General features: G+C 36.3%; 1 protein-coding gene across 1 annotated transcript; it reads left to right on the top strand.

Moving 5' to 3' along the window:
* Nucleotides 1-27,448: 27,448 nt before the first annotated feature.
* LOC112049389 (glutamate receptor 1-like) lies at nt 27,449-143,701 on the top strand. Its single transcript, XM_024087249.2, has 18 exons — nt 27,449-27,674; nt 52,935-53,087; nt 68,037-68,164; nt 71,394-71,523; nt 98,364-98,617; nt 101,858-102,007; nt 107,468-107,674; nt 111,357-111,464; nt 112,940-113,165; nt 113,695-113,783; nt 119,881-120,051; nt 122,247-122,378; nt 122,501-122,589; nt 124,992-125,142; nt 129,634-129,797; nt 136,004-136,118; nt 136,581-136,841; nt 138,847-143,701. The coding sequence occupies exons 1-18, from the start codon at nt 27,530-27,532 to the stop codon at nt 138,910-138,912; spliced, it is 2,739 nt and encodes a 912-aa protein (XP_023943017.1). The 5' UTR covers nt 27,449-27,529; the 3' UTR covers nt 138,913-143,701.
* The last annotated feature ends 478 nt before the right edge of the window (nt 143,702-144,179 follow it).

The raw sequence follows: 144,179 nt of genomic DNA, 5'->3' as shown, positions 1-144,179 counted from the left end.
ACTATGTTCTTTATCAGACACCTCTGTATCAATAACCTCATCTATCTTTTAATGAAAGTGCAAGTAAAATCGATTTAGTAGTTCCAGAGGTTAAGCCCGGACAACCAGACAAAACTTGTGTTACAGAACAGCCAGACACTTCTATTTCATTTATATGTATCAATGTATTGATTACCTGTAGGAAAATTTGCTGGTTCGTATAAAAATAATCGGCTTATTTGAATATAATGTAATTATGTGATTCAGAAATAAATTATATAATTATACTATAATCATAATACATTCAATACGTAGGTAATATTTAATTTTGATTACCTGCGCTGTTGGATATTGTGGTTTTGGTTGTTCAGTCTTGCCAGTGAAATAGTATTAAAAGAGCATGATGGGTTTAGGCTCCAATTCTTCTCACCTAAAAGAAGAGAGATTTGGACTTACAGTGAGCCATAAAAAAAGCTAATAACTGTGAATGATGATCTGCGATATGTTGTAATGAAAAATGTTATCTTACGAAGAAACGCCCTAAATGTGTCTCACTCCAGAGTTATCATGTGTTTCTTGAGTATCAACGGAACTCCGCTTGCCAAGTATTCGACAATATATAACAGTTATTTTACGCATTATGGCAAAATCCACCCTGATCCATTGCTTGCAACGACCTCAAAAACATCCGATAGTAATGATCGTTACAGAGTTTAACATTAATACTTAAAGCACGCTGTAACGAAACATGATTCGTCGTCGTTATCAACCCATATACGGCTCACTGCTAAGCTCGAGTCTCCTCTCAGAATGAGAGGGGTTAGGCCAATAGTCCACCACGCTGGCCCAATGCGGATTGGCAGACTTCACACACGCAGAGAATTAAGAAATTCTCTGGTATGCAGGTTTCCTCACGATGTTTTCCTTCACCGATTGAGACACGTGATATTTAATTTCTTAAAATGCACACAACTGAAAAGTTGGAGGTGCATGCCCCGGACCGGATTCGAACCCACACCCTCCGAAATCGGAGGCAGAGGTCATATCCACTCGGCTATCACGGCACGGGAAACATGATTGGTGGATTTAAATTACGAATCCCCCTTACTAGAAAAAAAATTAATATATTATTAAATAATGAATATTGGTACGGTTAGATTAGAGCATTATAACGGTTGATTATTTTATCACTATCAGCCTATTTTAACGGCGAATTGCAGCGCCAGGCCTCTCTCTCTATAAAATATGGAGTTAATACAAGTTTGCCAGCTTAGAGTGATAATGTTTCTTTAATAACCATGACGAGAATGACGGGTAACGTGCTTACCAAGGAACAGCGGTGTAATAAAACTATGAAAATATCTAGAAAGAAAGAAAATCTCAGTTATCTCATGACCCAGAACTCGAATCCATGACTTCGTGATGCGAAGTCACATCAGCTAGCCATTGAAACAACGAGGCATTGAACCGTTCAATAATAAGCTTTAGGGACTACGTGTTGTTATCTCGTCATACGATCGATTGATTAAGTAGAAAAGTACTCCTTTTCAAATTGACACGTAATTAGCTGATGCTTTCGCGAGGAACAATTTTGTCCTATGTAATGTGTATATGACAGGTGGAAATAATATTTGTTTGGACTGGATAACCGTATCCACTTGTAAATATATTAAACAAGTATGACGGGACGGGTAGCAGTGACAGTGATTGTACCATCATTTTTAGGTAAACACCTTGCGCAGGTTCTTTCGTGAACACCGTCACGCTGCAAAACAAAAAACTGAACTCAAGTAATATAAAATACCCTCTTAATTATATCCTCAGTGTTATAACAACAAATACACTTTTTATAATAAATAAAAAAAAATAATGTCAATTACACCCGTATTCAAAGAACTCCTAACACAAGCTTGCACAAATATTTTTTTGTTTTTTGAAAGAAATAACAAGGAACTAGTTTATGGAATTGAGAATAGACGCGTAGACGCATTGTTTCTTTTTCGTTTCTGTCTCTGCTTTGTTCGGTCATAATATGGTATCTTATTGGTTTCATGCCGAAACGGACAGTCGAACCTGTCATCAACGTAAATACACTAGTTTAGCCCTCAGACTAATTAGATATGGACCTGCCTCGCTAGACGTTACTTTTCTGTCAAAGTATATGATCAACGATCTAATGCGATTATAATAACTGTCTCTATAGGATCGATGTTTCATAGTTGTAATTGTGTTTCATCTGTGAAAGAGATCCGTAAAAATACCTTTTTGTGTAGTTAATTGGTGTAAAAGACGGGCAAAAACTTTTAGTTTAGTAAAAGATAGATGCCAAATCTAAGCTCGTTTTCCACCGAATATGACAGACAGTTTTGTTCGTGAATTTGGGTGCGATACTAGTCCTCATGTAATTAGTCTGAGAGTTTAGCCGTACGATCTTTTTCAGGAATCGAAAAACACTTCTCATGGATTTTTCCTATTGAGGTACGGATTGTAATTAGTTATAAACCTTACATACAATACAAGGTCTTAGTTTGGGGAAAATCACAAGTTTCGTAAACGTCCGCCCCAAATTACATTCCATTTAGTTCCCGAATATGTCCAGTTGATTCTGGCAACTAAATCGGTCCTCAAAGTTGATACAGAAAGGGGTCGACAGTGACTGATTCATTTAAAGTGGACCAAATTATTACCTGGCTTCTATTTAAAGTTGGCTCTCAAGGTAAGTGTGCTAAATGAATTCTCGGCGACTCTTGGATAGTACTTTGGCTATACAATTATCAAGTGCTTTGAGGTAGTTAGAGAAGTTACGTACTATAGTTTATTATACGTTTTCAAGTGATTTAACTCCGACGTACAATTACTTGTGACATCATTCTTTATAATTTCAGCGCAAATATAATTGACTCGTTCGTCCAGTCGACCATGCAACTACTAATTAGGTTCTGAGCTTTTTTATTCTATGACAAATTAGCCCTTAACTGCGATCTAACCTGATGTTTGACAAGGTAGACTAAGATAAAAGCGGGGTTAATAGGTATAAGTTTATTAACCTCCGATGCAAAAAGAGGGGTGTTATAAGTTTGACGTGTCTGTCTGTGGCTCAGTCTGTCTGATGAAGCGATTTCAATTTAGTTTTTTTTGTATTAAAGGTGACTTACGGACAAGTAATCTTAGACTTGTTTGGTGAAAATCGATTGAGCCGTTTAAAAGTTGTGGGGGATGAAAGTGAACTCAGCCGAAATGGGCATTGAACCCACGATCTCTCTGTCAAGTACCACATCACTACCAACTGCGCCAGAGAGCCCGTCGAGACATCACAATGTTCTTTTTTAAAGAAAATCTGCTTTTTATTTTTATTATTTAGGTAGCCCTTGACTACAATCTCACCTGATGATAAGTGATGATGCAATCTAAGATAGAAGCGGGCTAACTTGTTAGGAGGAGGATGAAAATCCACACCCCTTGAACGCTAAATCGCTTTACCGTACGTCTTTGTCGATAGGGTGGTAACTAGCCACTGCCGAAGCCTCCCACCAGCCAGACCTGGATCAATTAAGAAAACCTCAATCGGCTCAGGACCTCCGTCTTGTAAATCCACCGCGCATACCACTGCGCCACGCAGATCGTCAAAAGTCGTAAAAAGTAAGGTGGTATTACATCGCTATGTCTCGGAGAGCATTTTAACCATCGATCCCGGTCATTATTATTAGACTAGCAGACGCCCCGCGGTTTCACCCGCATAGTTAGCGTTCCCTAGGAATATGATGAGAAATTATAGACTGCCTTCCTCGATAAATAGGCTTTTTCTAATCGGACCAATAGTTCCTGAGGTTAGTGCTTAACGCACTTACCTCAGGCAGCAAACAAACAAACAAATAAACAATCAAACAGACTCTTCAAGTTTATAATGTAAGTATCATCATCATCATCATCAAATCAGCCGATGGACGTCCACTGCAGGACATATGCCTTTTGTAGGTACTGCCAAACATCACGATACTGAGCCACCTGCATCCAGCGAATCCCTGCGATTCGCTTGATGTCATGTCAAGTCCACCAATGTAAGTATAGATAACATTTATCCGCCAATCTCAATAGGCAGTTGGTGGGTTTAAAATCCAGATGACCTCTATTCGAATAAGAAAGACCAGGTCTTAGTGGATAGGCACACATACATGTTGATATATGATTAAGAAAATGATGATGATAATGCAGCAACTCTGAACAATAAAGCCTTAATTCTTTGATGATATAAAAGAAAAATTCAATTTAGATATCTCCCGTGCTCGGAGAATGCCATACTTAAATATTGAACGCCTCGAGACCGCACAAGATATTCCCTTTTAATAAAACTTCTGGCTTTTGTTTCCTTAATTGAAATCAAATTTCAGGAATGACACAGCTGCGGGGCAGAACAGGTTCTAATTTTTACTAAATTATTGATTTCAACTTGGATTATTACTTTTTTGGTAGGTACCTACTTTTTAATCCCCAACGCAAATGAGGGGTGTTATAAGGACGTGTCTGTCTGTCTATCTGTCTGTCTGTGGCACCATAGCTCCCAAACGGATGAAGCAATTGTAATTAAGTATTTTTTGTATTAAAGGTTACCTACGGGCGAATGTTCTTGGACATGTTTGATGAAAATCGTTTGAAGCGTTTAAAAGTTGTGAGGGTTGAAAGTGGGAAAAAACAACCGAATGTCTGCAAATATACTCGAGTGGTGTCTCAAATTAAAGCGCACTGAAAGAGAATATTGATGACTTGATCAAGAGTATAATTAAAGCCACTGTTACACATGCTCATTTCAAGCACGAAAGCATGCTACTATTGAGCAGTTGCTACGTATTATCATGTGTATCGCAAAATTGCTAATAATGAGCATGCTTATTTCGAGCTTGCTCAAGAATCAACAGTCGTGCAATTTATGAGCATGCTACTTGATGCGCGGGTGGAAGGGGCGTGCTTTTAGCGCGTCTAAACAGGTTTGCTTATTGAGTTTGCTAGTCGATCAGCATTGCTGTTCTGTATTCTCTTCACCTTCGTCTCTCCCTTTCTAACACGATACTATAGACAGAAAGCGATAGACACAAATTAGCTTATGTGATTGGAATGTTTGCTTTGAGCATGCTTAATCAGGAGCATACTTAAGAATACAGCTCACAGCTCTGCATATAAATGTATTTTATAAAAAAAAAACATTTTTATTAGTTACTCGTCGAATGCTGACATGCAGTTAATACGTTAAGTATTTTTGAATTCTATTGAGCAAGTTTCAAAGACTGATACTAGTATAACAGAATTAGTATTCTAATATCTCTTAAGAGCACTATAAAAACTTGTTTTTAGAATTCTCTCACTTTTATTTTTTTTGTAAAATAAAGTCTCGTCGGTGAGACGAAGCGTTTATTATTTCCTTAAAAATATTTGTAAGGGGATATTTTCGAATGAACGGACTTCAAGAAGGAAAATAAATTGTCCGTGAAATTTTAAAGGTGACTAAATTTCAGATGAAAAGAGGCAACATTTTAATACCATCTGTATTGTACAGGCGCGTACAGATTTAATTTGTATAGATATTATATTCATCAATACATATAATAAAATTGTAGTATCTGTCTGTGATTTTAAGATAACAAACCGATTTAAATGGGACTTTCACGATAGATAGAGTAGGTTATTGAGCAGCATGTGGTTACTTTTTATCCCGGAAAAAACCATAGTGCCCGCGGGATTAATGAAAAATTGAGTTTCACGCTAACGAGGTTACGGGCGTCCGCTAGTATTACGTTAAAGTTCTCTTTTATTTGTAAGAGCATGGATAGTACCTACAACAATAAATATATTCGTAGTCGGGTTTAACGGGGAAAACGGGTATAGTATACTAGTTGACGTCTTGCGGTTACATCCGCGTGGTTCCCGTTCTCGTAGGATTACGGGGATAAAATACAGCCTATAGCCTTTCACAATAAATGGGCTATCTAACACTGAAAGAATATTTCAAATCGGACTAGTAGTTCCTGAGATTAGAAGGTTCAAACAAACAAACAAACTTTTCAGCTTTATAATATGAGTATAGATTTAAATAAATAACAAATATTGTTTAATTGGCAGACGACCCGTGGTTTTATCCACGCAGTCCACGTTACCGTAGAAATATGGGGAATAATATTTACTATGCTACTTGGTAAATGTGGCTTTAAAATGTAGGAAGAATTTTTAAAATTAGTCGAGTACTTTTGAGTTACATCGCAAAGAACAAACAATAACTCAAATTTTACCTCTTAATAATATTAGTTTACAAAAAAAAACATTACCTACCCAGGTTTAGCCAGAGTTGGTTAAAAAATGCACAAATTTGCTGAAGTACGCGGTATAAGTAACGAGTAGAAGTTTTAATTTTGTTTTCAAGGTGGAATTTCGGATCGGGGAGCAGCATTTCAAAAAGAGTTCGCGACGTCTCTGAATATCTAATGAGCTCTCACTGTACGTTAAAAAGTCTTATCTGAATGTTTTATGAGCCACTGGGTACTAGATACCCGTGATTTTGTCCGTGTATTGAGGGTGTCTTTAAGTGCAGAGCAGTCTTTGCAACTTCGTTAGGGCGAATTACTTCTGCGATGTTTTATGCGCATCTTCTTTTTTACCCGACTACGGCAAAGCCAAAAGGAAGGGTAATGATTTTGGCAGTCTATGTATGTATGTTTGTTCCACCGTAGCGCCTAAACTACTGAATCGATTTTAATGAAAGAGGTGTTAAAAGATTCGTAATAATACAACTTTAGATTAAAAAAATTATATGACGGAATTTAAACCTCATATTTTAATCTCGAAAAAAAATAAACCGGGATAATCACTATGTGTTTAGTATTAATAAGATCTTGGCGAGCACATTACAAATATGTATATAAATTATATTATTTAAGTGTAAATATATCTTTAAAATGCGATCGTAAAGTTTACGCGGTCCAGTCGTTTCATATCAGAATGCGACGATGTAACTAGGTACTCGAAGATATTGCAGGGCAAGTGTAGTGTAAGGTCAATCAAGAAATGGAAAAGTATTAAATAAAAAAATAATTTTTAAAACTATAACCCGACTAATAATATTTTCTTGTTCGTTAGAAACATTTTTACGTAGTTGGGTTATAGTTTTTAAACTTCATTTCTTTTTAGCCTTCGTATAGCTTTTATCGCGGGCTATGAGCGCGGCGACCGAATCTAGATATTCCGTAACGAAAATAAACCTAACAACCAAGCCGTGCATCAAGGTAACACATTTCGACGTTAACATATCGAATCAACTGTACAAGTGGTTTTGAAACTAAGGGGCAAAACTTTTTCAACTAGAGTTCGATTCCTGCTCAACGAAAATTTCTTATTTTTTTTTTATTAATTTTTTTAATTTTATAATTTTCTAAAGAAAAAAATACTGCATAGTAAAAACAAGTAAATAATTATAATTTGCAGTTGATGAAAAATGCTATGCAATAGCTTTAACGCGGCAGTCCCCGATTGGCACACGTATTTTTTTTGATTTTTTTGTTCCCTAATAGGAAGAAAACGAAACTCTTACTCGATCAATTTGTTGTTCGGTATATTTCAAAAACGCGTGTAGGTATGAACTTGAAATTTAAACCGTATAAGGATTCATAAAGTTATAAAAAAACCAAAATTTTAAGCTTACCTAAAAATAAGATACGGCATTTTATTCTAAAAAATATATATTTCGTAATTCTCACACAAAATTCATAGAATATTTGCATTGACCTAGAATAATGAATATACATATAGCCCAGTGGATATGACCTCTGCCTCCGATTCCGGAGGGTGTGGGTTCGAATCCGGTTCGGGGCATGCACGTCCAACTTTTCAGTTGTGTGTATTTTAAGAAATTAAATATCACGTGTCTCAATCGGTGAAGGAAAACATCGTGAGGAAACCTGCATACCAGAGAATTAACTTCATTCTCTGCGTGTGTGAAGTCTGCCAATCCGCATTGGTCAAGCGTGGTGGACTCGAGCTCAGCACTGAGTCGAATATGGGTTGATGACGAATAATGAAAATTTAAAAGTAATATCGTTATAGACAACAACATCTAATTGTTCACTCATGTGCATATAATTGTTCACCCATTAATATTTTCTAATGTATTTAGGTATTTTTAATAGACATGGATTAAATTATTAAAATGAATATTTAGACTACAAAAACTATAAATTTGAAATTAAATCTTTAAGAAAAGTTAAGTGTTTAAAGCTGAATTTCGGGAAAAGCTTGGGAAACTGAGGAATTCGATTCCTCAACTATTTATAATGATCTACATACGGAACAGTAGGTGGGCGAGTCTGACTCGACCTTGTCCGGTTTTTCGATATCTTCCGGCAAATGTGTTTTGCCTTAAAAAGTCTTTTATACAAAAACACAAATTAGACAAAAAGCTTATGTTCAACAGTTTATAATCGGCTGTAATGATCTTAAGTTAGGAATTGAATAGTGCCATAACAACATGCCAGAATTTTCCAACAGAACAACTTTTCAGAACAGTGTCATAGAGGTTCTTCACACTTGCCCATAATGTGAGCGTACGCTATTTAAACGCCAGCAACATGTTACAGCGAAGAGTTGACTCAATAAACTCGAGTCTCGTCACTGCGAGTGATTTCATACGAGACTAAAACAGAGCCTTAGTGAGAGATTAGCTCGAAACCGTCGTATAATTTTTGTATATCGAATACCCGTATCTTCAAATTAATCTGACAATAGGGATGATGACAGTTTTTTAAATTATATATAAATTAGGAGAATGCTAATAGTAAAGCAATTTTTTAAAAGTAACAGGGTATCTATGGTGAAACACTGAAAATGGAGAATTCCATAGTTTTCCTGGGAATGACCTTAAATTGTAAACTTCAGTGGGGTGCTCATATAGAAAAACTTTATTATATGTATAGTAAAAATACTCTATTATATGTATAGGTGTATTATATCTGTCATGTACGTGTAATTACAACGTTGACCATAACCATCAAAATTTAAAATTCATTTATTTCAATTAGGCTTACTTTACAAGCACTTTTGAAACATCAAGTTATGTCATGATTTAATTAAATTGTGGTACCTAAATAAAATCGAAAACCTAAAATTAAAGTGACGAGGGTTTCAAATGCGCCTTGGTCCGAGAAGAGCCTACAATAAACTCAGCCAAGGTTATTTTTTTTTGTTTACCAACCACCATTTTACAAGCTTATAGACTAAACTAGAACTAACCACAAAAGTACAGTTCAACACCAAGCTTTTTATCATTTATATAATCATTAACTCTATGATAGGACTATATGAGCTTGCGTTTAATAAACACTTCGAACTTTTTAGAGACATGCCCGTGACATCATAAATAAAAAAAAAAATCAAAACGAAACACAGTTCGTTGGCGATACATGCATGGCGACAGTACTTTCCACAACGAACTCTGTCACAAAAATCTCCACTACAACAATACGTTTGAGTTTACTCGAATTTGACAAGAACTCGTATTATGGCTATTGCATATTCGTTGCTTCGCTGACGGAAACACTACAGGCGCGTGTTGCTATTAACCCGTTGTCGTGAAAATACGGCGTGGCGCCCAAAATAGCCGCAAAATACGATTGCTATTTGTTTGAGCTAGCTCTTAGTGCTAGGCTTGTTGGATGACCTTTAGAACAGTTTTTTAGGGTACCGTACCATACCTCAAAAGTAAAAAACTGAACTTTTATAAGATCACATTGTTGTCCGGTATATTTCAGAAACGCGTCAAGTTAACCGTATACTAAGGTCTACGGTCTCATGAAGTTGTGAAAAAAATCAAACTTCTAAATTTACGTAATAGACTACATTACAGTTGAACATGCATATTTCGACAATCTCAATAAAATAAAAACTCATAGTACTGCATTGCCAGACGTACTTTGTTTTTGAATTATTATGAACGCTGAAAGTTTGTTTGCTCTTGAGGTAAGTACGGTTAAGCTAATCATGGCCATGGCGACCTTGAAAATAGCAGATTTCAGAGGTCCTAATAGCCCTTTCAAACTTTTGCCCAGACAAACTTTCAAATTTCTTAAGGTATATAGCGTACGGGCGTCAAATGTAATTTATAAAAAAAAACTAATACTTAGTTTATCGGAAAGCACAAAGCCATGTGTAATTTGATTTCAGTGCGTTGGATTTAAGCCGCCGACACAAAGCGACTGGGAAACGCTAATCCTGAGATTACTGTGGCAGTGTGCAATGGATTTATTGATCACGGGGAGGTCGGGATGTCATAATCCTGTGACGTCGCAAACGAATGTGTGGAACGCTCTCAAATGCCAGTGTTTAAATGCGATAATGAAGCGGTGGAGAGCAAAGTGAGCTTCGGAGATTCCGCGCATGACTCTGAATAAGTTATCAGACGCAGCACTTTAGGTTGACTTTCCACAGGATCAGTGAGGGGTTTGTTTTTGTGTGGCCCAACGTGATTTGCCCTCTTTAGTGTACCCTTTTGTTAAGACAAACCGCATGTAGTTTTTATTAAGCTTCACTTGTTTCGGCTCTGTATATAATCAAGTCTTGCAAGTCTTTGAAATACTACCATTAAACATAGGACTCATTTTAATGCTACTGTAGTTCTGATGTCAATCTACAAAACTGATCAAAATACTTAACTTAAAAACGCAGCTTGGACAAGCTTCACAAAATTACAAAGCTACTATTTCTTACTTGTTATTAGCATGATTACTCACATAGCATTAGATATCTAACAAAATAATACTGTAACCTTATTTTAAATGTTTACTTAAATCAGAATATCTCGATGCACTACAAGTATTTGCAGTGTATTTCAAACAAATACTCGTAATGTAACCATATTTCAATTAACACTAATAAAAGTATATAATAGCATTTGCGAATTTATGATATTAATCTAAGTATGCTGATAGTATTTAAAAACTCGGCAGATTTTTCCCGCTGAATATCGCAAACCAAAAAATACGGGGTGTTAGTTTTTGGTGAGCCCCGGGCGAATCCGTTATGGGAATCTAGCGCCGAATAAAATCAGAGCCTACGATCAGGATTGCTCCCAAAAGGCTGTAAGTTATCCAAAAATCCAAGGTGATTTAATGTGGCGAATGTACGGCGAATGCTTTAAAAAGATCTCGGGGAACGAACCCGAATGGTGCTCTAGAGATTTTCGCTTTATTCCTCTTAATGTGACTTCCGAATTAGATTAGGCGCGAAGATACGGAAAACGTGTTATAATAAAGTAAGCTTCTTTGCCTCGCGCGTGTAATACACGGCTTATTTTATTCCGTGCATGAAAGTTTGGCTTTTTAAAAGAAAATTCGCGTAAAATAAAACTTTGTTGGAATACTCTGTTGTTGTTTCGTTGATCCACTTGATCCTCAATGGCTACATATCACGATCTAGGTTCGAGTCTTAACTATGATATTATATTTAAAACTATTTTCATTATACATATTTTCAGTAGTATTAAAGACCTAAGTTGTCGTATGTTGTCGTAATGCGTAGGTGGTCTCACATCTAAGGAGATGTGAGACCACCTACGCATTAATGATAAAGTACCAGACTGACATCTTTACTTGCTCTCCGAGGTCCTTACCTAGTAAAGATGTCGGTCTCGTACTTTATCATTTAATTAGACCGATGATAAGATGTCCATCTTATAGCGGTGTTACTTATTTAAACGTTATCACTCAAAGCCCAACAATCCGAAATGGAGCATTATGTTCAATGTAAACTCTAAAATCTCCTACAAGGAGAAAAAGGACCTGCAGCGGGCCATTAATAATGGGCTGATGACAAAATAATAAATATAAATGAATTCTCAGGAGTTTGTGGCTTTAATAACAAACTTCTACAGATTTCAGATATCAAATTAAATTGCGCTGTCGTATCTCAAAAGAATACTTAATTGAAAACTTTTTTATTCTTTTTAAGACTTCATTGGGTAAGTTGACCAATTTGAAAAGAATGAATTCGACCTATTTTCACAACTGCCTTTTTTACTCTATGTTATAATGGAATCTTAATATTTGTTTGCAAATTTCTTTCAGCGAAGCCAAAAGTTTTATCGTTGTCAGCATAATGAATGTCCCACATCAGGCTTCCTCTCTAACACTCAGACGAGTTATAAAGGGACAAAGTTTAGGATCAATGATCTAATGCATTTATAAAACTGTTTCTATAGAATCGATGTTTCATTGTTGTTGTCAATAATTCATAAAACGAATTTATGAATTATTGTACTTAAATCTTTTAATAATAATAATTTAAACAATTTTTATTCGTGGCAAGCTGTTTGTAATGATTTAAAACTTGAAATTTTTAAAATATAAGTGGATAGTCGACAACTTGCACAGTTTGAGCTATATTTTGCTCAGGTTGATAACAAAAACATTTTTTTTTATCAGGTTGATAAGGATATTAATGTTTTCTGAACCATCATTTTGAATAATAAATGCGCTAAAGTTATTCGGGTAAAAGCAAGACATCCTAGGTAAGGTATCAGTCAAAATCATGATGATGATTCATTATAAACAAAAACATCTCTCTTAATAGAGAAGTAGCTTGTAATATTTTTTCTTGATTTTCAAAAATCTTTGAGTGTTCTTCGATGTAATTTTCTGGCCGACTTGTTTTGTGGCTTATATGGAAATTCATAAGAAAATTGCAAAGTTAATTGTTGTCTAGATGTCTCACAACCAATCAACGAGATTTTTTTGAAAATATAGCATAGCATAATATTAGATTTTATGATTATAAATAATATAGAAAGCTACATGAATTATATTATATTTAACAGTATAAAAATAATACGCTTAAATATTTTTTTATTTCACTTTGAAAATGGACTACATATGTAATCCACGCGACCACTCCCGTTACTTTTAGTTATGCGACCACTGTAGGGTTAAAAGGCAAGATCTCTAGGCCTAGTACGCACTAGGTACTCAGCCGTCAATAGGTGTAGATTTACATCCGGTGAATCTAACCCAATCGTAACATACTGATCTATTTTCTTTCATATCTACAATTCACTTTCCGATGGGAATGGCTTCAGTGAAGTCGTGTCATCAGTATATCGGGTCCATAACATAACTGAAGTGCATCAATGAAGGTGGTTATTATCGAAAATGAGTCTTATTCGCGTGAACTAAAATCGAGTTTAGTTCACACATTATTTCCCTTGCCTACAATGCGAGAGGTCTTTATATACTTGACGGAAGGTCCTTTTGTATGGGACCATTCGATCGGTTATACATGTACGTTGTACATACTATAATCGCTATACTGTGTAGCAGACCCTTTGGATATGTTTCTCTCAGCCAACGCATACGTCGCGATATCCTGACTCACTATAATATATATAGGTTATAAAACGCAACATTATTGCGTTTTAGTGAAGGCTGCAACACAACCATCCATGGTAGAGTATTCCCATAACCAACCAATACATATTCCCAACCAATCGCCAAAAGTAGAGGAGATATCTACACATATTTAAAAAAAAAAAACAAATTCCTCCGTTTGCGTTTGTTTGTCTATTGTTCTAATCATGTAGATATTGGAAACTACTGATTGAAGTATTAAGCTTTCACCAATTGAGAGTTTTTTGTGATTTAAGTTTAGATATATAGTATATTAAGGTTTTTTTTTATAAATCTATTGAAATATAATGATAATTGATAAAAGTTTTACCATCGAAAACGCATATAATATGCGCAGTATTCCCAACCAATCGCCAAAAGTAGAGGAGCATTGCACAGAAGGCGTTGTTTATCGCTGCAACCACGACCACTCTGCTAAGATTGCACGATTAAGAAGGAGTATTACTATTAAAAGAAGAAGAAGGGCAACCTTTTTTAAATGTCTAAAAAATGTAATAAAAAATAAGTAGGATTTACGCATAATGTTTATTTTGATTTTACTAGTTAATGACATGTCGTAGAAGATATCGGGTTTAATTAGTTAACTTAATTACTTGGGATGAAATGCACTTTCCTATCTTAAATATGCCCAAGTTTAAAAAATCTCCTCTGTTTTTCCGTAGAATTTAAAGTCTTGCAAACTTCCTATCCTCTTCTCACGTCCCACTTTTTCAACCTTTGGGAATTGCGTTATAACCAGGAAATCCTGTATACGATTCCCAGCTCTCATAGAAGGATTTCATATTATAAATTCTTTGATTAAGTCAGGTTTGGTTTGGTTGGTTTTACCGCATATATTGTCACTCGCTAGGGAATTAAACATAACGTCCTGTTGACTAGGAATATCATTATGTTATAGAATAAATACCTATTTTTACGAACTAGGGTTTGAAGATTTGGAATGAAACACCTAGTGACTCGTATGAGACTTTATTTCACTACTTAGTCCGAGTATTAATACACTTCCAAACGTAGGCATTTCGTTGTCCAAAATCGTAGCCGAGTTCACTATTGTTCACTTGTATCGCTGGTATCATTTGATGTTACCTGGCTTCGTTTCTAAAGTCAACTGCCCCACGGAGGCCATCCGGCGCGTATTTATACCCGTCAGAATGTGTCTAGACCATTTTGAAAACGACCACACGCGTGTTGTTTATTCCACGAAATTCGACAAATAACAATAACAAATAATCTTATACAACTCAAATTGTAAACAACTTGATAGGGGCGAGCGATTATGTTTCATATGTTTTTAGTGATAGGGTTCCCCGTAACAGACCTAATAAACCTTCGTAATTAGCTGAAAAAAAACTGAGAGTGTGAATAAAATGAATTTATTCACTTCGTAAAGAAGATGGCGTGAACGGAAACAAGAAAGGCTGTGTGAATTGAAGACTAGGCCGAAAGTTGTTTCATACGTGTCCAGGGTATGTGACATAGTAAGAGAGGGGAAGCTATTTCGTCACATATTTCTCAAACGATTTAATATCAATAGGACAACATTCGGGTCACGTTTCTTTTTAACTTATTGTATTTTACTGCAAAGCTCAGGGCGCAATCATTGTGTTACGGCGAGAGTCGTCGTAAAGAGACTAGTTCAGAGCTTTACAGCTTTCACTGCTCGGCAGTTAAAATTCGCTGGGAATACTTATAGTATAAGAGCCAAAGATTTTAAACTTATTTCGTAGTTGTTAGATATCTACACATATTTAAAAAAAACAAATTCCTCCGTTTGCGTTTGTCTGTCTATTGTTCTAATCATGTAGATATTGAAAACTACTGATTGAAGTATAAGCTTTCACCAATTGCAAGTGTTTTGTGATTTAAGTTTAGATATATAGTTTATCAAGTTTTTTTTTATAAATCTATTGAAATATAATGATATTTGATAAAGCTTTAACTTTTTTTTTAACTATAGTTTTAACTATACTGTTCTATCTAATTGAAATGTCAATCAAATTTTTTTCTTGATAAATAACTGTACAGTTAAAATAGACGGACACTACACACGGACGGTTTAACTGAACAGCTTGACTGGTTAGTTTAAACTGCAGGATACAAATTTACCGCAGATAAGCTGCTGCGACTTGTGAATTGAGCGATGTCAAAGAGAGAATGTTTCAAGGCTGAAATATAAATTTCTTTAAAAAAAAATATCGTTTGACTTGGCACTCGAATCCAGGACTGACTGATTCAAAAGTACAAGCTAACCACTGAATCTACGAGCCAGTTAGTAACGTTATTGCGACCAAAATAAAGGGGAGACTGAATGTCTAATGACTTGTAATTTATTCTGCACGTAATAATACAGAGCTTCCAATAAACTGCCTTAAAGTTTGATAAATTATAGCCAGTGGATAATACCTCTGCCTTCGATTTAGATGGCGTAGGTTCGAATCTGGTCCAGGTCATGCACCTCCAATTTTTCTGCTAAGTGCATTTTAATTAAGTATCACGTGAAGGAAAAGAACGGTGAAGGAAAAGAAGAAACGGCGGCCTCCGTGGCGCAGCGGTAAGCGCCGTAGATTTACAAAACGGAGGTCCTGGGTTCGATCCCCGGCTGGGCCGATTGAGGTTTTCTTAATTGGTCCAGGTCTGGCTGGTGGTAGGCTTCGGCCGTGGCTGTTACCACCCTACCGACAAAGACATGCCGCCAAGTGATTTAGCGTTCCGGTACATGTCGTGTATTAACCGAAAGGGTGTAGATTTTCATCCTCCTCCTAAAAAATTAGCCCGTTTCCATCTTAGATTAAATCATCACTTACCATCAGGTGAGATTGTAGTCAAGGGCAAACTTGTAAAGAATAAAAAAAAAGAAGTAAAGGAAGGTAGGCACTCGTCTGGTACTCGTATATCGATGTTTTCCTTCACCATTTGAGACACGTGATATTTAATTTCTGAAAATGCACACAACTGAAAAGTTGGAGGTGCATGCCCCGGACTGGATTCGAACCCACAACCTCCGAAATAGGAGGCAGAGGTCAGATCCACTGGGCTATCTACATAGTCACTATTTGTGTGGCTCACAGCTTTGTTATTTATTAAAATAGGCTCAAAGGGACGTTGATGAACCTTTATTGTTGTTTGCAGTTCGCTATAGTTTCAAAGCTGACACTATGCAAACTACATCACAACGATCATACAACTGCCCTCAAAAAATCATAGTTTTTCATAGAATTTTACACCGATATTAAATTATTGTCGCGTGCTCGCTCGCTTGAATAATCCTATCAGACAGGTATTTTAGTACTACAGCTTTTAAGCTGAAAAAATGTCACAAGTTTTTAGTGGAAACTTCTGGATAATTTTACTACAAAGGCCCCTTCACTGTGCCATCTAAATTTGCAGCTTGAAATGTTTCACTACAGTGTAACATTATGTTAAAATACCTATGATACTAGCACACGGCCAGCGGTTTCACTCGTATTGTTCTCGTTCCCGTAGAAATACGAGAATAAAATATAGCCTATAAGCCTATATTACTCGGTGAAGATGTATTGGTAATAGAATTTTAAAAGACGATTGAGTAGATCTAGATGTTACCCTTCACAAACTCACTTGTTAAAGGATAACAATCTGTCTGTCTGTCTGTCTAATCTGTCGGTATGTAAACTCTAATCTCCAAAATACTTAACGGCGTTTCTTGCACATCTACGGGTTGGTAGTAATGACTCTTTTGAAAAAGTGAGCGAAAGCTTTATTTCAATCAATACATATAAACAAACTTGAAGTAATTTCAAAGTAGGTAACTATGAACACAATTAAGACTTTTTTTTTAATTCTTGTCTGTTTGTTTGTTATGGTTTTTTTTGAATTTTTGGAATGGCTGAAACGATTTTACTAGAACTTTCAGTAGAAGAAGAGAGCTCATTGATCTACAGGCTACTTTATATTGATCTATAGGCTACTTTTTATCCCGAAAAACATGTTTTTTGCGGGATTCGTGAAAATTTGAATTCCAATCCGAAACGAATCCAAAATTATTAATCCAAGAGAGTCATGGTCCGCTAAGTAGTCTTGCTGGCGTCAGTGTTTCGGCTTTCATAGCTAGAAACTTCAAATTACTTTTGAATACGCTTCCGAGCATAATATCAGCTGCTCTAAGACGATGAAATGTCACTGTATAATAACTAGCTGCGAGTTTTGTTTTGTTTTAATATTAAGCAGTAGAGTGGGGTATAGCTTGGCAACTTTGTTCGTAACACTCCCGATGTTGCGCGCGGGGCGGGGGGCGTGTAGCGATAAATGAAAATCCCACGCAGTCTTTCCGCCCGTCGCCCGCATATCACGGGAGTGTATATATCTATAACATTGATATGCTATGAATTTTAATATTTGAACAGTACAGACGTCATCAATATCTAGCCCCAAACTACGCTTCGGCCGTGTTATGAGTACTGAGACAGTTGTTTTTTTTTTATAAAATAGTGTAATGAGTAAGTTATAATAATAATGGGGTGTAAGGGGGAGGCTAGTACTAGTCAGTCTCCCCAACTGCCAACCTCACCTGCTCGTGGTGCACCGTGCAGATTGACCGACGAGGCTTTGGCGACCGACTAATGGTGGCATAACCATGGCCGGTGGACACAGGTCGGTGTCGAGCAGCAGCGACACCGGTGCGGAAAAATCCAGCCCTGCGAATGACCAACCCACATGCCCAGCGTGATCATGATCAACCCGCATGCCCAGCGTGATCATTTTATGGGCAATATGCATAAAGCCAAAACACAACAGCCCCTAGTCCCCGGTGGCTCTGCTAGCGTATTGCAGGGAGCCGCTGGATGCTGGAGGCTCGAGACCGTTGAGCTTGGAGATCCATGCCAGAAGCTTATGTCCAGCAGTGGACGACCATCGGCTGATAATGGTGATGATATCTCTTACATACAACACACATTACTCACTACACTAACATTAATAATAATAGCTTTTCTCATTAAATCTGCTGTTTGTATTCTCATTATTGTACACAAGATTAACTTTAAAATGCTATTGTTTAATATTAAATTTCACTTTTTTAAACAATTAAAAAATTACGATTGGATTCAGCAAAAATAAAGAATATTTTTGCTGAATCCAATCGTAATTTTTATTTTGTTTTTACATACTCTTTATAAGTATACTTAAAGCGATAATAACTGCAACACAATTTCAAACTATAGCAGTATTATCGGTTTAATATTACTGATATACAATGTCATTTATGTTTATTTTAGTTAATAACGATGTTGTGTGCTGTGTTTGTGGCGGCATCTGGTCAACGGTTCCAACTGAAAACCAGCGCTGCATGCTCTTTTTATTTAAAGAGTATGCATTATGCTGAGTTGGGTCCCTTTATTGGGTTATGCCACACATCGCAGGATATTGTCCTGACATATTACATAATATGTACAATATTTTATGATAATAAGAGCAAATTGTGTTGTGTGGCATAATGCTGTAATAAAGATATTTTCTATCTTCTTTCTTTATACTGATTTTTTATTGTTTTATGTTCTTCTTGTGTTCTAATTTTTTTATCTAATAAACTTTATATTATTTTATTTGAAACAATAAGTATAATAAGAAATAATGGAAGTTAAAAAATATGTAGTTGGTAAAATCGATAAGATTTGGTGGTGTGGGCACGTAGCGAGGATGAACGAAAGGAGCCTAACATAAGGTACCTATTTTTAAGGCGGCAACGGTGAACGGAAATTATGTAATGAGAGAGCAAAGGTTAAAATTCTTGGACCAAATTCAGGACATTCATTAGGGCCAGACGCCCTTATACTACGTGCTTGTATGAAGGGAATGATGTGAATCGAAGAAAGAGATATATGTAAGCATCATAATACTATAGGGTAGATCTAGGGTACTATAGTATAGGGAGCTATAAGTTATCAAATTTGGATTTTTTTCCAAAAAAATGTCAATTTTATGATGAAAAACAATTGCGGCGGGTTGATTAGGTACCCTAAACCGGATAAGTTCAATGTCTTTTATTTGTGTGTTTTGGTTGTTTTAAATTTTGGTATATAATATATACCAAAACACGAACACGAATTGAGAATCTTCTCTCCTGTTTTTGAAGTCGTTTAAAAATTAATAAGACAGTCGCGTGGCGCAGTCTGCATGTGCATCTGCTTCCACGGTCTTGGGTTCGATTCCTGTAACTGGAGGACTGCTACTCAGCAACGATGTTTTGTGTAACTCGCAAATGCGAGTTTCGAATTTAGATCTATCTCTCTTTGTCTCACATAGTAAGTACTACAGACAGAGAGCAATAAATATGAATTTATTTTAAATTAAATATATGATTAAATAGAAATGAATTCGAACTCACACTATCAAAATGATAAAGACATCGTTACAGAATCCCTCCATTACAGAAAGCCTCCTTTGTAAATTATTTGAGTGATGAACATGGGTGTTATCCAATGTCTGGGCATACATTATATAAATATTTATACGAAGTATCTAAATATATCTTAGTACCAATAGCACAAGTTATACGGTTACTTTGGATCTAAGTGAGTGATGTGACTCAGCGGGCGATGGAGCGAGCTATGCTTGGAGTTTCTACGCGTGATCGAATCAGAAATAAGGGAGATCCGCAGACGCAAGTTAACTGACATAGCTCAGCGAGTCGCGAAGCTGAAGTTGCAATGGGCAGGCCACATAGTTCGAAGAGCCGATGGACGTTGGGGTCCTAAGGTGTTGGAATGGCGACCCCGCACCGGAAACCGCTAGATGCGGTTCGGATGGCGGCTCGAGACCGTTATGCTTGGAAGTCTATGCAAGAGGCCTGACTACAAGCCCTTGAACAAAAATTACATGTGAAATTAACCAACGTGAATAACGCTTAGAAGGCTGTTACGATATCAGAAAATAATTCTGAGCACTATGCCGTCATTTCTGAGCGGATTGACCTGTACCGCTCAGAAATGACGGCATAGTGCATAGAGTAGGTAGGCAGATAATTTTTGTTCAAGGGCTTGTAGTCTATAAGTCCAGCAGTGGACGTCCATCGGCTGATGATGAGTGATGTGTGTACTGTAAGTATATTTATTTATTTTATTATCTATACCTAAACATATAATAACATTTAGGAAGTTCTTTCAGGCCTCGTAAAATATAAAAGCAATAAACGTCAGGCGCAAACAGCCAAGTTTCACAACATAAAAGTTTGTTCGTCGAGAGCACGAGCGGGCGGAGCGGCCGGGCGGCTATTCAGCATTTCTTTGTGATATTGTTTAGTGGGCTGCCGATTCGTTGAATACACATCGTCTTGCTTGTATTTTTAAAGTTTCAATGTTTTATTGCTCGTTGCTTCAACTTTCATAAATAAATCTTTTCATTCATATTTTAAATACGTACTTAAATATGCGACTAATTAAGGTTAACCTATTCATACTTAAAAGAGCCTCTGATTCCGGAGGTTGTGGGTTCGAATTCAGTCCGGGACATGCGCCTTAAACTTTTCAGTTGTGTGCATTTTATGAAATTAAATATCACGTGTCTCAAACGGTGAAGGAAAAACATCGTGAGGAAACCTGCATACCAAAGAATTTTCTTAATTCTCTGCGTGTGTGAAGTCTGCCTATCCGCATTGGGCCAGCGTGGTGGACTATTGGCCTAACCCCTCTCATTCTGGGAGGAGACTCGAGCTCAGCAGTGAGCCGAATATGGGTTGGCAATATTTTTCATTTCAATTTGAAAATGGACTACATATGTAATCTCCCGTTACTTTTAGATGCGCGACTATTGTAGGGTTGAACCATAACTTGTAGCGTAAATAATGACCCGTGTCGGTCTCTCCATCTTACAATCTCAACCTGCAGATCACAGTCTGTGAGCAACTTTATAATGAACTTTCGGAATGTGAATGCACTTTAAGCCTTTCAAAAAACTTCAAAGTTCTTGGTTCTTTATATCACTGTCATTTATTCTCGTCACAGGGCATAATCACGTTGGGTAAGATTTTTCTGTGCTCGTAAAATATAAGAGTAATAAACGCCAAGTTGAAACATTCAAGTTTCACAACAAAAGTTTTTCTGAAAACGACCAGACCGTAACCAAGTGGGATGAACAGGAGGTATTTTTGGGGTCCCTTGATTCAAAATGAAACATACGGGACCCCTTTATATATATTTCGTCTGTCTGTCAAGACCCCTAATTTCCTTATAGAAACACGGAGGCATTAAGTTAAAATTAAACTACAATTAGATTCAATTTATAAAAAAATCATATTTTTAATTTACCGTAAAATGAAGATATTATGGGCGTTTATTCCACAAAAAACTTATATTTCGATTCTATCAACTCTTATTTATGTCTATTTTACATAGAGAGATCTCTATAAATTACATAGCAAAACAAAAAGTAAGTTACAGAGAAGAGTTGAAAGCTAAATTTTATTTTAAAATCGATAATAAAATCAACTCCCAGCAATGGTTAACGTACTCGCTGTATGTAAAACACTTAGAAGACGTCCCGAAGAAGTAAATGTAATTTATTCATTGAAATACTGTATGCACAGTTTAGTTTTGAGCTTACGGACTTTAAAAGGTTTAGCGCGTGACTTCCATTAGGTTGCGGGATTTTCTCATTTTGAGACTGTCTCGTAGGTCCAGTTGTAAGCAAAGATTTTACTATTATAGATATGCCATTAGCACATCGAAACTGAGGCGAACCAAGGTGGCTATGGCTAATTGTCTTAATTTCATTTAGTCGCAAAGTACTTAAACAAGGAAAGTTATTTAAAGAAATAATACCTAAATATTGTCTACAATATCGAGTTGTGTGTTTAGGAAGTGTTAAAACTATATATACATAAATATATAATGTAAATAAATACAAAATTCATCATTTTTATACTTTTAAATATGCATACGGTGTTTACATATAAATACTTCTTACTACATATAATTACTCCTTGCATATATGTTTAACAATTGTAATATTTGTATGCTTGTTGGTAGACCAAATAAAGAGAAAAAAAAATGTGTGCGCTCAGTGGAGTAGCTAAATTTGGACCATTTTTGCGATGATTTTGTAGACACGTAACGTGTCTAATAGTCTAAAATCGTTGGTTGGAAGCCTATGGGGTTCTAAACCACGAGGTTCAGTGTTCGAATCCTGGGTCAGGCTGTTCAATACTGAGTTTTATTTTTTTCTAAGAAATTTTCAGGTAAAAATCCCCTTTTCCCCTCTCTTTTTGAGAGAAGGCTCTTTTACTATTCGTACAGTAAGTCGTATATGGGTTGTTAGTATATAGTATATATAATATCTCTTCATCATCATCATCATCATCATCATCATCATCAATATGATGATGATGATGTCTACTGCTGGACATAGGCCTCGTGCGTGGACTTCTAAACACAACAGTCTCGAGGCGCCAGCGTCCATATCTCTTACAAAGAAAGTGAATGATGGTTAGTCTGTGCAACTACCTAAGATAATAATTAATGTCTTAGGCTTGTAATTTAAGTCAGGCTACAAAATATTGCTTCTTTTTTCTTTTATAGGTAGACCAATTAGGATATTAGACATATCAAATCAAATCGAATCAGAGTTCATTTATTTCAATAAGGCTTAGTTTACATGCACTTTAGAAACGTCAAGTTATGTCTTAATTTAATTTAATGGTTAAGTTATAGTCGGAAACTTAAAATTAAAGTTACGAGGGTTCCAAACGCGCTTTGGTCCGAGAAGAGTCCATAATTAGGAGGCAATATATTAAATAACACCTTTTTACTTCGGAAGTTTTAATATAGATTATATTAAAATTCTGTCTATGCAAGTGACTGATATGATAAGGAATAGTTTAATTTGAGATAATTATAACTAAGTGCGCGCTAAGTGGTGAAGCGGAGCTTGTAATGTCAGTCAGGTACTGGAAACCTTTCGTTAAACTCGTGTACCCGTCTGATGTTGTGAATACATTTTGAAAACATATTTTAGAAATTGAATATTGCATTTTAATGACAATTAAGTGGCTCGTGTACCAGATCTTTGCTTGATTATCAAGCAATTGACTCGTGTACCAGATCTTTGCTTTATAATGAAATTATATTGAATTGATTGATATATATTATATTGAATTGATTGATAAGATAATTGAAACCGGTAAGTGGGTCAAGTATGCCTCTCTGTCAGAGAGTTACATCTTTGTACCTTTTGCCGTGGAGACCCTTGGGCCATGGAGTTGCAGTGCCAAAAAATTTTACCGTATCGTGTCACCGCGGCTAGTTGCCTCGACTGGTGACTGAAGGGCTGGCTCATTTTTTGAGCAAAGGATCAGCCTGGCTGTCCAGCGTGGAGATGCAGCCAGTATTCTTGCCACCATTCCACGTGGGCATGATTTGTATAGTTATTAGGATAAGTTAGCTTAAGTTCCTTATTGTATTCTTTCTCAATAAAAAAAGAAAAAAAAATAAACTATTAATATATTTATTGTACACCGAGATACATAATATACCCGCTGACTATTTTCCTCGACAGCCACTCCATTTTTACCTATAATTCTAACATGTAACAGGTTGTCAAGTAAATTCCCAAAGCTACGTTGAAGTAACCTACGATATACTGGTACATTGATGATTGACGGTGGAAAAAGGTTATAAATATTTATCGCGTGGTGGTCGACTTTCTGCTTTGATTTAAAAGTTCTATGTTGTGCTGTCGTGACGTATCACAAAATCAAAAGCAAAAGAAATGATAAGTAAATTTTGTAGGATAGTCCAGGCGCTGTGAGTATGTGAGTATGTAAAACTCGAGGACCGCATTTTGTTTATAGTTTTAAGCTCTGGAAAGCATGTAGATTACGATTCTGCATGTTGCCAGGAGGTTTGTTGGTCCATTATTTTGTTATACCCTACCTACTTTGGTGTTGAGTATATGAATTGAGCCAATAATTTGTATCAGTTATTGCTTGTTTTAATAAGAATATTAAATTTTTTCATGACATTATCACACTAATAGCCGATCTATTATATAATAAGCATTTTTAAAAAGTGTATCACATCACACCGAAACTACTGGATAAATTCAACTAAACTTGGCACCTTTCGAGTTTATACTACAAAGAAGGTCAAAAGATATCTCATGTTTCAAAAATAAAAAAATATGGGGAAAAAAATGAATAGTTATTCATAAGAAACATTGAGACCTGCCTCGAAAATCGATCACTCAAGGCGGCTAAGAATATTTTTTTGTATGTAATTGTTAGCACTGCCTTCAAACTGATCAGCGGGTAGAACACAATACGATGTAATTGTTTGCTTTCAGTTTAGTGTATACGTTTATAAAATCGATGAACTTTTTTTAACATTTTTTTTAAATTATTATTTACCAAGCGGTCGCCTGAGAATTCGATTGCGAAAAGTGAATGTGACTATATATTTTTTGCCGTGAGCCGTGATAGCCCAGTGGATATGACCTCTGCCTCGATACCGGTGGATATAGGTTTGAATCCGGTCAGGGGCACGCACCTCTAACTTTTCAAGTGTGTGCATTTTAAGAAATTAAATATCACGTGTGATCGATCTCACTAACGGCGAAGGAAAACATCGTGAGGAAAACTGCATATCATTTCTTTTTTTTAGAATTTTCTTAATTCTCTGCATGTGTGAAGTCGGCCAATCAGCATTGGGCCAGCGTGGTGGACTATTGGCCTAACCCTAACGAATATGGGTTAATAACTATACATTTTTTAAGGAATCCCCAGCGAAGTGTTGCCCTAAAGCGATGTGTCTGGCATCTGAGGAGATACCACATTCATTCCGAAGAGAATATTCTTAGTCTCTCTATATTTGAACTGCGAAAATAAATTTAAAGTTTATTTAAACAATATTACAATAGCTCTTAATATTTATACAAGTGCCAAGTGATTTTAATCAATTCCAAGATTAAAGTTACCTAGGTTTGTAACTTTGTCTAATTTCCTCTTTAAGACTGGAATAAATTTGCATTTTACGTACTTCAAACTACGAGCTCAGTGTTGTTCCACAGTGGTCCACCCAAAGAAACGATCGAATCAAACTTGCCTAAATTTGCAATGGTAATATCTTTTTATTTCCCCTTTGAGCTTTCAAGGATTAAAGGGATGAATCTCCAATTGCTTAAATATATCGAACTTTCTGGATTCGCCGATCCAAAATATTTTGCAAGGAGACACCCGCTTTAAGGTGGCTTTCCACATGACTGAATGCGGCCTTAGCTTAGCATCGTCAGCGAGGTATCTTGTAAAAAGAACGAGACATATTATCGACCAATAGCGGGAGAATCGAAAACACCGCTATACACCCGTTTCGATGAGACGATTAATACAACGATGCTTACATTCCCTAATTAAATATTAATGTTTACTGACATTTGATTTATTGACAATATGTCAATTTACATAATATCACGTAGAGCGCATCTTAGGGCTACTGATTAAATAAAAAAATCATTTCTTTTTCTCAAGTAGATATTGCCCTTAAGTAGCCGGTGTTATAGATACTAAAATACACATTATATAGATAGAGCTTTAATAGCCCAGTGGATATGACCTCTGCCTCCGATTCCAGAGGGTGTGGATTCGAATCTGGCCCGGGGCATGCACCTCCAACTTTTAAGTTGTGTGCATTTAAGAAATTAAATATCACGTGTCTCATTCTGAGAGGAGACTCGAGCTCAGCAGTGAGCCGAATATGGGTTGATAATAATGATGATGATATAAATACTTATTTTTTAGAGTAGGTATATTTTTACTCTAAGACTTATTTAATGTATAAACATACCCACTGACAAAACTCATCACAAAATTATTTTCCAGCTGTGGGAATCGAACCCACGGCCGTCGATGCAGAGAGCAGGTTTACTACCTACTGTGTCATGAGGCAGTCAAAGCTATGTGCATAGGGTTTCAAAATTCATTTATTTTAATTAGGCTCAGTTTACAAACACTTTTGAAAGGTCAGGTTTATGTCATAATTTAATTTAATCTAATGGTGGTAATAATAGTCGAAAACTTAAAATTAAACTTGCGAGGGTTCCAAACGCGCCTTGGTCTGAGAAGAGCCCACAACAAACTCAGCCAAGGTTTATTTTTTTTTTGTTTACCACCATTTTACAAACTTATTTAACCTTATTTATCTTTGCACCTATCTCCTCCGAACACGTGGAAGGCCACCCTAACTTAGCACATAGGAATAGCTAGTTTAAAGATTTGTGGAGTAAATAACTCGTGCCGTCGCAGACTATTTCGTTGAAATTTCCAGGGGTTATGTTGGAATTTTTATTCTGACTGAATATGATTTTTAAAAACTTCAAACATTCTGTGTAGAAACAAGTCGTGATATTTTATATGAAATTAGATAACGTATATTCACTACATGATTTTTATATTTCCTTTTTTATACCTATATTTCCATCTAGTTTATTCAGCTTTGCCCAAAAAGGAAATGAAAATTTTTGGCATTTTTAACCAATGAATAAAAATTTAAAAATAAAAATAATTTATAATATAAATCATATATCCAAAATCTGCTGTTTCAAGATGTTTTTGACAATTTGAAATGCATTGGTGGGAGAAATAATTTACTTGTACGACGGACTGAAATCGAATCTTAAATCTTTCGGATTTAAGATTCTGAGCCTTCGGCGTTAAGTTAAGGTTCAGTAATTACTAATATACTTTTTCAATCGGATATTTAGGAATTGATGATTCCAAAATTATTTATCTTGCACAAACAACAAAAACGGTTATTTATATACGTGACAAAACTTACCGAAGGATACCTATATCATAAAATTACAAGAAAAACTTATTAAATAAGCATATTTACAAACACTTAATCAATTTTAGTGTGAAAAATGATATGAGGCACTTTTGGGTTTTCCAAATTTTGTTAAGATTTCCTCGCAGTACACGAGGCGTAGTTTCAGTTTCCCGAGAGTGGGAAAGAGGCAGAGGGATGCGACCCGCGGCCGCGCCCTCCCGCCGCCGCTCCATCAGTCGCCCCTAAGTCACAGGTTTGAACGCAGCATCCGCACGTTATCTTCACGATTTTCTCGTATATTATCACGTAGATGCATTGAACTCGCCGGTCACCATGTTCTATAACGCCGGCATCGACTCGGGGGCGATACGTAATAGAATATCGATAAAGCGCCACATCTTGGCCGCCGGTTGTATATTGTTTTCATACGTCGGGGTGTTGTCGGCTCAATCGTTCGCGGTCGAGAAGATATCAGTCGGTAAGTGAACAATTTTCTTTTATTATTTTTTATATATATAATACTTGTGATTGTTTTAATAAAACGTGAAATGGCGAGTCCGTTACGACTTTTATTCGCTTGAAGTGTTTTGCTTTCGTCCCTTTCGCGCACATTCGCAGCCGTTTAGTATATAACGGTTTTCTCTTTCTAACGCGACGCGTTCGTCCCTTTCGTCGGCTCTCGTGGAGCCAAGTGTGATAACAGGCTTTTGATGATACGTTTCAAAATATTTGCTATAAGCTCTTTTATTTTTCCACTGTCCATTTTCAAGCAAAAACTTTTTAAGCGGCTTTCATGTTTTTCATTTATTGGTTTTGAATGAAAAATTTCTACGTGTCCACGGTTTTCTGCTATTTTAATATTTGCGCGAAACATGTAAGCGATGTTGGTTTTAACACTGATTAAAAAATGTATAATGGGACCAAATACGTATCAAAGTTTATAACTTATATTTTTTATTGATCCAATGGTAGAGACATCATATATTTTTTAAAAATGTATTTTTTGAATTTGTCACCTATTTACATAACGCGTAGGTACCTGTCAGGAGCAGTTTTAGTATTTGAAGCGTATTCGAAGTCGTCAAAAATTATCGACATTAATGTAGGTAAGGCTTTCGCGCTACGACTACGAAACTTTCAAGTTTTTTTGTTCACTTTCAGAGTGAATAGGCATCTCCTAGGTAAACGCGCATCCAACTTAGACTGCATTAATACTTCCCATCAGGCTTAATTGTAGTCAAGTGCAAGCATAAATTAAATAAAAAAAAAACTTTGCCTCATAGGCCGAGAGCCTGCGGTAGCCACACATACTTCATTTTAGGAAGGAAGGAAGAGCACGCCCTTCGCTAGCTATTCTTATTATATTCGTCATCATAGCAGCCGATGGACGTCCACTGCAAGACATAGGCCTTTTGACTTCCAAACATCACGATCCTGAGCCTCCGGCACCCAGCGAATCCCTGCGACTCTCTTGATGTCGTCAGTCCACCTGGTGGAGTTCGAGCAACACTGCGTATTCTAGTGCGGGGTTGCCATTCCAGACGCCAACGTCCGTCGCTCTTTGAACTTTGTGCCCCGTCCATTGCCACTTCAGCTTCGCGACTCATTGAGCTATGTCGATGACTTTGGTTCTTCATACTCTTAATTTTTATAAAATCTGTCATCATCCCTATTATAAGTAAACATTCTTCGCTGCCCCTTTACAAAATCGGTTGATAATTATTATGCTGAGGAAACCTACCTCAGTTGTGCAGTGATTAGCTTATGTGGTTTCGGATCACGATGTCCAAGGTTTGAATTCTAGTTCCGCTAAGAGAAAATTTTGTAAAATATCTGCGATATCTTTTAAATATGGCCAATATTCCCAATTCCCCTCAAACTACAACGACGACAACAGACCAACGGGGCGGGGATCGAACCACCACCCCTCGGTGATGAGTCCGACCGCTCTTACCGTTGAGCTAGTGTCTCTCTTTTTGCATTTCCAGCTTTTTTTTAAATTTCCAGTATGGAATCGGGAAAATCGTGGTGTAAGACCACCGAGCCTGGGAAAACAGGCTAAGCCGTCGGTCCCGATAATAATATTAGAATCATTAACATTTGATAGTGGTTTTTATTCAAACACTCTTCCCACCAAACCGCATTTGAGATGCATGGTGGGTCTAAGCTCCACATCCATGTAGTGGGGCATTAAAATAAGTTAACGATGATGATGACGAGATGGGTCATCGAACTCTATGCAGTTAACCCTCCAGTGCAGTAGGTACTGCTCTAATCGTAATCGATTGATGCACTCTGTCGCCACTAAGCCACCCTCGATTTTCTAACATAAAATACCGCAGGGATATGTAGTGCTTATTTCAGTTTGATGACCTATAAAACAAGACCCTAGTGCCGTTGCCGCCATTTTCTGAAGAATAAAGTATCGTGCGATATTTTATATAGCAATATTTTAGCACGTTAAATTTTAGTTTGTCTGGAATCTATATATATAAAAATGAATTGCTGTTCGTTAGTCTCGCTAAAACTCGAGAACGGCTAAACGGATTTATTTAAGGAAGGTTTAAAAGGTGAGAAAAATTAGAATAATTGCCGGGAAAACCATAAAAACAACCCTTTCCTATTTCCCATACAAACGTTTAAGAGTCAAGGGGTAGGGTATGGTAGGGGTAGAATAGTGTAGAGTAGGGATAGGGAAGAAGTGCACATAAGTCAAAGCGAAGCTTGACCGGGTCCACTAGTAATCTTATATTTTATGTTTAAAGGTATCTAATGTCATTCAAATGATGCCTGTAGAGTGAAGGACATCCTCATCATTCATTAACAACCTATGGACGTCTACTGCTCTATTGCATAGACTTCCAAACACAAAACAGAGTATAGGTCAACGACCTTTTATTTGGTGCAAGTTTTTGGCGGCCTCTGTGGCACGGTGGATTTACAAGACGGAGGTCCTGGGTTCGATCCCCGGCTGGACCGATTGAGATTTTTCTTAATTGGTCCAGGTCTGGCTGGCGGGAGGTTTCGGCTGTGGCTAGTTACCACCCTACCGACAAAAAAGTACCGTCAAGCGATTGAGCGTTCCGGTACGATGTCGTGTAGAAACCGAAAGGTGTGTGGATTTTTATCCTCCTCCTATCAAGTTAGTCCGCTTCCATCTTTGATTGCATCATCACTTACCATTAGGTGGGATTGTGATCAAGGGCTAACTATAACGTGCCTCAAACGGTGAAGAAAAAACATCGTAAGGGAAATACCCGTAAATTTTCTTAATTCTCTTGTGTGAAATCTGCCTCCGCATTGGACCAGCGTGGTGGCCTAACCCCTCTCATACGAAGAGGAGACTGGTGCTCAACAGTGAGCCGAATATGGGTCATTAATGATGATTATTATATTTACTCTTCGAAGGTGAAAGTGAAAGGTAATACTTCATAATTTTTGATGAAAATACCTTTTACTCACTACGGCATGTTGCTTAATTAACAATCATAATTCAATCACGAGAACGCTCCTCACTGAAACGTGATTACATTAATCGCAGTAATGAATGATTGCATTTAACAACTGACAAGGCGCATCATTAATAAAACAACAAAATGTGTGTCTTTTATAACCAATTTCAAAAAATGAGGATATTCTCAATAAGTCGGAATCTTTATTACAAAAACAAAAATTTTGTGTGCGTTTAAACTCTGATTCTAGTTTTCTTTTACTTCCTACCATAAAGGAGAATAATGTTATTTGTATGGAAGGTCGCCCGTATATTTTTTTGATATTGCGTATCAGCCAAACTTTGTTTGCGTATCAACTACAATGTCGAAGTACAGCAGGGAGGTAGTTTATAGGTAGATTAGTAGTGTCTGTACTCACCGACAACATACCCTCCCTCGTCAACTATCTGCGCGACGAGAACATGTAAAGTTGTCGACGATAGTGCGCACCTTGCGTCATCCTTCCATCACATCGTCACCAGCAATAAGATACAGCGTCTGTGGACACTACCTAAATGGTTGGTCATGTGGAGATTGACCTTCAAAGTGAGGATAACCACCGCCATAGCGTTCAATATTCGGAGACATAAGTAAACTCCATACGAGGGCAGGAAGAGGGAAGTCTACGTTCGGTTGTATGTCCAGCGATATTTCCGTCATTTGTTGACCTATTTGGAAAAATCTATTTTCGTTTGAAGGGGGTTACTTCCACAGAAGTCCCATTTTTGTATCAGGATATTTTTTATGTCAGGATTTGATTATAGCATTCTGAGAATTCTCGATAGTGCGTTTGTTAATTTTTTCATAACTACTATTTAATTATTATTTAAACTACTACAATTGTATTAGGGTTTGGAGTCGAGCTTATAATGGAGCCGATACACAGACGATGGAGTTCGTCAAAAATTTAAAACAGTTAAATTTTGTTCGGTTTTGATTAAATTTATTGATGAGAACTTCCCATCTAGATGGCTTGTGACTACATAAGGGGTCTGGTGATTAACACGAAGGACAGTTAATGGAACTCCTCGACGGTTCACAGTAGCTACCTTGCGTTTGAACTTGATAAATTTGTATTGATGAGAACTTTCTACCTAGATGGGTTGTGACTGCATAGGGGTCTGGTGATGAAGACTGAGGACAGTTAAGGAAACTTCTCATTTACATTTCACGTTTTTTTTGGATATTCAACTTTTGTGTGGATACAGGACGAGTGAATGAGTATGTGGGTTATAGTAGTATTTCAAGGTAATATTGTAGAACCTAGGTACCTACTACATTACAGGTACATTTTTGTTTACACGCATTAGGTATGGTAAAACTAAAACCGGAACAATAAAAATTTTAATAATTGAACCGACTTCCGACACAAAAATTAAACTAAAAAGCGATAAATTACATCGTATGTGCTATCTTCTGATCAGTTTGAAAGCGGTGCTAATCCATTGTCGTGTTTTCTTTAACGAAATCGGTCCAAAATAATTTCCTGCGCAGAGATCGAAAAAGTTTTACTAAAAAAAATACATACGCCAACCTTTACGTTACTTCGACTGAAGTTTGTCGTGACATCGAATGCACTGGGATTGATACAGCGGATTTTCGACTAGCAATTTGTCGATACACCGTAGAGTTGAATAACTTTTAGAGCATTGGTTTCAAAGTTTCGGTCTCGTTTTATTTGTTGAACTGCAACTCATCGTGATTGGTCGTGGCTTTCACATGTTTACGTTTACGTATTAGACTATTTTTTTCTAATCTAATTGTATATTTATAAAAACTGCACCGATAGCTCAACGATAGAGGGTCCCACGCCAAGAGATCAAGAGTTCGAACTCCGCTGGACTTTTGTCGTTCTCACACCTAAACCACTTTTTCTAACTATTTGAAAGAGAAAGGGAATATTTGTCATATTGTAAATATATTATGGTAAATAAAAAAACATTAGAGCTGTGATAGCCCAGTGAAAGCCGTGATAGCCCAGTGGATATAACCTCTGCTTCCGAACCCGGAGGGTTTGGGTTCGAATCCGGTCCGGGGCGTGCACCTCCAACTTTTCAGTTGTGTGCATTTTAAGAAATTAAATATCACGTGTCTCCAACGGTGAAGAAAAACATCGTGAGGAAACCTGCACACCAGAGAACTTTCTCGGTTCAATTCTTGCAGTCTCCCAATCGGCATTGGGCCAGCGTGGTGGACTATTGGCCTAACTCCTCACATTCTGAGAGGAGACTCGAGCTCAGCAGTGAGTCGAACATAGGTTGACAACGACGAAATAAAAAAGACACATAAATATAATATTCTAGGATCCAAATTAGAAACGACTTTCACCTATCAACTCGTGACCAAACTATTGTAAGCCATAAGAGAATAAGAGAGAATAACAGAATAAGAATCATTTATTTGCAAGAAACATTTAGTTATTCAAAGATGTTCTTATGTATTAGGTAACAATTTTTCACCATTAATAGGTATACAAATGTTTATTGTTTAATTAATTAAATTAAAATTTAATGACATTAAGTTTAAAAGAAATATAATTAATACTATTTTTTTGAAGCATCAGCAAAGTACTCTTCTATGGAGTAATAACATTTTTCTATTAGAAACTTTTTAAGATTTTCTTTAAGTGTAGGTTAGCTTATGCTTCTGTTTGACAGCTGTTGTGGCAAGTTGTTATAGGTTTTTGGCGCCATATGCAAAATACTTTTATTAAATTGCGCAGATGAATGCTTTATGTAATTAATTTTATTTGATAGTTTAGTATAACTTCTTACACATTAAGGCCAACGGGCACCTCTGACATGACATGCTTAAAATTGCATGCAATAAACAAACTAGAAATTATTACGATACCTCCTACTTTTAATTTTGTGTATCTTTTTCTCGAAAAGTCGTCGTCATCAACCCATAATCGGTCACTACTGAGCTCGAGTCTCCTCTCATAGTGAGAGGGGTTAGGCCAATAATCCACCACGCTGGCCCAATGCGGATTGGCCACAAACGCAGAGAATTAAGAAAATGTTGTGGTATGCAGGTTTCCTAACGATGTTTTCCTTCAACGTTTGAGACACATCTCTGAAGGATATTTAATTTCTTAATATGCACACAACTGTCAAGTTGGAGGTGCATGCCCCGGTACGGATTCGAACCCACAACCTCCGGAATTAGAGGCAGTGGTCGCTAGACTATCGCGGCTCGGCACGGTTTTTAACTTACTGAATTTAATTTAAAACATCATCCAATAAACAGATGGGTGAAGATCGTTTCTAATACGGATCTTAGACTATTGCACTTAGATATTGACGTTAGTCCAATAGATTGTTGCACTGTCATAAATTATATACCGATAGTTATCTGACCGCGATCCATAACCTGGCATTAGTTACGATTGAACCAATTAATCATCATAATTAACGATTATCAGCACACGTCACCTATTAATAATAACACGAATTAGTTTAGCGTAATGTTGTTATAATTATCATTGATAATGTTATAATATTATTATGTTTACTTACATTATATTAGCACAAATCAATATATATATATAAAATAGTATACGCATGTTTCATCTTCGTGGTAACCCGTCCCCTTGCGTACTGGGGGATATACACAAATAACGTGTTTTTTTAATACGGTTAGTATTTCTTTCTTTCAAGTTTTCAGGATTAAATTTGAGATGAATTATAGTATTTCACCACATACTTTTACCCCGATATACTTACGAGGATATGAAGTACGCGGAGCATAGCTGCAACCGAAGGACATAGCTAATCTACTCCAAAATTAAAAAGAGGATTAGTTTGTTACGAATAACTACAGGAACTCATTTTAGGAAGTTTTTGTTTAATTTTTAGTTTGAAAGTTTGTTAGCGATCTAAAACTGCCATTTGGGGAACCTCCTGTGTTTTTTTAGTCAGTTAATAAAAACTTTTTTAAATTATTATCATTACATAGAAGAGTAGGGGTAGGTAGAGTAGGGGTAGGTAGAGTAGGGGTAGGGTCGGGGTAGAGTAGAGGTAAGCTAGGGGTAGGTTACGGGTAGGTTAGGGTAGGGGTAGGGTAGGGGTAGAGTAGGGGTAGTGTAGAGGTAGAGTAGGGGTAGGATAGGGGTAGGGTAGGAAACGGGTAGGGGTAGGGTAGAGTAGGGTTGGGTTGGGGTAGGGTAAAGGTGGAGTAGGGGTAAGGCCAAGGGTAATTTGGGAGTAGAGAAAGGTAGAGTCAGGGAAGAAGCGCACATAAGTCAAAGTGAATCTCGACGGGGTCTGCTAGTGTTTTATAAACAAACAATTTCTAAATAGGCAATATGGCATATTGTGGTGTTTGTTTTATAAATGAAACAAAGGCATGCCATTCTATCAATAACAGGCTTTGGTATTCTATAACGATATTTGCACTCACGTGCCGATGGTAACGATGTATCGGAATATGCGAACGGCTAAATTGAATTAATTTTCCTACTCAGCTTACAAACAAAATTCATCCAATTCATTACGTTATTATTGACTGTTATAGAGTATTATCATGAGTGGTGCGGTTAGTCCAACTAATAGGTATAAATGTTTTATTTAAATTCAGGTATAGATATTATTATTTACTATATCAAACATATCTGACGACCGCGACTTCGTCTGCGAAAGTCTAGCTACCTACAAGCGAGTTTCCTTATTGTATTTGCTCTCTGACCAATTACAAAAGGACCTGACTCGCTAGATGTTACCCCTCTTTCAAAGATCAAGAAACTCGGAGGTCCATGCAAGAGGCCTATGTTCAGCAGTGGATGTCTATCACGGAACAATCAACTCGCAGACGAAGACGCAAGCGTTCACTAGTGTAAACGGCTTTCCAGGAGTTGGCAGTGAATAAAAAGTCGTAAATATCGATGCACATAAACCGAAAGGCATAATGCCTGTTGTCGGACGCACCGCGTCCGTATTGTTTTGCTAAGTGTGAACGAAATCAAGTTTATGGACTTTATGGTGCACTATAAATCTGGCTCGGTATTGGCGATGGTCGTTGTGATATTTGCAGTTGTTTTGTTATGGTAATTTATCTAGACGCGGACCTTATTGTTGGACATTATAATGCCTGCGGGTGAGGCAGCTTTATCTGTGAATCAAAACTGTATTCAGTATGCACTATGCATCCAAATTTACCATATTGGTAGTTTGGGGGTCACAGCTTTTCTTGCAAAGAACATCAAGCATTTAAGCTTTTTTTTCTGATTGTGTAAGTGCCGTAGGCTCCTTATGGGACCTTAGCGGCGTCACCGAGGGGTTTGGGCGAGCGCAGAAGCGTCGCCTGATGGGGCCCGAAGGCAGAAGCAGAGTAGATGGCATTTATGCTGCGCTTGCTTGCGTCAGTACACTTGACTTGAGTTAGGTTCTTACCCTCTTGTCTGTACACGTGACTCTTAAGGGTTGCTAAATGAGCAGCAAATAATAATTGGTGTTCTAGTAACTACCGCTCAGCCAGGAACGACACTCTGCCAAGCGATATGTTGAGTTTTTTCCGCTCTTATCTTATAGCTTAAAACTTTACAAACGGATCCCTAAATCGAAAAATATTGGTAGAAGACCCCTAATATCTTTTAAAGACCTATCTTAGATAGTGAAAAAAATTCATTCCCACTTTACATATTAGAATTTATTTACCGATATTTTCACATTATTAATGTTGATTATTAAGCTAAATTACAGCTTTCTAGTAGTAATTGTATCTCGCTAAACTGCGGACAGACGGACGGACGGACAGATGGCGATACTATTAGGGTTCCTTGTAGATTACGGAACCCTAAAAAGGCCAGTGACTAGCTAAATTAGTTACTAGTTTCACGTGTCACATACGCTGAAGGAAAACATCGTGAGGAAACCTGCTTACCAGAGAATTTTCTTAAATCTCTGCGTGTGTGAAGTCTGTCAATCCGCATTGGGCCAGCGTGGTTGACTATTGGCCTAACCCCTCTCATTCTGAGAGGAGACTCGAGCTCAGCAGTGAGCCGAATATAGGTTGATAATGATGAATACTGGTGACAACCGCATGAAAATCCGTTCATCACGTTATAAACAAACAGAAACATTGACGTAGCTATAGCCTATAACTAAAGTTTTATGTGAAAATATACGTATAAAAGATAATAAAATGGTGAATAGACACAAATAATTGCATTCCGATCTTCTTTCTTGTGAGGTTAAAATAGAACCCAAAGCGTATTTTTCACTCAATTCTGAGTACAATGCAGTCTACCGTTTACACCCGCGCATCGAGGCGTTAATCTCGATCCGAACCTTCCGAATAGAATTCAAACCGAACCACGACATTCGAGCCTGTAGCTTTGACCACTCGACTATGACTGCCACCGCAATATATTTGAACGGAACACCTATTCAGATTGAATACGTCGTGGATACGTGATAGCAAACTTATTCAGTCACAGTCAATATATACCAGTAGGTATGTACTCGGAGTTTGTTGGTATCTATATAATTTGGACTATATCAATTACCTATACTTACCTACCACAAAAAGGGAGAATATGAAAAAGCAAATTTAATTTTCAAGCAAATAATAATATTAAGCTTGGCCTAACAAGTAAATTACAATGTATGACATTAATTCACAATACCAAACTTTAATAATAAAAAAAAAATAAAGTGAATGGCTTACAAAAAAAGATATAAGAATGAAAGTTAAAACAAAGGAATAAAAAAAAATCTGTAGACTAGTTGCCTTTTCTTAAAATTCTCCTTTGTGTCTAAAGTTTGTCAAGAAATCATCATCATTCATCATTATCAACCCATATTCGGCTCACTGCTGAGCTCGAGTCTCCTCTCAAAATGAGAGGGGTTAGGCCAAATAGTCCACCACGCTGGCCCAATGCGGATTGGCAGACTTCACACACGCAGAGAATTAAGGAAACTCTCTGGTATGCAGGTTTCCTCACGATGTTTTCCTTCACCGTTTGAGACACGTGATAATTTCTTAAAATACACACAACTGAAAAGTTGGAGGTGCATGCCCCGGACCGGATTCGAACCCACACCCTCCGGAATCGGGGGCAGAGGTCATATCCACTGGGCTCTCATTCGCAATACCAGACTTTAATAAAAAAAAAAATCTAAAATAAACGTCTTACAAAAAAGATATATGCATGAAAAGTATCAAAATATATCTACCTGCCACTAACGTAAATATCTTAAGCTTATGGTCCAAGAGCCCAGAGCGCTCTGACATAAGTTATTTTCACATAGATGAAACCTTACATTCTCAGAAGCGTCTAATATGCTTTGAGATACCTGCTTGTGACACCTGGGCAGATACTAGGTAAGAAAGGTAACTAAATATAAGTGTTACATACTTAAATTTGTATGTCTGATTTATTATGTTGTGTAGAACGTTGTTCTAGAGTTGTATCATTAGTGTCAGACACTTTCCATGAGCCAGAACTTTTGTCAGACGCTTCAAAGTTCCACTAAAAATAAGTAGCTGATTTTTACTTATTTTTACATGTCTGATTTTGAAGTAATTTAGTTTTAAAGTATTTATACACATATTTTAAAATTAAGGTAACTATAACTAAGTTATATTTCATCAGTCAGACAAATTGTAGTGACAAAACATCTCCTAAACACAAAAATTATGCCCTGCCCAGTTGCCCGGGTGTCACCGCGAAAACGTCTGAAAATGTAAGGTTTCATTTATGTGAAAACAAGATCAGATCGCTCTGGGCTCTTATTCTATTATTTATTTTGCGTAAAAAACATATTTACCAAATATTAAATAACGTAATCCGTACAATATATATTACTGAATTTGGATTATACTCACGCACAGACGGATCAAAAATCACAATGTAGCTTTGACAACATCCATTTCGTATTTTCGTATTTGGTATATGCTATAGGTAGATACCTCATCGATATCCCACGAAGTGAATGGACAATTGGTGAAAAACAAACAATTTTATTTTGCGCCATTGGCTCTCTGTACACGCAACTGGTTTAATTGTCGCAATTGTTACAAATACATGCAATTTATTTTAAAAAAATACAGCGAATGAAGCTGCAAAGTTTACTTATTATGTTTTTTTTATTTTATTAACAACTAGCGGACCCGGTCAAGCTTCGCTTTGACATAAGTGCACTTCTTCCCTATCCCTACTCTACCCCTACCCTACCCCACCTTACCCCTACCCTATTGTATGCAGGTTTCCTCGTATTATTAGTATAATGAATAATTACTTGTTAAAATATAAAATGAGATTACATTTCCGTAGCCAAAGTTTCGTATGAAGCCACTGTTGGTAGGCTCAACTATTGGCTTGTGAACGCATGCGTCTAACGACTGGCACACTTGGCCAGCGACCCAACGTAATAGCATCACGGTCTCATAAACAAAAATATTACACCTCTATATTAAGAACCACTCCATATAAAATTGTGAAATAAATATTGTTGAAATTTTCAGCCTTCAAACTATATGAGCAAGTATTTTTTTTATAAACGTACCAGAATGACTGATTTAACATGAGCCTATGTTCTCGTAGTTGACTTATTTAGCTATGTACCAGGAAGTACTGTGTTCTGGGTAATGATAGTAAAAAATGATTGGTTCAGGGTCATGACAAAATTATGAGATATTTCTTATTTCTAAAAAGTTTTGAAGAGTAGCACGGAGTTTGTTTTTTGGAGTTTACTAATCGATTTTTCTTATAAAACCCTCGGAATGAAAAAAATATGGGCAGTAAAATTCCTTGACCGAATATCAGCGTTACGTTTCTGTGCGGAACCTATTCCCTCTTATTCTGAGAGGAGACTCGTGCTCAACAGTGAGCGAATATTGGTTGTTAATGATGACATGTTCTTCAGGGTAGGTAATAATAGAAATGTCCTCAGTCGTAGGATACTTCATGCCACATAGTTTATATTGTTAACACATTATATCGGTGTCTAGGGAAGAGTTACCACGAAGCTAAGTGCCCGGCGACTGAAATACTCATTTCTTATACTATCTCTAGGAAAATTTATATATTATACTCTTTGTATTTAGACAATTGAGTTTCTGGACCAATATTACCTACCACTACGGCATATACTTTGAAAAAATGGCTATTTGATAAGTGTATCTATGACCTTAAACCCTTCCTAGGCTAGACTTCATACTCGTAGACCCGACTTTCTATTATTCCTGGAATTCATTATTAACATTAAAACATTATATTAAATTTAATTTTTTTCCTCATGACATTATTGTTCTTGACATCTAAATTTATTTTTAAAACATTTAATTGAATTCTAGATATGCCTACTCAAATCTTAGTTTTAATAACATTTCAAATCAATTTTAATTTAATTTTACCTGAAATGTGCTATTAATTAGCAATGCCGGGGCCTCACGTAAAGTCAGCCATTGACGGTCAATTATTCTCACGTTTCTGCAGCGACCAATACACGATCAGTTATAGTCGTGGATGCTGCAGAAACCTGAAAATAATTGATCGTTAATGGCGTGCAACATTCATACTACATAAGACAACCAACGTTTTAGTACCCAAGTGCGTAAATGCTACATAAATAGGTAAATTGTAACAGGTTACCGTTGGTTGGTAAACCATTAATAGTGGGTGGGGATCGACCAGCACTGCACTTTCCAGTGCGGGGTCGCCACTCCAGTACTTTGGGACCGCGACATCTGTCAGCTATAGAAAAAATAATACCTCACCCATTGCAACCATAGCATTGGGACTCCATGAGCTATGTCGGTGGCACTGTTTGTATGCGAATCTCCTTATTCGATCACGCAGAGATACTCCAAGCATAGGTCGCTCCATCTCTTAGTAACTTTAGAGTCTTATGAGGCCCATAGTTTAGCGACCAAGTATCGAATCAGTTAAAGGTTTTATCTGTTATCACTAGCTATAACCTAGCCTAAAGGTGTGAATTAATAATTTTATAACACATTAATAAATAAACACTACCTATAGTCTAAGCGCAGGTAAAATTTATATAATGCGGACAAAGTCGCGGAATTAGGTGTGCGACATAAATGTAATTACATAAAGTATTCACGTGCGCTGTTCACTGGCCTCCCGCCAGCTCGCGACGCGATGTAAACGTTATACGGTGACTTAGGTAAATTATCTCCAACGTAATAATGTTGCCTCCAAATTTATTACAATTTTCCACTTCACTGAAGCCCTATTAAAGAACTACTTGAACGTCTCATGGAGTTGCGTTTATTATGGATACCGAAATAGAAGCATTCATTTATCTCTATAATTTTGTAAGCCAAACTTTACTATAATCGCTCTATTTAAACTGCGGACTGATTAATTATTCAAACATTATCATCGGCTGAATAACGTCCACGTTGAAAATAAAGTCACGAGATTATAGAATAACCCTGCAAATTGCAAAATCATACGCTTAAATAAAATAATAACATGAAATTGTACCAACAAAGACCTTCGCAAATTTGATTATTTCCAATTTATAACATGCAGACAATTACTTTAATATGAACCTTTGTTTAATATGAATCTCATCAAAACATAATTTTGAAAACGGGAGCCAAATTCTATGATGTGTGTCGTTATCGATTATGCCAACAAAAGAAATGATATCTAAGTGGGTGCCAAACTCTATAGATTATAGAACTTAGAATACATTAAAGCTCGAGATTTAAATTGGCTGATTTTTATTAGCAAATAAAATCCTTATAATACCTACGTGCATATAACAAAAGTAATTTGAAGACGATATAAATTATTAATTCTTGTTTTCACGTTAAATAGATTTTGAGTTATTAAGTGGACAAAGTGGTTGTGTAAAGATACTGTAACTTGTCAGCCGTTCTCTCCGTACTACCGTGCGCCTCGAATTCAATAAATCTGATACTCTCATTGTTTATATCGTAAGAGGCTCTTAAGATTTGTATATAAATGGTTCTGTTTATTACATTGTACAGTACTGGCTTAATACAATTTCGTTTATATTTATATTGTGCAATTATTTATAAGTGGACTCGACTTACCAGGTAAAAGCGGTTAATTTTCCTGTCAAGAACTATTTCTTACCTTATTCTTTGAAGTTTATACTAGGACGATAAATAAATAAATAAATATACTTAAACAATACACATCACTATCTAGCCCCAAAGTAAGCAGAGAAGCTTTATGGGTACTAAGATAGTTGATATTATAATATTCATATACATTTATATACTACATATTAATACTTATATAATGTATAAATACACACAGACACTGGAAAACACCCATGCTCATCACACAAATATTTTCCAGTTGTGGAAATCGAACCCACGACCGTGGATGCAGAAAGCAGGGTGACTACCCACTGCGCCACGCGGCCACGATGAAAGTTTTGGAGCTGAATCCGGGTTATATATTATAATATTAAGGGTTAAAACCTACTACCTCCCAATTCACCACAGTCAAACCTCTGTAGTAGATTAATGCTCTACAACTTTTTAATCGATATCTCAATAGCTCATAAATAGGAACAAAAAGTATTGAGTCACAATTTTCGTATCTTAACGAGTTATTGTAAAAAAAGTGAATTCAACCCTTTTTTCAAGATGGCGGAAAATGCTCATAGGAAATCTTCTCGGCGTCATAACCAACATTTAGCTTTCTTGGTTCGTTTACATGTCTAAGCCGATTTTTTCGACATAATAACTGCTTGAAAACGTAAGAACAAAACATTGGCTGCCAAACTTCCTGTTTTATAATAACGAGGTCTTGCTGAGGTCATGTCATAGAAGGCTCTTTGACCAAACATAATAAGACGTAGTCACTAATAAAAATTAACCTAATAAAGAGCCGTGATAGCCTAGTGGATATGACCTCTACCTCCGATTCTGGAGGGTGTAGGTTCGAATCCGGGGCATACACCTCCAACTTTTCAGTTGTGTACATTTTTTTTTAAATGTAATATCACTTGTCTCAAACGATGAAGGAAAACATCGTGAGGAAACCCGCATTCCAGAGAATTTTCTTAATTCTCTGCGTATGTGAAGTCTGCCAATCCGCATTGGGCCAGCGTGGTGGACTATTGCCCTAACCCCTCTCATTCTGAGAGGAGACTCGAGCTCAGCAGTGAGCTGAATATGGGTTGATAACGTAACATAAAGTAACTAATAAAAATTAGTAGTACAAATAAGTATAAAAATATAAAGCCTGATCTTACGCTGAAACTCACAACAACGCAACGCAAGCAAGCTTTTAAATACTTTTATGTAGCGAAAAAGTTTCTTTTAATCTTCTTTTAATGAAGTTACAGCACTGCAGCCAGGTAAGACAGTTTACCGCTCACAAATCCTGCGCAAAACCTTTGCATATTACATAGCTATTATTAAAGAATAATGTGTACCATATTTTTAATTTTTCATCTAAGTGATGACTGATCATTATTTTAATCTATAACTATAGATACTGATAGTATTAAGAGGTAGTTTCTTTGATTGTAGAGGGTAATCTCTGGATATAATCAAACGATTTTCAATATCATTTACTTATAGAAAGCCACGTCATTTGTGAATGTCATAGGCTATATTTCATCCCAGTACCTTACCTTACCTTATCTACGGTTAGTCGTCCACTGCTGGATATAGGCCTCTTGTATGGATCTCCAAACGACGAAAATTAACCGTCCCTTCCCCCTTTCCTTATCTCCGAAACTACTAAACCTAAAATACTGAAAAAAAATCAGAAGTTACTATTAAAAAAGTAGTAAGCTTACTATTTAAAAATACTTAAATTTTGAAATATTAAGTATACTTTTAGGGGCAAGATATAAAAACAAAATTGAAACAGCATTGTGTGACATCAAATGAAACAGTTAAAATGATCTCAAATGTTAAACTTATGTTAAGTTTGTTAAATACTATATATTGTTTCATTAGATAAATATTTAACGAAACAAATAAGCCTGAAAATTATATAATTAGATACAATTTCAGATCAGTTTCTTTCAGTATCAGAAACATGATAGATTAACATCGTCCGGAACCCTCGTCACGCGAGCTCAACTCGCACTTGTCCGGTTTTTTTAATGTTCTCGCAAGGGTGGTTAAAAGTAAAATACACATACGGCAACAATAACCCATTAAATTTATTTTTATTTTTTTTATTTTAATAACTTCTCGCTAAAGCTGCCATACATATAATGAATAATTTTACTATTTTGAATAACAACTTTTAGAAACAGAACATAGTTAGTTTGGTTAATGTTTGAAACATTATTGTACTTTAAAAAGTAATAATTTTCATTCATATTTTTACTGTTTCAAACTTTGATTTTAATAAGGTATTATATTTTTAAAGATTTAAATACAAATATTTGTTGTTTAGTAGGAACAACTAAACTATGCCAAAGAATCTACGCTAGAAAGAAAAACCATTTATTTCGTTCAGAGATCATTAGTGTTTTTCTTCTTTCTTCACTAAATGTTCCGTTACGGAAGGCTAAACAATTACCAAAATCAGTCAGAGAATAAAGGTAGATACAGACGGCTCCCATGTACTTACACATGGTAACAAACTTACGCATATGCTAAAGATACTTTCAACATGGAATCTGAATTTAAAAATAATCTTCTTCTGTCTATACCTACCAAAGTAACTATCAGGGAGTGATTAGTGATCGAAACTGATGCCTAAACTGCAATCAGTAAAATTTTTGTCTGTCTGTATGTTCTTTATAGAAACAAAAACTACTCGACGGATTTTAATGAAACTTGGTACAATTATTCTTCATACACCTGGGCAGGTTATAGTGTACTTTTCATCACGCTACAATCAATAGGAGCAGAGCAATGAAGAGAAATGTTGGGAAAACGGGAAAAGTTACACTATTTTTACTGCGATACTACTGTAAGGGCTGGATTAAAGAGGTCTAAGGGTGAACGAAGTCGCGGACGTCCGCTAAATAAATCATTGTTAAAAACATTTGGATGCAGGAGGCTTAGAATCGTGGTCTTTCCTGTTTTCCAAACATTTCCCTTCACTGCTCTGCTCCTATTGATTGTGGCAATATGAAAAGTGTATTATAACCTGCTTAGGAGTATGAAGAATAATTGTATCAAGTTTCGGTAAATACGTCGAGTACTTTTTGTTTCTATAACGAACATACAAAGAGACAAAAATTTTATTGATTGCATTTTTAGCATCAGTGTCGATCACTAATCACCCCTGATAGTTATTTTCATATTTCATGTACAGAATTAACCTCTCAACAGATTTATAAGAGTATACATTTATTATTTTGGTATCAAGAGAGAATAGTATTTATTAATGATGGTAATACTTAAATTAGCTAAACTTATTATAAAAATAAAATATAAGGAAATATAACTACAACTACAAAATTAAAATAAATTAAAATTAAAACTAATACCTAGAAATAATTATCGAAATTTGCCGCCCTTGGTAGGGTGCCCATCACGCAGGCAGCATTCCCGCGCTGAATTGCGATAGAAATTCTGGTATCAATATATATATCAGATGGACTATAAAAATGCTTAGGCTAAAAAGCAACTAATGGAAAACATTGATTCGGTACTAAGTAACTGTATGTACAATTGTACATGTACTTGATTTATAGCAATAGTAACGACCGCCTCTGGTAATAATGCACTAACATCAGAAACCGAACTGCTATAAAGCGGAGTGAAACATTTCTACGTGATATAGAAAGAAATGACGTAGCAAATGGAAGAAATATAGACGCGAATGGAACCTCGGAATGGTTCTTACGACATAATGTTCTCACTGGGAGTGAAAAAAGACATAAGGATAGTGTGGCCGTGTAAAGAATGACGCCAGTTTGGAAAATTTAGGGCTTATACACACTATCTACCTAATATTAAATTTTTGCATGGATGTTTGAATGTTTGGAATTTTGTCTCGTAGTCTTAAATAGCACAGATAACTTTTAGGGCTTAAACAAACTGTGCAACTCATATTATAATGCTAAAGTTTAGATGTTTACTCTTCAATCACATCGGAATTACCACAAAGATCTAGATCACTGTAAGCGAAGAAAACATATGAATAGTGTGGTCGTGTAATAAACGCCATTTTAGAAACTTTAGCGATCAAACACACCGTCAATCACTTCGAATTCAATCTTACCAAGACTCAAGACACATTGTTTATAATATAGTTTGAAATAGCATTATTTCCTTAGGGAACGTTAACTGCGCGGTTCTGTATGTTTAATGTTTGTATTGTGTAATGAAAGTTGTTGATGTAAAATGGGGTTGGTATTGATTTGATTTGATTTATATTAGGTGAATGTACAATGTACATTGTACACTGCTTACCTACCCTACCATACCCAGAGGACTCAATACATAGCTGTGTATAAGGAGAAATTTTACTTTATATGAGTGTATAAATAAAATTCCGTAGACAATTACTCCATCTTCATCAACCTTCTAAAATTCTGCGCTACCCGAGTTTATGTTTGAATCTTCGAATAACTTCATTCCTATACAATTCCACTCGAATTAAGAAGAATTCCATTCCAATTAAATAATTACAATCTCGATCAAGTCGTCAATATTCTGTTTCAGTGCACTTACATTTGAGACCCCACTCGAGTATATTTGCAGACATTCAGTTGTTCTTCCCTACTTTCAACCTACACAACTTTATATTATAAAGTTGTGGAGGTTGAAAGTGGGGAATATTGACATATTATGTCATAATAACTCAAATATGTCTTATTATAATAACACCTGTAAGTCACCTTTGATACAAAGAAAACTAAATTGAAATCACTTCTTTCGTTCGGGAGCTATGGTACCACATACGGACTGATAGTGAAACTTATAACATAACAGCTCGGCTGCCCAGATATTGTAGTATGAATAGAACCTAAAGTAACCGAACCACGGTCGAACGATTCCGTTAAGCGTTACGCCCGGTGACAGTATATAAGCAGATGACATCCCGGAGTGCCGGCGTGCGGGCCAACGTTCGCCCGATAAAGATGTTCAGTGAAGTGGTTTACGCGATCGCACCGATTCTATACCGAATTGTTTTATTTGAACATGTTCCTATAATGCAATGAAATCTAATAGAATTGAATGATATATATTATTATTTTTGGAAACAAATATTGTTATAAATTACTTTAAATAGTTTAAAAAACTATTAAAAAAATACAACCGACCTCAAAATTATAAAAATGTTTTTACTAAGCTAAAAAGCGAAAAATAACATCGTATGTGCTACCTTCTCAGTTTGCTCAGTGCGAACAGTTTAAAGGCAGAACCAAGGGCTGTGTTTATTAAAGTCGTTTCTGAAAGAACTGTCTGAAAATCCCAAATCTTTATGATTTGAATTTGTACCTTGTCTCCATTACCAGACTCCTAATGATAGTCACAACACATCTAAATGTAAAGTTCTTATCAATACAAATTCATCAAACCCAAATACAAGGTAACTACTGTAAACCGTTGAGGAGTTCCCTTAACTGTCCCTCGTCTCCATCACCAGGCTCCTAATGACAGGCACAACACATCTAGATGTAAATTTCTCATCAATACAAATTTATCAAGCCCAAACACAAGTAGCTACTGTAAACCGTTGAGGAGTTTCCTTCATTGTCCCTCGTTTCTATCACCAGACCCGTAAAGACAGTCACAACTCATCGATAATAATTAATTAAGTTTACTGTCCCTACACAAACTCAAGGTAACTGCTGTAAGTCGATCGAAATCGAATCGATCTGTGCTTCGCCTCCATCATCATATTGACACCAGACTTTCATTGAATTGTAGTGCTTTAAAATACTTAATGAAAACATTAAAAAACGCACTAGTTGTCCCTATAATATTCGAAAGTATCCCTCGATTTCTCCAGGATGCCATCATCAGATTCTGACTGTTATTACTTATGAGTCTATTGGAAAGCATACCCTTTACAATGAAAAAATATTTTCTAAATCGGTTCAGGTGTCTTCAAGTAAAAGTAAGGTGAAGTAAAAAAATAAAAAGAAAAGATTCCGACGAATTGATAACCTCTTCCTTTTTTTGAAGTCGATAAAAAAACTGGTTTTTAGCACACAATAAGAATTACAAATTATTATATTCATGAAAATGATATTTTTTTCCTATTCCTGACAACAAACCCTTTCATTTGAAATCCATATCATGGGGGTGGATTACAAACAGCCAGTCCGCCATTTTGGGGGAAGCCGCTATTCTGGATTGGTAATGACGTTTCTTGGCTAGTCATGTATTGTCATCAGAGCTCAGAGCGTGTGCAAAATTTCATCTTAATCGAAGATCAGGAAGATTCAAATTAATACTTACATTCATAGTTACAAGTGAAGCTAATATAAAGCGTTTAAAAAGAAAGATGCTAAAACGCAACAAGCTATTTAAATTCTTCCGCGTGCCATTGAAATACCTATTACTACAGAAAAATAATTGAGATAGGAACTTAATTGTAAAATAATATCCTCTGTCAGGGTCTAGTCGGGTAATAAAAGTAATTACTGTTTTTCTTATATTTGACTAGTGGCCTCCCCCTATACAGATTGAAATTTTGTGTGCATATCGTAAAGGTCTGAGAATCGGCCTAAGTCTATTTAACCCTAAATGATAAGAGTTAAATAGACTTAGGCCGTTGTAATGTTTGTGGAGTCAGCTAGTATTAATAAAGATATTAAGTGATTCAGTACCTAGCATAAAAATTGAATTTAAAAATGATAATTATAGGGTATTAAATCCATATCGTTGAGCAATACTGTATTTACGAGTTACATTCTAAAAGAAGAAGGGGGTGTAAGGGGGAGGCTAGTACCAGTCTGTCTCCCCAATTGTCAACCTCACCTGCTCGTGGTGCACCCTGCAGATGGACCGACGAGGCTCTGGCGACCGACGAATGGCGGTATATCCATTCCCAAAGGCTAGATTATGAAATGCCTCAGGCCGGTGTCGGGCAGCAGCGACATCGGCGCGAATAATCTAGCACTGCGCTGACCAACCCGCATGCCCAGCGTGGTCAGTATCGGGCAAAACTTTGTAGATGGACCAACAAACAAAAACACAGCCCCTAGTCCCCGGCAGCCCCGCTATTCCTGGCTCTGGCAGCGGTTACGGTAACGGCGGGGCAAGGGGTGTTAAGAATCTCCGGAAGAGATTCCGCTGCCAACCCCGACGACTAGACCTGGCAACATACAACGCACGCACTTTGAGGTCCGACGAAAAGGTCATCGAGCTGGAAGAAGTTATGAGCAAGTTGCACTGGGATGTCATAGGATTGTCTGAAGTCCGAAGAGAGGGGGAGGGCTCGATAATCCTTGAATCCGGCAACATGCTCTACTACCGGGAGGGCGACCAACAGTCCCAGGGTGGTGTCGGATTTATCGTTCACAAGTCCCTCGTGAACAATGTTGTAAAAGTCGAGAGTGTGTCGAGCAGGGTAGCGTTCCTGGTCCTCCGAATTACCAAACGGTATTCGTTGAAGGTTATACAGGTTTACGCACCGACCTCGACACATCCCGACGAGGAGGTAGAGGTATTGTATGAGGATATTTCTAAAGCCATACATGCCTCAAACTCTCATTACAATGTTGTGATGGGGGATTTTAACGCAAAGCTGGGCGAACGTAGCGGTTCAGAGTTGAAAGTGGGACGATTTGGGTATGGGCAACGGAACGATAGGGGCCAAATGTTGGCTGACTTCATGGAGAAGGAGGGCCTCTTTATGATGAACTCCTTCTTCAAGAAGCCACCACACAGGAAATGGACCTGGATGAGCCCCGATGGTTCCACGAAAAATGAGATTGACTTCATCTTGTCTACCAAACGGCAAATATTCAACGATGTTTCTGTGATCCATAGGGTGAAAACCGGTAGCGATCACCGAATGGTTAGAGGCACGTTGAATATCAACGTTCAGCTGGAACGGTATCGACTGGTGAAGTCTACGCTCCGACCTACTCGTGCCCATATCCAAAACCCCGAGTCCTTTCAACTAGAACTGCAGAACCGCTTTGATTGCCTAGCAAATTGCGAAACTGTGGACGATCTGAACAACAGGTTCGTGGAAACTGTCCATTCCGTTGGGTCTAAGTTCTATAAGACCCACCGTACGAAAAGAACCAAAAAGTTCTCAGACCATACACTTAAACTCATGGAAGAGAGGCAAGAAATGAGATTGCAGTCTTCAACAGATGCGTCAAAATACCGACAAATCAGTAGACAGATCTCTAAGTCGCAAACCAGCGACTTGCGAAACTTCAATACCGAGCGTATTAAAAATGCGATTGAAAATAATCGCGGCTCGAAAGTTTTCGCCAGAGATCTGTCTATTGGACAGAGGCAGCTGACGCGTTTGAAGACCGAGCACGGTAATCTGATTTCTTCCAAGCCCGAGTTATTAAGTGAGGTCGAGAAGTTCTATGGACAGCTATACACGACTACCCAGCAGCCTGTTGACAACTTGGCTAAAGACCCCAGAGCCAAGTTGACCCGACACTATACCGAGGATATCCCGGACGTCAGCCTATACGAGATTAGTGTGGCTCTCAAACACCTGAAGAACAATAAGGCGCCAGGTGAGGACGGAATCACAGCAGAACTCCTGAAAGCGGGTGGAAAACCGATACTTAAAGTCCTTCAGCGATTGTTCAATTCCGTCATTCACGAGGGCACGACGCCTGAGGCGTGGCATAGGAGCGTGGTGGTTCTGTTCTTCAAAAAAGGTGACAACACCTTGCTGAAGAATTACAGACCCATCTCGCTGCTAAGCCATGTTTACAAATTGTTCTCGAGAGTCATTACGAATCGTCTCGCTAATAGATTTGACGACTTCCAGCCTCCCGAACAAGCCGGTTTCCGAAAAGGCTTTAGTACCATAGACCACATCCATACGCTGCGGCAGGTTATACAGAAGACTCACGAGTATAACCAGCCACTTTGCTTAGCGTTTGTGGACTATGAGAAAGCCTTCGATTCGGTGGAAACCTGGGCTGTGCTAAGGTCATTGCAGAGATGCCGAATTGATTACAGGTATATCCAAGCGTTGAAGTGCTTGTACGAAAACGCCACTATGTCAGTCCGTATTCAGGATCAGACTACGAGGCCAATCCAGTTGCAGCGAGGAGTGCGTCAGGGAGATGTGATCTCTCCGAAGCTATTTACCGCCGCATTGGAAGACGTCTTTAAGCTTCTGGACTGGGGCGGACTTGGCATCAACATCAATGGCGAGTACATCACTCAACTGCGGTTCGCGGATGATGTAGTCATCATGGCACAGACTCTGGATGACCTTAGTACCATGCTCAATGACCTCAGCAGCGTTTCTCAACAGGTGGGCCTGAAAATGAACATGGGCAAAACAAAAATAATGTGTAATGCTCATGTATCGCTCCACCCAGTTATAGTTGAGAACGCTGCACTCGAAATTGTAGACGAATACATATACCTAGGACATATGATCCAGTTAGGTAGGTCCAATTTCGAGAAAGAGGTGAACCGTCGAATCCAACTCGGCTGGGCTGCATTCGGGAAACTTCGCGACATCTTTTCGTCCGAAATTCCTCAGTGCCTGAAGACAAAAGTCTTCGAACAGTGCGTGTTGCCAGCGATGACCTATGGTTCCGAGACTTGGTCGCTAACTATGGGCCTCATAAGAAGGCTCAGAGTCACACAGCGGGCGATGGAACGAGCTATGTTAGGAGTATCTCTGCGTGATCGAATCAGAAATGAGGAGATCCGCAGAAGAACCAAAGTCACCGACATAGCTCAACGAGTTGCGAAGCTGAAGTGGCAATGGGCGGGGCACATAGTGCGAAGAGCCGATGGACGTTGGGGTCCCAAAGTGCTGGAATGGCGACCCCGCACTAGTAAGCGCAGTGTTGGCCGACCCCCCACCAGGTGGACTGACGACATCAAGCGAGTCGCAGGGATTCGCTGGATGCAGGCGGCTCAGTATCGTGATGTTTGGAAGTCCCTACAAAAGGCCTATGTCCTGCAGTGGACGTCCATCGGCTGATATGATGATGATGATGATGATTCTAAAAGAGCATTCACACTATTCATTATGAGCAAACATAAGCATTCTTCTTAAATGGAGGTTTGAAAACCCATTCGCTATATCTTAACAAGACTGGGATTCCAGGGCGGGGATTGAAAATTCGAAACCTCTTGGAGATGAGTTCCTTTGCCGTGTAGCTATTTTTACCTGGCATCTAAACACATTCACGCACACGTAGACAGAAAATTAATTAAACAAATCTAATTATCAATATTTTATTAGCACACTACATTATCCACCAATATAATCACGACTAAAATCTTTTTGTTGAGTTGATCAATAATTTTACGAGACATTTGAGAGAGTTTTTAGAATACCAAAATGATATAAGTTTAAATTCGAGATTAGCTTGTAATCTCTCATTCCGAAGTTAACCACTTTATTTTGTTTCAATAACTGGGTCAGACTTCCATTTCGTTGTATTAAAATACAAAAAATGTGTCTAAAAATTCTATTGTGTATGAATGCTCTCTTAGAACTCCCCTTTAGCCGGCGTGAAGGTAAACATCATCTATTAATGTCAGCCTGCCCATATATGGTATTGATTCAATTCATCGGTGCCAGTCCTTCAAACTTAGCAATCTAGAAATCATTGTTGTTGTAAAATAAATGTTCTTGTAACTAATCAACGATGTAGATAACTTCTTGTATAAATTACGTCAGTTTTAGATCATTTTCAACTACCGAGTTTAAGCAACAACTTGTAATGTCAATATATCAAATTAAATATAAAAAATATTAATTTCGTATAGTACCTACTTGGAAAAAAGGTCTGAAATCAATTTATAAAAGTTAAATATTTCATAGAAAATTTAATTTCAAAATTATGTTTTTCATAAATTTTTCCAAACATCAAAAACGCTGTCATCTGTCACAAAATTGTTACTTGATGTATGGAATAAACGTCAAACTAATTAATAAGTAATAATTTTGACAAACACTATCCTGTTTAGTTACCTACCTAGTACCTACTTTGCACGGTTACCCGCGGCACTTCCATTTCCATCATAACTGCACGTACAGTTATTAGCTACTAGCGGAGGCTGTGACGACTCTCAGTCTTACATACTATAAATAATACAAATTATGCATACTTATTAAATAATCATCTAAAAGGTGTTAAGTATAAAAAAAAAAGATTTCATCAATATTTATTAGTGTTATTTGTTCCCAGGCGCAATATTTGACCAAAACACCGAGGAAGTGCAGAACGTGTTCAAGTACGCGTTAGCAGTCCACAACCAGAACATCAGCAGCCGACGCCTGGAGCTGCAGGCGTACGTCGACGTCATCAACACTGCGGACGCCTTCAAACTCTCCCGCCTTAGTAAGTTTTGTTCTCTTTATCACCAACTAGCTGACGCCGCGCGGTTTTACCCGCGTGGTTCCCGTTCCTGTAAGAAAACGGGGATAATGTATAGTCTATAGCCTTCCTCGATAAATGGGCTATCTAACATTGAAACAATTTTTCAAATCGGACCAGTAATTCCTGAGATTAGCACGTTCAATCAAACAAACAAACAAACTCTTCAGCTTTATAATATTAGTATAGATATCCAGTACCTTAGACCGATAGGGATGAGGACTAGGTTTGAATATATTGATTTTTATAATACATTCGGATAAATAAAGTCAATGTTAACTAATTTATACATAAAACGCAAAGATTGACTGGATATTTGCAAAATAAATAAGATTATAAAATTTCAAAATCTATTAAAAATCTTTTATTGTAATTAGTTAAAAATTCATACAGTTTTAACTACCTTACATTAAATGTGACATTTTTCATAAACTATAAACATAAACGCACAAATAACAAAGATATTAGTAATTTGTTTGACCGCCCATACAAATCTAACGATCATTATGCACCTACGACGTCATTAAATCGTACCATTTTGTATGGGGTGTTTTTCAGGGATCCGTGGCAGCGGCGCGACTCTGACCCTTTAAATCCCTGTAGCTCCGAAAGTAATGACCGCAGATACCATGTTACTTTTACAAAATTCCTTTACTATTAGTATACTTCAAATTTATATACAATTTAAAAACAGTCATCATCCCTATTACCCTCTACAGGACATGCCTCGCTAGAGGTTACCCCTCTGTCAAACTATTTAATCATGATCAAACGTATTCACACAAACTGCGTCTATAGAATCGATGTTTCATTGTGTTTAAATTACACATGTGTGTAACTATTTAAAATTTAGGAATTTTCCTATTAGTATTTTGGAGTTTACTCCATAGGAATCGATTTTTCATAAATAGCCCCCGGTATCAAAAAAAATATGGGCAGTAAAATTCGATGAACGAATGAGCGTAACTTTTTTGTGTGCAACCTATTCTGCGCACCTTTCACCGTGCGTTGCCACCAAAAGCGTCAGGCGTAGGTATTGAGACGTACACAATGTATGCTGCGGGGCAACATGCACCTATTTAGACAGTCGATCTGTAAGAGTAAACTCCACTCGTGCGTCGGAGCTGACACACACCTTTTTATGTATTAATTTCAATTTAAATGAAGATAAAACTAATGAATAGTGAACAATAATTTACCCCTATGCGATCAATTACCAAATAAACGATTCGTCGGTACGTTGAAAGCCAATCGTTTTTACAAAGTCCATTCGCTTTAGTAATAATTTTTTTCAGCACTCCACTATATTAAAAGTCTGTGCCTTCCGTTTAATTTCAAAAATTTTACATTTCCTGCATTCCGTTTGATGAGATCGCTTTGAATGTGATCCAAAACCTGACAGGAGCGAATTTCGCTCGATTCTGAGCGTTGTCGTTTTGCTGGCAACTTTTAATATACCTAATTGCTTGTAGTTCAAATTATCCTATCAAAACTTAAATTTGAAACGAAAGTTAAAGTCAGTAATTAAAATGTGAATCTTTATCGACTTTAAAAGAAATAATATCCAAATGCGTGCCGAATATTGTAAATCATAGAACCAATTATATATTAAAGCTCAAGATTTAAATTAGCTAGTTCTTTTCAGTAAATAAAATCCTTAACGCGTACGTGCATGTCATAAATTACTAGCGGACGCCCGCGACTTCGGACCTACCCCTACCCTAAAAAAGAACTCTCTGTAAGAACCATCGTCGTACTTCAAGGTACATTTTAAAAAAAGAATTAGCGAAATTAGTTCAGCCATTCTAGAGATTTGCGCTTAGGAAGATTCAAGATTCATTTTTATATACGAGTATATAGATTTATAAAGAAGAACTTGTTTTAACCGTGTTTATTATCAGGCCTCATTGCAGCCTAAAGCCGGAATTATATTTGTATGACGTGTCGTGTTGTGACGCATTAGAACAGAATCGGTATTATACACTTTGTATGCATCAGAAGCCATCACGACGTGTCGCACACAAAGTAACAATAAGACAACACATAAGTGTAAACGTTACCATACAAAATGTATAATACCGATTCTGTTCCGATGCGTCATGACACAACACGTCAGACCAAGATGCGTTCGAAACCCTTAACATGACTTTAATCATGACATATCTAACTTAACGTTTCAAAAGTGAGTAAACTAAGCCTAATTGAAATAAATATATTTAGATTTTTTTTTTAATTTTAAATAGTCTTAAAAAGCCTTTAGATAAATAGTACGGGTATACTCGTATGTATAGCTAAGAGCTATAGCTAAAGACCTGTGAGAGCATCCCATATGTCTAGACTCCAGGGATTGCAGGCAATTAATACTAGCGATGAACTAGATTAGTCTATAGACTGTACGTCAGGGGATTTTGGTTTAAAAAGTGACGATAAAAGCATTGGAGCTTTTACTCGTAATATAAGGAAGTATGGCTTACACTATTGAATAAGAGTTCGACTGTTAAAAATTTATTCATATAAATAAAATTAAAGTGTCTATGTGTAATTTAAAAATACTTGTGTTTTCTTATATAATTTATATACATAGTTTTATGAATACAAACACACAAACGAACTCTTTTAAATTTTCTGTTCATTGTCTGTCTGTTTGTTCGGGCTAATAATTGGGACGCTTGAACGATTTGAATGGGAATTAAACTGGAAGATAGAGGATTGGAAGAAGCTATTGAGCAAAATATAGGCTGATTTATCCCGGAAAATTAAATTACAAGGTTCCCGCAGCATTTATGTGAAATCTGAATTTTGCGCTGACGAAAATTTGGCAACAACCCTATTGTGATAAAACAATAAATATTGTGATTAAAAAGTTATTCAGTTAATAGGTTATTTCAGTACATAGGTATACTATCAATGTTTATCAATCAAAATTAGTTTCCCCATTATTGCATCCAAATATTATTATTACACTACACTATAATGTACGTATATGGGTAATATTTTCTAACAATGACCATAACATTATTTTATCATTACTAAACAGTGAAATTTAATTTTGATTCAACTATTTTATAACTATTATATTTTCTGCTAATAAGGTTTATTGCTTTTTTATAAGTGTGTATTTAAATTTACCATTAAACTATTGATCAAGGGTACCGCTGATACTATCAGACGGAAACCAGGATTAACTACCGTGTGGCAGGAAGGCAATAACGAGCAAAATCACGGACTGGCGACCGCTAGTAGTAGGGTTAAAGGATCCTTTTAAAAGTAGTTAACGCTCCCTTTCCCCGCTCGTGTTGCAGCCCAGCCAAGTAAATAAAAATGCAATGGCCGTCAATAACTGACTAACTTACTCAATTCACAAACTAACTATTAAACTGACTAGATCCAGCTCAAGCTTTCAACCATTTCAATTGAATCAACTTAAGAGTTACTACAGACAAACAACTGACAGATAAACGACTCATACTTCTTTTATTGTTACCTCGTAACGAAACGAGGTTTCTAATAGATATCGCTATCAAAAATTAGTTACTCTAATTAATGTAAGATGGCGCTAATCCTCCGATATATAAATAAAATTTTATATGTTTGTCTGTGATCTTAAACTATGGGTCCGCTGGTCCAATACTTACAATTTGAACTTCATTTCAAACTGACACTATTTGAATACTTATGAGATTAAATTATCTCTGCTTTCATACTTTGAATAATTTTTGCGAATTCTAGAATGGCGTACGAACTGTAATGGCTCCCAATAGCATGGAGTATATTCAGTGGAATTAGATTAAACCATTTTGTCTCTTTAATTTTTTCAAGAATTTTATCCATATTTTACAATAAAAAGTGAAAACGACTTTCGAAGGGGTAGGGGTGCGAAGAGGTAGCTTAGGTAGGGGTAGGGTACGTGTAGAATAGGGTAGGCGTAGAGAATGGTAATCTATACTTATTATAAGATAACATATAAATAATTTTATTTATATGTATCTATAACTTGACTCCTACATACAGGCGCACATGAGTGTTAATGAAATGCTAAAAAAAATCCCTAGTTGCCAAAATATTAATTCATCGCAAGCAAACTCAAACTCAGACACATTTTGTTTGCTAAGAACTCGAATGTTCAATTTGAACCAAAGTCACAGGACGTTCAGATCTGAGTTTCACAGAAATTTCAAACGAAAATACTTCACGAGGTTTCCCAAATACCGCCTACACGGTGTCTGCGATATTGAATGAGAGCCTGCCATGGCTAGACATACTGTGTACGTGACTGCACCTGAACTGTGTCCTAACTCCTTACTGAAAATCAGTGCTGCACACTTTTTTATATGTGGCAAAATGCTTAGATGCCTTTTTATAATTATGTTATGCCATAATATATCGCAGTACATTCTTTTATTGCTCCACTGTTTGAGTGGACAGTTATGCCATAATACAATTTAGAATTTATAATGTGAAATGTGTCATAACTTAAAAATAAAGTTCTTTCTTTCTTTATTCTTACGTACCTCATTGAAGCCTGTAGTGGCTTTAGAGGGTAGAAGGTTCTAAGGGACTCAATCCTCAATCAAGTATAAAATGTAGTTTATTAAATTATCTATGGAGGATATCATGAGAAATCCTATCTCTCTTAGCTTCGTGGATAGACTATGGATAGAGAGTGGATAGATATATTAGAAATAGAATAGCCTTCATAAAATGAGGTAAGTCTAGCTATCGCAGGTTCTCTGTCTAACAGTGTCTTGCTTGAAGTAGGACTCACCTAATTGGACCGTCCGTCTGATGCTCGTATGTATATTATTCTCGTCTGCAATAACGAGCTATCAATGAATGCCAGATACGTTTCAACGTTGGTGTTATTACAAATGTGAGACACACTCCTAGCTATAATAGTCGTAACAACGGTTGGTTATGTAATAGTGTGAAAGCTGTCCGTGTCAATCTTTTGTTACCTTCGTAACGTTGGAGACAGTGTAGGATAGCTTATTCACAGGTTTTGTCTTTGTCATCTGTGAGTACCTAAACTAATATTATGAACAGTATAGTTTGTGGTATTGTAGGGAGTAATCTCTAGATCTACTGATGCGATTTAGGAAATTCTTTTATCACTGGAACCCACGTTATTTGTGAGTGCCATAGGCTATATTTTATTCCCATGTTCTTACGGGAACGGGAACGTGTGAAGCACGGTGTGAACGGCATCTGCTAGTCTTTATAAAAAGACAATTAAACATGAAATCCATCGGATATTGCGATTCCCAAAATTCCCGGACTCCCACTATCAAGTATCAATTTGGTCGCCTCAAAAGAAATTCAAACAATATGGCAACATTGGAAGGCAATTTGTCCATACTGTTCCATTCTGATGCTTTTTTTCCTTCATTCAATATTACCGTCCCAAGTTTACTCGTGAAACGAATGAGCAAAAGTCGATAATGCTGTTTATTTCAACTTTTCGACCATATTTTGTGGACAAATATATGAAATAGTCCCTTTTAGGATTACATCACGATCGCTGTAACTTATTAACCGACTTCAAAAAAATTTTAATAAAAAAAATTCAACCGACTTCTAACTCAAAAAATAACTTTAACTAAAAAGCAAAAAATAACATCCTACCTATGTGCTACCTTCTGCACAGTTTGAAGGCGGTACCAAGCCAGTGATGTTTTATTTAAATACGTTTAAACTAAAAAAAATCTGTGGTTATTCCAGAAACAGCTTTAATTAAAACACGACACTGGCTTGGCACCGCCTTCAAACTGATCAGAAGGTAGCATATAGGTAGTATGTTATTTTTTGCTTTTTAGTTAAAGTTATTTTTTGAGTTGGAAGTCGGTTGAATTTTTTTTATTAAAATTTTTATTTTTTTATTTTTAGTGTTAACATACCCACTGCGTGTGTACAGTCACAACCTATCTAAGTGGAAAGTTCTTATCAATACAAAATTATCAAGTCCAAACACAAGGTAGCTACTGTGAGCCGTCGAGGAGTTCTCTTCACTGTGCTTCGTCTTCATCACCAGACCCTTAATACAGTCGCAATCCATCTAGGTGGAAAGTTCTCATCAATACAAATTTATTAAGTCCAAACACAAGGTAGCTGCTGTGAACCGTCGAGGAGTTCTCTTCACTGTCCCTCGTCTTCATCATCAGACCCTTAATACAGTCACAATCCATCTAGGTGGTAAGTTCTCATCAATACAAATTTATCAAGTCCAAACACAAGGTAGCTACTGTGAACCGTCGAGGAGTTCTCTTCACTGTCCCTCGTCTTCAAACCAGACCCTTAATACACATCACAACCCATATAGGTGGAAAGTACTCATCAATGCAAATTAATCAACCCAAACAAAAGGTGACTGCTTTAAATCCTTGACGAGTTCCATCGTCTGTGTTTCGGCTCCATCATCAGACCAACTCCAAACCTTCATAAAGTTGTAGTGGTTTAAAATACCTTATGGAAACACTAACAAACGTACTAGCCGTCTCTACAACTTTCGAAAGTTCCCCTCAATTTCTCCAGGATGCCATCATCAGATCCTGACATGAAAAAAATGGGACCACCCTGGAAGTAAACCCTACAAAACAAAAAAAGAATTTTCAAAATCGGTCCATAATTGACGGAATTATCGCTGGACATACATAAACAAAAAAAAAACATACATACAGCCGAACGGTTACAAAAAAAAGGAGGAGGTTCTCATTTCCACGCATGGTTTTTTTTAATGTTTGTTATCTCATAACTTCGTCATTTATTATCCAATTTTGAAAATTCTTTTTTTGTTTAAAAGAGTATACTTCTAAATTGGTCCCATTTAACTTTCATGAAAATGGGTTAAGTAATTTTGTGTTAAAATAAAGATAACGGAAATACGGAAATACCTCAACATCCATCGGCTCTTGGAACTATGTGGCCTGCCCATTGCCACTTCAGCTTTGCGACTCGCTGAGCTATATCAGTGACTTTAGTTCGTTTGAGGATCACCTCATTCCTGATTTGATCACGCAAAGAAACTCCAAGAATAGCTCGCTTCGTCGCCCGCTGAGTGAATTAGAGAGTTTATGTATATTAAAATGTCATATTTTTTTGAAATAACCCTCATTTTAAAGTTATAAGAGTTCAGTACAGATTGCGATCTTAGACCACAGTTTTAATGTTAGGTACACTAACAAGGTAAGTTAGATACATTTGTACAGAATTTAGTAGACAAATTCAAAGAAGTCTCATTCAAAAGACTTGTTTTTATCTTCTTCCTTGAGAACACATAAACCTTATCAATGCGTAACACCAACTTCACGTCCAGAGAATGAAAGAAAGTCCGAGGCTTGAAAAAAAAATGGCGGCAACATAATTCTTATCTGGAAAAAAACGGGGACAATACGAAAATTCTGACACGGAAATTAAAAGTAGAAACAAAAGCAAATTGGCCGCGAGAGGACGAGTGCTCTGCGCGCTTTATTTGCTCTAATACCGTAGTGTTTATATTATCTTTGCTAATAGATAAGGAGCCGGTGGTAACTTTTCCTTTTAATTACGTCCTTGACCATTCCGACCATTCGAACTTTTGGTTAAAGATGCCGTATATAAGACGAACATCACCGACCTGTTTACTGGTTGAAAAGTTTTAATATTACAGGATATTAATAATATAAAATAAAAAAGCCTTTTATTTCTTGCATAAATTTACAGAGTTATGTTATTATTCTAAGTTAATTTGGTTAGAAAAACTTTAATATATGTACATTAATCGTTCTTTTAATTTACGGAAGAACCCCAGAAAGAAAATTTTAAAGCTTGCTTACTTTATAGTACAAGTTTATTCTATCCACACTTCTGACGGTTACTACGTGACATTGTATTGAAACGCTTAGTCGCTTGACGATATGTGTTTGTCGCTAGGGTGGTAACTAGCCACGGCCAATGTCTACAAACTAGATCAGAGCTAATTTGAAAATATTAAAATTCTAATCAGAGCCGGGGTGGGTATCGAAACTTTAAATTGTTATCGCCGTTTAGTGTTGGAAATAGTAGTCTGTGACGGATATGACGTCGCTCGATCTTGTGTTGGATTCAGTGTGCTCGAGGCGTTCGCACCGTCCACATCTATTGTTGTGTAATTCTTTATGGGTTACTTGGAATAGGTGGGGAGAGTGACTTGAGTGGAAAAGGGGAGTGTTTGATATCAGTCAAAGGATCCTTTAACCCTACACACATCGTTCACAAGTACGTGACTCCACTCAAGGCCATTCTCTGCCATTCTAGGGACTTATTTTGGTTACAGTTTGAATTGCTAATTAAGTTGTCCTGACAAGTGTTGTGAATCATAACCTTTGTTCGACATTAATTTTCTTATATTTGTAATCACCTTTGAGTCCTATAATAAAATTGATTCTAGATCGTCGGTGAATACACAAATTCCATTCCAGTGTTCTACATTAGGTACTATCTTAGGATTAGGTATCAGACTTCAGTTCACAGTGTATTTTTTACGAATTACAACCAATATGCACTACAAATTAAACAATATAATTTTCATTAATAATTTATGTTTACCATAATAGCCCAGTGGATTTGAAGTCTGCTTCCGATTCCGCAGAACCCACACCCTCCGGAGTGTGAGTGTGGGTTAGAATCCGTTCTAGGGCATGCATCTCCAACTTTTTAGTTGTGTGCATTTTAAGTAATTAAATATAACGTGTTTCAAACTGCGAAAAAAACATCGTGAGGGAATCTGCACAACAGAAAATCAATAATTACATATAATTATGTAAATTAAATGTATGTCTCCCCAATTGCGTTTAGTTATTTACAAGATAAAAAAACAAAACAAAACTTTTTTTTCATTTTTATCTCTTTGTCTGTCTGTCTGTTTATACGGGCTTATCTTTGAAATGGCTGGACGGATTTCAATGGAACTTTCACTGAATGATAGAGGACGGTTTTGATATCACTGCTTTTACCGGAAAAATCCATGGTTCTCGCGGGATTAATGAAAAACTGAATTTAATGAGGACATTACTAGTATGCAATACAATTGAATTAGCTAGAAAATAAAAATAAAAAAAAATAGCTATGCATTCAAACATTATTATAACCGAGTTCCCTGGAATATATCAAAAAGGCCTGTAAGGCAGAAATGGTAAGTAATAAAAACATACTCGTAAAATCTCAGTCCACTAGCTCCTCGACTATGAGGCAAAGAGCACTTCCATCGCGCTGTGCGGCGTCTGTCTGCTTACTTGTACAATTCAAAATGGAGCTACAAAAGTTTTCATTACCTTTTTAAATTTTTGCACCACCATTTTAAATCTCTAACTTTTTTATGTAAAACTTGTAGCTCCCTGGAAATTTTCACGGTTTTTCCGTTTAAACATTTTGTGTGGTTTACTTAAAGTTTCTTCTTTACTCGACTACACTATGATGTATATCATCGAATGTCACGTACGTGTAACTTCAAAGCGACGTATCAATCACGTACGTACGTACGTATCTTAATAGTCAATAGCTTACTTTACAAGCACTTTCGAAATGTCGAATATTATAAGATAATGGTAATAATAATTAGTCAAAAAGTTAAATTACCATACAAATGTGGTATCGCTTTGTCTGCCGAAATGATTTTCTACTGGTCAAAGACTATGAGATGACCTATAGAAGACACAAATAAGTTGTAAAAACCGTGGTGACTATCAAATTAAAGGACTTAGAAACACCGCTAAGGCGTAAGTTAATTCTCTGTGCTAGGCATACACGGGTTTCGTGCGTCCAGTGTTCAATGCAGCACGATACACTGTGAAAAACTGAGTTACACGCGGACGAAGTCGTGAATATTTTAATAATAAGGAAAAACAATTGTTACAAAAAAATTAAACAAGATACAGTTGCAAAGCAAATAGCACTAAACGGTTAATTTATGAAATATAAAAAATAAACACCTCAGTTCGAAAAAGTTGAGGCACAGGATTAAAATTAAGGAATTCTCACTCTGTTACCAACTTCATTAAATTTCCCTCATCTCTTTGACAGGCTTTTAAAGTAATTGTGTTAGAGGGAAATTATAACAACGGAGGCGCGGCGAAGGGAAATAACCAAATATCGATGATCGTTTCTCGAAATTTGTTGCGAGTTGTAATTAATCGGTCGAATTAGTCTGTTCCTTTCTAAGATTAAAAAAACCGTTTATTGTATTATTTGTTATTGTAAAGCTATTAATTATTTTAAATTACCCTCAATTATAAATCTAGCTGGAACGTGAATGCATTATACATGTGATGTACACTCGAATTCAGGTAGGTTCATAGTTATTGAGCAACCTTTAATTATATACAGTACATTGAACAGGAATAAAAAAAATTGGGGGACTGGGACCTGTAAGAACCTGGACAGTCAACATGTCAAATACAAACCTTAAAACTTAAAAAAACCGGCCAAATGCGTAGTATTTTGTAAATTTAATGAGCGTTTCAAACCCTCAATATGCAAAAATACTGATAACAATTATACATATCGTCACCATGGAATAGACGACAAAAAATCACCCTCACTTTGCAAGCGGGGGAAGGAACCCCAAAAATGTTTTATTTTTTATTTAATTCCATTTTATAGCCGTGTGTTAATGTTTATACCATTGCCAAATTTCTGCTTTCTAGTTTTAACAGACTCTGAGTTGTCTTACTTGATATTTTCAATTAACGAGGAAAATAGTATATATAGTCACTCTCAGACACTACTCAGATAGATAGTATCCTATCTATCTGAGTGCTAACTATACTAATTTTATCCCCGTATTTCCACCGGATCAGGAACTACGTAGGTGAAGTCGCAGGCATCTGATAGTTATATTCAGAAGATTGAATTCATTAATTAACACGTTGAGGATAAGCAGAAAACATCAGCGGAGATAAAAATTGAGGCAAAGAATTATTTTTAAGATGATTCCCTCCATTACCGAGTTCATTAAATTTCTCTCCCTGACAGGCTTTTTGAGTAATTGTGTTACAGTTTAATTACAAAAACAGTGTCTCGTTTCGTGGAAAATAACTAAATATCGATGATGAACTTTTATTGAAAGGCGAACAGATACTAGAGTCAATGAATAGGTACATAAAACAACCATATTCCGGAAAACCCTCAGCAACAGCTCCGATTTTGATAAATTAAAAAAAAACATGTTTTTATGTTATTTGAAATCAGAAATATTTTGAACGGAATGATTTATATTGCTTAAACAATATCTATGCTATATAAGTATTAAATAATTAAAAAAATACTACCGACTTCAGAAACACAAACGTATGCAGGAAACTAATAAGCGAAAGAAAACATTATAATATTTTCTATCTACTGATCACTTTAAAGGCGGTGCAAATGGTACATTTACTGAGTAATCAATCGTCCCCTGTTTTCCTACCTTACCTTAGGGTTAGGGCTACAATTATTTTTTATTTAAAAAAAATGAATAATCTTGAATTACGTTATTTTTATTATTTTTAGGGTGATTAAAAATGAACAACTGAACACAAAAATATGGTTATCAATTAATTATTTGTCTGTCTATCTATATATTTATTTATCTGTATGTGCATGATATTCTAGATGTATTTTCATGCAGTTTAGTTTAGGTACCTAGATTAAGCAAAGTTTGGCGACATATCACAGCCTTTGTTTCATTGAGATTTAAAGAGAAAATTTCTTAGAAGAAGGAAATATTTTCATTAATACGTCCGGTACAGAAAAAAGTTTTTTTTTTTTACTTTTTTTCTTCTTTCTTGTAAGAGTTTTTTAAGTTTGTGGTGCTATATTCTCGTGCCTCCGGGACATTGCCAATATCCCGGCTGTTATTTTAACTTTATCACTCAAACCAACGCTCACTACAGCAGTTTCGTGGGTCTAGGCTCCATACTTTCTTGACTTTCACAGAAAGTTAAGTCTACCTTTTATAGACTACTTTATTGCCTAATATTAAATTATAAATTAAAAAAAAATAAAAAAAAAAGAAAAAAAAAATATTAAACGGTTGCATATTAACGGTCATTAAAGCACGAGTTGCATTTTATGCACGAGTTGTTATAATTAATTAATTAACAAATTTTAATTAAATTTATTAATCATTTAATTAAAATATATGAACTTGAAATTTTAAAACATAAAATATAAACCAAACATTGTTAAATATCAAGAATCTAGAGCTGCACAAAAGACCAAGAACTCAGAGCTCTAACTGTGCTATATTAGTAAAAAAATATATTATAACACATTTTCCTTATAAAGAGCAGTTACAATGTAATTTTTTAATTTATTACAGCATGCATGTGAATAATCTATGCCATTATAATATATTTTTTTAATTTCGTATTGGGAATATTATGAAATGAGATTAGATAAAAATATATTATGATTCCCGTTTAAAAAAAAAATAAAGTTTAAAAGAGAAAGCCTATTATACCTTAAGTAAATTTTAATTTGTGAGTCTTAGCAAACAAATTGTATTCAATTAAAGTTTCAATGAACTAATGTAATTTCAAGTTTGCTGTTGCCGTACTAATTGCCCAGATACCAATTAATTGGTTCTTAAATGAAGCTCAGAATCTGTAAGACAATAATTGCATTGCGAAAACCTGAAAAGCAAATTAAGGTAAGTAATAGTTACAATTGAATGGTTTCGGAAAGGATTTTACCCGACTACGGCGAAGCTAAATGAAAGGGTTATGGTTTTAAGTTTTAACAGTCTTTGTTTCTATAATGTCTAGTCAGGAAAGACTAGTTGGAGGGAAATGGGAATATTGGTCATATTAAAAAAAATATATGACAAAAATATTGTTAATATGGGGTGGGGTCATCTTCTCCCGAGAGTGTCGGGTACGGGCCTTGAGGATTGGCCTCCTTCCCTGACGCGGGGAAACTTTCTCCTCCGGTAATTTCTTCCATCCCCTTTCGGGGCTGAGGCATCTTGGCCTATGATTCGAATTTTGTTTATTTATTTATTATTGTCGTTCAGCGGGCGATGTCTTGTCTGGTGCTTACGTAATTGATACCGTCGTCTCTGCTGCCTCCGGTGCCTACGCCTTCAGAGATGGCCATTTGTAGAAGCTCACGAGGTAGAGGACGCCCATTTGGTGGTCTTTCGCAGTGCGGTACGATACCATGGAGATGAATGTGCGGTCCGTTATCCACTCGTGCGAACGTTCGGCGCGCTAGACCTCGGATGAACTCCTCCACGGAGGGCGTCCTGGTGTCACGGTTGATGTAATTTCTGACGTACCTCGGAGCTCCTGTGGCAAGGCGCAGGCATTTGTTCTGCAGTCGCTGTTTCTGTTAATATGACAAATAGTTGAAACAGTTGTGCAGCAGTGCCACTAGATAGCGCTGTTTCAATTCCTTAGAAATTCCCGTTTACGGTTACGCGATCGTCACAGTGTGAAAACATTGAAAACTGGCACTAGGCACACATTCGGCAGTACTACGGTTTTTACAAAGAACATGTCACGGGTTGGTAGATTTATAATTTAATATTTTAAAATAATATTGTGTAATATAATGATGATAATAATGATGATGATTGATGACTAACTTTTCTTATTTGTATAGAAAGATGTTAGGTGTCAGTATTTGTTAGTCAATTAAACTAAAAATATATATTATATACTAATATTATAAAGAGGAAATATTTCATTATTTGTTTGGTTGCATTGAAATAGGCTCGGGAACTACTGAAACGATTTGAAAATATTTTCACTGTTGGGAATCTACATTATTCCCGAGTGCTATATACTATAACTTATTCCCGTGTTCCCAAGGGAACGGGAACTACGCGAGTGAAACCAGGCGGCATCTGCTAGTGACGTATAAACGCAAATTCTCTAGGAACTTCATTTAGTAAAAATCAATCAAGTTATATTCACATTTTGTTTCATTATTTTCCACTTTAATTTCTGCCCGCTTAAGAAAGAACAATTCAGCCTATTGGGACTTTTAAAATAATAAAACCTGAGGGTAGGCTTAACAAAGTCATTTTAATAAATGATGGTTTATGTACATTACGCTGGTCCAATAGAAAAATCTAGAACTGGGTCAGTTTCATTGCAATGAACCCCCGCGCTTGGCTGTTATTGTGGTTTTCACTTTGTAATATTACTGGCATTTTTTTCGTTTAATGTTTTTTTTTTACTATTGTCTATATATGTACCTATATTGTATATAGAAACATACATCAATACATATAAATTAAAAATACCTCTGTGATTTCAAAATAACTGTTTTCTCAAAGTGTTTATACTAAAACTCAAACATACTTGTTTAATTTTGACGTGACAACGTCTTATAAATTGGTTTGCCGGGTGACACTTCAAGAAACTGCGTTACGCTCCGCTCACGTTATGCGCTCACAATGAGAGCGAGTGAATAAAATTTTGTTAATATGAAATTCAGTGCGAGATTCTTTGTATAAATTAATGTTTTAAATATAATTATTTGTAAAAATAAATGTTTTAAATTGTTACTATTATTTCATCCTTCTTCCTACTATACGAATGAATATTCACATTCAAATTATTTTACCACTCAAAGTCGTTGTCACGTAAAACTTTCGCCCGTATACCGACTTTACAGGCAACCAATTTTTTTTTTATGAGTCTGTTTGTCTAGCGAATCTTTGGAATGGCTGAACGGATTTTAGTGATCTGAACTCGCTGAAATATTTAACAAATATATCATGTGTCGTTACTCTACACACAACTATAAATTTTAATATACACACGTGTAATTTTAACACAATGAAACATCGATTCTATAAACGCAGTTTGTACGAACACGTTATATTTTTGATAGAGGGGTAACCTCTAGCAAGGCAAGTCTGAGGTAGGCCATGATGATGTTGGATTTTGACTTTATTAACCTTTTTGTCCACAGTTTGCAACCAGTTTGCACGCGGAGTGTTCGCAATGCTGGGGGCAGTAACACCTGAATCATTCGACACTCTGCACTCCTACACCAATACCTTTCAAATGCCGTTCGTGACTCCGTGGTTTCCTGAAAAGGTGAGCCAAATAAAAAAATATACATATACATATTACCGGAATCGGGTCGGGAAGAGGGGAGAAGTCTCCCTGTAATCCATTAAAACAGGCTGATAATAATGAAAACTAGAAAAGTCTAAAATAAATCATCTTTATTTATTTAATGTCTTATAAAACGAATGCAAACATTTTTCTTCTTTGTGCTATATGCGCTTGTCGGATTTTGAGTAGTAATAGAGCATATTCCTTTTATACACTCTCCTAAACCTAATTAATTCACGGTAATAGTTAGCCGTACATACAACTTTGTTTAAAACTAATGATATACGAGGATTACCTACGTAGGAAAACTAAATATGATATATTAATTCGACGTAATTTCTCATGTAAAATGGATGTTTTCCGTATATTTGGAAATCAGATGAAAAGGGAGAAGGTATCTTTTACAGAATATCACGAATACCAAAATTAAAGAGCAAGATTCAACGTAGCTAGGTACATAAATAATCCAATTGGAATACTCCGATAGTCGAACTGAAAATCAGTGCGGAGGTATGATTGTCAGCAGAATATGCAGATTTTGTATTTTTTGCAGTCAAATGGATTAAAACTGATAAAAGCTGTTTTTAAAAAGAATTCATACGCGTATTTGCCGTATATATTTTAAATTATTACCTATGGCCATTGTTTTAGTTTTTTAGATGCGTAATGATTTACAACTTGAGTCATTAGGAAATATTCAAGTAATTTCCGAGATGTACATATCAATATAATTACTGATAAAAAATATATTTTATATGTTTATTCAAGATACTCGTATAACTGAAGAGTAGCGGCAATAAGAAAAGCTAGTTTTATATATACAAAGTGAGATAGAGACAAAGCAATTACAGTTTGGCATGTTCTCAAAGCCTTATCAAGCAAGCGCATTGAGAAGTTACTGCAACATGGTAAAACTTACCAGAGGATTACCGCTTTTGACTTGCATAATAGGTAGGTATATTGTAACGATGTAAAAGATTACTCTCGTCTATGTAGTCGAGTGACAATAAGATGTAATGCGGTATTCGGTACTTCAAAACTTATGCCTTCTTATAAATTCAATATTGTACGTCTTGAAGCAATATAGTAGATTGTGAAATGGTTGCGTTACGACGCGACATGGTTGTGGTCATAATAGCACGAGTTGCATTTTATAAAACGAACGAAGTGAGTTTTATAATAGAGACACGAGTGTTTTAACCCATTAGAGGTCAAATGAAAAGTAAAAATGATATTTTTAAATAATCTTTACTTACTTATTAAAAAACAAAGAAAAAAGCATGAAATTAAATAAAATACTGAAAAATATTAGTTTTCATGAAATTACAGGGGTGTACACAACTGAGTACAATGACCACTTATGTATAAAAAATTTCTAAACACGCTTTTTCAACACAAAGTGTTTTAAGACACTTCTTGCATTACCAGCGCACTCTTGCAAGACAAAGGACACACTGCAGTGGTGTTTCAGTTTTGACGGGAAAGTGACCTATTCATAGTATAGTATCATTACTCGTTTACCGTTACTAGTATCATTACTCATTACATATAAACGCAAAGAATTAGCAACAGACAAATCCAACATGTAAGTAAATAACACCCACCACCACTTTTTACCATGAACAGCAATTCTGTATACCGAGAAAGACTGGTCAAGTTCATCAACACCACCCATATTTTTGTTGTAAGTTTGAGATAAATGTGGTATCTCTAAGTCTGTTTTCTCTCGCTTTTTTGGACTCCTTCGCTTGACAGTCCATAATGATTCTATGGTGTCGTAGTTAGTTGCCATTGTACATACACTATTGTTATTATCGTTGCATTATCTTTTATCATTAGATGTTGCTGCTAAGTTGTTGTCAACAAGATGAAGGTTTCTTTTTATATCCCGGAACTTACGTCTTGATATAGATTTGGCGACGAATTCCAAGCCAGTCTTCATCTAGAGACGTACTGGTCTCTAGATGAAGATTGTTTCTCGGGGTAACTTTTCCTATCACTGACTTGTATGTTAGTACGTTGTGATGTTGAAGTGTATGAAGGGGCACATTTCCGCCAGATTGGCATTGGATCGGATTGGCGGGTAACATCTTGTCGTCTTCTTTTTTGACGCCAGTGGTTCATCATTACTATCGTCGTTACTGCCGTCTTCAGGATTCGTAAATACCTCTATAGTGTCAGGTACATCATGCGGCATGAAACACCCTGCTATATCCTCTTCGGCACCTTCCTCTTCATCAGTCAATGCACTTGGATCGGGTGGTATAATAGCAAAATCACTTTCATCGTCATCACTATCTCGTAAAACACCATCAACAGCTTCCTCAAGCCCTAGGTAGCATTCTCGAGGTGTAAATTGTTGTTTATTCATTGTAAGGAATATGTAAACTAAACCAGTTATTTTACTTACGTATGTTGTCATTGTACGCAAACGCGTAAAGTACAATTTGTATGACCCTAGTTTCATTGTGGTTGCAAATAACTTATTGTATTCTAATTCAAATCTTACTTTGACATCTATTTTCTACAAATGTTATGAAAAAACAAACTTTTAATCGATGGTTATGAAAAAAAATATAATATTATTCACTTACGTGCACAATGCTTCCGTGATGCAACTTCAACTGACACAATTTATCAAAAAATGTCAGCCTACCCGCATAATGTTTAACAAAATGTCTAAACAGTTTTATAATAAAGTAAAATTATATGATTACCCTACTTAACTTTCCGAGTTCTACAATCTACACCTATGGATATGTCTGTACTCAGTTGCGTACAGTGACCTCAAATGGGTTAATGCCAAGTTTTGCACGTTTCATACTCTTCTTTATAAATAGGAATCCAACAAAATTAAATACATACTAATACACTGTAGGCGTGTGAATAATCTATGACATTATAATATATTTTTTAATTTCATAATTGGAATATTATACGCGAATGAAAAATATTGCCCTATCGATGTAGTAGAGTAGAGTAGAGTACCAATAAGGAAATAAGAGATACGTATATTAGTTTCTAAATAAACATATATTATGTACTTCGAAGCTTTTATACCAATTTCATCACAATGTATCAAAAATAAATGTTCAGCTTCATAATAATAATTTATGCAAGATTGAATGTCTATTTCGACTTTAATCTAAGTTAAATAATAAATAGGTAAGCTAGAGCATTATTTTAATCCGTGTTTATTCTGGGTCAGGTGAACCCGCCCTCATCGGGTCTGATCGACCACGCTGTCAGCATGCGGCCCGACTACCACAAGGCAATCGTCGATACAATAGTCCACTACGGATGGACCGACGTCATTTACATTTACGACTCGCACGATGGTGAGTTTATCTGTTTTTTTTTGTTGGCTGTACTTTTGATGTTACAAGTAGGTACTGATTTTCCTGTTGCATGTTGACCGATTAGTTTGATATTAATTACAGACATTTTGTGAATGTAATGATATAAAAATATTCTTTATTGTGCACCGAAAGTTATAAAATGAATATAAAGTAAATAAATTAAGTAGGAACAATAGGCGACCCTATCGCTAAGAAGCGATCTCTCCCAGGCAACCTATAAATAGCAAAATAATAAATATTCATATATAGGGAAGGGTGTACACACGAAAGGAATGGAAGGAATATAAAAAAAACAAACAAAATGTACCAACCTAACCTACCTAATTAAACATAACAAAATTTGTATGGGCAATTACCACATGCGAATTGCTTTGAAAGATGGCAAATAAGAAAAAAATATAATTATCATTGTATCACATTTCTATGTAAAACGATTCATAGATCGTTAAGGATTCCTTACTAGGAACTATTCAAACTTTGCCTGCATTAGTCACAGACTAAGGAAAACATAGACACTCTATCTTTTTATAGGTAATTACTTCTATTATTCACGCCATTAATTTTATAGACAAAGTTAACTTTTCTTACTTCGTCAAGTGGTTTACTGATTACAGTAATTATATATCTGAATAAGGTTTTCTCTATATCTAACAATTCTAACTCTAGGGTAGTTATGGTTAGTTAAATGAATTTATTTAATTAAAAGACTGTTATTATTCTGGGTTGGGAGCTAGACTTTTGTGCCGTTGAACTAGGTTTTTTGATTATCTAAATAATGTTATTAGTAATTTGATTGACTATTTTTTTTGTTTGTTTGTTTTGTTTGTTATTGTCAGTTGTATTTGTAGTATAGCCAACAACTAACATCTTGAAATTTTAATAATAAAACGGGTTGTTTTATTATAAAAATCTACACTATATAATAAATATACTCGACATGAGCTTCAGGAAATAAAAAAAAAAACAGAAAACCAGAAACCAGTAACTCTGGGCTATAGTAAGGCAAAAGACTATAAGTAAAATATAGACAGATTATCAATACATATAAATAAAATTGAAGTTCTTGTCTGTGATTTCAAAATAACTGTGTTGTTCCAATTTTTATAGTTCAATTACACACGATACTAAAACATTTAGCCTAAATACAAGAGTTTCACAACAAAAATTAATGAGGATCTTGACCCTTAAACCTGTTGCCTTCCGAAGACACCACGGTCCAAACTTCGTAACTGGCTACCATTCTTACCTACTGTAGGTAATTTGTACAGACAAACTCTCGGCGTTCATAAAATGAGGTATGTCTAATTGTCTAGCTATAATAACAAGCTCTCGTTTCATCAGACAAATCATTTATGGTATTTATTTAATTACTTAAGACGCTTGCGTCTTTGTAAGATAAAAATGTGATCAATAATCTTAATCTATCAAAAAAAAAAAGTTTATAATGTGTTTTAGTATCGTGTGTAATTGAACTATAAAAATTGGAACAACACAGTTATTTTGAAATCACAGACAAGAACTTCAATTTTATTTGTATGTATTGATAATCTGTCTATATTTTACTTATAGTCTTTTGCTTGGGTAAACAAACAAGATTAAGTTGCCACGACGCAGTGCAACTATTTTGAATCGCATCCTCGAGTACCGGATAGTTTGTTACTTGATTTGCTAGTGATCTCTTGTTTGAATTTGCTCTATGCAATTCAAGAGTTGTCTGCTAAGTTTTATAAGGTTTATAAGAGTTTTTTTTTTAAATATTTGACACATCTTATAAATATGACTAATATTCGCATTACCTTCCAACTAGTCAGAAAATACTGTGTTAGGAGTGGGTACGACAATAGTCCAACGGGTGGGGATTGAACTATGACCACTTGGTGATGAGTCCTGTCCCTTTACCGTTGAGCTATTGAGACTTCAAGGTTTATAATTGAAAGATTATAAACCTTGAAGCTAAATTTGCCTCAGGGCTGGTTTGGTAGGCTTTGGTAGGACAGACAGTCGGACATATTAACGTGTTCCTTGTTGACTTCGGAAGCCTAGAAATTATTAAAATCAGTAAACTTTTCGGAATCGGAGCTTATTCGCTACAAACACTCAAACTAACAAAAAGAAAATATTAGTAACTGGCTTCGCACTGATGCACGGTTGCTATGTAGATTCTAATATTATTATTACTTTAAACTACAGAATATCTTCATCAGGATACAGGATATCTTCATCAAATATCCAGCGGAAGCGATTATAGGTAAGCTACCTACCTGTAATGAAGATGTAGGTTTTTAAACCTCATTGTTCTCCACAGACAATATGAACACTTTTAGAAACAGTTGCAATCGAAGTCATTTACCAGTTAACTACACTTTCCATCTTTGTACAATTCGATTTATAAATCGTGAGCACCTGATGACATTTCAGTCAACTCTATGGCTATGAGAATAGAGATTATAATCTATTAAACGATCCGCGGTAAACTCGAGGGATTACGGTGTAGCTGACTCGTTCGATAATAAAATGTCGACACAAAAGAGATTGCGAATAAAGCTGAGCATCCATCGCTTTTGCGGCAATAGAAATTCTAAAATTATTAGCAGACGCCGCGACTTCGTTCGCGCAAAAAACCGCTAATTACCGTTAAAATAAAAAGAGTTATAGTGACTTTTTACCTTTTCGGATAAACGTATATACTATAGTTGCCATTTTTTAGAACTTTTCATCATAAATGGGACTTTGGAGCAAAACATAAACTACTTTTTGACCCTAAAATAATAATAGAAGGGGGTGAAATAGGGGTTGAAAGTTTGTATGGAAAGTCCTTTATTTTTAGAGTTACAGTTCTAAAATATAAACCAAAAGAATACAAAATATGATATGATTCAACAATTTTTAAAATTCAAGCCCAAAAATGGTGAAATAGGGTTTGAAAGTTTACATTGCTTTCCACGCTGACGAAGTCGCGGGCGTCTTCTAGTACGGAATATATGAATGAACTTAGATATAACTAAAGTTTTGTTTATTGGCGACCCTTCAGATGAGAGATCAGAACAAGCAACAACATCAAAGCACAAGAGCAAACTCAAATTCCGTAGATATTGTTGAACTGTGATGTATTATCACAACTATCAGACGATATTGGCCTTTAGTTTTAATAGAAACTTTAGTATTAGGGGAATTCATGAGTCCCGAGTTGGAAAGCGATACGTATAGAATATTAATTTTGTGTTCTCAAGCTCAAATAATAAATTAAAGCAAAGTTCATCACTTTCAACTGCAGTTAAGTGCAACGGTCCCAAGTGGGTTCAACTCCTGTATATAATAAATAAATAAATATACTTACACAATACACATCACTATCTAGCATACAGAATAGCTTGTGTTATGGATACTAAGATAGTTAATATTATATATATATATATTATATTCATATACATTTATATACTAAATATAAATACTTAAATATATTATGTATAAAAATATACACAGACACTGGAAAAGCCCATGTTCAACTCACATATATTTTCCAGTTGTAGGAATTGAACCCACGGGCGTATATGAGTGTAATATAATTATACTAAATAATGAATTAAAAGGAACAATGCTTGTATCTAATTAAACGACTACCAAAAGAAAGAGTTTCTATGTTCGGCTGTATGTGTGTTATTTGTTTTATGTTTACCTTATCAGCCGATAGACGTCCACTGCTGGACATAGGCCTCTTGCATGGACCTCCAAGCACAATAGTTCGAGCCGCCAGCATCCAGCGGCTCCCTGCAACCCGCTTGATATCCTGCAGCCTGGCCATTCTAACACCTTGGGACCCCAACGTCCATCGGCTCTTCGAACTATGTGGCCTGCCCATTGCCACTTCAGTTGCGCGATTCTCTTTCGCTTTCAGAAACGGCTTTTATTAACACAGCACTGGCTAGGCATTGAAACTGAGCACAAGGTGTTATTTTTCGCTTTTTAGTTAAGTAGAAAAAAAAATGTGATTAGAAACTATAAGGGTTCTTTGTTGACTACGAAACCCTAAAAACGCAGTTTAGTTTGTATGTACCTACATGAAATTTTCAATGTATACCTAGACACCGAGAAACAGTTTCTATTGTTTTATATTATTATATCTTAGATAGATTTTTATACTCAGAGCAAACTCCTTAGGGTATAAGTTAAAGTAGCGAACCTTTTTAGCTGAGATAACACTTCGAACTTGAGTTTAAAAGATGGTAGTTTGAAAAATACGAAAGTATAAATTCTTACCAACAGGTAATATTTTATATTTTCTTGATGAAAACTTGATGAGTTTATGATAAAGGTCACAGTTGCATGGGCTTATCTCTGGAACGGCTCAACCGATTTTACTGGCACTTTCACGGGACGATAGAGCAGGTTATAGAGCAACATAATTCATAGCCACATTTTATCCTAAAATAATTCATGGTTCCCGCGGGATTTGTGAAAAATTAATTGAATTTCACGCGAATGCGGCATGCATCTCCAATTTTTTCGTTATGTGAATTTTAAGAAATTAAATATCACGTTGTCACGGCCTCCGTGGCGCAGTGGTATGCGCGGTGGATTTACAAGACGGAGGTCCTGGATTCGATCCCTGGCTGGGCAGATTGAGATTTTCTTAATTTGTCCAGGTCTGGCTGGTGGGAGGCTTCAGCCGTGGCTAGTTACCACCCTACCGGCAAAGACGTACCGCCAAGCGATTTAGCGTTCCGGTACGATGCCGTGTAGAAACCGAAAGGGGTGTGGATTTTCATCCTCCTCCTAACAAGTTAGCCCGCTTCCATCTTAGATTGCATCATCACTTACCATCAGGTGAGATTGTAGTCAAGGGCTAACTTGTAAAGAATAAAAAAAAAAAAACGTTTCTCACTCGGTGCAGAAAAAACATCGTGAAGAAACCTGCATACTTGATTTTTTTTAATTACGTGTATAAACTCTGCAAATCCGCATTGGGCGAACTAGCGTGATGGACTAATCCCTCTCATTCTGAGAGAAGACTTGTGCTAAGCAGTGCCCAGAATATGAGTTGATAATGATGATGATGTTATCTCTAATGTTTATTTACTTTTATTAAAATGTTGTCATTCTGAATGACTTTCGGTCTGTCTATTAATCTGTTTAGAAACATAATTTAAGTTAATTTGGTCCCAAAAAAATCATAATGTTATTTGTAAAAAAATAGTTTCGGGCAGTACTTAAACTGTAAAGTAATACAGTGTAAGACAATTATTGTAAGTTACATTAAACCAGGTTCGTGTTATAATTAGCAACGGTATCATTAAACTTAATTACGCCACTTTACGCTATAATGAGCTTTATAATGACACCATTTTGAATAAGTATTAAATTTTCATGTCCATTACACTAAGTGATTTATTTCAATTTATTTTTATTGCAGTCCACTGTTCTAGGTGTCACCACATTGATCAATGATCGGATCAACTTTTTTTTTCATTCATGAAGGAAAGAGTGCATGTTCTGATCATAAATAGAAAACCATCAGACATAAAAGTTTCACGTAAATTGACTAAAGGACAATTTTATTGAGTGGTCCGATATTGAAAATCCTTTTTTTATTTTAAATTATAGTTAATTATTTAACAATCAACTATCCCCTATTTTCCTGGCCTAGGGTTAGAATTGTTTTTCAAAAAAAAAAGTTATCAAAATCAGAACACTCAGTAAAAAGTTTGCGTGTTCATGCAAACATACATGCAAAAGTCTCTGAGACGAATGTTTTAATTGAAAATCAAAGACACTTCTTTGTTTCTACATTTAAAAAAAATTGTTGTCATCGAGATCAGCCAATTGTTTTTTTACTTTTTTTATTTGAGTTTTTGAAAATTCAGTCAAACACTAATTGATACAAGTATACAGATTCATTGAGTGGCCTTGGATTCCGAGGTTTTACCATTTTCCGTAATAATTTAATGATTATAAATGGTTCACCATCATCATTATTATCAACTCATATTCGATTTACTGCTGAGCTCGAGTCTCTTCCCAGAATGATAGAGGTTAAGCCAATAGTCCACCACGCTGGTTCAATGCGGATTGGCAGACTTCACATTCGCAGATAATTAAGAAAATCGTTATGCACGTTTTTTGACGATGTTTTTCCTTTACCGTGTGAGACACGTGATATTTAATTTCTTAGAATGCACACAACTGAAAAGTTGGACGTGCATGCCCCAAACCGGATTCGAACCCTCACCCTCTGGAATCGGAGACAATCGGAGACAGATCTTATCCAATGGGCTATTACTAGAAAGTATAGGTATTATCATTAGTATATCTTTCTAGATAAATTGCTTGGTTATTAGAATAAATTGCTGTTTTTACTAGCACCATGTTATTATCTACCGCCAAGCATCGCAGCGATTTCAAAGGTTCTTGAATATTTTTATCCACCACTTAGAGTAAAACAGATCCTTTCTACCTTGAATGTAAAACATGCAAATATTTCTTCAAAGAAACCAAGATGTATAAAGCGTATTTAATGAGGTTCAGCAACAAGGAACTCTTTAAAAATAGTATGTAAATAGGACGAGGAAAGATGTACCTCCCTACTATTGAAGTTAGCATTTATATTGCGGTTTCCTCTATGTGTAAAAATATACACGAATATTATAATAGAAATATGTGCGAAGATATTCATTTTATACCTACACAGTATACCAGCTTTTATGATACCTAATTACCTAATCTAATGAGCCTTTTTTCTCTAAAGGTTTTAAAAAAGGTACAAATAATTATGTTGAATTTTCTATTGAAATCAAATCACCATCAATTCTATTATTTAATTTATCCATTAGAAAATTCAAAACAAATCTACCCTTAACCGCGGGATTACCGTAACTGATAAAAACCAAATTTTACAGAGGATAATTGGTGCTATAACATGAAAACTTAACATTGATTTTAAAATTTGATCGTTTTATTATAACAATTTTGCTGTTTAATTATTTATTATAATTCAAGGAATTGTATTATGTTTAGGCGTTTGCAATTTCGCTTACGATGAAAAATTACTTTAAAATACTATTTTACTTTAACATTTATTAACTAATGTCACTGTATGTAGGTATTCAAGTACCCGAGCTTACAGCTACTTTAACAATATTATATAGTTATACAAGGGGCTAAAACGACCCATTATATACGAGGTATTTTTAGGACACGAGGCGTAAGCCGAGGACCGCTAAATAGAAACCGAGTTTATAATGGGTTTAGCCCCGCGTCTTAATGTTAATCGCAGTGAAAAGCAGAGTGTAACACGTGGGGCTAAACCCAATATAAACCCAATTGGTCACCATTCCAGCACTTTGGAACGGCTCTCCGAACTATGTGCCCCGGCCATTGCCACTTCAGCTTCTCAACTCATTGAGCTATATCGGTGACTGTGGTTCTTTTGCGGATCTCCTCATTTCTGATTCGATCACGCAGAGATACACGTAGCTCGTTCCATCTCCCGCTGTGTGACTCTGAGCCTTCATATGAGGCCCATAGTTAGCGACCAAGTCTACAAGGTAAGTCTAAGGTACAGTTTTATTTAAAGATTTTGATTGAAATTTCGATTAGATAAAACTGTACTCTTTCTTGTACCTACAACAATGTTAACAGATAATAACAACATAAAAACATGTCCTGAATATGTGAATCTAGATGTTTGCTGTATACTTTAACCTACGGAGGGACGAAAAAGTTTCGCAAGTAATCTCTTGGCTTTTCCTAGCGAAGTGGAACAATGCATACCAACAAATAAAATTGAGATCATTAGAAGAAGCTAATAGGGTCGGATTCTGAGCACTGACTATAGCATGTAACGAGCGGCCATTTCGCATGCTCCACGACGGACAAAGCTTTTAGAGCGAGTTAAGGTAGTCTTTCGAAAAATACGAAAATGTTTATGTTAGATTTTTTTTTTAAATTAGCAAACGCTCGTGACTTTCTTAACATTACATTCAGACGTAGTTGCGCCAAAATATCAATTATCGTAAATTTGAAATTACTTTGAATTTTAAGACATTAGTAGAAAAAACTTTTATCGTACACCACTAAGAAACATACAATACAGAAAAATAATGGAAAAAAGAAAATGCACAATAGGCGGCCTTATCGCTAAAAAGCGATCTCTTCCAGGTAAAATACTTAAACATGATAGAATAATACAGTTTCTGAGTAAGTACCTACCTGCCTACCTAAGTGGAATGACTGTATCTTGCGGTGGTATTACATAGCAATAGTAAGTAAAAGTACTTACTTTTAAAATCTGAAATTGAAAGCAGTAAAAGTAAAACCGATATCATTAGACGATCCGTGAGTGTAGTCTGTAGTCGCAATCCAAGCAGCGAACATATAAGTTAACGATTGAGATCGTTACGCACGCCACTCGCTGAGAACGTCATTGTTTTATATGTTCTACGTTATTGTCAACTATCGAATTATGACGGATAAATCTTTTAAATCAACGAGTAGAAGACGACCTTCATCGACCTGTTTCAACAATCTGGTCTTTATAAACAACCTATTGGGAGCCGTGATAGCCCAGTGGGTGAGTCGTGATAGTCCTCTGCCTCCATTCCGGAGGGTGTGGGTTCGAATCCGGTCCGAGGCAAGCACCTACAACTTTTTAAAATATCACATGTCTCAAACGGTGAAGGAAAACATCGTGAGGAAACCTGCATACCAAAAAAAAATCTTAATTCTCTGCATATGTTAAGTCCGCCAATCCGCATTGGGCCAGCGAGGTGGTCTATTGGCCTAACCCCTCTCATTCTGAGAGGAGAATCGAGCTCAGCAGTGAGCCGAATAAGGGTTGATATCGATAACAACCTATTAAATTTAAATTCACTAACTTTGACGTATGTTAGTTGACATTGCGAAATTGAGATTTTATGTAACAAATGTCATCCGGTGCCTACTGATACGGATATTATATGACGTTTCTCAGTTGATTTGATGTTTTATTTCAATAGGTTGATACTTAAGACCAAATTAGTGAATAGGTCAGCTGTTTACTGGTGGAAATATATGAGTCTGTGCGGTTATTAGGCACTAATTCTAAGGCTGTAGGGCTGTTTGTATTCATTGGTTTTAATGGACTGTATAGATATGTGTATGTATGTTTGCGTGTTTGCTGATTTATATTGTTATTTATCTTAATCTGTTATTTAAGAACCACACGAACCTTGTATCACTTGTCTCCAATAGCTAGCGCGGCAGGACCAGAGGTAAGCTTGCGACTTGGAATAGTTCTTGCTTCTTATCACACACACAAACACATATTGTTCATTCGAGGAAAACGTTTTCTTAGGTCCGGCTTGTTCGGCTTTTGTTAGGCTTTTTACTTATATTTCGCAAACGAGCGAGTGCCGAGCGTACCCGAGCGCAGGCTACGAGAATCATGACATAATAACAGTAATTAACAGGATAAAAAGGATAAAAGAAGAAGGAAGGATGAAAAAAAATTAAATACCTACTTGAAGTAAAACAATAATTGTCCTGTGAAAGTAATAGAAATAGGTCCCCAGCAGTGCAATGTGCATCAAAACACTAATCTCATAACATTACTAGAATCTCCTTAGCCATTGCAGTTGGAGCAGTGAACATAAAACTTAATGGTCAGAATGGTTGCATACCTACTGCAAACAATATACCTACCTAATATAATTTTTAAAAAACTTTTATCGTCTTCAATATAAAAAATATATACACTTTTTTCTCCCGGAAAAAAAGCATGGTTCCCGTGGAATTTATACCTATATGTTGCTCGGTTGGGCAGCGTTCGGGAAACTCCGTAACATATTTTTCCAAAATTCCTCAGTGTCTGAAGATGAAAGTCTTTGAACAGTGCGTGTTGCCAGTGATGATTTACGGATCCGAAACCTGGTCGCTAACTGTGGCTCATAAAAAGGCTCAAAGTCTCTCAGCGGGCGATGTAGCGAGCTATGCTTGGGGTTTCTCTGTGTGATCAAATCAGAAATGAGGAGATCCGCAGAAGTACCAAAGTCACTGATATAGCTCAGCGAATCGCAAAACTGAAGTGGCAATGGGCAGGCCACATAATTCGAAGAGCAGATGCACGTTGGGCTCCCAAGGTGTTGGCCATTCAGCCAACAGCGCTGTGTTGGTCGACCTGCTGGATACTTGCGGCTCGAGTTTTGTTTGGAATTCCATGCAAGAGGCCTATGTCCAGCGGTGGACGTCCATCGGCTGTTAATGATGATGATGATGATGCTCTATATCCTCATCTAAGTATCTCTCACTGAAAATTCCATCCGTTCCAGACCAACAAATAGTCAGTCAGAAAAAAATTTTAAAATACCTACCTTGATTATGTTTTAGTATCGTGTGAATAGCTCCCAGCACTAGGAAAAGACCGATTTGAAATCACAGACATGCTATTTAATTTTATTTATATGTACCTATTGATGTTTCATATTATATGAAACATCAATACATCTAAATAAAATTTAAGTGTAGCTTTACTTTTAGGCACAAGAAAAAATACAAAAGAACACAAAAAAGGCGAACTAAACGTAAGTGATCTAAATATCTATTATATTATTAATATTATATTAGTTTTTAGAGAAACTTCAACCCTTCAAACAGTTAATTATAATATACTAACAATGCCGTAATTTAATAAGTTAATCCAAAAATATACATTACCGAAATGAGCATCGCTAATCTGTTTAGATTGTTCAACAAGAAAAACATAAACTCTGCCCTTCCGGCGATTCGGGAAAATGGAAAAGCTTTCTTTTTAATTGCTATTAGTACCGAGTTTCACGAATAATTAAATCTTTACACAAGCGTAATTATCTTTATTAATTTTTGAGCAATTTTGGATAACCTTGGAAAATCTACTTTAGGTGAGAATTCTTTGGTTCAGTTACTATACTAGCAGGGCTTCGTTTTATGTATTTTTGGTAAGGTGTTTTATTTCAGGGGAGTATGATCACAAACACTGGGAGACGCAATATTTTCATATTTTATTGGATGAACTTCGTGAACTCTGACGTGAATACATGTTGCTCAGCTGTGCAAGGCCATTGACCTTTACCACTCGACGAAGATCGTACAAGTCTTTACTCTGGTACAAGCTACAGTTCCAAGTTGATACGTTATAACGACACTTTACACTACTACACTGTAAGATTTATTGAATACTAGCAGACGCCGCGTGGTTTCACCCGCGTGGTTCCCGCAGGTATACGGGGATAAAATATAGCCTATAGCACTATATAATAACCTTTCAAATCGGTTTAGTAGCAGAGCTTAGATGCAAACAAACAAATCTTTTCTTTTTATAATATTAGTATAGAAAATCTCAGACGAATAGAAATGAGAAAAACTAGGTATTCAGAAGTAGGGAAAGTTGTTGGTAGCTTGCTGTCGATACGTATGTAGGTACCTACCTACTCGTGTAGCGATGTTATCGCATTGACATTGTATTCGTAAAGAAGGAGTAACATGTTATAAGTAATATTCTCTAAGGGTTTATTATGCTAAAGGGGTAAAGTTTGTGAGGTTGCAGGGTGGAGGTGCAGGAATCTCTGAATTAATTGAACTGATTTTGTATATTATTTTAGCAATAGCAAACTACATCTATAACCTTTAATTATGGACGTGGAGTCTCACAGGGTACTCGTTGTTTTCGTTTCGTTTTTGTTTCACCTAATTCTCTCCTCTCCCCACGATTGAGCTTAGTAGTCGTAGCTTTTGTTTTAGGTGTAAAACTACCAGCAAGGGAGGAGGTTGCATCTTCCAATGAATTTCCCGTAAATTATCCGTAAGTTTCCCATCAACTAGATCTTTGTGCACTGACTGTCAGTTTTACATTATTAAACTGTTGTCAAAATCATAGACTCCTTTGCCATATCTTGTTAATGTGCTTACTTTAAAAATTTTCATTCGACAATACTAGTGGGTTTCAGTACAAGTTATTTAGCCAGAGCCATCTGATATCGCAAGATAGGCCGGCGATAGCATAATATTGTGTATTCAATATTCATTCGTAGGACGTAGGTAGATACGAATCAAGCGGATGCAATCCAACTGAACGATGTGCAGATGATATCGGCCATTCAGTTTATTCACCGAACTCGAATTGTATGGTATGGACATTTTTCTATTACATTACAACTAAGAACATGTCAGGGAACAAAACAATGTCTTACATCAGTTGAATGTATGCGACGGGCAACAGCAGGCACAGCTTGTGCTAGTTGACACTTTTTTTAAATGTTTTTAAAAAAGCAGACATGGTATTACATGGATCTCACAACTTTTTACAATAGAACAATTGAATTGCGAGAATCGCTATATTTTGCAAGTGTTGATTTTGCTGGCATTTGTTTTTTTATATATTATATAAAAACCAGCAAAAACAACAAAAATAACACTTGCAAAATATAGCAATTCTCGCAACTCAATTGTTCTATCGTAAAACAGTTGTGAGATATAATTATAAATTGTATAATCCAATATATTTATAATTATAAACTGTATAATCCAATATGTTTTTATTATAAACAATAATAATACTTCTCAATAGCTCAACGGTAAAGTGAGCGGATTTATTACAGAGAGGTCGTAGTTCGATTCCCAACCGCTGCACTATTAGTCACTCTTGACACTTCTTTTCTCGTCTTTCACAACCGCTGGACTATTGTATTAGTCACTCCTGACAGTTTTTTCCGACTAATTGGAGGGAAATGAGAATATTGTCATATCTAAAGTTATATGGCAAATGCTCTTTAAAAAAAACCGGTAGGTACGTACTAGCATTTTGGAGGGTATCCTCAACATTATCCCTCGCATCAACATAATACAATACATTTACGCATTACAGAAATCTCTCCGTGGCTGAAAGGCAAAGTATTCCTTTCGTTGCCTTTGTAGATTTTCGATTAAAGGACGTTCACGTATGATAATAAGAAGAGCATTTTCTCCACGCTATCCGCTGGAATTCAATTTATTTAATACTAGTGGACGCCCGCGTTTTTGTCCGCGGAAAAGTCGCATTGCGTTTTCGAAAGATAAAATGGGGTATAGTAACCTATCTTTAAAAGATAGATTTGTAGGTATACGCTATTGTGAAATTGTTTGTAGATCCATAAAGAGAAATTTCCCAACTTCAATTGTCAGATTGTAAAATACGTTAGTATATTTGGTAGATTTTATTATACCAAAAAATAACACGTTAAATTATAATCAGTATGTTCAGTTCACAATATGAGGGTAGATTATAATATCACGAGTGAGATTATAAACTAACGTGTTTTACAGTTTAACGGTAACATAATTATATAGATATTAGATAAATATTAATATTTTACCTATTTCAGAGTTGAATCGATTTTAATGATATACTGATGGTGGGAGAGTTCTATATCTTCATTTATTTAGATTGCCACGTAGGCAAACCCGTAGATGTCTACTTGTTAAACAACAAATGTGAAAACATCTTAAGCCTAAAAACGCAGATTTATGAACATTCTACTTTTTTTGGCTTTTGTTCAGGAAGCTCTTTCATTTTGCTGCAAAAAAAGTAAAGTAAAAATACAGGATTATAGGATTACCTAATGCATCTTACGCATTCTAAATATTTAGATTTAAATGGTGAAAACATTTTAACTCCCTCTTATTCTACCGTATTTTTGAGCTTATCTGACTGCAGCCAAAATTTTATTTTTAAAATAGATAAAAGCATGTTTTCGGACTTATTATAATAGTAGCAGACTCTCGCGACTACGTTCGTGTGAAACTCTGTTTAACACGAATTCCACGGGAACCGTGACTTTTCCGGGATAAAAAGTATTCTATATGTTAATCAAATAAAATATTACCATTCGATTTGCAAGCCGCAGTAAGGAGGAACAAACATAGTTACACACACACTTTCACACTTAAACTTTCGCCTTTATAATATTATGATTAGGGTAGGGTAGGGGTAGGGGTAGGGTAGGGTGGAAGTAGAGAAGAAGTGCACATTAGTCAAAGCGAAGCTTGACCGGGAAATATAATATGTATTCGGAACTGGAAACATAACAATTATAAACATAACATACCTACTAACTCTAAATTAGCCGTAGAGTGGGTGCGCTATGAGCTTTTTGCCGCACTGATATTTGAGCTTTTTGCCGCACTGATAAAAAAACATTAATAATTTTTAAATCAATCGTTCGTTAAGTTTGCGTCTTTAGATTCCCACGTAGGCAAACCCGTTTTAGTAGCCCCTATATTACTTCACAACTTGTGCTGAAAAATACCATAAGTGCATGAGCGGCCACTGGAGGAGGAAATTCTTACTTACCAGGTGACGCGCGGCGGCAAATTGCTAAGCACCCACTCAAGTAGGTAAAAATTGCGTTACATATTTTATGTTTCAAAACAATGATATTAAATACTGTTAGATGTATTACTAGCGCATGGAAAATGAGGCGCCCAAAAGAGGAAATTTATACACAACTCAATGTTAGTTGTGATCAAAAACTAACGTTATTTAAACAAATAATACCTAAATATCGTCTACAATGTTGAGTTGTGTGTTCATGCAGGAAGTGTAAAAACTATATATTCATAAAATAATGAAATTAAAGACAAAATTATGCATGTGTGCGCTCAGTGTTGTAGTCTATTACTCTATTACTCTACGGTAACGAATAAACATCGTGAAAGAGTAAAAAAAATCACTCAACTAAAATATTTAGTGTTTTACAAATCGCCGGGTATGATACATCCGATGCCATTTTTTTAATAAATAATATGTACGAAATAAAAAATTGCCTCCCCTTTTGTGGAAGTCGGTTAAAAATCAAAAGGAAAATCATTGAAGAAATACCTGTGGCCTAAAGGAATTAAAGTGCATTAGACTCGACGTTAATTGGATTTACATTGAAAATATTAACATTTCACCGGGCAACGGAAACGGGACGGGCTTTTTCATTTGAAAGACCTCAAATTGTTATTGGATTAAGAAGTCTTTGGAACTGTTTATGGAGATTCACTAACCGCAGAATTTATAATATTTTATCAAGGTTTTGTGACAAGCGATGTAAACGACTATCATCTTCAACTTTAAATACATTTCTAAAGATGAAGAGTTGAGACTCGATTATGCATTTGTTGCATTTACTCGTAGTATCCTAAATAATCATCAGCAATAACAGCCCAGGCCAACGCTGCGGGAACCATGTATTTTATCGGGATAAAAAGTACTCAATATATCCTCCGTAATAATTATCTTTTGTCCCAATGAAAATCCCATTAAAATCGGTTCAACCGTTTCAGATATTAGTCCGGACAAATAAAAAGATAGACAGACAAACAGACGCGTCAATTTTATTTACATATATTTATTATTCAATTGAATATAGGTAAATAAGTAAGAAGTAAAAACTTTTTCATCACGTTCCATACAATTGTATTATGCGGTTAGGTGAACAGAAATGTGTTTCTATTCGGTTTTCGAGTTAATTTTACGCCAATTAGGTTTTCTGCAAGACTTCATATATTTGTCCATATATAAATGTACTAGAAATTGCTTCCGATTCTGGCTGCGTAATTATGTATTTCGAGTGTATTTTGTGTGTTAAATAATGGGCCAGCACAGCAGGAAAATATTTTAACATTGTTTTAGGTGATACAGTGAAAAGCGTGTGACATCAAAAACCGTTTAAATAGCAGAAAACTGAACTGAACAGTGTATTCTTATCAATGATTTTCAAGGAAACTGACCCGCAACGGTCTAATACAAAGCGTTTTAATATTTTCCCTAAATAATTTGAAAAATCACCAAGCGTCAGAAGGAGAGTATTGTTCTCGAGCGTATATACGTGTTTACATGTCTATTTGTTTGGCACGCTCTACATCCTAAACAGCTGAACGGATTTAGACATTTATGAGGCATCATTGACTTCGTCAAAAAAGTGATAGTGACATTACACTATCACACTAACATTATAAAGGCGAAAGTTTGTGTGTACGTGTGGAAATATGTTTGTTCCTCTTTTACGTTGCGGCTACTGAAGCGATTTGGCAGAATTTTTTAATGGAAATAGATTTAAGTCTGGATTAACACATAGGCTACTTTTCATCCAGGAAAAATCCATGGTTCCCGCGGGATTTGTGAAAAACTGAATTCCACGCGAAGTCCGCTAGTTGACTATTAAAATTGTCAAATAGCACCCGTAACTGAAATGAAGGGTGGGGTGGGTTTGTTTTTTTAGTTTATTTATTTATTAGTGGTAAGAAATAAAGTACCTATAGATAGATAATTTTCACAATGACACATTACAAATAGGTTGCCTAATTAAATTGCGGCACACAAAATAACACAAGACACACAAAATATAGGAAACCGTGAACTAGAACAAAGACAATTTAATACAGTTAAATTAAGCATAAAATAAGCTTTTATTTGACATATCAGATGACTAAATAATTAATAAAGGGAATTTATACAACATTAATTAACTGTTTATATCTTGGCACCCCTCAATTTGCAGTGTGAAAGCAGGAAACCTTTACGTTTTCAATTATGTTGAGTACATTCTTATAACTAGTGTATGAAGGACACGAATATGTACATAACGTAACGGCATACACTTTTCCGGCGAAGGTACAGAATCCGAACAAGGGTTTAAAATTAATGAAATTTCATCCCTCCCGCTCGGCATCAAGTATCTACGCAGCGAGAAACATCGAAATGTGAATTTATTGAAAATTACCTTCCCATTGATATTTACGCTCCGTTGTAAATTGTATCAAGCGAGGGATGGAGTGGGTATCGAATGCTTTCTATTGGAAATAAAGGGAGCCTTGACTTAATCAATCGTATAACTCTCTAAGACCTACACTGCAATCATCATTCGTTGATTAAGTAGGTAAAGTTGTTATGAATTGAAATTGAAATTCATATTTGTATAGCATTGAGCTGTTATCCAGATCATTTCAACCTGCCTCTCTTTGAGAAATTTTCACAGATAAAAATCCGGGTTGGGGGTATGGGGTACCTCGAGGCAATGTCTCCTTGCCCGGATAAGGCGTGGGAGATCTTGTTCCCCCGGTCATGTTCTTCCAGCTCCTTTCGGGGTTAAGGCCGTTCGGCCTAAGTAGTTGATGTCATCAATGTGCCCCGCGCAGACTGGAATTACTCACCCACAATGACATCTACCACCACATCAACACATCAATGATGATGGTCTTCTTCGGCTCGTGATGACGGGTCGAGAGTACGGGCCTCGAGGCTTTGCCTTCTCGTCCCAGTGCGTCGCGGGGGACCTTGCTCCCCCGTTTGTCTCCTCCAACCCCTCCAGGGATTGAGGCCTAGGGGTTTTTATGGGGTGGACTCCGATCTCGCTATACTGCGCTTTGCTGATTTCTAAGCTGCCAACAGCGCTTTATGTTTTTGGCAATTATAATGAATTAAGTTAAGGCAATGGTTTCCCATTTACCATAGGTGCGTTATCTACTTGTTAAACATTTTTACATTCAAGTCGAGCCATCGACAAGAAGTGCACGAAAACCATTTAGGTAGATATTATTTTTGTTGAAATCATTTACGAGTTATCTAAACAGTCTATACACTTCCTGAGTTTGTAGGGGATAAACTCTGGATCTACGGAACCGATTTAGAAATTTCTTTTACCAATAGAAAGCCACGTTATTTGTGAGTGGCATAGGCTATATTTTATTCCCACTCGTATTCTCATTGGAATTGTAACGACGTTGGTGAAACTGCAAGGCGTCTGCTATAACTAGGTATAATAGGTACTGTTCTAACATTGATGTACAATTAATTGTTAAATATTCTTTCTCACATGTGATTCCATTTAAAAGTTACGTTTAGAACAATAGGTTTGTTGACTCATATCAAATTTAATATAAACAATATTAATTTCGTTAAACAATATTAAGTTATCGTATAAAATAAAGGATTTCATATTGAAAGCGCGCATTTTCAAAGACAGCTGACAACCAATGTCAATTAGTGAACTATGCATTTGTAAAGCTGAATCAGTATGAAAATAATGAAATCAGCTTATTTCTCTGTTGGCCGATATTATTTTGTATAACATTAAAATTGAGTAATATAGTAAAAAATACAACATTTTTAGTAGTTACATTTTTCATTTCTGTATCGTTCTGAAGAGTGGACCCAATTTCGAACTTGTCCTTTTTTTAACTTAACGCACCATCGGTTTATAAAAAGTAAGGTCCATTGAAAACGCAATTGTATATTATGTACATTTATATATCGGTCAATCATTGAGGCTGATTGGACCACAATTCCCCAGTGATTGTAATTTATAAGCATTTAGAATCATGGCTTTATAAAATTGTGCAGCTCAAAGCTGCCAATTCTGGAAATAATCGAAGTGTACTTATCAAAAATTGCGAAATTTAAATAATTACAGCTCATTTCATGACAGACGCATGGTGTAGTGGGGAGGGACTCTGTTTTCTGCAGCCTCGGCTAAGGATTCGATTCCCATAACTGAAAAATTTGCGTAGGTGTACTATACTTATAATCTAACACTTATAATAATATTGTAGGGGTAGGGTAGGGTAGGGGTAGGGTACGGGTGGGGTAGGGGTAGGGTAGGGATACGGTAGGGGTAGGGCTCATAACACAGGCTACTTTAGGGCTAGTTAGTGATGTGTGTATTAAAATTTAAATTGTATGTCAGTGGGAGTTCTTACTTAGGACTAGCAGACGCCCCGTGGTTTTACGCGCGTTGTTCTCGTTTTGATAAGAATACGGGAATAAAATATATCCTATGACTCACAGATTTGTTTAAATCGGTTTTGTAGTTCCAGTGATACCTCCTACAATACCACGTAATTTACCTCTTTATTATAATTATGTTTAGGTCTTAAAGTATAGATTTATGTTAAAAGTTATTAGCGTCTTAATAAAAATTATCGAATATTTTCACCCGTCATTGCTAACTTCATAATATAAATGTATATATCAGAATTATGCGGTTTAACCCGCGTTGATCCCATTTCCTTGGGAAATAAGGGGTTAAAATATTGCGTATGACGCTCACAAATAACTTGACTTTCTATTGATACAAGAATTTTCAAAATCGGTCCAGTAGATCTAGAGATTATGCCTTATAAACTTAACCTCTTTTAATATTATGTATAGATTTACGATATTTATGAATTGCATGCCACATCAACTATGCAAGTGTAAAGAGCTTGTCAGATATGTCATTATAGACTTTGTAGAACGATACCACAGGCTGCCGTCGGCGTCATCAAAGAGATGTTAATTCCCCCATCGTGGTAAAATTACACTTATATAATAAGTTTCGTGTTAAATTAGATTTAACTTGTGTTCAGTGACTAAATCTTATGACAAATCTTGTGCTGATATACAAACAGATTCACAGGTACGTTTTTTAACCGACTTCAAAAAGGAGGAGGTTCTCAATTCGGTCGGTATTTTTTTTTTTTTATGTATGTACGCCTGGACCGATTTCAAAAATTCTTTTTTTGTTTGAAACGGTATAGTCCCCATTTGGTCCCATTGCCATCATGTCAAGATCTGATGATGGAATCCTGGAGAAATTGAGGGGAACTTTCGAAAATTATATGGGTGTCTAGTGTGTTCGTATACTTTTCCATTTAGTACTTTTAAGCACTACAATTTCATGAAGGTTTAAAATCGATCTGATGATGGAGCCATAAAACAGACGAGGGAACTCCTCGGCGATTTATAGCAGTTACCTTGTGTTTGGGCTTGATTAATTTGTATTAATGAGAACTTCTGCAAAATCTAAATCTAAAAGATATTCTCACATGACTTGACTTAATACATCACCGGCTTAGCACCGCCTTCATACTGATCAGCAGGTAGAACATATTATGATGTTATATTTCACTTTTTAATTTAGTGGGTACGTTTTTAGGTTTTGAAGTCGGTTGTATTTTTTTTATTAAAATTTTATTTTTTGTTTAAATGTTAGCCCTTGACTACAATCTTACCTGATGGTAAGTGATGATGCAATCTAAGATGGAAGCGGGCTAAATGTTAGGAGAACGGCAAAATCCACACCCCTTTCGATTTATACACGACAAGGAATGCTAAACGTAGGTACGTCTTTGTCGGAAGGGTGGTAACTAGCCACGGCCAAAGCCTCCCACCAGTCAGACCTGTAAGTCCACTGCGCATACGACTGCGTCACGGAGGCCTTCATCCTTGAAAACTTTTGTTTAAATTTATTGAAGATTTTTAGAAGAAATGACGTCATGACGTTTTATCAAGCGTATTTTACATCTCATTCACACCAGTCAGCAACCCCAAGCGAGCGAGCAAGCCGCAAGCCGCGCCTTAGCGATCGAAAAGCTTTTAATACCCGCCTCCGCGAACACTGTAATAATTACAGGCATTTAATAAGTTTCACGTTTAATAAAACTTTACGTACACGGAGCGAGGTGATTACGGCAATCGACATTTTACTTACTAACGTACAAACTTTATATATTATGTACGTGTAATGGTGTCTTTAAGTGTTCTAGCAACAATCAAATCTTAAAGTTGTACCTATTATTATTCATATAATATTCATCATTAACAACCCATATTCGGCTCACTGCTGAGCTCGAGTACCCACTCGGAATGAGAGGAGTTAGGCCAATAGTCCACCACGCTGGCCCAATGTGGATTGGCAGACTGCACACACGCATGAATTAAGAAATTTCTGTGGTATGCTGGTTTCCTCATGATGTTTTCCTTCATCGTTTGAGACATGTGTCAATAAAACAAAATAACTATAATTATAAAAAAAGATTAGTAAGAATATCTATTTAAATAGGCAAATTTTCGCATGACTCGTTTTCCAATATTCACAACAGCTGAATTAACAAAAATAAAAAGTAACAAATTGTATTCCAACAATTCGCTGTCGATTGGCAAGCTTTTACAATTTTATACGTAAAATAAGCTGAATAACTGAAGTGAGACTTTTAATTAGCATTCAGTTGCTTTAGACGTATTAACTATGCAGCTCTATTCGTGTGGAAAATCCGTTGTTCAACCTACTACCCAAACAAGTGGTGTTAATAAGTTTGTCCACTGTCTGCTCGACCGTACACACGATTCGAACGAACGCCATTCCCATCGAAGGCAGATATCATATCCACTAGTCTATCACGTCTCCAAAAACGTCGGAAAAGCGTTGTTTAGATAATGTGATCATGAAAATAAGAAATCTTTGATTGATTTGATGCAAAATGACCTAATCAAATTCATTTCGTAGAAATAACTATGTTCGATGATTAAAAAAACAAAAATATGATGAATAATGATGTAGTAAAAAAATCCCAGCTGCAGGCTTATTATGTCGGTGTACCGTTCAAATAATAAGTCACTACATCGTTTTTCATCGTATTTTCGTAATTGTGATCATCTGACATAGTTATTTCAACGAATTGATCCTCACTATGTAATTTTACATCAAATGGCGGTGTTTTTTGTTTTACAATCATCTAACATGATTCTTTCAACGAAAATACGTAAATAACGGTTTTTTGACGAAATAATCTTACTACTTGCTACTGCCGCTTCTATAGCACTGCCACTTTACGTAAAATGAAGATACATAAGTCATTTCATTGCAAATACTATGTTAGGTTATTGCATTAACGAAAATACGATGAAAAACGATGTAGTGACTCATTATTTGTATGGTACACCGCGATATATAATAACCCTGATGACTTCTTCGACCGGTATAGAAATCATTGTTCGGGTATCATAAGACATCTGGGGTCGATAGTCTGCGATCACCTTTACCGCAATACAAAACAGCTTAGACGACGAGACAAATGTGCGGGTTTCGCGGCGAAAGTTTCCGGCGTTAGACTATTTGGTACATGTGACACGAACCCTTTACCCCTGAGGTTTGTGCCTCGACTAATGGCGTGACGTCAACTGGACGATATCAATTATAATACTTGCTAAAATATTCGTCAAACTACTGAACTGTATGATTCGTATGATAATATACTCATTTACCTATGTACGTTAACTATATATATATATATATATAACGGGGAATGACTAAATTCCACTTCTGATTTTCGTAGGTATACTCAATCACACGGGCTGAGTATCGGGATATTATGGTATGTCTGGATTAGGTTCTACGCTTTACGTCAATGATGGCAAAATACACAAAGTACCGCTATCGATCATTACCGGAACGACCGCTTAACTTACGAATACAGTTCTACCCTCTAACTACTATAGTGATCAAGTATAGCGCAGATACTATCAGATGTAAATCAGGATTAACTATCGTTTAGCACGGAATCAGCCACCATGCATCTCGGACTTGCAACTGATTCCAGTAGGATTGAGGGGCCCCTTTACTACATGTTAACGCTCCCCTTCTCCGCTCGTGTTGGCTCCCAACCAAGTAACTAACCATGCAATAGCCCCACTATTCGGATAACTGACTCACCCAACTATCTCAGTCACTGCTAAACTGACTAGATCCAGCTCAAGTGTTAAACCACGTTCAACTAAATAAACTTGAGAACTACGCTCGCTCTGGCCGAGATCGTCAAGTCAACTGACAGATGATGTCCACAGACAAACAACTGACTGATACGTTTCTAACAGATATTGCTATCAAATTAGTTACTCTTATTAATGTAAGATGGCGCTATTATTATCTAACTCTCCGACATATATATAAATGGATCCATATATCCCTTGGGTAGGGGTAGGGTAAGGGTAATTGAAAGTTTACATCGAGTTTTATATGGACGAAGTCACGAGCGTTCGCTGATCTAATATATAAAACTCTCATGTCACAATGTCCGTTCCCAAACTACTCGAAATTTTTTTTGCATATTCAGTATGTCTGAGAATCGGCTATCTATTTTTCAAACCCCTAAGTGATAAGAATTGTCCACCCTAACATATTTTTCTATAGGTAAGTAATACTACTGGCAGGTGTAGGGTAGAGGTAGTATCGGGTTGGGGTACGCTTGGGTATGTAGGTGTAGGGTGGGAGTAGAATAAGACAGGGGTAGTGAATGAGTCAAAGCGAAGCTGACCGGGTTCGCTAGTTTATTGTATAAATACACCCAGACACTGGAAAACACCCATGCTCATCATACAAATGTTTTTCAGTTGTGGGAATCGAACCCACGGCCGTGAATGCAGAAGACAGAGTCGCATTGCTAAGTGGGTAGTACCCACTTAGCAATGCGACGTCAGAATATAGTTATTGCACGCCACCTGATCCGCTGGTTAAAAATAAATCACGTTCTTAATAATATTATCATGTGTATATCCTAGATAGAAGACTCTAATCCCTTCTCGGTCGGGTGTGAATTTTGAAATTACTTTTGTACATATTAAATTAAAAACTTCAATAAGCTGTAGTGTGGTGTTGCGTACAATTTTATTAGCTTTGGGCGGGAGTAAAATCCAATATGAATACTTCGGCGTTGTAAAATATTTACGGTGTTAAATTACTTATGGTCATCATAATCTGTGACTACTTATAAAATCGAAATCAATAAAAAATGTATTGATTTCGATTTTATAAGTACAATAGCCGGATCCGATAGTAGGATTTATTTATTTTTAATTATTCTATTTACTCGTAATTAAGTACATGAAATTAAGCCTCATCATAGTGCAACTTTTCACTTGAGTGCATTTTATGAAATTAAATACCACGTGTCTCAAACGGCGAAGGAAAAACATCGCGAGGAAACCTGCATACCAGAGATTTTTGTAGTTATATTTTAAGATTGTACCTAAATAAATTTGTCAATTAATAGTTTTGGCAGATTACAATTAGTACATTAAATTTTAGGTTAATCAAAATTTAAAATTTAAACTTTTTAAACAACGTATTTTTCTTACTTTTAATATTCATTCAGTAGGTGTCTATCTATCTGACAAGAGCAATGCACTGGCGTTTGAAATAGACTAGCTGGACAAACCATGGAATCGCAGTGAGCCGTAGTTTACAGGTGACCCAGTTACTTGATGTTCAGATATCTGCGCGTCCCGTACAAAAGGTGTTTGGACGGACAGACAGACGGACGGCCAGCGATAGGATCCTATAGTTTATTTTTTTCCTTTTATGGTATAAAATCAATACATGCAAATCAAATATAAATGTCTGACTGTGATTTAAAAATTACTGTGTTTTGTCAATAATAGAATAATCTTTGGAACGGCTGAACCGATTTTAAGAGGAGTTTATGGAGCAACATATAGGCTACTATTTATCTCAAAAACATCCACGGTTCCCACGGGATTATTAAAAGAATTTCGCGTAGGCAATGCGTTCTAAAATAAAAACAATCATCATTAAGTTCCTATTCCCAGGTTTCTAAAACTACATAGGAGCTTGCAATAGCAAGACATAACTTATTTTATCACTTTATCAATAAAGTTCGTAAGGTGGGTACGGTAGCCTTTAATGGAGTTTGAACTTAGGGTATGGGGATTGGAGACAAGAGTCCTCACCAGTTTGACGGCCGCCGTGGCGCTGTGGTATGCGCGGTGGATTTACAAGACGGAGATCTTGATTGACAATGTCAAGATGTTTTTTTTTAAATATATTCCTTACAAGTTAGCCCTTGACTACAATCTCACCTGATGGTAAGTGATGATGCAATCTAAGATGGAAGCTAACTAACTTTTTAGGAGGAGGATGAAAATCCACACCCCTTTCGGTTTCTACACGACATCGTACCGGGACGCAAAACCGCTTGGCGGTACGTCTTTGTCGGTAGGGTGGTAACTAGCCACGGCCGAAGCCTCCCACCAGCCAGACCTGAACCAATTAAGAGAACCTCAATCTGCCCAGCCGGCGATCGAACCCAGGACCTCCGTCGTGTAAATCCACCGCGCATACCACTGCGCTACGGAGGCCGCCAAATGTGGCCGGAGATGTGTGTTCAGAAAGTGAGAAAGCTATGTATACACAGTATATTTCACCCCTTCTCAACCCCTTTAGACTTCAGAAATACTGACAGACAGACAAATAATAAAAATATATATTTTTGGCGTCAGTAGCGAAAAATGCCCTCCAACAGTTTTTTTAATATAACTTCAATGTTCTTCAACAGACTTAGAACAAAGTAGTAGTAGTACTTAGAACAAAACTTCAATAGTTTTGTTCTAAGTACTAGCGGACGCCCGCGACTTTGTCCGCGTGCAAGTCAATATAAACTTTCAAACCCTATCTCACCACTTTAATGGTTGAATTTTAAAAATTCTTTATAAACGTTATTTCTTATTTTTTTATGATTTATGAACACATTTTTTAAACTGGAACTCTAAAAATGAAGGACTTTCCATACAAACTTTCAACCCCTTTTTTACCCCTTTGGGGTAGAATTGATCAAAATCCTTTCTTAACGGATGCCTACGTCATAACATCTACCTGCATGCCAAATTTTAGCCCTATCCGTCCAGTGGTTTTTGCTCTGCGTTGATAGATCACTCTGTCAGTCACCTTTGAGTTATATATTTTAGATAGATAGGTTGCGGGATCATAGGCTGACAAACCTTTTTTCATAAAATTAGGTAGTCTGGCTACTGCAGGCTCTCTTTCTACAACGACATGACAGAGTTCGTATGTGAACAACCTAATTTTAATCCCAAGTTTGCGAACTAGGTACATCTAGTTCTGGAAATTTGTAAGCCCATGCTTCGGATCACCTTTGAATTAAAGTTCAGGAATCGATTGAGTCTCGAAGCATGAGCATTGGTTATTTGGAAATCGTTAGAACATTACAATAGGTATGCTGATTTTGGAACAATCGTTTTTGGAATGTCACGTGACATATAAACTAGAAAAGTAAGAATGTTTTTAGACATCTATCTATTCATGTTATAAAATCGTAAAAAGAACCTAATTATTACGAACATTGTATTTTATACTGTGCTAAAACTCCTTTGCTCTGATAATTTTTTCTTATTAGCGTATATCCCGCGGTTTTATTCGCGTAAATGTCGTTTTCGTAAGACAACATGAATAAATGTAACGCGATAACGTAGCTTTCCACTGGCGTATGTTTCAAAATTAGTCTAGTAGTGTTGGAGTATTTTCATCAAAAAAATATTCCTTTTCCTCTGAAGATACACTCCAAAAAAAGTGTAACTGACAACATAGTACACATCAGTGTGTAGAAAATAGTATTTCTCAAAATCAGTGCGCCTCAAAAACAGTTATGGGAAGCACTGATAAGCTAAGTGTTTACAAGCCATTTAGAGTCGTTGGGATGTTTTTGTCTACACTTACATACCGATAAATTGCCTTTGGGTATTCTTTCACAAAACGTAGCACAAGGAGTGGCGAAGGCACGTGTATCCGACACGTTAAATAAAAAAACTAATTTCTGTATTTTTCTCAAAAATTTAGATACAGTAGTTTCGGAGAAAAAGAACATGGCCAATTTTCGTCTATTTGCTTAAAAAACTTAAAAGGTATTTTATTTTAATTCCAAAAAAAATATTTTTAAAATCCTCTTATTTGATGTATCACACAATGAAGTGTGTAAAAGTTTTTTTTTTTTTCAACTTTCGATCTTACCCCCTATTTTCAAATTTTACCTATTCGCAATAAATCCCTGTATTTGGGTCACATCAATTGATATGTGTACCAAATTTTAACTGGATTTGTTTGGTATATTCGGAGAAAACAGACAGACATTAAAATGTTCGCGAGTGAGATTATAAGGGTTCCGTTTTTGTACTACGTTCGGAACCCTAAAAATAATAAAAAAATTAAATTTATTGTCACTAGGTCTACTCCGGCTTCAGCAACTCTACCAAACGATGCAGCCCGGGCAGACCGCCTTCAAGATAACTTTGGTAAAACGCATCTACAATGCGACAGACACCATTGACTTCCTCCTGGCTCTAGAGAAGGACGACCGGTGGAGCATCAAGCATATCGTGCTCGACTGTAACGCGAAGAATGCTAAAACCATTCTGGTGGAACACGTCAGGAATGTACACTTGGGTAGACGGACCTACCATTATATTTTGAGTGGACTGGTAAGTTAATAGGATTTACAAATCATTGTAAGCTTTCGTGACTGCTTCGATGCTCCGGTGAGCCTAGGTTTGGATCACGAGGTCCTGGGTTCCTGGGACCTATAAGGTACTCATTATGACGGCGTAGTGGTAGGCGCGGTGGATTTACAAGATGGAGAGATCCTGAGTTAAATCCCTGGCTGGGCTGGCTGGGAGGCTTCAGCTATGGCTAGTTACCATCCTACCGGCAAATATGTACCGCTAATCGATTTATTGTTCCGGTACCATGTCGTGTAGAAACCGAAAGGGGTGTGGATGTTCATCCTACCTAACAAGTTAGCCCGCTTCCATAATCACTTATTATCAGGTGAGATTGTAGTCAAGGGCTGACTTGTAAAGAATCAAATGAAATACTGAGTTTTTATTTCAGTTAACATTCTCAGCCCGGAGATGGTGGCTTTACACCCCCTTGACTATGGGAGTACGTTAATAGTCCCATAGATGTCAGTCGTTATCTATTACCATCTGATAGTGATCGTTAATGAATTTAACCTAAAAATCCTAAGCCGGCCACCTCGCATAGGAGCAGCGTGGTGGGTCAAAGCTCCATATCCCCTCTCCTGTCATTGGGCCGTGGTAATAATGACAAATCTTCATAGCTCCAACGCAAAATCCATACTTCCATACATACTTATAGTTTGTTACCTCTCCACTTTTAAATATCGAAAAAAAAATTTTTTTTTTTAAAGGCTTAGTTTATAAGCACTTTTGAAACGTCAAGTTTGACTATTTGTAAAGACTTCCACCCGTTTGGAAGGCAGCTTCTGCTGAACATTAACAAGAGATTTAAAAATTAATAAAATTGAAAATTTTAAAAAGCCCCCCGATGTCATGAAATTATTAATTACACTCTCGATCAAGTCATCAATATTCTCTTTCAGTGCGCTTTCATTTGAGACCCCAATCGAGTATATTTGCAGACATTCGGTTGTTCTTCCCCCCTCACCCTTCGGTTGTTCAACCCCCACAACTTTCAACCGATTTTCATCATACATGTCTAAGAACACTCGTCCGTAAGTCACCTTTAATACAAAAAAACTCATTATTATAAGGTACTATTGAGTACTTCCACAAAATTTGAACTCTCAATATTGGCAGATACCTACGAGCAACCCAAAATTTTGGAATTACTGAACCAGCAAGTCTGATAGAGTAATGTCGAACTAAAAGTGTTCATTTCGTACAATAAAAGTACCTTAGTATTTTATTACCTATTTGGCCCTGATCTTTGTAAAAAAAAAATAATTAATTGAATTATATCGATAGGTAGTAGGTAGATAGTAGTCAACAACTCCAAACATTAACTTTACGCTATGTTCACTTAATTTTTGTTTACAACAAAGCAAAATAATACTTAAATAAATAAGTATTTATAAAATACGAGCAGCTTGTCCGCACCCAATAAATATTTGTTACGTTCATTACATTGTTAAACGTAAAATTCTTCAGAAAAATTGCTAAGAAGATAAATGAACTATGCAGTTTAGACTTAGTAGTTGAGTCACGTTGTTGAAAGGTAGTGGCAAGGAAGGGCGAGGTTACAAAACAAGCGACTTAGCGATAAACTAAAAGCGGTGCAAATATATATGTCGGCGGATATGACTAAATTTCATGATGATAACGGAGAAGCCGTAGCCTCAGAGCAGGTTCTAAGATTTACGTTTCAAGGATGGCAGATACACAAAGTAACACTATCGATCATTACCGGGAACGACCGCTTAATTTGCTAATACAGTTCTACCCTCTACAATATTGATCAAGTCGTCATCACCCTATATTCGGCTCACTGCTGAGCTCAAGTCTCCTCTCAGAATGAGAGGGATAAGGCCAATAGTCCACCACGCTGCCCAATGCGGATTGGCAGACTTCACACACGCAGAGAATTAAGATAATTCTCTGGTATGCAGGTTTCCTCACGATTTTTTCCTTCACCGTTTGAGACACGTGATATTTAATTTCTTAAAATGCACACAACTGAAAAGTTGGAGGTGTATGCCCCGGACCGGATTCGAACCCACACCCTCCGGAATCGGAGGCAGAGGTCATATCCACTGGGCTATCACGGCTCTCAGTAAGTCTCATTGATCAAGTACAACGCTGATATTATCAGATGAAAACCAGGATTTACTATCATAGGGTAGGTAGACAAGCACGAGCGAGATAACGGCCTGGCAACCGCTAGTAGCAGGATTAAAAACGTCTTTTACAACCGGTAAATGTTCTCCTTCCCCGCTCGTGTTGCCTTCCAGCCAAGTAACTAACAATGCAATGTTATTATTATAATGGCCTCACTATACGGATACCTGACTTACCCAATTCCTTCACTCACTGCTAAAGTGACTAGATCCAGCTAAAGCGTTCAACTGAATCAACTTGAAATCTACCGCGAACTCTCTCAGAGATCGTCAACTGACAGATGTCTGAACAGAGAAAGAACTGACAGATAAACGACACGTACTCCTTGACGTTTCTAACAGCATATCGCCCCCTAATTAGTTACTCTAATTAATGTAAGATGGCGCTACTATCTAATCCTCCGACATATATAAAAATCTCTGGATTTACTGAACCGATTTCGAAAATTTGTCCACTATAAAGCCACGTTATTTATGAGTGTTATATATAGGCTTTTATCCCCAAATTCTAAAGATAACGGGAACTACCCAGTTAGAACGGGACGTCGGGTAGTCTTTACATACCTTTTATAAAAGAAAATCCTCCGCTGCGTCGGTCTCATCATCATCATCATCATTATCAACCCATATTCGGCTCACTGCTGAGCTCGAGTCTCAGAATGAGAAGGGTTAGGCCAATAGTCTCGTATCTACAGAAAAGTCTATGCAAATCATCAATTAAGTAAGTCAAGTTAGACTTTTCAAAAATGCTTGTAAGCAAAACCTTTAACGAATTTTTAAAATATAATAATTGGAGGATTCGATACACATTATTTTATCTCAGGTCATAAGGTCTTCCCGTATAAATAAAATCTATATTGACTGTTCATCTATCCGCATTAGGCCAGAATGGGGGAAACCAGAACCCCTCATTCATGAGAGGAGACTCGTGCTCGACAGTAAGGCGAATATGGGTTGCTGTCTTTACTATAAAATTTTAGCTGAATATTATTATTTAAAAAATATTGAACCCGCTAGTTTAAGTACCGTAGGATGCGAAAGGAACTCAAAGTATTCCCATTTGCAGGTTATGGACGATCATTGGGAGAATGAGGTGACCGAGTACGGAGCAGTCAATATCACCGGGTTCCGTATAGTGGACAATTCTAGGAAAACCGTTAAGGATTTCCTCGATGGCCTCCGGAGGATCGATCCACGCTTTAAGGGAACTGTATCTGTAAGAATTTTTCTTGGTTATGTTTTCTTTGTGTAATTAAATTTTAAATTTTTTGTAGTTGAAAGTTGATGAACCCAAAATGAGGCTAAACGTCTTAAATTAATTAAGTCGCCTAGTAGGCTACGAAGGTTATTGAAACAAATAATATCTAAATATTGTCTACAATATCGAGTTCAGTGTAAACAATAATATACATAAAATTGTGCATGTGTGCGCTCAGTCGAGTAGCTAAAATCGGACCACTATTTGCGGTGATTAACATATCTATTAGTATTAAATCGTTGTACGTCACTGGATACAGTATTATAATCACATAATATGAAACATAATATGAAAAATGTTTGTGAAACCTGAGCAGAATGGCACTTTCACGTTGTTGATAATGCCATGGTATTCATGTCATTTCACTATTGTTTTAATATCAACGACAAACAAAACGAAGACTACAAAGACCTGACGTCAGCACTGTACATTAGTATCACCTTTCCATCAGTAGCCCTTTAGCAACATTAGATCTCTTTTGTTGTTGAGCTGTTGTTGTTGTTCAATAAGCCAACCAAAGATAAACAAAAGCATGGTGTTTATAAAAATGTACCTCTTAATCTTCTTAAAATAACTGTAGTTTAATTTATTTTAACGTAAATTATGTATCTTAATCGTAGTGTCTGAAATCCTCATAAAATGGTTTATTCACTCTGCATAAAGTCGATATTTTCTCGAGAGACTAAAATCGCCGCAGATGTACAGATAAATTAAATTCATAGACGGAGCGAACGATTTTATACCAAACTACTCCGCGTTAATCTAGGAAATGGGTTATATGATTTGAGACCAATATGCTACATGCCAGACAAACACTATAGCATTCCATTAACAATTTCATTAATTTTCCGTAGCAAGAAATTGTGTCCGAGCACCAAAATGTAGTGTTTATGGGGACAGATTAATGATCACTTTGAAGTCGGTGCCAAGCCCATATGGTGTTGATTTCAGTCGTTACTGAAAAAAACACAAAAAAAGCCTTAAATGAATAGATCACCAGCTTGGCACCTCCTTAAAGTGCAGTAGGTAGAACATATTTTAGTGTTATTTTCCCTTTTTAGTTTCGTGTGTACGTTTTTGAAGTCGATTTTTTTTAAAGCAATCATTAGTTAAGATATTTTAGAATATTATAATTAAAATAAATTGACTTTCGGTTAGTTATCGGGCATCGTTAATGTTCTATTTAATGGTAGAGCTTGTCTACCGTTTCTCTTCACTCTGTTTTTGGGTCAAAACTTTATGTTATAACCCACGGATTGTCGTAAAATTTTGTTGATACTCTCGCTATAAAGGAGATTTATAAACACACTGAGGCAGGCGCGTGATACGCATACTATATTATTCACATAACACATAGGTAATAGGTATTATATATTCCTACATTTACAAGTACGTTTATATATTTACATGTTAAGTCAATCAGATTATTGGTACCAAATACCGAATATTCTTTAATAACCGGCAAAGTGCGAGTCGGATTCGCGCACAAAGGGTTCTGTACCATTATCTATATAAACGAGAAGAAAATCACGTTTATTGTATGGGAGTCCAAGCTTTAGCTTTAGCGTTTTCTGTTCTGTGGGGAGCCCCATTCATTCTGCTTTTCATTATTCCTTGTTATCACATGTAACGACAACAGAAATAAATATTGCTAGTGCGGATTAACTTGCCACCTGGTTCGAACGATGTTTGTACTGTGTTTGTATGGATGTGTTTGGTAGCCAGATGTCAAGTTAATTCGCACGAGTTATACAATACAATCATCGTGTACCAGTATCAGCCTGGTGACATAATATTGACTTTATTATAATTTTACTGAAGGTTTTGTGTAGTAAATATTGTACCTACATAAAATAGAAGTCAAATTAAAAGACATCTCTAAATTAAAACTATTTGCTAGTAGTGAAATCATGTGTCCTAATATTTTTATATTGTCATCTTTGCAGTCCAATTCCAACCGACTTGATTTAAAGGTTAAAGGAAATGGCTTATAAGTAATAGTCGAATAATGGGATAGGTTTACTTTTCTTATTGAGAATTCACAGAAATACCTTCATTATTATGCTATTTTTGGCGGCCTCCGTGGCGCAGTAGTATGCGCAGTCGAGTTACAAGACGGAGGTCCTGGGTTCGATCTCCAGCTGGACCGATTGAGGTTTTCTTTATTGGTCCAGGTCTGGTTGGTGGGAGGCTTTGGCCGTGGCTAGTTACCACTCTACCGACTAAGTTGTACCGCCAAGCGATTTAGTGTTCCGGTACGACGTCGTGTAGAAACCAAAAGGGGTGTGGATTTCATCCTCCTTACAAGTTAGCCCGATTTCATCTTAGATTGCATCATCACTTACCATTAGGTGAGATTGTAGTCAAGGGCTAACTCGTAAAGAATAAAAAAAAAGAAAAAAAGAAGCTATCATGGAACATAATAGCAATAACATATATTTACTTATAGTACAATGAACTAATCAATTTAAGTATTATAGAAAAATCTCGTTACAATTAAAAGGATTATTTATAAAGGGATCTATAAAGCTAATTGCTCTTAATAACTGGGTACTTCGTTCTTAATAACATTGTGAATTATACAATTGGAAACCTGTTTGAGCTTTATCAGATTGAGAATAGAATAGATTAGAATAGAGGCTTAATTTCAATATGTATCAAATGAAAAAATAAAAATGAACGCATTTAATTTTAAAACTAACGGAATTTGTGTATCTATTATCATTTTGAGAATGTTACCGTAGTCCCCTAAAACTTTGGCATATTATCCGGTTGCTCCTTCTACATTTTATTTATCTGTTTTATTGCGGAGTATCAACAAAATTTTACGACAAACCCGGTGTACAACATAAAGTCTTTGCCCGAGGTGGTAAATATGCCTTCTCGAGAAAATTCCGGCGTAGAGTGTTGGCATGTAACCGTCGTAACGCGTTTTCGCAGATGATACTAACTTACACTCAAATAAAGGAATGAATGTCACTTCTTTCGCCGAGCATAATATTCATAGTACCAGATCCGGCATCAGAATATATACCCTCATCTGTTATTTATTTGGGATAAGAAATAAATAATAAAAAATATTCACGTTGACACATTGCATATAAGTTGTCTAGTTAAATTGCAGCTGGATAGTATTAATTTTTTTTCATTTCTATTGTGCAATCAGCTGCATCTGCATAAGCAAACTAGCGGACGCCCGCGACTTCGTCCGCGTGAATCTCGATGTAAACTTTGAACTACCCCTACCCAACTCTACCCCTACTCTGCCCCTACCCTACCCCTACCCTACCCCTACCCTACCCCTACCCTACCCCTACCCTACCCCTACCCTACCCCTACCCTACCCTACCCCTACCCTACCCTACCCCTACCCTACCCCTACCCTACCCCTACCCTACCCCTACCCTACCCCTACCCTACCCCTACCCTACCCCTACCCTACCCCTACCCTACCCCTACCCTACCCCTACCCTACCCCTACCCTACCCCTACCCTACCCCTACCCTACCCCTACCCTACCCTACCCCTACCCTACCCCTACCCTACCCCTACCCTACCCCTACCCTACCCCTACCCTACCCCTACCCTACCCCTACCCTAAACCTACCCTACTCCTACCCTACCCCTACCTTTTCCTGAATTTTCTTTGCTATAAACCTCACGGAGCCCGAGACCTTTCCAACGAATGCAAAACCGTGGAAGTCGGTTGGTGCGTTCTAGAGTTATAGCATCAGGAAGGAAAACCCGACTTATTTTTATATAAGCAAATTGCTTGAGGGGACATTTGTGGCATGTGCAGCTGACCTTCCATTGAAGGTCATGCTGGCTAATTTACTTTGTTATTCATTTTTTGTTATTGTTTATTTTTTAGGAAATCCCATATATAAGCGCGCTTTAGCCTTCGAACATCCATTGGGACACTGAGGGCAGTAGCAAGCTTGTTTTCATGGATAATAATTATTTTTATAGCTCATTGATCTGAGTTCAACCTCTTCCTTTATTGTTTTCTTGTCTAGATACTCATGCAATTCCGATGTCTTGGCAAACCATAGAGCATTTGTGATGGTTTTTAGAACTTTTTTTTAGAATCAAACATTAAAATCGAATTGAGAACCCCCTCCTTTTTTTTTGAAGTCGGTTAAAAAGTACGTAAGTAGTAACTTTATCCTACTTACAATTTCATTTAAACATATTATTTTTGATAGATTACTGTTTTGAAGAAAGATATGTACCTAATGCTACGCAATGTATAATGTATTCTCGGGAATAACGCCAGTTATTATCGCCATAATAAAAAACTTTTCGGGTTCAATATACGTTCTTGGTTGTAGGACCGATAATGGCTGCTTTCAACGGCCTGAGTTATTCTTTCCCTTCAGAAGCGTTAATGGATGAAACTTGGATTACATAACTGTAGTTATATCTTTTGAAATTCGAAATTATGTAAAATAATACGCAATTTAAAAAAAATAAACCGAATCCACACACTTACCTCTATTTCTACGAACAATACTACCGTACAGGTTTTGATGAAACTTACACTGTTTCTAAGTTAGAGTAGGTTTACCTCGTCCAAAGTCTTTAATTACATTTTGTGGCTACTCCTATGTTTAAGGATATTATCCCATCTGTGCTGTGTCAAACCTAGGACTCGTGAAAAATATGGGTACTGGAGGGCACTCCGGAGATGTGTTGAGCTTGTGTTTATACAACAAGTATTCACAAATGCCCTGAGATCCCATCTGTATTAGATAATAATCGACTTCTCCATGCTCGCGGTCTAGCAAACAGACAGACCGACATCTAGTATGGGAATAAAGTGGTACGTCCTGCCATTTACCGAATTATCTTATATCACCTTTTTAATAATTATCACCTTTTTTACCATCGCTTCGTGCTGTTTGGACGTTCTTCACATTTTATTTATTCTGTGCTCAGATTACTTGACAATTTTCGACGACACAGAGCTTCCTGTTCTTCTGCAATTGGCAGCATTCCAGCGATTACGCATGCTGCAACACAAGACACCGTACGGAAACCGCTAACTACTCGTACTCTCAATGCACTCAGTCGGTCTACTGGCACGAGTTTTCTCCGTCATGCTAGTAAGCGGAGATCACCCCAAATGAAGATTCCATATGTGAGGATAGATGTAACATCTGATGACAGATGTCCTCCTCTTCTTATTCAGGCCTCCAACATAAAGCATCAGTTGAAACTGAACAATTGAACTGTTTAGTTAAAACGACCGTGTGAAGGCAAAATAAAAAAAGTGCACAGTGCGCTAACTGAAAATCTTATCGAAATAGCATTAAATAAAATTGCGCAGTTAAACTTAGTCTGTAGCCTGCGTAATACTTACTAATACCGACGCACTTACTCGTTATAATATTAAGTTACGCTACATTTTGTTAACAGGCCCAAACAGCGTTAATGTACGACGGGGTGCAAGTTCTAATGGACGCCTTAGGAAGGCTCTGGAAAAAGAAACCCGAGGCTTTTAGGAGTGCTCTGCGGCGAGCGGCCTCCCTGGCGAACTCCACCAAAGTCATCGATTGTAACCCAGGGAAGAGCTGGGTGGTGCCGTTCGAACACGGCGATAAGATATCCAGGCTTATCAAAAAGGTATTTATATAATATTATGTTCAATAAGCGGAGGCTCGCAACTTCGTCTGCTCTTAGACCTCTTTATTTCGGCCCTGTCACAAAATCCGTTCACAGCGGATTAAATTTTTTTTTTTGCCAAGTCAGGATTTAGGACGTTTTTCAGTGAAAAAATCGAGATTCTTTCGTCGAAAGCGGGACATCGTATAACATATATATTCGGCTCACTGTTGAGCATGAGTCGTCTTCACTAATAATGAGAGGGGTTAATATAAATGAATGAAAATTTAAAAAAAAATTACGGAAGTACCGATGTGTCTGACATGCCACTTGCGATTTTATACAAGTCATAACTCTTAGACTTTTCGAACAGTCAAGATGTATGTATGAATGTATGTATGTACCACACGTCGGTACAAGGTTAATTATATAATACAAGCGTTAGCTTTTAGCGTTGTCTGTTCTGTGCTATACACTTTTCTCTAAAACTACTCTTATCTATTGATGAAAACAGCGTTAATTTAAATGCTTCAGATCCGCATAAAATAGTCTTGCTTCTATACCATTTCATAAGCAATGGTATAAAATAACACTGAATTCAGACGAGCAGTCAAGTAAAGAACATTTTAATAAAATTTACTTTCTATTACAAAAGTTTCGCAATTACAAGTGTGCAACTTGACTACGGCTTAACATTAGCATACTCTCCCGGTTGGATATCAAAATTCATTTTTTCAACACTCATTCTTATCCAACTACGGAGATGCAAAACAGGAAAGTTACTATTATTTTAAGTCCAGTCCATATCATGTGAGTTTTAGCCGTGTATCATAATCAATTAATATACTATACTAATTTTATAAAGAGATAAAGTTTGTGATAATGATCCTACATTACTACTACTTAACCGATTTTGAAAAATTCTTTGAGCACTACAAAGCTGAGTTAACAATTGTGGGTTTCACATATTCATATTCTAACGGGAACGGGAATCACGGATGTGCTAGTGAGTAATACAATTAGTATTGAGTAATTCATTGAAATCATGCGATAATTAATTAATCCGATTTCAAAAGAATTTATGACGGCCGCGTGGCGCAGTGGGTAGTGACCCTGCTTTCTGCATCCACGGCCGTGGGTTCGATTCCCACAACTGGAAAATATTTGTGTGATGAGCATGGGTCTTTTCCAGTGTCTGTGTGTATTTATACATTATATAAGTATTTATATGTAGTATATAATTGTATATTAATATTATAATATCAACTATCTTAGCACCCATAACACAAGCTACTCTGTATGCTTACTTTGGGGCTAGTTAGTGATGTGTATTGTTTAAGTATATTTATTTATTTATTTATTTATTTATTTATTTATAAAGGCAAGTCTTGACCTGTCTTGTAAATTAGTCGTCGTACTGTAATGTAAAATTATTTACTTAAGTTTTTATATAATTGTCATCTTTCTGTTTGTTTTATAAACTCAAATCTACGAAACGGATTTTCATGCAGTTCACCAATTTTAGGTATAGGCATATTAAATAAATTAAGGTATTGTATAAATTAGTTGAAATATTATCTAGCAATACTTTCAGGTGGCTTTAGCTATCTGGGAGTGTTTATTGAAAATTGAATAGTGAGTGACTCAAGAGTTCCATTCCGCATAAAAATTCTATCATACATGTACTACAAACTGATCCAAAACCCGTAGGTACCTCCAGTATAAAAGTGAATATATAGTATACCCGTACAAAGCAATTTACACGTATAATTTACACTTGCGTAACTATAATAATAAAGAGCTTGTGATGTAAAGGTTGAGAGGGTATAAAATATATTTACGGCCCTCTGTAGGCATTCACATAAGTTACAGAAAGGCCGACTCCTTGCGTCTCGATAAAAAGTGATTTCCGATCCGTAGTTTCAAACTTGGTAACATTTCTTTGGACATCTGTTCTGGCCACCTTTATTTTATGTTCTGCTAGTCCTAAATCAAACACTTGGCCATTTTTCCCAAAAACGCCCCTTAGAGTCATCAGCCTCGACGACAAACGGAAAAGGGTTATTATTTTATTCATGACTGAGCTTGTAATCTCGGATTCTTTAACTTTAGGTTTGTTTTTCTTTAAGTATTCACCAATATTTCTATCTTTGTTGTATTACTGTTATTGTCTTTTACCTTTTGAACCTTTAGGCTGAAAATCGGCAGTGCCCCAAAAGATCTCTTACTAAGTATTTCTTAAGTGACTATTAGACTATTACTTAGACTGATTATTACTGAGGCTATTAGTGACTATTACTGAGACTGATTATCACTGAGGCTGTTAGTGACTATTACTGATACTGATTATCACTGAGGCTATTAGTGACTTGTACTGTGACTTATTATCACTGAGGCTATTAGTGACTTTTACTGAGACTGATTATTGCTGAGGCTATTAGTGACTATTACTGAAACTGATTATCACTGAGGCTATTAGTGACAATTACTGAGACTGATTATCATTGAGGCTATTAGTGTTTATTACTGAGACTGATTATCACTGAGGCTATTAGTGACTATTACTGAAACTGATTATCACTGAGGCTATTAGTGACAATTACTGAGACTGATTATCACTGAGGCTATTAGTGACTATTACTGAGACTGATTATCACTGAGGCTATTAGTGACTTTTACTGAGACTGATTATTACTGAGGCTATTAGTGACTTTTACTGAGACTGATTATCACTGAGGCTATTAGTGTCTATTACTGAGACTGATTATCACTGAGACTATTAGTGACTATTACTGAGACTGATTATCACTGAGGCTATTAGTGACAATTACTGAGACTGATTATTACCCCTATTTCCCTAATCATTTCTATTTCCTCTGCAACTTATGCTACAAGTTTGTCGGGAACTTTTGGCGTTATGTGAGGTCCAATTTCTCAATAATTCACTTAAAGTTACTCCGAGCATATAGCTCTCCATTACCTACCTGCTCTGTGATATGAGCTTTATTACACGGCTCATAGTTAACGACTATGTCTCGGATCACGGAACAACACGAAGACTTTGGTCTTCAGGCACAGTGAATTCATCAGTGACTCTCGAGTTTCGTGTATATCTTGTATGTATGTATGTCATTTTCTTTATTACCTCACTAGCAGATGCCCGGACTTCGTCCGCGTGAAAATCGATGTACATTTTCAACCCTTCGATCGATTTTCGCATGTTTTATATAATATAATAAATAGTCCACTAATCATTTTACAAAAATGTTTTGACTTGTGTAGAACGCCCTGCGAAGCCCCGGCCGGAGGCCGAAGAAGAGATGAAATATTTTTTTTTAACCTATTGCTTTTTTTTTTAAATGTGATAAATAAAATAATAATACAATTAAAACTTTTGATCATCGGCTAAAATCATTCTATGCGATATTGGTCCCGATTGTTTACTAACTGCTTTCTACGCTTCTGGATTGAGCTTGTATTTTTTTCTTTTCAGTTTTTATATTTTATTATTTATTTTTTAATTATTTATTATTAGTAATGCTTATAGGAAGCGACCATGTCTCGGATATGTAGGAACATGAAGACTTTCGATTAGGTACAGTGAATTTATTTGTGGCTCAGAGCTTTATTTTCAGTATACGGTAAAATGTTGATGATAATTATGGTATACAAGAGTGGACCTGAACCATCTCCTTTGTTTCAGACGGATATTGTGGGACTCACTGGTAACATTTCTTTCAATGAAGAAGGACACAGATGCAACTTTACTCTTCACGTCGTTGAGATGACTGTTCAGAGTGCAATGGTTAAGGTAATGTGTACTTCATCATCATCACTATCAACCCATATTCGTCTCACTGCTGAACACGACTCTCCTCTCAGAATGAGAGGCGTCAATAGTCCACCAGTCCACTGGCCCAATGCAAATTGGCAGACTTCACACACGCAGAAAATTAAAAAATTCTCTGGTACGACGTTTTTCCTTCACCGTTTGAGACACGTGATATTTAATTTCTTAAACTGCTCACAACTGAAAAGTTGGAGGTGCATGCCCCGGACCAAATTTGAACACACACCCTCCGGGATCCGAGGCAGGGGTCATATCCACTGTGCTATCAATGTACTAAGTAGATTGCACTTTTGTTATACCTTCATTATGTTGTTTTAATGTACACTCCAGGACCAGGCCTCCTTCCTCATCATCATCATTACCATCATTATCATCATCATTATCAGCCAACGGACGTCCATTGCTGGACATAGGCCTCTTGCATGGACCTCCAAATACAACGTTCTCGAGCCACCAGCATCCAGAGGCTAAATGGCGGTATAACCATTTCAATTAGGCTAGACTTCACAAGTATCTCAGACCAATGTCGGGCAGCAGCGACACCGGTGCGAGGAATCAAGGACTGCGAATGACCAACCTGCGTGCCCGTGGTCATTCTTTGGGCATTAATCTGTATGGACAAAGCTGAACACAAACAGTCTTCTTTATATAGAGGAAAAAACTATCTTTGCTCCAATGCGTGTCGATTATCAGATGATACTGGTGGTTAAAAAATTAACGTGCTCGCACGAGGTATGAACTTCCCAACTCCTGACTGAGAAGAAAATCAATTCACTAAAAATTTATTATAAAAAAGAAAAACTCAGTGTTGTAAAGCTCGACCCAGGTTTCGAACCCTGGATCTCGTGATGCGCAACCACTACCAATCGATAAAAAAGTTTAGTGCTTCACCAAAAATACGGGAACATCAAAGAAAATTAACAAAATAACGAATTAACGAGTTCTCTAGCCCCAGGAGAAATTAAAACAACTCTTAGCTCAATTACACTTAATTAGTTAGGTATACCGAAACAAAGTAAAGACCCATAAATCAATCTTTCAAAACTACTTTCCGCGACCTCAATAATTTTCTCTCCTAAGTTACCTTATAAGTAGAAGCTTTCAACCAAAGTTTTTGTTTAGATATATTGACTTTTGGGTAGCCTTTAAATACTCGTACTATGTACAATTTAATTTTATTCCCATAGGCAGTAATAGTGCCTTACAGGTATAAGCTTCTTATTTGTTAAATCTCTGCATGTTCCTACTGCTAAGGCGTGTCGAGAAGTTATAAGGTTGAGTAGTATTATTTCAATATATATCGTCTTTGTGTGTGTAAACTAAAGGAACATCAGAATTGTAAGTAGGACTTTCTACACCATTATTGTATTTGTATTTTAATTTACCAATATGGTGTTAATTGCCACCATATTGACTTAGTTTTATTGTATTAATAGATTGCAACATGGACGGATAAACAAGGCCTGAAACTTCTGGCAGCGAACAACGAACGACTCCTGTCACCGTCGTCGTACGACACCAACAGAACATATGTCATAACCTCCATTCTCCAAGAGCCTTTTCTGACGCTGCGGCCAGCGGAATACGGCCAAAGAGAAGATCAGTACGATGGTTTCTGCAAAGACCTCATAGAGTTGGTTGCTGCAAAACTTGGGATTAAATGTAAGTAAATTCTTGATACTAGGTATGCTAGTAATATTTCTACGTGATCGAATCAGAAATGAGGAGATTTGTAGAAAGAATGAAAATCACCGAAATATATTAACGAGTCGCGAAGCTGAAGTGGCAATGTGCGGGGCATATAGTTTGAAGAGCTTAGAGGAAATTATAGTCTCAAGGTGCAGGAATGACGAGCCCAAAGCGCAGTCTTTGTCGTTTTCTCAAGGTGGACCGAGGACATAAAGCAGGTTGCAGGGAGCCGATGGATGTTGGTGGCTCGCCACCGTGAAAGTCTTTAAAGGAGTCCTATGTTCAGCAGTGAATTTCCATTGCCCAACTGCTAATAATTATAATGATGATGAATTTTTCGACTGGTTAGACTATGTGGCTTCCGATCACGAGGTTCCTTCGGATTCTGGTTCGAGTTGGATTATGAAAAATTAAGCTTTTCTTCCTTTCTAAAAAGAATTATCAGCTATGCTTTATATTTCGAGGAAATGACTGTAAGTACTATCTTTTAATTTTGTTTTAGATGAGATCCATATAGTAAGGGATGGCAAGTTCGGAAGCGAGGTATCACCACACGTATGGACCGGGCTTGTTGGGGAAATCTTTCGGAAGGTAAGTGTTATTTTAATTTTATATAAAAATTAAATAATATATCGTTACAAATTTTGTAATTACAAGTGCTGTCGCAGCGCAATTCACAACGCAACGTCGACGACTACAGACAGTTTTTGAGCGCTTTATATATTTTCTGATATGTGCCTTAGATTACTAACTCTAACTGTCATAGATTGGTCCAAACGATAGAGCCTCCCTCTTTTAATAAGAATATTGATAGAAGCTAAAATTGTTTTTATATAAATATCGTAAACTTAGTAATAGTTTGTGGTAACCCTAATTTCATTTCACTAAAACACACTCGAATAATCCATTTTGTAACATGTTTACCGGTGATAATAGAAAGCTTTGTAGACGATCAAAAGGATGGGTACAAAGACAGACGAAATAGGGCTGTGTACAAGGGCCATTCGACATCAATAAAGGCAATCCGAAAGCTTCTTTAAAAAGTATAAAGATCAAGGATAAGTGTGGTTTTCCATTACACACTATACAGAGGCGTCAGTTTTTCCGGGCTACTTTGTCGGCGTTCTATACAGTCGATCCTTCGGTTCAGCACGCCGTTGTACTGCTACATGTCAACTTATTATCTGCTCCGCGTTACATTATCCAGGGTTTCCAATCATGGTAACGGGGTTCTGGACTAATATACTCAGGCCACAAACCCCATCTGCCCTACTCTTAAGGGGGTCGTACCACCGCTTACTTAGTTATCCTTCGAGCTTTACTTTGATAGAGCTTCTGAACTCGCTCAATAGCTCTGGTGACGCCGATGAGGTCTCAAAAGATAACTATCTTGTATTCTAAGTTCTATAATCTATAAAACTTAAATTTATAAAATAAAAAGTTGTTTTAAACTTTATTGGCAAATGCAAAATTAATAAAAATGACCATAATATTATAACACAAAACTTCTTATAACGTCACTTTTGTCCCTGCAAATAAAATTATTGATACATATTGTAAATTATTTATTGTTTGTATCGTTTCAACCAATTCATTGACGTAGTATACTGGAAACTTACAATCACCACACAAAAATGGGATAAAAAATAGGAAGTCCACGACAAAGCCAAGAAGTAGTAGATTTATGTTACCGGAAAAATATATTTTATGTCGAGCCTATGTCGATCACATCTTTGCTTGAGACCAATAAAATTTAATCAATTCTGGTGTTTATTAACCAATTTCTAATATTACATCAAATTAATTATAAAAAAATATGTTTTATTGACATGCTAATATCTAAAATCAACGTGATACAAACTCCAAATTTGCATACCCACCATTCATATCTATATGTGCATGGCGAGACTAACTTTCAGTTGGTATCAACAAGATTACTTTAATGTCGGGTCACTCGGATTCTGAAGTGAGGCGCGTATTTATGGTACATAAATACGCGCCTCACTTCAGCCTACATTAATTTGAAAAATGTGTTTCTAATAGTTTTATTAAGGCAGATTGTGATGAACCTGTCAATGCATAGCTTTGAGCAATGTGTTACAAAACATTTTGGTTACTTTTACACCATTGATGAGTTCCTTAATGATAAAGATGCTCGGAAGCCGTTGGATCAGCTTCCACCTTCACGCAGGTAGTAAAACTATAAGAAATTGTAATGTTGTCATCAATTGTAAATTATAATATTGTTTAATTTTTTTTTAAAGAGCTACTGTTGAGTTTCTTGCCGGTTTCTTCTCAGCAGAACCTGCCTTCCGAACCGGTGGTAGAATCTTTACAAATAGTCAACTGACGTGTCAAAAGTGCTTGTAAACTGAGCTTACTTGAAATAAAAAGAAAATTGAGTTTGAATTTTAATAATTTGACAAATTTTTTTTTTAGTCACAAATAATAATAGTTTTATTTTACTTCACGAATATTATAAGAAAACCCTTTTGATGTTTCTAAGTTCTATACCATGACGTAAATAAAATCCTTCTCTTTTTTTAATTCGGTTGATAATTAATATTAACAAAGTACATTATGTGGCACGGCACTATCATAAAATAATTAATTTTTAATAGGATGTTCATTGTTATGCTATAATTTGAAAATTTGTGAAAATCCATTAAAACTTTGCTGTCGTGCAAATAATTTACTGCCGAAAAAAGAAGAACGTGGCCATCAATTTATACCACAATCAAAATTGATATCGAGTTTTGTGAAATTTAATTTACAATTTATTTAGTCCAACGCTGCATAATAATATTTCGTAATAATTTTATCTATTGTCTCATATAACACAATATGAATACGAGTTGGTCAACCCAAGCTAAGAACGGCAGGCAACTATGGAATTTGGACCGTGGTTTCTTTAGGAGGTCGCATTTTTAAAAGTCCAAGTCTGAACTTTTTTTTTTTTATTTATTATTCAACAAAAAACCACATTTCAATTAAGCCTAACCATAGTGCAACACAAACCACAGTTGGTAAGTGTCGAAGTATACTAAGAATATTTTTCTACAATGTATATTTGCTACACTATACCACGATAAAACATGTGTTCAGTGGCAAGACATTTAACTCTAAGGCAACTCTTTCTAAGAAACCGTTAAAGTTTGATTTTTATGAGTGTTTTTTGAACGGTTGTCTCGTAACTCAGGATCACGATATAAATTATGCCGATGAATCAATAAAAATGTCACGCTTTATATTTGGACGGCTGGAAGTTTGAACCCTTAAAACTTATTACCAACCAAAGCTTGGTCATGCGTATGGTCATTATCAGCCGATAGACGTCCACTGCTGGACATAGGCCTCTTGAATGGACCTCCAAGACGAACGGTCTGTAGCCACCAGCATCCAGCGGCTCCCTACATCCCGTTTGATGTCCTCGGTCCACCTACTAGGGGGTCGACCAATACTGCGCTTTCTGGTGCTGAGTCGCTATTCCCACACCTTGCGACCCCAACGTCCATCCGCTCTTCGTACTATGTGGCCTGCCCATTGCCATTTCAGCTTCGCGACTCGCTGATCTATGTCAGTGACTTTAGTTCGTCTGAGGGTCTCCTCATTCGCTCCATCGCCCGCTGAGTGACTTTGAGCTTTCTAATAAGGTCCATAGTCTAAGTCTCGGATCCGTAAATTATCACTGGCAACACGCACTGTTCGAAGACTTTCGTCTTCAAGCACGTACTCGTTTGGTAACTTACCTTAAATAGGAGCACTTACAAACAACTCGAAAAATTGTCAGCTCTTATAAAATGCGGTAGATCTAGCCAAACAGGCTCTTGTTCTATTATTAAATTGAGTATTTCATTAAAACAATGTACAATGTTACAGAAATATTAAAACCTTCAGTCTCAAAAGAATACCTCGACGCTTAGTGCTCCTTTCTTTTAATTATAAAGTGTAATAACATTTTATAAAAATGTTGATGCTAAAGAAAATAGATACGAGTAATCTTATAATTTCAACGTTATTTTAACATTTTTCTTATGATTTTTAGATGTTCCGTAATATCTAGCTTAATATAATTAAGAAAAAGAAGAGAATTTATTTTTATTACATAAAGCTAGTTCAGTTCTACAAAGCCCGCAGATATTCGTCGTCATCAACCCATATTCGGCTCACTGCTGAGCTCGAGTCTCCTCTCAGAATGAGAGGGGTTAGGCCAATAGTCCACCACGCTGACCCAATGCGGATTGGCAGACTTCACACACGCAGAGAATTATGATAATTCTCTGGTATGCAGGTTTCCTCACGATGTTTTCCTTCACCGATTGAGACACGTGATATTTAATTTCTTAAAATGCACACAACTGAAAGTTGGAGGTGCATGCCCCGGACCAGATTCGAACCCACACCCTCCGGAATCGGAGGCAGAGGTCATATCCACTGGGTTATCACGGCACTGCAGATATTATTCCTGGAAACCCTGTACCAAAACGTTTCCATTTTATTTAGACTCTTTTCTTTCGCTAACCCGTATTGATGAGGCATGGTGGACCTATACTCCGATTTGTCTTCACCTAAAGAAGAAAAGAAGCCTGCGCTTTGTAGTGGACATAAAATTACCTGATGACAATAACTGATTGATAAACTTCACTTAACTTCCATATTCTCGTTACGGCACGTATTTGCCGGTAGGGTGGTAACTAGCCCCGGCTGAAACCTCTCACCAGGAAGACCTGGATTAATTAAGAAAACCTCAATCCGGGGTTCAGACACAGAACCACCGTCTTGTAAATCCGCCGCGCATATCACTGCGCCATGGAGGCCGACAAAAGACTTGCTAACTCTTCTTCAGTTGCATACAACACCGTGCCTGTGTAACGTCACACAATTTATCAAAATCTTCGTCATAAAATAGACAAACCAGACCACAGATTAAAGATTCCGTGGCGAGTAAGTTGGTGCTTCGATTGCGAGCCAAAAGTTTCAGTATTTAGAGGTCTGTTCCTTTATTTTCCCCGAACAAGAAATATAAACCTAATGGCAGAAAACTATTAACAAGAAAAAAAGCAGAGAACTTTTAGAGTAATACGGACAATCACTTTGTGAACAATAGAATAGTAAAGGTTTTTTGCTACAATTGAACAAAAGGAACTCTTAATTTGTTTTGGGCGTTCTCCAAACTATTTATGTATGTATACTACACATGTCAGTCGAGGTGTACAATTGTGATCTTAAACATTTTAAACTTAAGGTTCAAAGTGGAATGGAACTGTATGCCTAGTGCCGACCTCGGTACAACGGGAACCATATTACACAGCTGTAGTCGAGAATAAAGATCTAATTAAAGGAGCATAAAGTGACATCAGATGTCCTGAGGAGGTATTGTAGTTATTAAGAACAATGCCTCGCAGAAATCTTTGGCTTTTTATTTTATTTTAATAAACATATATAAAGCTTATGTAACTTTTAAAATATTGCGTATGCATTATTTTGACCTAAATTCATATCACAGATTTTAAAAATAAATAAAATTGAAAACTATTTTATATAAGTATTATTATAAAGAGTAGGTACCTGCTCATTTCGTCTTTTCTCGCTCCTAATGTGATGCAACGATCCTTCTGGAGCTTGAACCTCCAATGCTGTCCCAATGCAGGTTGGCGGTCTTGGGGTTTAGATTGACAAGGTTTTAGGTTTTGGGATACAAAATATTAGTAATTTTTTGGAGGGTAATTGCATACTTTTGTATAAGAAACTGCTACATGAAACCACTGGCATGTATTTTAATAATTTCAAAGTTTTTATCAAACGCAAGCTTTTAGAAAGACCAGATAAACGATATAAAAGCGTGATTTAACTGCACTATATTGTGTACTTAGTGCTATGTAAATTTGTAAAATGGTGGTAACCAAAATAAACCTTGGCTGAGGTTGTTGCGGGCTCTTCTCGGATCAGTGCGCAACAAAAGAGATAGCGATAATTCCGGTTGCGTCGCCATTGGTTGAAATTTGTCTATATCTCACTCATTCACCCACTCACTTTAGCTCAATGCTGAGTTTGAGTCGAATAGTCCACCACGCTGCCCCAATGTGGATTGACAGACTTCACACACGCAGAGAATTGAGAAAATTCTCATGTATGCAGGTTTCCTCACGATGTTTTTCCTTCAACGTTTGTGACACGTGATATTTTTTTTTTTTAAATAACAAATGTTTAAATTACACCTATGATTATACGGCGATCAGCTAGTAAACTATATAAATAGGCCTTCATTACTCGTCATCATCATCATCATCAGGACATAGGCCTCTTGCATGGACTTCCAAGACCAACGATCTCGAACCACCAGCATCCAGCGGCTCCTTACATCCCGTTTGATGTCCTCGGTCCACCTAGTCGGGGGTCGACCAACACTGCGCTTTCAGGTGCTGGGTCGATATTCCAGCACCTTGGGACCCCAACGTCCATCGGCTCTTCGAACTATCTGACCTGCCCATTGCCACTTCAGCTTCGCAACTCGCTGAGCTATGTTAGTATACTTTGGTTCGTCTGCGGATCTCCACATTTATGTTTCGATTACCCCAAGCATAGCTCGCTCCATCGCCCGCTGAGTGACTTTGAGCCTTCTAATAAGGCCCTTAGTGACCAAGTCTCGGATCCGTAGGTCATCACTAACGACTTTCATTTATTACAGGAAGCAGATATAGCTATCGCACCGTTGTCCATAACGCCAGAAAGGGAGAAAGTCATCGATTTCAGTGAACCGTTCCTGTCAGTAGAGATACCCATCAAACGTATGAAATCACCGAAGCAATTATTGTCTGGCACATTTAGTTTTCTGCGTCCACTGTCAAAGGAAATATGGGTAAGTCAACTGTGAAGAAAATATGTACGTGTTTTTTTATTTACCTAACGAATTTTTACTATAGCACCTATAAATAGATGTTTTTTTTTTTCTTAAAAAAAGAATATTTGCCATATAGCGCAAGCGCCTTACTGGTCAAAGCTATGGTTATCGAAACTAGATACTTGCCTACCGTAGGTACTTAAAAATGGTAGGAGCTGAGTTTTTGCCACCTCTATTTAATTATGTAAATTGATCTGGTAAGTTTACTATATTTCCAATTTTTAATTTAATGCTAATAGATAATAATTAATCTTCGCGACAAGCTTTTATTATCATTTAAGTTGTACATGTAATGAGGTTATAAGTTGATAGTTAACGTTGAAAGAAAAAAATATTTTCTTCTTTTTAGAGCATTTAAATAAACGCTTTTTTTTAAAGTTTTTTTACTTATAACTTATTTTTAACATTGAAGAAATTGAGTCTTTAGGTTACGTAGAAAAAACTAAAAATTGACATTTAGATAATATAAATCTGTAATTTTACCCGAAACAGAATTCGATCTCAAAGTATCCATTAAACTCATACTATTGGTATTGTTGCATTTAGTCTGAGGTATCAAATAACATTAAAAGAAATAAGTGCAATTTTGAAAAATTTTGTGGTAAAAGCGATATTTTTGAACATAAAAGTTCCCATACATTTTCCTAACTCCACTACATTGCCCTCAAAGTAACGGCTAATACAAAGGCGGTGCAGTTTCAAATGGCAATAAATCAGCAAACAACTAAACAACGCAGCTCAGTAGCCCAAGAACTGTCATAAACATGTATGAACATTTTATCGGGAAAATGTTTGGATACGCCTCGAGCTAGTCGACGAAGCGACCAAACTAATACACTTCACCGGACATTCTTAATAAAAAAATAAATTTTTCCAATCAGCCTATTTTTAACCGACTTCAAAAAGGAGGAGGTTCTCAATTTGACTGGTATTTTTTTTTATGTATGTACACCGATTACTCGAAGACGCCTGGACCGATTTCAAAAAAACCTACGACTGATGCACCTCAATTCACCGCACGCACGATTTCACAACCGCGCAATCTTTCCCCCCGTCGCCCGCATATCATGGAAGTGTCATCAACGAATTTACCAATAGATGTTAGTGACAATGATCAAATCAGATCGTCTGAATGTACTCTGCTAGGTACGGGAGTGTAGCACAAAAAAATATACCGAGATTTTTTTTGAAAAATAATTAAAGCTCAATATTTCGTCGCCCGACACAGAACTCGAACCCAACTCATTATCTGAAGCCACATAGGCTAATTTTCATAGCTTTTAAATATACCCAAATGGGGTATCTTATATATTTTGGTACCCATTTGGGTATATAATTATATATGATACCCCTATATCTATATTAATGTTTAAATGCTCACATTTGCTTTGCTTGATTCAATTGGACATCAAGTCCCACATACATCAAAATCTTGGTGTCTGTACGAGGCAGTCGTTATGTAAATGGTGTTGTTATTTTTCTTTAAAATATCGTTCCACCTAGATTTTATGTTTCCTTCATCATTGGCCGGTTCTAACTGACAGTGATTATGATGATCCGGGCGTATGTTGCTTTTCAGTTGTGTCGACCATTGGATATGAGTATCATTACATCATCATCATTATGAACTGACGGATGTTATAGAGCTATTATATATACTTCTAAACACCCGAGCCACCAGCATCCAGCTTAATGTCTAAATAATAAATCATCTATAATTGTATAAAATGGTGCAATTTATGAATATTATTAAAGAATATTACGAAAATGTTTACGTGAAAGTTTTTGCTATGATTCACTCATTGGGTGAAACAAGGCCCTATGATCCCGATAGGGCCTGGTTTGTTGCCACACAAGTAACGTTATCTAATTATAGCCCAAAACAATTATAAAGTAGTGTACCTTTAATATAATGTGGACAAAATAAATAAAATTTCATTTATACATTCATTCATTCAATGACCAAGTAGTGGGGTCGACCAACACTGCTCTGTAAGGTGCCGCGTCGTCATTCCAGCATCTTTTGGACTACAATGTCTCTAACTTGCTCGAACTGTATGCCTATCCCATTGCCACTTCCTCTTTGCGACTCTTAAAGCTATGTTTGTAGTACCACGATAATTATGAGAGTAAATAAAAACTATTTTTTACAGCTCTGTGTGATATTCAGCTTCTTCGCGGTGAGCATTGTATTGTTTCTCGTGTCGAGATTCTCCCCACAGGAGTGGCGATCAGTATCAATAACGGATAGCCATTTGGATCAGCCTATAAGCAATACTAATGAGGTGTGTATAAAAAAAAATAAGATCATAGATGTAACTATTATTAGGGTTTCAAAGTCAACAAGAAACCCTCATTCGTATAAAATAAATTGATAATATAAGTCTGAAATGTCTTTCATTTGTAGATAATCTTGCACAACGAATTCAGCATCTGGAACTCATTTTGGTTCTCGCTTGGATCTTTTATGCAACAAGGCAGTGACGTCGTACCGAGGTGAGGCATGACATTTACCTCTAAAGGCATTCCTATTCGTAACAAGCATACTTGAGGCCCACAATAGGGTAAAAGACTACGTGACCAATCAATATGTTCCAAACCGTGGTATTTCATCGAAAATTTAAAGTGACTACACGACCGCGTTCAGTGGTTATTATTTAATATTTTTATTAATAATTATTTATTTAATACCAAAGCTAGTGTAGAATTATTTTTATTAATGTGTATATTTTAATTGTTTCTAACTTTTGCAATTGTTTATGTACGAATTTTTCCAGATTTTTTAAAACATGACATACCGGGTTTATAAATAATCAATAACAATTGTAAGGCTGCCGGCAGCTTAACGTGTTCTCTGAAGCACGGGGTGTAACACTGTAAACTCTACCCTACCGTCTCAATTGGTTGTATATCATTTAAAAAACCGGTCAACTGAGAGTTTAACTCGCGTGACGAGGCTTTTGAAACTGACCTGTGGACCTATTTCCTATTTTTGTATTTATTATCAACCCGTCAAAATAAAAAACAAATCAATTGACAAAATGTCATCCACATAATATGATACAAATTACAAACCGGTGCTTACGGTGGATATCATATAGTATGTACACTTTTTTGTCCACTTCAATAGGTTGATAATGATAATAAAGACCAATATAGTGAATAGCCCAGCTGACGTTCAAGTAGAAAGCTAACTTCTAAAATTTTTTAAATATTTTAGGTTTGGTAGTTTCGGAGAAAAAGGGCGGGTATGGTATATTTTCTTGAATACCTTGAAAACTATGATTTCAAAATTACAATAAAAATATATTTGAGATCCTCTTACCAAGCTCGTTTGTTGGATGTATCACAATGCAGTTTAAATCACATTCACAAAGTGACTTCATCCACACATTGCAAAGAACATTGTCAGTTCAACATCTCATGAGGCCTAAACTTTGACGAATTGCCCAAGCTGCGTGGCGTAACCTAACTTGTCAGGTTTTCACGGGAAATAGCAAAGTAAATTTATTGTTCATAGTAAAGATAAATTGTTAGATAACGCTCGTACACTGTTCAGCTCGCCGTTTGTTTGTTCAGATATTTTATAGATTTTGGCAAATTTAAAGCGTTGCGGCCCATATGCAGTATGTGGCGAGCGTCGTAGATTAAATTTCGTTGCTCGCGTTAAATTGTGCGTGTCCCAGATATAGGACAATGTATTGTAAGAACTCAAAGAGGAGGCCCGATAATCGCCTCGTGATAACATGTGAATACATTGTGCCGTCGAGATAATATTCTATAGAGTGGCACTGTGGCAGATCACTTATAAAGTCACAATATAGACAATGCAGAAACATCTAAAGCAGTGCAATCTGACATCTGTGACCTTCCTAATCACACTAGTATTAAAAATAAGGACATTACTATCATAACGCAAAATATCAGAAGCGTTTACTCTAACTTTGATGACTTTCAAGTGGTCTTATCACAGCTAAATAGTGAGCCTAACGTTTTAATCTTAACAAAATGCTGGCTCAATAAGGACAAAACTTTACCACAATTTACAAATTATTTATCTCATACGTTTCATTTAAATCGTTGTGTTGGTGTAGTTATGTATATAAAGGACTCGCTTAACTTCAATGTAACAGAAATCCAGCTTACTCATGCATCCTGGTTACAGTCAACTATAAATAACAATATTCTTACTTTAGGTATTTATCGCTCACCGTCAAATAATAATGCTGACTGCTTCATTCAGTCATTAAACTTACATCTAGAAAAAATTAAATCTTACAAAAATATTACCATAACGGGTGACGTATCATCCGCGAAAAGTCGACGAACCCATGCGACGACGTCACCCAGGTCCGACAAAATACTCTCTACGTACGTTTCTTCCCGAAACCGGAGCATCCTCAGGAGATGTTGACTCTACCACGTGCAATTGCACGTTGTAGAGCTGGATGACGTTGTCGCATGGGTTCGTCGGCTGTTTGCGGATGATAGCAAAATAAATAAATCATTATATAATCATGATGAACTTCCGCAAAGTTCTATCCAATATGTTAGCTTTCTGTTTTCTCCGTCAAAAATAAAAATACTCGAGAAAAATTATTTCGAACAATTATATAGAAATATTGTACAAACTAACAGAAAAACAAATAGATACAATTAAAAATATAAAAATTATTAATAAAAAGATATAATGCATTAAATGTACTAAGTATAAAAGTGTTATCTACTTTGTTTTGTATAAAAAGTATAATAATATTATCTTATGTAAATGGGTAATTATAAAAGGCTTTTTTATTTTTATTTTATTTATTTATAAGAAAGCTAACATTCAAAATTAGTGAACATTCTCCATCTGCACGTAATTGGAGCGGGTGCACTAATAGTTTAAATATGTACAGGTCTTTATCGGGGAGGATTGTGGGAACAGTGTGGTGGTTCTTTGCACTGATCCTTGTGTGCTCGTACACCGCGAATCTTGCCGCCTACCTCATCGTCGAACGCATCACCGACCCAGCCATCCTCCACTACGAGTCAAGAATAAAAACCGAAGTAAGGCACACTCATGATTTAAGCGATACAGGTAAACACATGTCTGCATAACAGCGAAGCGAGCCCTGGCGATTGTCAATAATATCCACGCAAAGCACGTCTTCACCAATCAAAAGTTAAGTTGTTTGAGAAAAATTGTTAGAATGGAAACTTATGAACGATAGAAATGTGCGGTAAAAAAATTTAATAGATAAATGGTATTATTCTATACTACAGCCTTTCTTGATGAGTACTGTTTACCAACAAACAAATGGAAAATGAGGATATAAATCACTAGTCATTTCACACCTAATAATAATTAGAATTAGCTTGTTCTTAAATTAATGAAAACAAATTTTATTAATAAGCTTATAACAATTACATACTGTTAATATATTTTATAAACAAACCATACATAATTTTAAAATAAATAAGTTATGAAATGATATGAGTTTTCTTCCTTCATTCCTAATTTCTTTGTTGGTAAACAGTCATCAAGAAAGGCAATTATATAGGTAGTAGGTACTATAGTCGAAGGATTAATTCTAGTCAGTAAACTGGCCAGTGCAACTGTTACTGTTACTGTTTTTACGTAAATGACATTTCAGTAACAGTTGCACTTATCATTTTACTGTAGGTGATGCTTCTGCGCTCGCCCAAACCCTCCGGTGACGGCATAGTGGTTCCGCAGGGAGCTATTTGCACCTACTCAGACAGAAAAAAAAGGAATTAATCCTCCGACTATAGGTCTATGCAAGTTCGTTCTTTATTAAATATTGTTAAAAATCCGTTTTCCTAAAACATTGAGGTAGTAGTAGAGCTTTACATGGATACTCACATCCGGGGAAGTGTTACCGTCGTGTTTATTTCTGCCGCCAAGTAGTATTGCTGTGTTTAAATTTCAAGGCTTTTGTGACTGATGACACACAGGGCAGTATTTAAAAAGACCTGTTTTTTGCATACCAAATATGGTTGCTTGAAGTCATTAACAGTATTACATTCATATAGGTGCCTGGTGCAATAGGCGACCAAGAAGTTTCTGAAGTTAGCAAAATTCCAAATATCTTTGTTATTAGTGCGTTTATGTTTATACTTATATATACAATAACGAAGATATTAGTAATTTTGTTTGAACGCCCATACAAATCTAACGATTATTATGTACCGACGACGACGACCTTAATCGTACCATTTTGTATGAGGCGTTTTTCAGGGATCCGTGGCAGTGCCGCAAATCTGACCCTTCAAGTCCCTGTAGCTCCGAAAGTAATTATCCCAGATACCCTGTTACTTTTACAAAAATGCTTTAATATTAGCATACTCTTAATTTATACAAACAATTTAAAAAAAACTGTCACATCCCTATTATTGTCAATATTATAGTGTGTGGGGGACCTTAGCAAAGACACTTTTAGTAATAGAAGCTCCTAGGTATATTTGAAGTTGACGTCTCAAAGCTCACGTTTGTTTACGTGCTATGAATACCAAATAGACGTTGTAGCTTTCCGCTTACATTAATTACGAGAACACTCCGTACTTTTTAGTCCAAGAGCCTGCCATCACCAGACGTAACTTTATCATCATCAGCCAAATTGTTATGTGTGGAGAAATTTGGTGTGAGCAGAGCTCTCTCCTCTCTTGAGAGCGCGCATTTAAAGCTGCTGCTTCGATCGACCTAATGAGTGAATTGGCAGACTTAGTGTGATACCATTTCTCTTAAAAAAAATCACTGCACTATATTTAATTAGATAGAGAGGTTAAAAATTGGGATCGGGTTTATCGTGTTCTTCGAGGCACTAACTCTAGTTTGCTATGATATATTTTTTCTTAGGTATACCTGTCTCTTTTATAATGTTTTATTTATTTATATGTTGTTGTTGTTGTGACGAAGAGGGCGTTTATTACCGAATCCACTGTAAATAATCCTTAGTAAAATATTGGCGGTTTAATAAATGTTCAGCTAACACTATCTCTTACACTATTAAGACTATGAATGAGAAATTGTTTCACTCTCCGACATTTCCAATTAACTTTAAAGCCAACAATGGCGAAATGAAAACTATAAGGCATATAAAGTAAAAAAAAACTGTTGTAATTTTTTTTTCATTACTTTAAGTACGTGGTGCCCGATCTGTGTTGTATAATTGTTCTTAAGTAAAGTTAAATTGTTAATAATAAATTGGAAATTTAACTTGTTGGATAACATAAGATATAGCAGATTGTTCTCTATAACAATAATAAATAAGAGAAAGAAACAGCTATAGAACGTGTGCCCCATTTCAACTATGTTTTTAACCTTTGATATAAAGGTTAAAAAAGGAGGTGTTAAACTCCGTTTGTAGATTTATTTTATAATTATTATTTTTATTTAAATATTTTATTTTGTTTTTATATTTATTCAAATTGTTTTTGAATATAGTTTACTAGATAACACAAACAAGATAAAATTTATCATTTACTTAATTATGTTACGCTCAAAGATCGAAAACGCTCAGTGAGCGCAAAAATAGCTCACAACGCGTTATGGTCTCAGTAAAACATCCACATTGCGAAATTCGTGTTATGGCTCTAAATAAAACGCGCAAGTCGCGTTGTGGCAATCACAGAAAGACCAAATAGCGAAATTTGTATCATGGCTGACGCTATCAGAACGCGTCATGCATTGAAGAAAATGCATGACGCGTTCTGATCATTCATTGATTTAACCATATCACGATGGATAGGTTGTAACATGTCGATGTCGGCTCGGGTGTAAAGACGCATTAAAACTTCAGTTTTATTCATTTCTTCTCTGTTTATATTTAAATGAATATACATTTCATATTTTTCTTTAGTCATGATAAAACTGCGATTAGTGCTTGGTTCAACAAACTCACGTAATTATTTACCGTAAAACACTTTTTTATTCGTCATAATTATTAGCGCTGACATTAAAATTTACTCTCATAAACAGAAAATAAATTGATAAATCTGAAGTTTTAATGCATCTTAGCACCCGAGCCACCACGAATAGCATGTCAGCCATGACACGAATTTCGCTATTTAATCGTTCTTTAATTGCCACAGCGCGTCGTGCGCGTTTTTATAAAAGCCATAACACGAATTTCGCCATGTAGATGTGCAGACGTGAGCAATTTTTAATAATTGATCAAAACACACAATATTATATTTTAAGAAAATCATTCCAACTTTTTACGTGTAAACATTCTATTTTTATGTTGTTAGACGATACCGACAATTTACTGTGTTTACTAAATTTTTTTAAGTCTTAATATTTTTTAAGTCTTAATAATACAAGGTCAGGTTGCCTTCTGATCTAATGTATCCTCCCGCTCTGTTTTTCATCACGCCACTATTTAAGGGTAATCATTTTCATCATCATATTTCTATGGTCCAATATAGGTCATCAGATTTCATATGAGAGGTAATTCAACTTTATATCTTTCATAGATGATTACGACAACGACCGTATTGATATCTCAGAAGCATAAGCTATAACATCACCAAACCCACAACTCCGGGTTTAAGAATTCGTAGCCGACAGCAGACAGTGACGCCGCTACACAACTGACCTTTATCATCATTATCAACCCATATTCAGCTCATTGTTGAGCTCGAGTCTCCTCGCACAATGAGAGGAGTTAGGCCAATAGTTAACCACGCTGGCCCAATGCGGATTGGTAGACTTCACACACGCAGAAAAATTAAGAAAATTCTCTGGTATGCAGGTTTCCTCACGATATTTCATTCACATTAGCTGGAGGATATTTCATTCACAAAGCTGGAGGTGCATGCCCCGGATCGGAATCGAACCCACACTCCGGAATCAGAGGCAGAAGGGTCCACCGGACCATCACGTCTCTCAAGTGTTTTATGTATTTCTATGAAAATTCAGAATTTTGCTACACGTTGTCTGAAAGAATATTTGTTTATTAGCGTCACAGTGACATGTCGCCTGATACTGTCTGAAGTCGGCTACGATCTTTGGGGCAGTTCTTTCAGTTTTGCGCAGAGAGGTCTTGGGTTCGATACCCACCTCGGGTTAGTTAAGGATTTTAATTCTAAATTGGTTCAAAACTAGCTTTGGTTTACCAAAGACGTATCGCCAATCGGTTTATCGTTCCGGTACGATTGCGCCGTTAAAGATATGAGTAAATAAAAAACCCCCTTTCAAGTTAGCTCGCTTCTATCTTAGACTGCATCGCCACTTATCATCAACTGAAATCGCAGTCAAGGGCTAACTTGTTATTGAATGAAACAAGAATTTGTTCCTTATGCTGATACCTTTAGGAAAGGAATAACCAGCGGGGTGCTCAAGTTTTTAACTAGGATATGCACTACTGGTACGTAATGAATCCTCAGGGTAAATGCGATGCGTTTATTCATGTATGAATTGCAACTGGGAATAACCCATTGCTAAAGTTTACCATTCGGCCAACGATACGCAGTTAAGTCTGATTTATATCTAGCTTCCTTGATATATAATCTGACATGCAGTTGATATACTTCTAGAGTCACTTGGGGCCTAGAAACAATATAATGGAAGAAGTGGAGATCAAAGAGGAGGAATTCAGCCGACACGTGGGTGACAGAGGCAGTGATTGTGGCATCGCACGCACCTGCCGATACAAGCAAGTTAACTTCGGTATTGCTACAATGAAGGGTTCACCATTAAGGTAAGTTAATTTATTTTAATCTAATATTGTAAATGCGAAAGTAAGTCTGTCTGTCTGTTACCTTTTCACAGCTAAACGGCTGAACCGATCAAGATGAATTTTGGTATAATGGTCAATAGGACCTTGGAGCAAAACAAAGGATACTTTTTGACCCTAAATTAAAAATGAAAGGGGATGACATAGGGGTGTAAAGGATGTATGGAAAGTACTTCGTTTTTAGAGATACAGTTTTAAATCTTTTTTCATAAATCATACAAAAATACAAAATTTAATGTGATTCAAAAACTTTTAAAATTCAATCTTTAAAGTGATGAAATAGGGGTTGAAAGCTTAAATTGATTTCCACGCGGACGAAGTCGCGGGCGTCTGCTAGTAGAAACTAATCATCTATTCGTATACCTAGGTTTCACCGCACACAAATGTCAGGAGGCCTATTCTGTAACTATATTTTAAATAACTCGCAAGTGCGAGTTTTGTATTCACCTCTATCTCTATCTGTCTAACACGATACTATAGAAAGAGAAAGATACAGATGAATTTGAAACTCACACTTGAAAGTTATACAAAACATCGTACAGAATAACCCTCCTGATCAAGTTTAGTCTGTAACATTTGACATAAAGTAAGAAAACTTACGGTTACACCATCGGACATTTATTAGTAGGTGGTGTAAGTCACCCTTAATGTTATAAAGGAGTTCGTTTGGTTGGTCAAACTTACTACCACAGGAAATATTAATTTTAACTGCAGAATTCTTTTTGTGTTCGATAACGAAAGTTTATGGGTTACATAACGTAAAGCGAGCAGTGATAGACCAGTGGATATGACCTCTGCCTCCGATTCCGGAGGGTGTGGGTTCGAATCCGGCCCGGCACATGCATCTCCAACTTTTCTGTTGTGTGCATTTTAAGAAATAAAATATCAAGTGTCTCTAACAGTGAAGGAAACCATCATGAGAAACCTGCAACCTGAGTCTGCCAATGCGTATTGTGCCGGCGTGGTGGACTATTAGCCTAACCCCTCTCATACTGAGAAGAGACTCGAGCTCAGCAGTGAGCCGAATATGGGTTGATAATTATAACGTAAAGCTACAACTAATGAGAGCGAAACATCAGCGACAATGCGGCAAAAATAGAAGGAATCTTTTGAAAGTATCCGTTGCGTGCGCTGCGTTAACGGGTAAAGCTATGAAAAGGTCATGTATATCTCATTATCTTTTAAGGTTCAAAAGAAAAGTCCGCAGTATTTTAATATTCATCAGTTAAGGTTTTTTTTTATTACTTTCTACATGTTCGCCCTTGACTACAGTCTCACCTGTTGGTAAGTGATGATGCGGGCTAACTTGTTAGGAGTAGGAAGAAATCCACAATCTTTACGGTTTCTACACGACATGTACCGAAACGCCAAATCGCTTGGCGGTACGTCTTTGTCGGTAGGGTGGTAACTAGCCCGGTTGAAGCCCACCAGCCATACCTGGACTAATTAAGAAAACCTCAATCGGCCCAGCCGGGGATCGAACCCAGGCCCTCCGTCTTTATTTTCATCAAGAGTTTCCACGAAGTTGCGGGCATCTGCTAGTTGTTTATAATCGTCATCATCATCATCAAAATAATTTTCATCGTCACTAGTCGATAGATTAGTCCACTTCTGTACGAAGACCTCTTGTTAGGACTTTTAAACATTTGAATCCCTTTTAGGGAAACACTATTTTACATTGTTAAAGGCCGGTTTCACCACGTCTGATAGCTCATTTCCAACTTTTGTGTCTGTATTTAACTTAAAGAAAGTGACAAACCTTACGCTTAGCTCTCATTGGCACGAGAGATTTTTAACGGACGTTAAAAAAGCGTTCAAATATAGTACGAAGTTAAATGAAGGTCCAACGCCCAAAACTGAAAATGTGTTTTAAAAACGCTATCGTGTCGCCATATACTTGGGAATGACTTCGTTGTATTTAAACGCTTCTTTAACATCCGTTACAAATCTCTCGTGCGAATGGGGGCTATCCGACATTTAAAATCAGTAAAGTGTTTTTCAGATAGCATGGTGACAGTTGCCTTATGACGATCATAATACGTACTATTATCGTGAATCGCGGCAAACTTTCAAGAGTAAAACGAATTGTCACCGTACCCATGCTATCTGAAAAACACATTAGATCGTGAAAAGGCCATATCCAAACAATATATCCAATGTTCTTTTTATTTAAAAAGTTACTGGCTTTCGGTAGTTCCTCGTATCATAACTGAAAGATGTTGTTTTCTATTACGTCAGAAAAAATCCTGTGTGCAAAAAATATACGCAACAAAGTAAAATAAGTTTGGAATAACATTTTGTTTCGCGCAAAACTTATTTAGGAAGTAATATCCTTAGCCGGGCCGAGGAGAGATGAGAAAACGTAATACCTACCTGCCTACGTCGTTTATCACGAAATTATAATTTAAGGATAGCGATGTACTTTTAAAAATGTGGTTGTAGAAGAAACTTCCCCTGCTCGAAATTATTTATTTTACTTTACATGTGCGCGTTGCCAGTGATGACCTACGGATGTGAGACTTGGTCGCTAACTATGGTCCTTATTAGAAGGCTCAAAGTCACTCATGCTTGGAGTTTCTCTACGTGATCGAATCAGAAATGAGGAGATCCGCAGACGAACCAAAGTCACTGACATAGCTCAGCGAGTCGCGAAGCTGAAGTGGCAATGGGCAGGCCACATAGTTCGAAAGAGCCGATGGACATTGGGGTCCCAAGGTGCTGGAAGGGCGAGCGACTCTGCACCGGAAAGCGCAGTGTTGCCGACCCCCCACTAGGTGTACCGAAGACATCAAGCGGGTTACACTAGCTGGATGCTGGCGGCTCGATACAGTTTTGTTTGGAAGTCCAGCAGTGGACGTCCATCGGCTGAAATGATGATGATGAATCGACCTATGTTTGCACGAAAAGAAATAAAAAAAAAACAGAAGATAGAAAAGCCTGTTTTTCGAATGTAGTTTGATCTAATAAATTTTTCATATACGACCCGAGAGTAATAAAATAAAGTTTTTCGTATAATAATTTTCTTATCTACTAGTTATTGGCCAAGAAGTAGGAAGTATATGGTCCTGCTTTAGACTAAAAATAGTTTTATCACTAAAATAGAGACTTCATTCGAAGAAAAGCCAACAAGATGAAGTGCAGTTCGTATTTTTGATATCGCTTAACCGTTTATAACGTGTCTCCGAGCAGAAAACTAAATTATGGTCCGCCTTTCACTGGAATAGCCTCGAAAATTTAAGCGAGAGGAGTATACCTACAAATCGTATAAGGATCAAATTGGAAAAACTCAATGGTCGGTAAAAGTCCATTTCTAGAGGCAAAGCGAAAATAAAAGAACTGTAATACGTACGGCGCCGAATGGGTTGGCAATGGCATGTTTTCTACGACTGAAGCGAGAGGGTGAAAAGTACTGTCCCAAATAAAACAAGTGTGGAAAAAAGGCCAAGTTTGACACGTTTGGTGTAAAGTAAAATTTGTAAATATCCACATAATTTATTTTTCTAGTGTGTGTAGTTACTAACACGATACTATAACAAAAAAAAACTTGTTTGAAAATTTTCGTCTGTCTGCCTTTTTATACAGGCTAATTTCTGGAATGGCTTTATTGAGAGGAAGAGGAGAAGGAGGAGAATAGGAAGTTATTGAACAACATCGAATTGAATATTGACTGATATTTTTTATCAGTCTGACGTCAAATTCTGAGCTTATTTGAGATTATTATCTTTGATCCTTGAAACTTTTAGTGCCTATAGTTAGGAAGTCAGTTTTACACCCCATGCTTCGCAGAGCACCTTTCGTCGGTCTTGGTCGTTACCATTAACACCTGATAGTGACCATTAAATAGTCAACCATAATCACGCTTAGCCCGTTAACCCGCAGCATGGTGGGTTCAAACATATACTCATATCCTATAGGGATAGAGGCCTGGCCATGTAATAGACCGTTAAAATAGGCTAATATACAAATTGTGTTAAAATACAGATTCGACTATATATTAAGCATTTCTCATTCGTGTGTAGTAATTCCCAGTTGAATACTGAACACTCGTAAATCTGCTCGAGGCCCGTCAACACGATACTGACACAGACTAGAGAAAGACATAGATGGAAACATGGCCTTTGTTCAAACTTAAATTCATAATTATTAGTAAAAATTGTTTTGCCAGAATATGACTGAACTGAGGTTAATAATAGATGTTATTAATTCGTTATATTTTATTAATAAGACTCAATGAGCTGTTATTTGTTTATTAAGGGCCCCATGTGGGTTGGAAACTAGTCGGCTATATTCCGACGTTGTGTCGGTTGTTGTTTTCAATTAAGTATTTTAAATAATAATGTGTTATTTTAAAAAGAAATATTATTTGCCTCTGAAACCATTGCCACTCCCAGTTAGTAATTTTATAATTAACATATGATCGTAATTTTTAACTAATTAAACATTATCACAGCCAGACAACACGCTTTGTAGCAGAGGGTTAGGTAGGCCCAATAAAAAATAAACGAATCCCTCGTGACTGCAACCAAACTTTTATATATTATATTAAAATCTGATTAGTGTATATAATACTCAATCACGCTCATTACATTGAATGAACGTGAACGTGATTTTAACAACAAGTTAAAATTTGCATTTTATAACGCACTGCTGCCATTTACATTTAAAAATTACTAATTGTGGAAACAGACTTCACGGGTTACATGCAAGGGCAGGTCAGTACCTAACTGCTGAGTCACTCAGTCGTTGTAATTATGTAGGCTAAATGCCTTCTAAGTTTATCATTTTCCAGTAGTCTCTGGGAGGTGCTTCCGCGTTCCAGATTTATATCAACCCCACTTTTATTGCGCGCGATTTGTGAACGTGATTTTTAACAACAAGTTAAAATTTGCATTTTATAACGCACTGCTGCCATTTTATTATCCTCGCGGTTCACGTGGGACTTATTGCATGCAGAGGATCACTCCACTTGGGAGGACGGAATGGTTGATTATTCTTTTCTTACCATCCTTTCTAGAGAACCGTTGTGAAATAAGTAATTCATAATTTTGTGATAGAACTACAATGGAACAATGTCCTGCGATAACTCTGACAATATATTTTACATACATAACATAATTACATACAGATATAATGCCCCATTTTATGAAGGACTGGAAGAGGCCCTGCGTTTAACCACCACGTTATTTACGTATGATTTGTTCAAAATCGGTTCAGTAGATACATTACCTAGATTAAACTTTACTAAATCAATGTTTATAACAGATTATAGTTAACTACATGAATATATCTAACCCCTGTGTTATTTATTTCAAGCATTTAATTATTTTGCACTACTTTGTATAAATATTAAAAATTAATGTTTTTTTTAATTAGATAATAATAATAATTTTATTTCCAATATGTTGTTAACACCTGCGTTCACCTGATATGTGGTCTACATCGAATATGGCTCATTTATAGCTGTTACCTATAGTTTTCCTTAGGTTTTTCCATGTATCTATAAACAACCGTTTAGCTGGTAGTTGGGAGGGGCACTTGACTGTAACATAAATTAGCGCTTTTATTTATGAGATTAATTTTTGTTAGCCAAGTATCCTTAATGTTTTATCAATCTTTTAATTTTTAATCGAAAAAATCGTAAAATACCCCTTTCAAAGACATTGATCTCTTATAATGTTCATATTTCTAATGTAAACAGTCATGCAAAATTACAGCTTTCTAGTAGCAGGTAATAATAATAATAAAAGTCTGTGAGTTCTTCTTGGACAAAGGCGCGCTTGGAACCCAAGTAACTTTAATTTTAAGTTTTCTATTAATTGTTGTCTCCATTATCTATTAATATTATTATCTGACATTTCGTAAGTGCTTGTAAAAGCCCAATTTAAATAAATGTATTTTGAGCTTGAGCTATTTACAACCGTGGCTAGTTACCACCCTACCGACAAAGACGTACCGCCAAGCGATTTAGCGTTCCGATACGATGTCGTATAGAAAACGAAAGGGGTGTGAATTTTCATCATCAGGTGAGATTGTAGTCAAGGGCTAACTTATAAAGACTTAAAAAATAACTTAGTTTTTTTGGAAAAATACGAGTACGTATAATGTTAGCTTGAGACTTTAGCTTTTCAGGGTACTAAAAAAATGCTGACGATCAATATCACTATTTTCAGGGAAGGGATAAATCTTGCGATCGTCCACATGAAGAGAGATGGCGTCATTCCGAAGTTATGGCGAAAATGGCTGTCGACTACAAATAAGCCTGTCTGCGATCTAGTGAAAGACGAGGTATTCAACTTTGTTGTCTTAGATACTAATGTACATACTCTGTGTGTGAATGTATTCTGTGTCTATACTAAAATGAGGTAAAGTAAACCGTAAAAGTCCGGTTGTATGGTCAACGATCTTAGCTTGTTGGCGTTGTGGACAAATTATAGATGAATTATAAATGTCGTTAAACGTTGTAGCATACTTTTTTGATAAAGTAATACTTTCATTAAAGTAGAATTATTAAGATTTTTTTAGATATAAATAAATTGACGGGTGGTTAGGGTAGGCCTGGGCCGGGGACGGGCATTTTGGCTAGCAGTGGATTAAGTCTATCTACGAGGATAAGTCTACTCTTAAAATAAGAAGGGATACTGGTGATTTTTTGAAAATTCTTTATGAAAGGACTTAGAAGTTCTATGTTTTAAATAATAATAATTAATTTAAAATTGTTAATTTTTATTTTAATTATTTACATTCCAGGAAACAACCATTACAGAGATGACACTCAGTCAAGTAGCAGGAGTGTTCTATGTGTTAGTGGGAGGCTTGGCTTTGGCATTGGGAGTGGCTTTGCTCGAATTCTGCCAACACGGCAGGGCTGAAGCTGCCAAGGCTAATGTGCCACTCAGGGCAGCTTTACGTGCCAAGGCAAGAATGACGTCCAATGACAGGAAGACTCCCCATCGTACGCCCCAACGTGACCAGGATCGCCTTGGGTGGAATGGCGCTGCTTTCGCCGGGGTCAGTATTACCTAACTCTATCATTAGTTTTCTTTGGAATACCATAAAGTAGAGGATCCCAATATAAAAGAATATTTACCCATCTGTTTACTACACGATTTTTTATATCAAATTAAATATGCCAATAAATATAATATTGCCAATGATTTGCCAAAAAACAATTAATCCAGAATATGATTAATTGACATTTTTTTTTTCATTTTTACTGCTTTAGTTTACAGACAAAGTCTATAGAATATGCGAACGTTTGGTTGACTATTTTTTCCCCGTCACAACTCTTGGGTAGAAGAAGTAGAAGAAGAAGAAATATACTTTATTGTACATTAAAACAAAAATAAACAATAACTTATAATAACACTTAGAAACTGATGTACAAATGGCGGTCTTATCGCTAAAGAGCGATCTCTTCCAGACAGCCACTGTGGAAGAGAAAAAAATGTAAGCACCGATTCAGTAAACAGGGTACTCAGGTGTAAACAGGTAAATCGGTACAAGAAAGTAGCAGAGTTTGGTTATTGGTTAACGAAATTACGACCACGGTGCTATAGAGTTGTCTCCGAAAAATCAGCCCTGGATTCCGGCATCATCGTAATCATATCCTGGACTGAATATTTTAGGCAAACCGTTAGCAATGATCATTGACATATTAACTTTGATATAAAATACTTTTCATCTAGTAAACAGATAAAGGTCGTTTCTTATTCGGCTCTCAGACTATTGTTGGTATTTTACTTCAAATAGTTTAGCTTTGTATGTAACGGGCCTGCCTGCTGCCATAGTCGACGACTGGCATATGAAGTAGCGAGGAAAGGAGGCAGAGACGTAACAGGGCAACGTTACGCATTCCACCATTACATTTAGTTGGAGTTTTGTGTGCGAGGCAAAGAACAATTGCGGCACGAGTAGAGCCCACAGTGTGAGGGCGAAGAGGAACATATCGGAGCAGCGCAAGTAGTGTGGGCGGCCCTTAAGTAGAGAGGTGTGTACACTTAAAGACCGTCAGCACGACAGAAACGCGTCAAATAACGTTGTAAAATGTTTGTAACAATATATTATAATATAACTTTTTCTTTCTCTGCTCCAGTATAATGACTTTCTTCTCGGGCGGGAGATAATCAGCAATAGACATCGGAAAATGTTTTAATTATTTCGATTGTAAGTCAAAAACTCTAAATTCAACCCCTTGTCTTCACCAAACAATATTGTGTTGTTCAGCATTTTCGTGTTGTTGTTTATACCCTATGTTCTACTTGTTGTATTTGTCATTAATTGAATATTGTCACAAATGTGTTATCCCATGTAAATTCTTCCATACATGTGTCTGAATAAATAGCAATCATTTTTGATCATTTACCTAGTCCCTACATAAATTATTTCGGAATAAATGACTAGGTAAAATAATTTTATTTATACTACATAATTAAATTTTGTTGTAAGTATACCTACTTAGTTTTTAAGACTGTTTCTACCTTTTTTGAAGTAATAACTTCATATGCAAAGGTAAACCTAAACCGCTTCGTAACGTACGTTTCAACACTCTTTCGATATATATAATACTGATCTTAGACAATCAGTAAAAATACCTACACATAATAAAAAAGTGTGTGTCAGCTCCGACGCACGGATGGAGTTTACTCTTTCAGATCGACTGTCTAAATAGGTGCATGTTGCCCCGCAGCATACACTATGTACGTCTCAATACGTGCGCCTGAAAATGAAAGGTGCGCAACCGAGAAGCAGCAGGCTGCGGCGTGCGCGCCCGCCATCAGCGTGCACAAGCGTGCGGGCAAAAATGCTAGGGTATACCCGTACGCATGTGCACGCTATTAGCGGCAGCGCACGGTGAAAGGTGCGCGGAATAGGTTGCGCACAAAAACGTAACGTTATCATTCGTTCATCGAATTTTACTGCCGATATTTTTTTTCATACCGGGGGCTTTAAATGAAAAATCGATTCTTAGGGAGTAAACTCCAAAAGTAAGCTAATATTCATCTTCTCATTTCAGTACTTTCCCGCCGGGACCCAGATCTCCCAGGAGGACGCGGTGCATGCGAGCTTCACTCACGTCTGATCCTCGGAGAAGGGTGGCATCAACATCCGCCGCTCTTCTGTGTGCCAAACCAACAATGTTGATCTTTATCAACTTTAAAGACTTACGTGAATTCGCTCATAGTGCTTCGTGAAGAAAAATATCTGGGCAACCGAGTTTATCTTAATTTTGCGTTTTTTTTTTAATGTATTTCCAGTGAATGCGTTTATAATTCTAACGCTATGTCATTAATTTTTATTATCAAATAAAAAAATTACTTTTAAAATATTTCGTTCTAGAATTATAATAGTTAACGGAGTTATTAAATACATTTCTTAATGTTGCTATGAAAGTAGAAGCTGAATAATAACTGTGAACAAACATTAATAGTGTAGATGAAGCTTTCTATTAGCTTTGTAACTCTGTGTGCCATGTCCATCATCTTCCAATTCCTAATTCGATCAGAGATGTTCAAAACATCTCTGTATCGCTCTCTCAGTGAATTTGAACTTTCTCGCGAAGTTTGTAGTTAGTGACCAATTATTATCTCTCATCCGCAAGTCATTCGCAACAATCTTTCGATGAGGACATAAGTCTATTTTTTGTGTTAGAAAGTTCAATCACTGAGGTATTTTGTATGAATAAATATCACGCAGTTTCTGGAACTCTGCCCAGTAATTGTATCTTTGATACGCTTGTTTTAAATAGAATTAAGTATACCTGTTCAGGTTTAGGTTAATTTATGTGTATTAACTACTAGTGTGTGTAAGGTGACGGATTCCAAGAGTTCTTCTGAGGATCAACTTCACTCAATTAATAAATCAATCAACAAATCTATCACAGTCACCATTAAGTGGTTCGTGAGTCTTCAGTGCTCAGAATCTTTGACAATCGGGCAGTGATGATTCTCTTCGGACTTTATGATCATTCATGACCATCGCATTAGTAAGACTAAATTTTACGCACCAGTGTTGCTACTACCCGATGGTCATAACCAATTGGGTCTAGCAAATATAGAATGATTATTCTGCCATTGGTTTACCTATGGCCAAAGCCTCCTCCCACCAGGGTAGGTAGGTGAAGTTGGTAATTACGATTGCTAACTGGTACTAATTATCTTGTTTTAGTTGTAGTATATTTTTTGTGAGTCAAGTTATTTATGAATTTGAAATTCAATCAACTTACTTTAATTAGTTAGTTAGTTAGATTAGTGTTTAACTATATTTTATCCCTTTGTTGCGTAATAATCAGGACACCAATTTGTTATAAGAAATTGTTCTTCCATTTTATTAATAATATTCCTTACGTTTTTATAATATTGATGTGTACTTATTAAAATTTGTATTAATTATTATTATTATTATTAGATATACTTAGTCATTAATGTTAAGATAGTAAAAGAGACTGTCCATGCTGAGGTTTCTCTAGCGTTTAATTGGAGACGTGAAATACAAGCGAGCAATAGACGTACTTATGCCATCTCAGTGATCATCATATAAAACGCTGAGGTAATACGGTTCTTGCATTGTATTTAATATGATCGATCATTGCAGTATAATATTAATACTTATAACATAAACAATTTCTGCGGTATGATTGATAGTTATTGTCTAAATTTAAGATTTCCAAATTCTCATTACTGTTTTATGAGTTTCTCCGTCATTTTTAAGTATATGTAGTTAAAATCTAAAACATTGCATAGTTACATGTGGTGTTTATCATGTAGTTATTGATTGTTAAAGGAAAATAAGTGAAAATATGAAAAAAAATATATAATTCCTAAAACAAAAAAAAAAAATTAACATAATTTAATTTAGTATATAAGATACATTTTTCATCATACATAGATAATAAGGTAATTAATGATCGAATAAACTGTACACACTAAATACGTAAATTAACGCTTTTCCGTTAAAACTGCCTCATGAATTGACATATTCTTATTAATTAATGACAATGGCGCGCTAACTTGATGCTGAATAATAATTGCAAAGAACTACGAGTATAATAAAATAACTCCTTCACACTAGCGTTTCTTAGACGCATGTGAAACGCGCGCAGAAAAACTGCGACGAGCGACTACTAGATATAATATAATATTATGTAAGTAAGACATTGTATTTCATACATACTGTACCTACTCGTAAGTACTTATCTATTTATTAATATGAAGGCGCAACTAAACCGCTAGATTTATTTATAATAAAATATTTAGTAATCATTAAATAGATTATTACTGATGTTACTAGTACGTCAGCTGTTGCCGACTGTAGGCCAGGTCACATTCAGCTAAAGCTAAAAACTCATTTATTGGCGCAAACACGGACCTTCGTAGCTCCGCATCGCCTCGCCATGCACCCGCCAGCGCTTACGGCTAGCCGGCTGTTAGCTAACGTTACTTCGTATGCAGGTTCGAGATATAAATAATTGTCCTGTACCTCTTCTATGCCTAACATAGAACTTGACACCTAGCTGGGGCAATCTGAAATTATTATAACTTTAAATATTTTTTTTGTAAATATTTTTTAAGCTTAAATTAATGATGTTTATATAATGCAGTTATATAAACGAAAAGTTTAAATAAATTAAATGAAGTAGGTAGCCCAAAAGCTTCTATAATAAACGAAGTAACGTAAACACCTCGCTGGGAAACTGTCCGGCGACGGCTCTCCATAAGTTTTCCGGAGGCGTTTTTGTTACAAATCCTGTTAGTGTGTTTGTATTGGCTCGAGGCGATACGAAGTGGATACATTTCTCTCTAATAAGAGATAGATAGATAATTGTGAACACTACGTTACCAAGTAGAGTATTATTACATTCGGCTGGCAAATGTTAGCACAGCTTACTATTTGTATCTAATCATACTCAGTGTAAATAGTTTTTATTAAAAAAAAAAACTAATACATAATATACTTAGTATAATAATATACACTGGTCAAAAATAGTATAAAAAACTACGTCTAACTGGAATAGTTGATAAGCCGAATTCCAGATGACAAAACAGGTCACAAGGATTGTAAATTTTCTATTCCTATCTTGGTGAACAGATAGCCAATACGAGTCTGAGTATCGCATTGTTCGAGTTCCCGATTATTTTCCAAAAATATGCTTTATGAGCTCTAACAATACAATAGAAGTCGGGCACCCTCGATACGGCAAACACCACACAATTAGAAAGTTTGGCCAAAACTGGAACGTACTTATAGATACATATAGCATTACATATTGAATAGAGTAATTTTAACTTCTATAAAGGACTTGCCAAATCTACGCGCTAGTATATTGCAACGAATCGAGAAGACAGTTTTTTCTCTCTCAATGTCATTGTCATCTTTTAGCTCAATATGACCAAGGTAAAATAAATTTCTGTACCACCCGTTACCGTTAAAGCAGTTCGCTTTAACGGTAACGGGTGGTATCCTCTCCGGACCCTTACCCGATTTGAAAACCATCATCTCAGTATTGTCCACGTTATATCTTAATCCATGAAGAATTGCATAATTCTAACACACTGAGAGTAACTTTCTGAGAGACTGAGATTCTTAATAGAGGGACTGAGAACCACTACGATATCAGCAAAGCTAAAGCTATTTATACATTTACCGTTGATATGACATCCAACATTTTTGTCTCTCAGTTCCTCTATCAAGTTATTCACGTAAATATTCAAGAGATCCGGAGAGTTTATCCCCCCTTGCCATACACCACATTTTAATTTATAATAATTAGAGATCGAGTCGCTATATATAACAGTATTAATTTAGTTTCCGTACCAGTAACCTAATAGGGCCACAATTTTTCGTGGGATCTGAGCATTGTACAATTTGTCCCAGAGAACATATTGACTAGGTTGAAAGCCCGAAAGTCAGATCAATAATACATGCGTAGATGGACGTGCCGCATCTATAGTATAGTAATTTACAGAATATAGTAATTTATCCATATTTAAGAATTTCGTGTATAACTTGTAAAACGTGAAGATCATTGAAGATATCAGTGGGGAAGACAACTTATTGTGGTAAAAACTAACAACATATTATACACATCTACATGGAGGGTTTCTCACCTGGTGGTAGTTGTGTAATCGAGTTGGTGGCATCGATGTATGGCTATCAGAGGTGTTAACATGCGACCAATGAAAGGAAATTTAGGCAAAACTTCCTCCAAGGTCCTCGGAGTTGTCCAGAATCCCATCTCTTTTGTACTAATACAATGAAAGACATATTATCGATATTTCCCGTTGTACTGCCATTAGTTGAATTTTGTCGATTTCTCTTCACGAGATTATCTCGTGAGATACCAGTGCCATTGGTATCTCACTCATCCGACCATCAGTTCCACAACTACACTATCCGACTACCAGGAACGTCCTCCATGTAGATGTGAAGTTATAGTCCTTAATGTAGTATTTGTAGTATTTTATATTGTAGTAAAATTGTCTTTCGGAAAGTAGTATAATAAATTATGCCCGATGGTTTTTAATATCAATGTCAATGATTGAAATATGAATGCTTAAGAGAGTCCCATTGTTTAAAGAAAGCAAATGGGCTTAAAGAAAGCGCCCAAAATTATAAGAGTAAAATTAATTTTCAAAATACTCATGTCCGATAAATCCTTTCTTTGGCTCTGCTTCTTTATATATATTTAGGTAATGTTATATTATGTATATATGGTTTACATATGTACATTGATCCTTTATCTTACCACTACATTCAAACCAACCTCGGTGTAGGTTGACTATGTCCTCCATAACTCTGCCGTTGGGAGAAATGCTATAGCACGAGGTTTACACATCCGTGCCGAACTATTTACTTCTTTCTCACTACATGATCAGAAATTTGTTTAGTATTGTGTGTTTGAGAGAGATGAAAAGTTTCTCATAAAAGTGTTAATCGTTTTCCCATATTTTACAAACTAAATATCATTATTTAAGAAATTCCTACAAATGAAACCAGGATTGTGCTTTTTATACCACAAACTTTATATGTACCTATGCTTTGTGGGAAATTTCAATGTTTACATATTGTTTATATGTAAACATTGAAATTTCGAATTTATATGGAATTGAAACAGTTGTGCAGTAGTGCCACTAAATGGCGCTGTTTCTCTCCTTATTCGCGATTACGATTACGCGATAGTAACCGTATCAAACTGTCACTAGGCCCTCATATATAATATTAGTATATAATATTGATATTTATTGGTTGATGTTTATTTTTTATATTATTTGGTCCTCTATTTTTTCTCAGTCCCGTTTCATTCTTTGGTTATTTATTCTACCTACGCAGCAGTTTATTATTCAGGTAATT

This window comes from Bicyclus anynana, chromosome Z, assembly GCF_947172395.1.
Source record: "Bicyclus anynana chromosome Z, ilBicAnyn1.1, whole genome shotgun sequence".
Classification (NCBI taxonomy): domain Eukaryota; kingdom Metazoa; phylum Arthropoda; class Insecta; order Lepidoptera; family Nymphalidae; genus Bicyclus; species Bicyclus anynana.
Note: the sequence above shows the minus strand (reverse complement) of the source record. Positions and strands in the feature narration are given on the sequence as shown.

Excerpts from the sequence above, each read along its gene's own strand:
- LOC112049389 (XM_024087249.2), top strand. The coding sequence starts at position 27,530 with ATGTTCTATAACGCCGGCATCGACTCGGGGGCGATACGTAATAGAATA. Across the intron at positions 27,675-52,934 it reads GGTCGAGAAGATATCAGTCG|GCGCAATATTTGACCAAAAC; the intron begins GTAAGTGAACAA and ends ATTTGTTCCCAG. Across the intron at positions 102,008-107,467 it reads GCTTTAAGGGAACTGTATCT|GCCCAAACAGCGTTAATGTA; the intron begins GTAAGAATTTTT and ends TTTTGTTAACAG.